Here is a 144179-nt window from a genome sequence, read left to right on the forward strand (position 1 = left end):
ACCAGCAAAAACCCGATGGATGGACGGATGAATGAATGGTTGAAAGACGAACGGAACGGGAAAATCGTTGTTCCGCATTCCAAGTTGGCGGTCGCTCCCGGAAGCCGCAAAATCTCACTGCCTGCTACCGACCGAGCGACCTGGCGACGTCGGGGGGAGAAGATTCACTCGCTTAATAATACTAATGGCGTTTGGAATTTGATAAATATCTTTATGAAATGTTTCTCCGTTTCTTGTGTGGGATCTTTCGGGTTCGGTTTTACCCCCTGTAAGTTCGGTAGCTGCATGATGTTTACAAGAACATGCTTCTCGAACGAATGCGGCCCACTGCCAAGTTTGCGGACATGTGATCAAAAGATTATGGATGTTTTTGAGTAATGGATTTTCTTTTTCACAGTGAAGCAAATTTTACTAGCAAGATTCGTGTACGTTGCTTGGAATCTCTGGCATCTTCGAGGGAAGGTATAGAGACGTACGTATAAGTGGGGGGTTTGCTTGGTTATTTAGTAAATGAAATGGAATGGTGGCCTGCACTTCGTTGTTGATATTTCATCGCAAATATTTTTTTATTATATTTCTTGAATGTGGTTCCCAATCATGTTATGAAACGTTTCGTAAATCTTTTCATATATTTTTCCAATGCATCTCTCATACCGCGTTTGTATTTGAAGTCGATTGTATTGGATTCTGATCTATATAATCTATAAGTACAGTTTCATAGAATTTTTATAATTTTACCACAGGGGCAAATACTCTCTGGAAGTTTTTTTTATGATGATTCATACTTCGTACTTCTTACTTTGTCCAAATCAGTTCTCCGGGAATCATCAAAATCATTTTCCCAAGAGGAAATATCCATACATTCCCGAACAACCTTATTTTCAATAGGATTAGTAAGATACAAACGGAAATTATGGGTAGTCTCAAACTGCATAACAAGTTTCTGAGCTTTTTAACCATTTAAGAATAAAATTTTACCACCTTATTTAAGCGCTGCAATGGAAGTTTTTCAATATTTTTGCGAGCTTCCCAAAGTGTTTGGAACTTGGGTAATCGTTTTTTAATTGGTTTTTGCAAATCCCGCCAGATAACTTTCATGGTTGGATCACGTGTTCTTTGATATTGCCTTTTACGGACATTTTTCAGACGGATCAAGAGTTGAAGACATCGTCTATCATCGAATTTTGTTACTGAGGTAGCTCTTGTTTCAACTATAGAAGTGGTCAGAGAATCAAGAGCAAGTAATAACCTGCAGAACAATCAACAAACAAGACCTCTACTTACGCGTCCAAGGTCCAACCGAGTCCTTTACAGTGTTCTACAGGGACCTTATAGGCGCCTTTTATATCACACTTCACAGTCTACTGCAATCACTCGAGTCTGACCTACTTGAAGACCTTGAAGAACCCTACGTCTCTCTTAGCTAGGTGGATTCTTCGGATGGTGCTGATGAGAAGGTGCAATCGAATACGGACAACTTTCCTGACTTCAGAATTCTCGGAGAACACCTATATAAAACCTGCATCGTGAAGGCAAATGTCATCTCTGGAAGAAGGTCGTTCCTTGGCAACTACGACAAGAGCTAATACACCCCTACCATTATATCCCCACAGCAGCTCACCTTGGGTGCGAGTTCACTCTTCTTGCACCATACAAAATAAAAAAAAAATATGGACAAATTCACCATCGAATGACACATTGCATGACATATTTTCCATTAATGGTTTCGATAAATAAGCATTTGGAAACATCACCATTTTCGTTACAAGCCTCATTTTTCATTTTGTAATGGGACCCTCGGTATAGTAAAGAAAGACGTAGTCCTACGTCTAAAATATACGCTTTGAATAGCAGTTTAGTACCAGTTTAGTACAATTTTTTTGAGTTTTCTAAAACGCTATCTAGACTGGAGAGTTATAACATGTTATAACGGTTGTCAAATAATTGCAACACAGAAACCACCATCAAGATAGCGCTATAACATGTTATAACTCTGTAGTCTGAACGTACTATAAGCTGGAACTGACGAACACTACACTAATAATATAATTGTACACACCCTAGCGTATACAGTCAGGAATCCTTATTGCCGAATTCCTTATTGCCGGGCTATCCGCGAATAAGGATACCCGCAGCTTATGGGATTTTAACTAAGTACTGTTAATTAATGACAGTAGACACCTTTTTTTTAGACTTTATTTAAGAGATTTTTAGCCTTAGGCTAGTTCATCTCTTCAGTAGACACCTGTTTCTCAAAGGAAAATATTTATTTTCGAACAAATTCATAAGTTCACTTTATATAAATGAAAATCCACATACATATGACCGATTTCACGTGAGTTTGAATGTTTACTTCTCATTTCTGAAGAAAGCTCGGACTTTTCTCTTGAATCCGCCCATTAGATTCTTCACAACTTTCTTCTTAACATTTCGTTGTGCTGCAGACCAAATTTTCTTGAAGCAGTCAACAGAGCTTGCTTCTCATCCATCTTTCTCAAGATGCCATTTAATTATTGCCCAGGAGAGCTGGCTCGATATATCTTTGAGCTCTAACTTACTATCATTAGCTTGTCTGTGGAAGGTAATCAATGATCCCCATAGTAGTGATCACTTTCCAATTATTATTTCAATCAATTGTGGTAGTCAAAAATCATATCAGTCAATTCATTGCATCGGCGGTAACTCTTGGTATTGACTCTACCGATCCTCTGGCACCATTGGAAGACTATAATTTCTTTACCGAACTGACCTACAAAAGCGCATTAGAAGATCAGAACCGACGTGTTCCAAGTGCATCCTTCAAAAGAAGACACGCCACCAGTGCTGTAAATTCTCAAAATCATTTGAACATTTTTTATGAAAATGAGAAAAGTAGCTATTCGCTATCAAAGGGGACCTCCTCCGAATGGGTGATATCAGTTGCTTAGTCATTTGACGAAGGCATGGATCATTCTTTTTGAGAAATGCTATATATCATTCAATTGAGTGTAACCTACACACAAACGGAGCTCTGGTCGACATTCCGGCGAAAAAGCTAAGCCAACCCGACACCAACCTGACTTCTACAGAACCCCAACCCGATGTTGACCCGACATAGACTTCAAATTGACTCAAAAACAAGACGACATTGGGTCGACATCGACCTTAAATTGACCTTACATTGATCCGACATCGGGTCGACTTGTCTGTTCGGGACCATTTTGATGGATTTCTTCCTACCTCCACTGCCGTATATCAAATGATAGTGAGTGACTCAATTGACAGTGAAAATGAGCTTCGAATGAGAAAGAGGCTTTTCAAATTATGGTCATGTGAGAATTCGTATACACAGAGTTGATTGAATGGTTGTAATGGTTCATCTTCAATCGAATGATATGAAAATTTACAGCACTGCCCGCCACCCCTGGATGGGATGACGGATGCACAAAGTTGTATCTTGAGAAATCTGATGCCTTTAAAGGTTATCGTAGAAATGAAAGTTCTGAGCTCTTTGAAAGTATCTAAAGCTTGAAAAAAAAGCTTAAAACCCTACTAAAAGCAAAGAAACGAAATTACTGGCGTACTTTTATCGAGGGACTTTCTAGAGAAACCTCGATGACAACGCTTTGGAAAAAGGCTCGCTATATGCGAAACCGCTCATCTTCCAATGATAGTGAAGAATACTTCTCTGGATATTCGACTTCGCTAAAAAGGTTTGTCCAGACTCTGTACCAGCACAACCAACTTTACGGGATATTGCCCAAAGTAACGGTTCTCTGGATGAACCATTCACAATTCTGGATTTTCAATGGCACTTCTTTGATCTAATAACTCTGCTCCGGGAAGCGATATGATCAAATTCGACCTTCTAAAAACCTCCCCGATATCGCTAAAAAACGATTACTTAACCTATACGGCGAATGAGAACGACTCAAATTTGAGTTTAGTTCTGTCATAATAGCCAAAAGTGCAGGAACTCAGTGATGAGTAAAATTTGTCTCATGTTTTCTCAGGATTTTCCATGATTTTCCTGGGAAAAAATCTCGAATTTGAGAAAAGTAAATATTGGATTCACTCAGTCTATTGGTACTACCCCGAGACTGAATAAAATTTTCGTCAATTTCCTCATTTTCCGGCAGATTTTTAAGGTTTTCCACAGGAAACCATGAGACAAATTTACTCATCGCTGAGCTCCTGCACTTTTGGCGATTATGAGTGAACGAAACTCAAATTTGGCTCGTTCAGATTCGCCGTGTATATAATTCATTTATGGAATTCAATATAGTTCAACCCAGTCTTGAAAACGGTCACTGTAGAAGTCTCGCGTCACTTTTCAAATAGACCAATGTAACAAATGTAAACAAATCGAGTTAAGCGATACAAACTATTGCTCTTCTGTCATTGTATGTGATACAAAAACATCCATCCAATTTTACTTTCATTTATTTAAGATAATCATTGATCAAAAATTGTCCAATGTACAGTTTGAAATAATGGATACATGATTGTTACTTCGGTCATTCGGACTGCCTAACATGATTGGTGTTCATTTTCCAAAGGCGGGGCCAATCTAAAGTTAGGTACTATACTTTGAAATCTGTGAAAGGGAATGTAGACAAAACGTCCAATGTAACACTAATTGATTATGTCATTGAGAAAAATCGTCCAATGTAACATGTCCGATGTACAACTCGACTTGTCAAAACGTCCTATGTGGTTTTTTTTCAATGTTGTAGCATGAAATTCAAAGTAAAATTGTGATTTTACAGTTTCTTCTGAATTTTCAACGTTATTATACACTGACTACATTAAAAATAGTATTGCAAAATGTATTGTTTTTAAACAGTTAAAATAATAATCTGTCGAACTTCAACTTCGATTTTCTCAAAATGGTGGATATGTTACATTGGTCTATTTGAAAAGTGACGCGAGAAGTCACGAAATGACTGATCATATATGACGTATCTAGTTGCTTTTGACAGTTGACAATGAAAGTTGGTCACTCACCGTTCGACTGAATCAGTCGTGCTGTTTACACTCTTCTTCATAGTGAGTGTCATTTCAGCAGCAATTTTTCTATCAATCAGTAATGTTGACATTCGTTTACCTACCTATTGATGATAATCGTGACACTATAGGCCACTATAGGATAAGTGACCTATAGTGGCCTTCTTTTCAAGCGCACATTTTTTGTGGTATTCCCATGAAGAAACTGAAGAAAAATGTATGCATATTTCATTGATTAATACCACCTGAAGGATTCTGCTTTTTTCATAAAAAGGTACCGTTAAACGGGATGTCTTTAATCGCAAGATGCACCTTTTTTTAAGTATAAGATATAGCACATTTGGGGCAAAGAAGCTTGCAGCAAATAACTCAGTTGTGATGTTTTATAAGTAAAGTTTACTTTTTCGAAGGGACGTATCAGATTTTGTAAACAATGCATTTGATCATCGGTTTGGCGTAACTGGTAGCTCACTTACGCATACTAACACCAATATCATGTAGGGGAAAATTTCCCCTATCTGCTGGTAGTGTTAGCGTGGGCGAACTACCAGTTATGCCAAATTGACGATCAAATGCATTGTTTACAAAAGCTGATACGTCACTTCGAAAAAGTAATCGAGAAATGGTTCAATAATATGCATATCTTAAAAAAGAAGTACCATTATTATAAATGTGTCATTCATATGGTCAATTTCGGCAATGTTCCAGTCCACCACTTTCTCACCATCAGGGCAACTACCCTAAAGCCAATAGTTCTATCAATATTCTTCTGAAAGTTGACGATTAGCAAATTTTCCAATTGACGTACACACACCCAACATTAAACATTCTTCCGATAATACGCGACAGCTTTCAGAAGCAAAAAAAAACTCATTTGGTTGAACCGAACCTCAGCCGAGAAATTGCGGTGTCAATGCGTGTCAATAAATCTGGAGAACTTTGAGATTTGGACGTAATTGAATTTGTAACCAAACACGCGAATCACAGATTTCTCGAAAATAAAAGCTCGATATCACAAGGAGTCAATAACAAAACATCCCTCTACCTGATTGTGGTGTAATCTTTCCAGGTTTAGTTTTTTTTTTGCGAGAAATCGGTAATTGGTGTGTTTTGTTACAAAAGTAATTACGTCCAAATCTCAAAGTTTTTCAGATTTCCAGAACAACATGTGAAAAGGGCATACAAGCTTTTTGTAAACAAACCTTCTTATGCCCTTTTCTCGCCACCCATATGACACCAACGCTAACCTTTCACATCACCGGGTAGGGGACACTTTCCCCTTTCCGATGATATTGCTGGTTTGCGTGGGCGACCCTCGGTTGGTGAGAAAAGGGCCTACAAAGGTTTGTTTACAAAAAGCTTGTATGCCCTTTTCACATGTTGTTCTGGATTTGTTAACACAAAAATGAAGCTAACGATCATCAAAACAACAACAACCATTACATGTTGTCTGTGTCCCATTCAGTTTTGACGTCTCATCATCTAGTCACTACACTGAATAAAATCCACACGTTCCATTCATGTGTTTTCAAATATGAATTTTGCCAATTGCCAGTCACCATGATATTATGTGGATTTCATTCGCATTTCATGGGATCAATATTGGAAAATTATACGTCCCAGCTGTCGGTGAAATCAAAACAAATCACACCATAAATTCGTGAGTTTAGTTATTGAAATTCATGGGATCTCAGTATAGGATTTGCGCTACTGTTTTCTACTATCGTATTTAACGTGTATGGCACATAGATCTCATCAGTAGCAGGACGAGTGTCAAACGAAGTATTAAACAAAGTAACAATCAATGCCAATGTATGTTGCTGCTAAAGTTATGACCCTTACACAGCAAAAAAAAAATGTAATATCGATCAACGTAATTCAAGCTGACGTATGAAATAATGATGTAATAGCAAAAAGCAGATACAATATTACATCAATGGATGTAATTTTGTTCGCAAAATCGATGTACATCGTACAATGTGATATTACACAACCGATGGATTGACCTGGTTGCAGCAGTTTCGATGTAATATTCAACAACTTTTTTTGCTGTGTACGAGAGTTTTCAGGTACCCCACAATATTAATTTACGGTTTAATTTACTGTCAATAATTACTTTTCCCAGTAGCAATCAATTTGTCAGCAGGTGTGAAGTAGTTGGTCAGTTCTATCTGAAACAAGGGGTGGTCACTCTACACACTTATTTTGCGCCAACATTTTTCTCAGTGTACCTCAGTGTGCCGCAGCTGTACGGGCAGTGCCAAGAAGTCATTGAACTGACTTTTATTTGCTTGTGAATAATGACTTGTTTGGCAACCCGTTATTTTAACAGCTCTTGTTTTTGTTTTGTTTTTCAATGTTTTCAAAAACGACACGGACTCCCGTTGGGACTACACACTGGATGCATCCGTCTCCAAGGATGCCTGCAACGAACGAGCTCCGTTGCTACACGATCCTTCCATCTTCGGCGGAAGGCCGACCCCGCACAACGAACGTCAATCATTTGTCAACCAGCCCTTCTAGGAGCCGGCAAAGGAAACGGATTTGCACCGCCCGAGTATCATCCGTCGGAAAACTGGAAACCAACACCGGCCGGAATACACGTCGGACTGATGAAGGACGCACCGCTGACCCGAAACGGACCAGTCCACTTCATTCAACCGGCACAGCAACAGGGCGCAGTGATGATGGTCTACGGACTCAATAACAACACAGCCAACACCGATAAGCTGTTCAATCTGTTCTGCCTGTATGGAAATGTTGTCAGGATCTCGGTCAGGATAAAGTTCCTGAAGATCAACGAGGGTACCGCCATGGTCCAGATGGTAGACTGGATACCCGTATGCCGTCCGAGGATCTGCTGCTGACTGCATTCACCACCAAGGACTGCCACCCGTCGCAAATGCGAATGTTCCCGCTGAAATCGGAAGTTCCTCCTCCGGATTGGTCGAGTTCTCAAGCAACCCTGGCGAACGCCATCATGAAGTGCGACCACAGCTAGGTCGATCACAAATGCACAAAATTCCCGTTCATTATGAAGTTGTGCTTCTCCTCCTCCAAGAAGATGAACGGTGCGTGGAGCAACGAGAACATCGAAAACACGTTAGCTTTGACAGAGGGGAAGTTTGTTTTTCTGAAAAAAGGATTATTTCAAACTGTACATTGGACACTTTTTCTGTGTAGTTAATGTTATGATTCATAAGAGGTCCAAGACGGTCCTCCAACATTATACGTTGGACGATGGAATGGTTGGTGTAGCAGCCACCGCCATGGATGTATTCGAGTAGTTCGAATGGTCTGATGGTATAGTTTTTGTTTGGTTGTTGACTTTCCGATTAAATCTCAAGCACCACTTGTCGTGACCGGACCGAGATTTCCAGCGTCGACCACGGCTACATGAATTAGCGATGCAACTCCCGCGGCTGCTTCCAATGCTGCTGGTGCTGCTGATCCTTCTACTGGTCAATCTCCTCTAAAATTCGCCAAAAAGACGCATTGCATTGGAAGCAGCCGCAGCCGTGGGAGCTGCATCGCTAGTTCGTGTAGCCATGGCCGGAAACCTCGGTCAGGTCAAGATACCGATGTCAGCTGTTCTTCGTCTGGGAGGAAATGTGGATGCGACTGCCGTCACGGGTGTAACGATTTTGAGAATCCATGGCGAGACTTGGTGGAGATTCAAGGTTGTTTTGAAAATAATTTGATTATATTGTGGCAACATCAATAACAAATTTTGACACATGCACACTACGCAAGCGCAATAAAAGTTCAGTGTTGCCAGTAACTTTAAAGATCACAAATTGTAACCATGGCTGCCAAACAGCACCAATGACTTCGCCCGGGTGTGCACAAGTTTGATTTTGGCACACTGTGTAGAGTGACCAACCCCTTGATCTGAAAGAAAACTTTATTTTTGGCTTCATTAGAGAGATTTTCAGCCATTGGCTGGATCATCTTTCCAACAGAAAAATGATATGGAATGGTAAGTAAATCCTATTTAATGACTGAGAATAATCTCCTGGTGTAATGATGTGATTGGAGAGAGCTGCAGTGTTTTTTTTTATTATCTTTTATGAATTAATAATGAAAAAAAATAATCATTAAATGAAATGCAATATTGCTGGGATAAGTTTTGATCCCTTGTCAAAAGTAAGAAATACGAGCCAGCTATGTTCGAAAATATGCTTTTGAATGAAGAAAATTTGATGATTAAGTGTCAGACTGTCGATAACAAAATGTGAGACACGTGAAATCCAAGTGTATCACAATTGAACTTATAGTGGTCGGGAATAATTTCTATTATAAGTTTCACACATGAAATGGATGTGTTTCGCAATTTGCGCAAATCGAAGTGTGGAACACATAAAGGTAACGTGTGAATTTTTTTAAGTGTAAGTCGACACTCAGGTTCCGAATGTCAGATATGAACGTCACTCTTTCGAAGAGATTGTCAGATATCTCAACAATTCAGTCGGGGTTGGGTGTGGTGAGTGTCATCGGTGAGATTCTTTTAATTATGTTTTGGTCTTTTCCTTTCAGTACGCACACTCTTGTGACAATCGTGAGATTTTGCAACTCTGTTTCCACCAGCATGGAGACAGGTTAAAGTAATAGCTATTCAAAAGCCTGGGAAACCAGCGTCAGATCACAATTCTAACCGTCCGATCTCTATGTTATCATGCCTGAGGAAAATATTAGAAAAAACTTGACCATAGGGTTGAATCAAACAATCTACTTTCCAATACGCAGTCTGGTTTCCGAAAGAGTAAAGAAGCAAACGATCGTCTAGCGATGCTTTCATCTGATATTCAACTGGTCTTTGCGCACAAGAAGCATCTTTTTGAATATTAAGGGCGTATTTGATTCTGTTTCCATAGACATACTGTCAGACAATTGGCACAGTAGTGGATTACCCGGTATTTTAAATACTTTCTTGTATAATCTGTATTTCTGGGCAAAAAATTTAGGGATCGAGTTTTCACCGCAAAAACCTGAATTGGTAGTGTTTACAAGCAAACGGTTTCCAGCCCAACTGCGTCTAAACTTTTTTGAAGACATTACCCAATCTTTAACCTTTAAATACCTTAGAGCCTGGTTTGATTCAAAATGCACTTGGGGTACCCACACTAAGTATTTGAAACAAAAGTGTCAACAAAGGATCAACTTTCTACGATCAATTTCCGGGACATGGTGGGGTGCTCACCCGGAAGACCTTATTAAACTGTATAAAACGACTATTCTTTCAGTTCTTGAATATGGCTCTTTCTGCTTCCTCTCAATAAAAAAAGCCACCAAATTAAAATGCTGACGACATACTGATTTTTGGAAGTGGTGACATCATAGAGGAAGCGGTTATTGATCATAACCGATGTCTGGAAGCGTTCTTCGATAGGGTAAAGCAACAAAATATCAAGCTTAACATCGAGAAGGTCAAGTTGTGTCAGGAAAATGTGAAGTTCTTCGGACATTTGCTTACCCCAGACCGAGTTAAAGTGGATCCGGACAAGATCAACAACGTAACAGTAATGGAAAGCCCAAAGGATGTGCCAGCTCTTCATAGATTTTTGGTTATGATCACATATCTAACAAACTATCTCCCAAGCCTGGCAACAGTTGCGGAACCATTGCGTCGTCTGACAAATAAAGATGCACCGTGGTCGTGGACTCAGGAGCAAGAGGACGCTTTTCTTCGGCTGAAAGAAATGGTGACCTCTGCACCGGTATTGCGGTCGTCATTCAATGTGACAGCAGCAGTGTGGGACTTGGAGCAGTGCTCATGCAAGGCGGACATCCTATCATCTATGCGTCGAAGACTTTCAGCAACATGGAACGTAAATACGCACAAATAGAGAAGGAGACTTTCGCTATCCTGTTTGCTTGCCGTAAATTCGAGCTGTACATCCTCGGCAAGCCAGTCACGGTAGAAACGGACCACCAACCTTTGTTGAGAATTTTACAAAAACCATTAGTCGAAGCCCCCCTCCGTATAGGGCCCCTATAATTGCACCGAAAATAAACTCGTCGAACGATCAAATTTTTCAAACATATCGTTTATCCCTCATCCTTACATTGGTGTTGGTGAAAGCTTTGAAATTGAGAGCTTTAGCAGAATGGGAAGAATGAATTCACGCGTCACCATTCAAATAGACCTATCTACATTCATCGATTCTCTTCAACGACGCTCTCTTTCGTTAATAACTTGGCTGCATTCATATTTTGGGGCAAATTTTTCTACATAGTCTGTTAAAATAAAGTATTATCAAGCGGATTGGACGATAAGATCAGCTGAACATGTTTTTGGAGCCGAGTTATTAACGAAAGAGAGAGTCGTTGAAGAGAATCGATCAATGTAGATTGGCCTATATGAAAAGTGACGCGATAATTTTGCTCAGAAACCTGTATCCTCGGCTCACAGTAAGGGCGCTTGCATCCAGTGCAAACCAAAAATGAAGAAGCACCAGAACAAGACGGTGGGCAGCGGAGCCTCATCTCAATCCTCCGATGGACCGAATGCTTCCGCCAGCATGACGGCGACGGCAACGACAACCACGTCCAACACATCATCGGCTGTTAGTAATTGGATTTCTCCAGGGCAAGACCCGACCAGGATTAGTCCGGTGAGTACATGTTTAGTTTATTCTTTTTTTTTTGTTGTTTATTGTTGATGGTGTTCAAGTCGTCTGCATCTAAATTGCCTGTTACGTATTTGATTGCGGTTCCTAAAATATCAATTGATCTTTTATTTCTATATGATTTAATTTGAAATGTGTTGCATATAAATTTGATTTCTTTGAGTTTGTGTTTAATTATGTCGGAGAAATTACTTGACGAATTTTTTAGTTGACTTATAGCGTTTTCAATGATTAGAATTGACATTTCAAATTGTTCAAAATCTATGATGTGAAGTAACCTGTCATACCCAGCAACTATTCTTCCCTTCCCCCTTTGAAGAAACAACGCTCCTGCGTTGTTGGTTATGTCATGGATTTGGATTGTTTGGTGGGATAAGGATGGTAATGCGAGGATGAGGAATATGAAGGGTATTCCGACCGTGTGTTCCATAGTGTCCTATTAAAATATAAAGTTGTATTAAATTCTTTTAATATTATCTTTGTGTATACCCCGGCCAGAGTCGTCAACAAGTAATTTTCCGTTGTTTTCGACGACTTTGACTGGTGCATACTTTGCTTTGGTCTTCTTTTTTATCCCTTGCACTTTTTTATATGTGATTTCGTCCGGTTGGAAATCTGGTTCAATTTCCCTGTTTTTATTGTGGTAATTGAGGTTTTGTTTCTTCGACTTATCATGAGCCAAAATGATTTCGTCATAAACTTTGTTACGATTTTGAATCATCGTTTCCATATTAAGTGGTCTATCTTGGTCATCTTTCAGACCGTAGAAAGCTTCTCGCGGTTTAATTTTGATAGCCGAATGTATTGTGTTATTGTATTTTGTGCAAGAAATATTAAAGATTTCCTTCGTACTTAAATCTAGATAGCTTGGCTTGATACACCGAAAGATTTCCGCTATGGTAGAGTGGAATCTTTCAACTGTACCGTTGCTTTCGCTATGGTTGGGAGGAGTAAAAAATATTTCTATATTTAGGTCGTGAAGAAGTCCACGTACCTCTATCGATTTTATGGCTGGCTCATTATCACATACTATTTGACGCGGTGTTCCAAAAGTTTTGAAGAATTTGGTTAAACCTTTTCTCACGTCAAAAATATTCCGCGACTTAATATGTATCAATGTGCCGAACCGAGAGAATTTATCCAGAAATGAAAGAAAATATGTTTTTTCAGCAATGAAAATATCTACATGCACGATATCGAGGGGTCTATTGGGGTTTGGCGTTGAGCCAAGTTTAATTTTATATGGGTGACGGTCATATTTATTTTTGTGACAAGTTTCACATAGTTTGATATAATCTCTGACTTTCATTTTCATTTTTGGAAAATAAAATCTTTTTGAAATCTGCTGATGATTTTCCCAAATACCTCTGTGGGAACGATCATGCGTCTGTTCGATAATGAGGTTTTGTTCCTCTGGTGTTCGAAGGTCTATAAGGAGCTTTTGTGAGAAGTAAGCCTTAAATGGTTTTCCTCTACAAAAATGGTTTTTGTATGTAGTTTGAATCATGTTCATTAGGCTTTCAGGACAGTAAATACAATTTGTCCTTTTGAGGTCCATGTAATCTTTGAACATGTGGAAAATTACGGGTACTCCGAAGGCAAGTCTAGTTATTGTCCTTCGATAAACCCTTGGAAAAATTTCTTCGTAAGTGTCCTGGGCATCGGGACCAATTACGAGAACCATTTGGTTGCTGAATGCGTTCACTGGCATTTCAGTGCATTTAATAAATTCCGAATCGTCTGTGTCGGCTGAGTGAACTGTCATCTCAGACGATGCAGAGGAATCAGATGACGACGTGGTAGATTCAATGACATTGAGTTCGTTTCGAACTCGAGACAAACTATCTGCCACTATATTCTGTTTGCCTGGGCGGTAACGAATTTCATAGTCGAATTCGCCCAGTGCTAGACGCCAATGTACTAATCTATTATTGGAGTCTTTCAAGTTAAGTCCGTATGTTAACGGCTTATGGTCGGTATAAAGAATGAACTTTCTACCGTAAAGGTAAGGCCGAAAATATTTACAGGCCCATACTACTGCTAGGAGTTCTTTCTCTATTGCAGAGTATTTTTCTTCAGATTTGTTCAAGGTTCTGGAAGCGAAAGCTATCGGCTTATCACTTCCGATTGTCCCTTGTGATAGAACAGCGCCGACCGCAAAGTTGGAGGCGTCTGTTGTCAAAATGAATTGTCTAGAAAAGTCGGGGTATTGCAAAATATTGCTTCCTGATAGGATGCCTTTGCATTGTTCGAAAGCATCAACAAACTCTTTCGAGTGAGATATGCTTTCTCCTTTTCTTAGGGCATTTGTCAGAGGCTTGGCAATTTTTGCGAAGTCTCTTATGAATTTACGGTAGTATCCTAGGATTCCTAGGAAACCTCGTAATTCTTTTTCATTTGAGGGCAGTGGCCACTCTTTGATTATCTGGATTTTATCTGGGTTTGGTTTCACACCGTCTGGAGTAACAATGTGACCCAAGAAAGCAACTTCCTTTTGAAGGAACTCGCTCTTGTCCAACTGTATCTTCAGGTTGTGTTTCTCCAGTGTCTTGAATATTTTCGCTAAATTGTCAGTATGCTCCTTTAGGCTCGTGGAAAACACGATGATATCATCCATGTACACAAGACATGTGATACCAATGTGTTCCCGTAACACGTTATCCATAACGCGCTGAAACGTCGAAGGTGCATTTTTCAGCCCGAAAGGCATTCGCAAAAATTCATAGTGTCCGTTTTCAACACTGAATGCTGTCTTGGGAATGTCTTTCTCATCAACCTCGACCTGGTGAAATCCAGAGGCGAGATCTAGGGTTGTAAAGTACATGCAACGTCCCAGTTTGTCAAGGATGTCTGTTATGTTAGGAATGGGATAACGATCGTCGATCGTTTTCTCATTCAGCTTGCGGTAATCAATTACCAAGCGCCACTTTCTCTTGTCGCTGGCGTCCATTTTTTTTGGGACGATCCACACGGGAGAAGTCCAGGGGCTACTTGATTGTCGTATAATTCCTTGATCTAAAAGGTCGGAAATCTGTCGCTTTACCTCTTCTCTATGACAGAAAGGGTAGCGGTATGATTTCACGTGAATAGGTAAGTCATCTTTCGTAGTTATAGTGTGCTTAATCGCACTTGTAAATGAAAGTTTCATATCCTTCGTGAAAAATATGTCCTCGTGTTGAGCAATGACCTTTAAGAGTTTATTTCTTTCATCAGTATTGAGATGGTTAATTCTCAACTGATCGAAAAGAGTTTTCTTCAGGTTTGGCTCACAGCGAGACAATTATCTGGAGTTCCTGTTTCAAAGTTGTTTATTTCCGGTTTTATGATGTCGGGAGTTAAAGCAACTTTGCATGGTTCAGATGAATAATTCGTAATAAATATTTGGACATAGCCACTGTCTGCAGTGTACAGTCCAGAATGAATGAAAACGTTCGAAGCGATTGCGAGATCGTTTTCCAAGAAGAAATCTCCATTTACTTCTGTCTGCAAACTGACTGGCTTAGTTTCGTGAGCGTTTAAATATAGCGACTTTACGTCGGGGTATTTACGATTCATGGCTACTCTGCCTGTCGGAAATTTTAGCTCGTTAGTAGAAGTAATAATATCTACATGCAAATTTTTCAAGGTTTCGTAGCCTATAAGGCCATCGAAGAATGGGTGAAAATCGAATATTAAAAAGGTTTGTTTTGTGGTGTTGGGAATTTGTGGGAAAGGATTAAATTCCACAAATTTATCCACTATGTGTGATCCACTGACATTCCTCACAGTTGTAGGTTTGGTGGATCTGCAATTTTTATAGTTTACGTGTTTTCTTGATAGGTAGTTCCGATTGCTTCCGGAATCTATTAAAAGTTTTAGTTCGCCTTTGGTCGACATCAACGAAATGTACGGAATAAAATTGTTCACGTCATTTGTCCTGAGTCTCCCACCACTTGAAAATTTAGGTCATCAATAGATAGTTGATCGAGCTGATTGGAAAGTGTCGTTGACACACTGTGCGAAGCTGTGTTTGAATTTTATGCTGCTGGCAAATCGGCCAGTTCTTCCGTCGAGACGTGTGATTGAGAATCATACGTTGTTGGTTGTTCTTCATAATTCATATGAGATGCGCCATAGTCATAATAATAACAATCATAGTTGTCAGCATACTCTGGGTAGTAGCTGTGCTCGTGACTGCATTCTTCTTGCTCATGGAAGTTAGGTCTGTTTATGTAATTAATTTTCTGTGTCCTTATGGATGGAGATGGGTGTCCAGGGGTGTTCTGTGGAGGAACAGGTTTAGGAGTGAATGGATTCTGCGCCGTTGGAAACGGTCTGTTTGTTTGTGGATGGGTTAAATTTTGTGGGTATCTTGGAAATGGTCTAGGCGGTGGTTGGTTTCTTGAAAATTGTGGTTGAGGATATTGTCGTTGAGGGTATTGCCGTTGAGGAAAATGTTGTTGAGGATATTGTTGTTGAGGATGTTGTTGTTGAGGATATTGTCGTTGAGGAAATTGTTGTTGAGGATATTTATAGATGGGAATCTGGGGTGATAGTTGTTTAGGAAGTGTGGATTGTGATTTTGTGGGAACTGGAGGGATGGTACGCACATAATTTCTCACATAATGGTAGTTTCCTTCTTCAAGGCAAAGTCTAAGGGCATCTTTTAAATTTTTAGGTGATTGCGCTTGGATAATTGGACCAAGGGGGTCCTTTAATCCAGACAAAAACACTTTCAAACCAAGTTCTTGATAGAAAGTTTTCTTGGCTGAAATCACATCATTATTCTGCTCGCTCAGCTTTAGCAAATTAACGAGCATAGAAACAGAATGTGAAATATTCCCATAAAATTCTTCGACTGAATTTGTTTGGGTTAATTTAAACATAGGGGAAATGACGGCTTCGGCATGACAGACTATTTTCGGCAACCCAAATTGAAACACTATTTTCACTGGATTTTCTTACGAAAACACTTCGCTGAATGCATGCAAACGATTCTTTATGCTTCCAGCTTCAATTTGACTATATTTTTACCACTGAGAAAAAGCAATCTAGCAAGGTTTTCTTGAAATGTAACACACGCACTACAAATTGTAGCAGATTTCGAGTTGCCGATAATAGAACAGTAGATTTACATGCAGTTCAAATGGAACGGTTGCCGAAGAAAAACTGGTTGCCGACAATACTCGCTCTCACTAGAGAAGTTTGGAGCTTTGTAAAAGCGTTTCAAAACAGTTTTTGACAATTCTTTCGACTGAAATTGTTAGAGCAGCTGGCAGCAAAAGATTGTAAACAAACAAATACTGCATATGTGTGCGTTTTTTAGAGAAAAAGGCTATAGAAAGAAGGTCGCTGCTTAGGTTGCCGAGAATACGTAAATTCCCCTATCTCCCGTAAGAGATATTTCGTCACGCTTATCGTGGAAATGTGTAGTCAAGGTGGACTTTATGTCCTCCCAATTTAGCTCGGTTCCGTACAACTCTAGTACTGAATCAGCCTCGTTGGTAATTTTTGATCGGATGGCTTGCATCCATACATTCCAAATTGGACTGCCTTGTGCACGGCGAAGCATCGGCATAAGATTGTCGATAGCTGTGATAAAGCTATTCAACTTGATTGGACTACCATTCCAACCCCGATAATAAACGAATTAGCTATTAGATTCTCACGCTGCTGCATAAAGCGTTTCTGTCTTGTTTCCGGCATAATCTTAAAAAAATCACTTCACTCTGATTCACTTGCACTACTTATTTCCTAGAACTGATTAGCGTTTGTTTTATTGGGTTTGATGTTTTACGTTAGTGAAATTTTTGTGATATTAGAGTGTCGCTTACGGTGGGTCCGGGCGAGTACTCTCTTAATTAGTAGGGTTTATCTTTTTTGCTTCAGAGTAATGCTCTTATTTTTATCAAGAGAGCTCTTACTCGTCAATTAGATTGGTTAGAGTATAATTAAAAATAACTTACGTTTAGTTTGTTGGCGATATCCTTTCGCTGTAGGTTTTGCGATATCCACTCGCTGTAGGTTGCTGCGATATCCACTCGCTGTAGGTTGCTGCGGGTTTTCCAGAGTATTTCCTCACTAATCGCGCGATGTTCACTCGCGGATGCACTAAACGCGGGGGAAGATTACCTCGAAAAATCCGCGCCGACTGCGCCACTTAAAACCGTACTACGGAATTTCGGGTTTTTAAAAACTAAACTACGAACTACACACGTCGATGGTTCTAACAATAATGTCTTTATTAAATCATGTCGAACACCTAGCTACCTTTGCCTGTTCCCTAAAACAGCTGACCTAGCACCTAGCAACGACGATGGTCTTCCAGTCACGTAGTCCGTCGTGGTGCCGATACTCGATCCGTCCATGTGGCTGTTGCCGCGTGGTGATAATGCTGACTTTGCTGTCTCGGTGCAGGTGCCCGTTGGTGCTGCCGGTGCCGGTGACTTCTTAAGTGTTGACGCTGGGTTGACTCCGTTGTTAACTTATATACTAACATTAAAACCAAAGGGTCTTGAAGAAACATACTTAATTTTTTGGAACAGCAAGTACTAGACCTTCGGTTCCAAGCTAATTAAAGAACCCTTCGGAACATAGGAAAATCCACGAACCGCTCATCAAACTCTGTCAAATTTATAAGGTGAATCAAAACAAACACAAACTTTGACAGAATCGCTATACGCTCGCTGGGGTACTTGGGCCTAGTGCTTCCTATCCGGGACATCCCGGGAAATGTACCATATATCACGTTTCCCAATTCTCAGGAATCTGTTCCAATCGGACACTATTTTCAAATAAATTATCGAAAATTACTTTGATTCCCAGAGTATTCTAAAAAAACCGTTTGTAGAAAATTCCAGATGAAGGAAATCGAAAACATATTCCGGAAGAAGTCGAAAAAATTACAACAAATTTCTGGAGAAGCCAGGATTCTTCTTGGCTCTAGGAGAAATCAGAAGACATTTCCATGCAAAGCCAAAAATAAGTATAGAAAAAATTGGAACAAACTTCCGGTGGGCGTTGGCCAAATTTGGATTTTTCAGATATAATCCTAAATAGGACCTAGATTATTTAATACTCTAGTAACCTCAAGTCCGTGCTCTGTCACAATGTTTCATTGTGATTAATCAACACTCAAAGGGGTAAAATATCAAATTTGGGGTGAATTTGAAAGAAAGGGAACTTGGAGTGTAGAGCGCACTGCCCACTGGACGATTCTGAAGCTTGGCCAAGTGAGTGGGGTATGGGTTTATTTGATTGAACGTCGTTTCCAATGTATATATTGATACATTCAAACCATTGGCATTTGAGATAAGACAGAGATAGGATGCGGAGGGCCCGCTTAGGGGAAGCGTAACCCATGTTATGGTTTCCATTTATTAAATAGTTCAGATAGGCTGGAAATGACATGTTGATAGTGAGAAAATGTACCATATGGGGCCCGTTCACTGATCAAAATCAGATTCACATCGTCAGACCCTGCCCAAGAATAAGGGGATTGACGATGACTTGTCAAGTTTTATTTTGAATTTGCGTTTTGCATTTAATACTCTATAGTAAATCTCGCGTCCGTGCTCATTCACAACAGTGTGAGGTGTCAATACTCACTGGGTCATATGTCTTAGACCAGTTCCAGATTAGTTTGCTATTAATATCTTCTGCATCGCAGTTCGCGATAGATTACTAAATATGGGTTCTCTTTTCCGACCATAATAGTGTGAGGGAAAGGGGTGAGTTCTGATCAACAATGGAGGGGGGCCCATCGGTTTTTGTGGGCAAACCGTCCAAAGCCCATTCCTCACAGATCGGAGGCTGCTCACGCGGGCCAACACCATCTTCGTGTAGGTGGAAGTTTCCCCTATCCGATGATGGTGTTGGTTTGCGTGGGTGGCCTTCGCTTTGTGAGTGGGGGGCTTTGGAGCGGTTTGTTTACAGGTGCTGATGGGCCCTTTTCTATTGTTGATCCAGAGTTAAACGTTGCGATATGAGAGCGAATAGAGGCAAATAAAGAGGGAAGACAACACCATGACCCAAATAAGTAACCAATGCATGCGGCTCACACTTAACTTGTTCTATTTCTTTCTTTCTTCCTATCATGTACTAATATTAACTGCCTGAGGACAAATGGGAACACGACCAGAAGATCAATAGGAGAAAAAGAAAATTTGAACAAGAAAAGAAGAATTAAACTTGCACCGGCAAGAGGAAGCAGACAGAAAGGATCATGCCGGTTGGAGACAGCCAATGTATACTGGACGAAGCTTGTATCTAGGAAAAGTCGTATGTGCAGGAAACCGTAAGTAGGATAAGAATCGTAAAAGGTGTGTGCTTGCTTGATAAGATCCTAATTTTACTTTAAATACACGGTAGGAATCGAATATCCATTTATGATTAAGGTTTTGCCCATTTTTCAGTGGGAGTGGCAATACTCATTGATGAGTGATTTATCGTACCCATTTATTAGTAACTGTTAGCAGCTAATGATTAATTGATTTACCTATTTTAGAATTACCTATACTTCACATCAGAACCTCATTTCCTTCAATTACTACTCCGTCGCAGCACACACCTTATATGGATCGCTAACCTTTATTTAGTTTCAGCATTTTCAACATTATAATCAAAAGGTGAGTTTTAAAAGTATAATTACCATGCATATAGATAAGTTAATGTACCAGAACCTGGACGGACACGAGCCTACCCAGGGGAGGACCCGGATACGACCACCCATGTGTGTCTAGAGTATCGCACGAGCTGACGAGTGCAACGGGAAGGACAGTAGGTGTATAGACTAGGGGGTTGGTCCCTAGATAAGCCTTCTTAGCGGAAGGCACAGCCTATGCACTGAACAATTACAATTACAACTTACAAAAAATCGGAACAAACTTCCGGGAATATATAAACTAATGAACGTGCCAGTTATAGTCAGGTTCAGCGGTGCCTAGTTTATAAGGATGATGCCGGTGAGATTTGTCCATATTATTCTTAATGCTGGGTTTTGTGAGCAGTGCATTTGATCGTCGGTTCGGCGTAGCTGGTAGCTCGCTCACGCATGCTAACGCCACCATCAGGTAGGGGAAAATTTTCCCTATCTGATGGTGGTGTTGGCATGCGTGGGCGGGCTACCGGTTGCGCCGGATTGACGATCAAATGTATAGTGGACCCTACACGATTGCTTTTATTGACAATAATCGATACACAATACAATACACAATACGATACACAATAATACGATACACAATAATCAATATACTCTATATTGACGTCAATACATCGGTATTGACAATATTTCTGTATTCACATCATCAATATTATAGTTAATAATTCCCCTTCGCGTCAATATATTGATACGTGTGGGGTTCGCTTTTTGTTTACAAGAGCTGATGCGTCCCTTCGAAAAAGTAATCGAGAAATGTTTTTTTTTCGATGATTCACTGTATCTGCATATCTCTCTACACTGAAACAAATCGACATGTACCGATTCCATTGGATTATCACTTAAAAGCTATGACTGCGATATGGAATGATTTCTATCGTAATTTCACATACTTAGTACTTGATAATACTTTGCTTCGAACGTGGTTAGCGATAGGTAATAAGTATATGAATATTGTCTGATATATTTCATGGTGAAAAACTGTTGATATGTCATGGGTGGGAACAGACATCTATAAACTAATGGAAAATCATATAAGTTTGCACTATGAGAAAATCCAGTAAAATATACCTGTTTTCATGATGAATATTGCTCACTAAAATGTATATCTTATAAGATAATGATGTATATTTTATTGGAGTTGCTTTTAATGATTTTTGACGTTTGTTGATATGTCGCGTGTAAACAGACATGAAGAAACTATTGGACTGTCATTTAACTTTGCAGTATAGGAAAACATGTATATCTCATTGGAATAGCTTCCTTTGATTTTTGAGGTTTAAAGATTGTAAACAGATCCATCCCAATCATTTAATTGTCATATAGATATGCCTTTTAAGAAATCCAACAGCAAACGTTTGTTTTTGCATGTTTTTCTGGGCTGAGTATCGCTCCCAATAAAGTACATCTTACATGATTGTTCTTTATAAATTATTAAAACAATTTTCAACGATGTTATCGTACACTCATTAAAATGATTAGTTGAACTAAATACTACTAACAACAATGATACTGTATTGAATAATCTTTGTTTGTTTCCGGAAAAGAATGTATTGAGATTGAAAAAAAAAAATGATTCTACTGCAATATTTACTTTGCTATGATTCTAATTGTAAGCCTTCTACACGGCTAATTCAGATTCCAGCCCTAGTACTCGAACTTCATGAACCAGTTACATCAACTTATATAATTTAGTCGTTGATTTATTGCACACAGGTGCATTAAGAAAGATTTGAACAAACCACACCACCGAAACGGAACATAAATTTGTCAGTGCTATTTGTCTTCACTCTAGCAAAACAAGCATAACGTTGCACTGCATTCCATGTCGGGAGAGCTGTTCTTACTTCATGCTATTTGAACGAGCTCAATCTTGAAGTCAGCCGTGGCCCAGTGAAATCGAGCGCAGAAACCGAAAGCATCACAGCTCAACAGTCCTTGATCGAATCCCAAATCAGCTACAATAAAAAAAGGCACAACTGTGAAAGCTCCCACTGCCTGATGTTTATTTTTCGATTTATTTTTAGAAATCGATTAAATATATGTGTCAAAAGAAGAAGTAAATTTCATGTGATTTTCACACAAACTTTACTTTGATTGATTTATGACACATATATTATATTGTGGTGAAAAGTGTAGCTTATGCTTATGGGTTTCAAATCTATTTCAGTTAATTATTATAATTTGATCGATTTTCATTTATCATACGACGATCATATAAAAGTTACCAAATTATCAGCATTGTAAATGTATCAGATATTCATATAGAATTTACCTGGCACATTTTCAATCATATAATTTTCAATGGATTATCTTATAGCGCAAATTTATAAGATTTCCACATAACAGGAATATGTCATATTGGTTCAGTGTACTTTCGGATGACAGGTCCGACAGTGCAAGCTTGTTGTCTCTTTCATCCTGCCGTTGTTCTTGGGTAGTAACGAGTGTCACGCTGTTGCATCGAGGCTTTGCTTGTCCTGTTTTACATTACATTGTACTTTCACAGCAGAAGGTTTTGTCTCTTTTGTTTGCAGTTTTTGGAACGTGATAGTCGGATATGTATTGCTGTCTTTCTCTTTTGCGGGTTATGGTCGGTTGATAAAAGAGAGCTGCTGCTTCGATTTTGATTTTTTTCAGTTTTCTGGTATTTTTAGTGATGGAGAGGGGAAGGTTGCCGTGGCAATGTGCTGAAAAATACGAGTGTACTAGGGTGGATGATATACTTGAGTGTTTATAAGATCGATATACAGGTTGATAACACGATAACACATTTTATGAAACTTTTTTGCGACTCAAAGAAGTCATTGGATGAAAATTTCGTTGATAAAGATAAAAATATTGATTACTGTTCATTATAGCATATTACCTTACATTGCGTAAATTATGTTTAATCACTTTAAAAGCGTACTCCAACATAATAATTTTTTTTTCGATTTCAGAGGACTAGTGAAAAATCATAGACAATATATTAAAATTATTATCGTTGATTTTTTTTTTCAGATCTTCGTTGATGATATATAAACCGGTGTATATTAAAGTAATTTACTATTTTTGTAATGGTTAATTACTTTATGTGCCTACAGTACGCACAATAATTCATTTTTAAGAATTTCTTTGCATGGAACACGATTTTTTGTCGTGAAACAGGATCTTGACTCCATATCATAAAAATAAACTTCCTTCAGTTACACTGCTACAGCCAACTCTCCCTTATTCGATATCTCCTGATGGTCCCTTGAATATCTAATTAGGAAGAGTTGACTGTATTTAAATTTTATTGTTATACATGTCATTTAATAAACTATAATTCTGCATCTTTTTATATCGATATGTATATCATGTTTAATCATACATTTATATCATTCATACATTTCAAACTATACAGTATTTAAATTTAAATTGAGGAAGAAATTATCCTCCTCCCGCTATCGTCACGTTTTACGTGATTGGTTGTCACAGAATCTTACAAACCTCACTCAACTCCCTTAGAGCGCGACATAATATATTCATCATCCCATATGGAACTGTTAAGGAACTAATACATATACCTTATAATGAATCAAGGTTGGAGATGAAGTAGCCTATGGCTAAAAATCTCCCTAATAAAGACAAAGAAAAAAAAATCAGGGTTCATATAAACATTTTTGTAGGTAAATTCTTTTATATTTTCAGTTTATATGTATGTTTCGCTACACCATGTTTTCTACAATTTCATATTATTATATTGTATTGCATAGTTGTTATATTTTATTGTATTATTTCAACTATGTCATTCGTTATTTTTCAGCCTTGTACAACCATTTTCAACTTTATTATTTCATAAATAGGACGAAGGTGCAAGACGAAGCATACGTTATTTTTATTTATCCATTATTTCTATATAAGATCATATTATTTGTATATATATATATATTGCAATGCACCAGAGATAATAATTTGGATACCAATGAATAACATGTCAAGTTATTTAATTATTTCATACAGGGTTATCAGTATATATAACCATTGTTGATATATTCAATAGTATCCTTTGTGAATAAAATATTCCATGTCCAAATAACCTCGATTTTTCGATCTATTGATTCATTACATTAGTATATTTTCAAAAAATTCCATTGTACATGAAAAAAGTATGTGTATAAGTCCCAATAAAATATGGATTAATAGAAGTTGAATTGCAATAAATTAAAATCTAGGTTATTTGTATTTTGTATTTTCCTATATATTTTATATACATATTAAATATGACATTATATATATAAATTTATATTCAAAAATTTCTGGGACGGGAGGGAGCATCAGGGCATCATTGAAGTTGTAGCTGGACAATGGAGTGGAGTGCCAACCGGAGTCTGGGAGGAAATGTGTACTGTCATTTTAGATAGTAATATTTCACTCCAACAGTTGCAATGAATTTGACGCGCTCTTCTCAAGCAAACCAGCCCGTTGAAAGCTTAACAAGTATTGCGAATTTTGTTATTCGTTTTGTTGGATCATATTGATGGAAGGAGATTCTCTTATTCCAGCGGGTTTCGCGTAAGTGTCTCTGCTTACGGGCCCGTCCAACCCATTTTTGCCCTTCATACAGCAGTATGTTGAATTCAGAATGATGACGAAATTTGATCTTGCTGTTAAGTGGAGCCGCCCCAACAAACAATTTTAGCTGCAGACTAGCTTATACAGGCAAAAATTAGCTGTACAAGCCAATTTTTGGCTGTATAAGCTAATCTGCAGCTAAAATTGTTAGTTGGGGCATGCAAGGCAAGACCCAAGCTAGGATGGTGGCTACTTACATACATACAACATAATACCGTCTACGAAAGCTCGGTTATCATAACTTTACACTGCATCCAGTGATCGCTAATTTTAAATGTTTAAAAAGAAAGAAAAAAACTTTCATTGATTTTAAATTACTTTCAGTTTATAAGTATTCTTACCATTCATGAGCTCCACAACAGCAACAGTTTCGTCAGAAATAACTTCAATGTTTCCGTCTGCCATTATCTGCAACTAAAGACCAGCTTCTTCGTCTGATGGCTGATTTGTACTCGTAGAATTATTTTCTAAAAAATGGGGGCCATGCAACATAACATAACCGAAGCTACCATGATATAACATGAAATAGTAATCTTTTTGTTGTCAAATGAATCAGCATTTCTATTGATATTACCATATTCAGACGACATTATGGTAAAATGGCGGGAATATGAATTAATCATTTTAATCATGGATGTTGTTAATAATACCATGTTGAGTTTTGAGGGGAGCATAGTAATTTTGACCAAATCACAGTACTGTTGAGAAGATTATCGGTAGATTTTACTATGACCTGGCATGGTATAATTAAACAGTTTTAAACTGTACGTGATACCATACAATTTTTATGAGTGGCCTTAGGTTCGCCTACACCATGGTTGTTACACAGTTGACCGTGCACAAATAATCAGCCAAGTGTAGTGCGCAGCCAAACTCTGGATCATTACTCCTTTAGAATGTTTTCTATCAACTGGATATCAGACTTATATTAGACTTTTCTTTCATTTTCAGTCTCCTGTACCTTTTCAACCATATGTCGGCCAGCGAGGATCCAAAGGAGGGATCGTCGTAGATGGTTACATATTTCAGGTAGACAAAGCAACATCCACCAGCACTTACTACAAATGCGCGAACAGATCCGCTTGCCGTGCCCGATTCGTCGTAAGGTAATTTTTTTCTGTAACCTATCCGACAAACTTCAACAGAATTCATCAGTGTTGGAAGCAGGAGATGGCAGCCCTATTCCACCTCTACACTGAACCAAATCATCCGCCTGTGGCAGAATGAAATCGCATTCAATTGTACTCGAATTCCTGTGTTTCCAATTACCGTATGATAAAACCATTCGGATGATTTTCTGCTCAAAAACGGGTGTATTGCATATGACTAATGAATGAACATAGTTGTAGTTTTAATATGCAGGTCATTCAGAGTATATATGATAAACGAACACACTTAAATTTTTTCGCCGAGATTCCAACAGCCGAGTAGTTATGCAATTTATTTTGCTGAGATTCAGTAAAACAATCAGCTAACAAATAAGATTTTACTGAGATCTCAGCTAACAAACATATATTTTGCAAACATATCAGCAAAAGTAAACGCCGAGGTAATCGGCTGTTGGAGATTTTACCGAGCTAGATTAAGTGTGTAATAAATAGCTTTCAACTCGAAAACAGATAGATGGTCTTTTGATGAAGCTTCATAACTAAAATCATTTGATTTCTACCATCAAGCAGCTCACACTGATCCACATCGCCACAATTGAATGAATCATCATTAACCTGAATTTGTTTTCAAGATTTATATTACCGTTTGACAACACCATTCGGGTTCAGTAAAAAGCACATGAAAAACGTGAAATATTCTCTAAGAAAGTTATTCAAAGTGATTTAATTGTTCAGATGTAAGATTATAATTTGCCATCTGCCTTTGAAATGTATTGATTGAATAATAAATTAAGCAATGAGCATTTAGAACGCCGAATTGGGACATCATACCCGACCGATAGAAAGCGGTTGAAACAGATAAGTATTGCCCAGATATAAAATTATGACATAGATAAAGCTCCGTTTTCCGTATTTCAGTTCTTGTTTACATCGGGCTGTTAAATCACGTCTGTGGAATGTTCGAGGGAAGAACAGTTCTATGAGTTACTATGAACAGAATGCGAAGGACATAATATTATGTATACGTAGAACTTAACGGCAATATCGTTTCTGGTAAGCTATCTTATTATGTTTTCTCTGTAAAGTAAAATGAAAATTAAATTAATAATCCATCATGATCATCATTCTTCATCCGAATTACCTTCACAGATAATTTATAAACAATAATCATAGAAAATTAATATTAGAAGCATCTTGATATCCAATCGAATACCATTTGATTAGTGTATGCTCAAGACCGAAATCGACCCACAATCATCCAATATTGTGGTGAACTTCATTTGAACTGTGTTGATCCTAGAAGCAAATGAATCGAAGGGCTTGGATGAGGCAATAATCATTCGATGCAAGGATGATGTTTTGGTTCAGTGTATTTGATTTACAGCATCCAACATATTTATGTGTCCCATTGACATGCTTATATTGGAATAATCTAGATTGAGCCTTACTGACATCTCGATTTTGACGGCTTCTAAAACATGGCGGCATAGCAGGGAGTGGTTTGACGCATCATATATAAGTGATAACGGTTAAGGGCTATTCATGTATTACGCAATGCTTAACTTGGAGTCTAATTTTACTGGAATGCGTTAAAATAATGTAGTTGATACATATTTAATGTAGATGATACATATTTAACTTCTGAGTAAATTTAATCAAAAGTACTGTTTATAGAGAATAATTACAGAATATGTTTTGGAATGACTCCTCGTTTAGTTTTCTTTAGCAACCTCACCTTGCCGAAGGTGGGAGAGCCTAATATCATGCTGTAGGCTTGCATGGAAGGCCAAGACAGTATCCCGTAGTGATGGTATCACATATTCTTGTCATTATTTTCTTAGTCAAGACGTAGTACGTTTATATAAAGGCACAGGTGATTCCGGCGGGTTTTGCCGCAATTCACTCTTTAGTTGCACGTTACGCGCCAGAAACACCAATGTTGCCTGCTGAACAGTTGACTGAGCATAATCATAAGACATCAGTGGCTTGAGTCATTAATAACTTTTGATGCTTACATTCTATCGAAAAGTGGTCTTCAAAAAAGTTTTAGCTGACAAAATTTCCTACGAGCACAGTTATCTTATTTTAAAGCAAAACGATATGGTGAATTGATAGATGGATATGAATAGAAAAATTGGGGTTCCCATAGTAATTCCCATATAAACTTCAAATGGTTTGTGCCATGTCAGTTCCTTACCAAATGAGTTCAAATTTTGGGAGGTTAATCAGGTCCCGATTTGGAACCGTTTGAGCACTGTGGAGTCTAATGTACATTATATCTCTAATCCAAATACTGTATTGTTACAATTTTACTTATCTTTCATCTTTACACCTAGAAATTATTACCGTATTAGTTAATTTTTTACCGAACTTTCATCTTCAAACTTCAACAGCTGAACGTTCTGTAATCAGTTCGGTAAACGAAATGACTTCCGAACGATCGGTAAATGGATTTTTTGATGAACTCTCAAAACTACTGAACAATAATTCGATATTTATGTACCTAACGATTCTTGAACCTTGTCCGTACGTCCGTATGCAACATGTAACTGTGGTAAATTCTTCCATGATTTACGAATGAGGAACCGAAAATCTTCTTAATAAATTATGATCAAATAAATTGGTGACATTTTGTAATTTTTATTAATGATTGAGAATAATTCGCAAAAATAGAACGATTAGGGGTATAATACGGCGTGGCAACTTTATATATCGTTCAATTGTTACTGGATGATTATCACCCATATTTTTGTTTTAGTTCAAACCGTATTTTCCATACAAATTTTTTTTTTTTGTATGGGTAATACGGTTCGAATGAAAACGAGAATATGGGTGTATACCTGCCATTTGATGAAGAAACGATGGATTACATTCATACCATTTTCAATGTAATATTGCTGAAAATGTGCGAACATCAGTGTTCACATCTTTCATACATTTTACCATACCTTTATCAACACACAGGCATGAAAATCATTTACATTCATTTGCCTCTAACTTTTGTCATTAACAGAATTCCGTAGAATGATGTTTGAAGCTTTTGTAGGTTTTGATATTAGCTTATGCATAATGAGTGAACAGAACCCACCATTGTTTTTCAATGAATGTACATTACATTCACTGAAAAACAATAACAAGTTCTGTCCGCTCTAGTTCGTCATGCTTAAGAGATACAGATTTGAGTTTTTTACAAGAGTTGTAGTTTATATATATATATAGCTTATATTAAATATATTATATTAAAAAGTTCATACATAATTTTACGGAATTCTGTTGATGAAAAAAAATAGAGACAAGTGAATGTAAATGAATGCACGAAATTAATGTAAATGATTTGCCATGCCTGGTAACACACGGCGAATTAGAACAACTCAAATTTGAGTTTAGTTTACTCATAAATTACATAAAGTGCAAGTATGCAGGGATGAGTTAATTTGATTTTCCAGGTTTATCCAGGAAATACTTCCCGAATGTGAGAAAAGTAGAGATTGGTACTACTCCTAGAATGAGTAAAGTTTTCGTCAATTTTCCTCATTTTCCGGCAGATTTTTGAGGTTTTGCACAGGAAACCATGAGGCAAATTAACTCATACCTGCACTTTTGCCGATTATGAGTGAACTAAACTCAAATTTGAGTTGTTCTCATTCGCAGTGCAGACCAAGTACAGCCTAATCAAAGAAAAAGGTACCAACAAACTTCAAAAAACATCGTTTTTTCATCAAAAACCCTTACATTTGTTGCTTTCGAAATTAAATCGTTAATAGCCCCACGGAACGAGGAGTTTGTTTTTAATTAATGTTTTTTTGACTTTTCGTTAGTTCGGGGGCTACAAGGTGTTTCAGAATGATGAAAATATGTTGTTAATCTTTTTTGTATCTTAACCCGTCTTCCATTACTATATGCTTACAATCGCTTCAAAGTATAATCGCTATGGTTTTCTAGCTTGCTCGTTCCATTTCATTGTCTATCAACTTGTACTTTTGTACATCTCACTTCAATGTGACCAAACTGCTTTAGTCTGCTTATAACAATAATTTTCATTTTAAGGGCTGCGATTGGTGTGTACACGAATAGGGACCATTCGCACCCAAACCATGGACTACAAATTGCTAAATCGGAGCTTAAGCACGCACTGAAGGAAGCAAGCTGTACAAGCTTTGAAAGTTACAGAGCAGTATTCGACAGTGTCTGCAACAGGCCAGAGTAAGTTATATTGTACAATGTATTTTTTTGTAAACAATTAAAACGGGTCAACGAATATAATGGTTCAAAAAAAAATTCGATCTCTTGGAGTAAAAATGGAGAATTCCCTACGAATTCGCAAATCGGTTTATTTTTGTATTTTTTTTATTTGGTTGAAAATTTGCAGAAACGTTCCTTATGACCGACTATGCCATTTTGCATCTTCATATCGCCAATTTGAATCCAGCCTTATTTTTGAAAAGGGCCTATAGTAAAATATCAAGCCTATCTTCAGAAAATTTTTACAACATTTTTTTGACGTAGAACTACGTCTTTGTCGACTATACTGGGGTGCAAGTCAAAAAATATGTGTGGTGAAGGAGTGTTAGGTTTTGAACGCTTGTAACTTTGTCATTTATAGATGAAATTAAAATCCAAATACGCCAATCGATAGGATTATTACATTACGAACCTGTTGAAATAAATATTTTTCCAATTTTTCTGTAATTAAACTTTTGAAAATGTACAAATGATAATTTTATCACTGATTTCGTGAAATAAGCCTTTTTCCCAAACCCAGTCATCATAAACGAATACCACTTGGTTGCACATCATTCTGCTTGAAACTGAAAAGATATAAATCAGCGCTGCTCTCATGCCACTGCTCATTACCGCTTCGGACGGCGTGGCACTCGGTCCTACATCAAGTAGGACTAGGTTAGCGGCTAAAGGTGGATCACGGCGTATCCACCACAATGAGGAATGAGACTTGAAAAAACGTGCATGTAAACCCCCCCCCCCCCCCCCGCTTTACAACCCCCTCCCCCTTAACAATAACCCGAAAAAGACATGAACTATGTATGACGATCATTTTTTTCGAGAAATAAATTTTAAGCAAAACCCCAATTAATTTTTTACATGCAGAGCCAACATTTTCAAAAAAAATATTGCCTAATAGGAGACATACACTCGATGAATTACCAACAACTGACTGTAAAACATATCTGGTACCTCTATATATGCAATTATATTAACATACAAAGTCCATCCTTTATTACATATTCTGCACAAAAGAAACTTTTTGCTCCGCCCCATTCATAAAAAAAACTGCGGGAAATCCTATCAGGTTCTGAACCTGAAAAGATATAAAACAGCGCTGCTGTCATGCTTTTGCTCATTGTCGCTTCGGACGGCGTGGCACTTGGTCCTAGCAGCAGTAAGCAGGTCTAAATCAGCGGCTTAAGGTGGATCACGACGTTACCACAATGAGGAAAAGCAATGCATGTACCCCCTCCTCCCTTCATAACAATCCCTAGCCCCCCCCCCTCAACAACCTCTCCTCCCCCACCATCAACCTCCTGGGGTGAGAGGTAATCACACTTACCACTATACTACCTGCGCCGCTATCGGCAAGCTTGGTTTCACCAAATTTGGCAAAACCAGCTACATAAAATAATAATAACAATAGTGTTCATTTGATATCATTGGAAAACATAGTTCATTTGTTATGTATTGAATAATATTGTATAATTCAATAGTTAAAATGAGTACACAACAACAGCTATTGCTAACATGATTAATAATCAAAAGGCTATATTTTATAATTAAGCATTAATCGATTTCACTCAATTTAAAACGCATGGCCTTTTTGCCCCATAGGGGTTGGCACTACCCCATTGCAGTTTCAAAAAAAGATGTAATATGACATTTTGAAAGAATCATAAACATCTATTGACGAGATTTAATTTGCATTACATTGCTGATGTATGAAGACAATAATATGAACTTGCAATACGGTGTAGAAATTCCTATAAACTATTTGGCATATATAGAACGTACAATTGTTAAAGTGGCACACTAAATACATCGAACAAACAATACTATCCTGCTTTGCTTAGGGTAACCCTAATTCATTGATTAATCTATATCTTCAAAAAGTATTGTTACTTTATTATTAAATTCTCTTTACTTACAGGCACCGTAATGCAGCTCCAAACTTAGTCTATAGTGCAGTCCAAGGGTCCATGCGGAACGCCAGAAGTCAATGCTTCCCAAGGACACCGAAATCTGCCAGCGATTTTCACTACCTGATGATGACGGAAAAAGCGGCTGGCTTGCGAACTATCTACGGCGAAACGTTTTACTACGGCTGTGTGGGAGAAGGCAAAATCACGCTCTTTTTTGTAGTGCCTGCCACTATTAACGCGTTGCGAGAGGCTCAATCGACGGTATTGTTTTTTGATGGCACTTACAAGACGAGGCCGTCAATGTTCTGCCAACTTTTTATGGCATACGCGGAAATTGGCGGCAAGGTATGTTTCGCCATATTTCAAGCTATTTTGCATTTCTGTATTTGTGAAGAATACGCATTCGCGATGATTTCAATGCACTTCACAAGACAGGTACTATCAATGAGGTACAGAGAGAGGTGAAGCAGATCGTGAAATATGGTTGCATTAGTAAACCAAAAAATCAACGTAAACGCAAGTAGTGACGTCACTAATTGCTTGTATCGTACACGGGTTTTACTCACACAACTTAACCGATTGCTTCACCTTGGTAATACAGCTCATTGAGGTACCATCACCGCTAGGTAGGGCATCAAAATATCTCAAAACATGACAAAAAATGACAAACGATCAACGAGCCAAATGATATGGCATTAATTTACTAGCTGACCCATCTTGCGCCACCTTACCCAACAAACACACACATTATGTCTTCCTGTGCTAGTTAAAAATGTACAGCTCTTAGGCCTGCCTTTGCAGAAGATTAAAACCCAACATCATGGGCGTAGCCATGATTAAAATTAGGGGGGTTCAAGAAAACATTATACATAGAATTTGGTCAGACCCCGATTAGCTGAACGCTATTAGACCGGACGGATCACTAAGTCAATCATTATTTTATCGAATCTGAATTTTCCGAAACAGAAAGTGAGAATTAAATTTAAAAAAAAATGTGATACTGTTTTAATTTATTTTTATACTCTTCTTGATTTCATTTTGATCGAGTTAACGACTAACAGAACAAAAATGAGAACTAAAAAACGGACAAGACACGACGGAATGCTCAAAGCAATTCCAATGGTAATATTCTGTTTGATGATTGTTCTGCAGGTTATTACACTATTCAATATCCAAACAGCCCAACTTGCTTTTCTTCAGCAAGAAATCCCTCAACTATTGATTTGGTCTTCACTGATTTATGTCAACTTTGTAGCCAATTGGTTACCCATACTGACTTCGGTCCTGATCACCTTCCAGTAACTTTTGAAATATCTCATGAAATAATTTCTAATCCCAACAGCTCTACTTTCAATTACTATAGAGCTGATTGGGAGCAATATCGAACATTTATGGAATATAACTTTGATCCAAATATTCCTTTGCAAACCAAAGATGATGTTAATTATGCTCTTGAATCTCTGACTACTTCTATAGTTGAAGCAAGAGCTGCCTCAGTACCAAAATGCGAGGTTAAATTCGATTCAATTATAATAGACGATGATCTTCAGCTCTTGATCCGTCTTAAAAATGTCCGTAGGAGGCAATATCAAAGAACTCGCGATCCTGCCATGAAATTTATCTGGCGGGATTTGCAAAAACAAATTAAAAAGCGATTCTCTGCCCTGAGGAACAAAACTTTTGAAAATACTATTTCCAAATTAGACCCGAGTTCCAAACCCTTTTGGAAACTCACTAATATTTTGAAAATAACCCCAAAAACCTATTCCAGCGCTTCAAGAAGGTGGTAAAATGTTGATTACAAATTACAAATTCGGAAAAAGCTCAGAAACTTACTAAGCAGTTCGAGAGTTCCCATAATTTCAGTTTGGTTCTTACTAGTCCTATTGAGAATCAGGTTGCTCTGGGAAAATATTTTTGATGATTCCTGGGTGACTGATTTGGACGAATTAAGATCTATAACTAAAAAATTTCAAAATATGAAAGCTTCAGGTGATGATGGAATTTTTTATATCCTCATCAAAAAACTCCCAGAGAGTACCTTGTCTTTCTTGGTAAAATTCTTTAACAGATATTTCCAATTAGCATACTTTCCTGATAAATGGAAAAATGCAAAACTTGTTCCAATTTTGAAGCCGGATAAAAATCCAGCTGAAGCTTCTAGCTACCGTCCAATAAGTTTGCTTTCTTTAATAAGTACTTGAACTTTTTGAAAAGATAATTTTGATGATGCTTCACATCAATACGAACTCAATTTTTGAAGATGAGCAGTTTGGATTTCGCCATGGGCATTCAACTACTTACGAGTTACCAATTTAATTCGTTCAAACAAATCTGAAGGCTGCTCTACTGGAGTTGCTCTTCTAGACATAGAAAAAGCATTCTACAGTGTTTGGCATGAAGGTTTGATTGCCAAATTGAAAAAGTTTAATTTTCCACTCTATATTATGAAATTAGTTCAAAATTATTTAACTGACAGGACTCTGCAGGTAAATTACCAAAATTCCAAATCGGAACGACTACCTGTTAGAGCAGGAGTTCCTCAGGGTAGCATTCTTGGGCCTATATTTTATAACATTTTCACTTCGGACATCCCTGATTTGCCTCAGGGTTGCCACAAATCTTTTTTCGCCGATGACGCAGGCATTTCCGCAACAAATATATAAAATGTTTGTATCCTCTTATAAACAGGAAATCCAAACTATGCCTGAAGAATAAACTTCTAATATTTAAACAAGTTTTTAGACCGGCCATGCTTTACGCTGTGCCAATATGGTCTAGTTGTTGCACTACCAGGAAAAAAGCACTTCAAAGGATTCAGAACAAAGTTCTGAAAATGATTTTGAAGTTGCCTCCCTGGTACAGTACTACCGAAGTACATAGAATTTCGAATGTTGAGACTTTAGAACAAATGCCCAACAAAATAATTAATAATTTCAGGCAAAAATCGTTGCAATCCTCAATTGCTGTGTAAATGAATGGGTAGAACAGCAAACCTGTTCGATGTTGCTACACCCGAGCATCCTTCACCGGGGTTCTACATTATTACATTATTAACTTTTTCTTATATGACGCTTTTCAAAAATCAAAATATCCACTTGATTCTTCGAGTCACAAATTGTAATCAATCAGTGTGTGGGTTTGCTAAAATGGATTGTTTATCGATTCGAAAAATATTGAATTAACCAGCGTATCTGTCACCATGTGACATGATTAAATAAATAATAATAAAGAGGAACTAATATCCCTTCATTAAATATCATAGTTATGCAGAAAAGTTTACCAACGAGCTTTATATAATGTGTACTTTCTCAAAAGTTTTACCTAACATCGTTGTTGAAACTTGTAAAAACATTCACAAACTCCTCTCGGGAACAGTGTTCGGAAAAACTCAAAAACTCAAACGTCATGCATAAGTTTATGCACCGATGAGCTTTCAGGTTCAAACATTCATTTCTTTACATGTCGGTGCTATTAATTGTTTTTACTATTGTTTGTGCCTCAGATGCAGGTTATAAAACTAACACAAGATATATGAGCATGCTATCAATTGACGTTTGAATGGTTGTTATGAGTTTAAAGCTGGAATGATTGTTCTGCGTTGTGAGATCGAAGTAGGCAGCGCTGCGAAAATGACGTGTTTTGTTTTGCTGCGTCGTTTTCGTTCTTGTGAAAATGTGGAAAATTTACAATTTCAGTGTTAAAAAGTGTTAATTGAATGTACAGAAGTTGTGTTGAAAAGTGCATAAGTGAAAATCATCAAATCCTTCCCTTTCCATTGCATGAGGTGCCCTCCGTTCCGAATAAAGCGCAGCAACGTTCAGCTAAGTTTATTTGCCTTTTAGTTCCTCTTTCCTCTATAACAGCACTTCCCAGCGTGCGGCCTGCGGCCCGGAAATATTCAAAGATGCAGCCATTTAAAAAATACAAGATTAGGAAGATTGGACAGGACTTATCCCTCTAAATTGAGACGATCATTTAAATTACTAAATACCCGTCAATCTTTTATCTAGAGGCTATTTGAGCTACGGTCTAACTCCCGGGTCCAAGCTTCTTGCGTTCATAAGAACTTATTTCATACATAATGCCACTGCCAGACAGTGGGAGTTAGATTGTAAACAAACACACGTGGCATGGCAGCCGTTTGAAATGTCATTGACCAATTCAAACGGGGAAATATTCCGCCAGAATTAAGGAGCGAGCTTTTCCATGATTTCTTGGATTCTCAGGACTATCCCGCACGGCCAATGAGATCAACTGAAATTTGAGTTCAGTTTGCTCATAATCGCAAAGGGTGCAGAAACTCAGCGATGAGTAAATGTGCCTCATGTTTTCCGTTGGAAAAACTAAAAAAAAAAAAAAAATGGCAAAGTTTTTCTTAGTCTATGAAGACTGAGAGAATCCAATCTTTACTTTTCTCATATTCGGGAATTTTTTTTTTTGCTGGAAATCCTGCAAAAACATGAGCAAATTTATTCATCGCTGAGTTCCTGAACTATTTCCGATTTATGAGTAAACTGCACAACCGTTTAAGCAAACTCAAAATTCGCTTCTTCTCGTATACAGGTAGATTTTATACATAATACCACTGCCAGACCACTGCCAGACACGAGTGTGATTGTAGATACATACAGTACATACAATAAATGAACGAATGAAAAATTGCATCAGTCAAATGTGTCAAAATTAGTCTGTTTTTTTTTTATAAAATCTTTATTCTAATCCTAACATATAAACATGTCTTACAAGCTAAGCTATTCTAAACTAATTACAGGCATTTATTTCTAAGAAGAATTTGAAGCTAGGCAAGGAGATCATATGTCATTCTGTTTCCAAAATATATTGACTAAACTGAACAAATTTTCATAGAATCAAAATTTTGTCATCCCTGCTAAACTCTTCTAAGGTTGGAGCTATCAAACTGGAAAAGGTTAAGAAGCGCATTAAACAAGGATCAAATCTGTTTAGTAAATGTCTAATAAAATAGTTCCATGACTGATTGACCGAAAAACGTTTACAAAATATATGCTCAAGATCTTCGAGGAATCCGCATGATAAGCAATTAGGGTTGTCAGCAATACCTATGCGATACAAATGAGCTCTGTGATCAATTTTCCTATTATAAAGTAAATTAGGAATAGATTTTTCATTTGAGTTCAGGTTCTTTAAGTTAATATTATTCCAGACACGTGGCCAATTGTTTTGTTCTTTAGTTTCAATAGTTGGTCTAGGCAATGATCCAATTTTATCAGAATATAGTTTTGTCATAGAAAAAGGTTGTGTTAGATCATGTTCGTAAAACAAATTCATGAAAGAAGGATACATATGTGGTAATATAGTAACAGGTTTCCTAATGACTACTGACTACTGATATTAGGCAGAATATAATTTTTCAACAAACACGTGTCGGTCGAATTAGGATTTATCCCAGGCTACTATTCTAGAAAAACGTAATTGATAGATATTGGGCGGAACGCGTCGGAATGTTTAGAAAAATAGGGCGCACGCTTGATCCGGTTTAAGATACATTGTTGACTGCTTTCGGGAACATGATTTCATTTTAATAACTTGTTTACTTGTTTAACCAGGGCTTAAGCAATCGTCACGTCGGACATAGCTTGTTATGATAGCCTGAACAATGCGTAAAGAGCAAACCGCGAAACATTGAACGTCGCGTGAAAGTGGAACTTAATGAAGGCCTAAGTACTTTTAGTTTTCGGATTAGAAAAATCATCGGTTGCAGGACAGTGTTACCGATTTATATTGGATAATCCAAAGCTATGTTGATCATTATAACATTAAATTTTGAATAACAAATGATAAGACAATCTTATTCGAATGTCGTAATAATACCTCTGACCAAGGAAAAATGATTTATATAGTTTTCATAAAAGTTGACGATACAAATACTAATGAGGAAAGGAATTCCGCATTTCCTTTTCCCAAGTCCTTTTCCTCTCCTTCCCTTCCCTTCTTCTCTTTTCAGAAAGCGAGTAATGGCGCTATAACCATATGCCATATAGGGCTAGGACAAGAGTTAGTGCTCAGGTCCCAACCGCTAGAAGAAAATGGTAGCGAGCAAGGGCGCTATAACCTAGGCGAATACAGTATTCCCTCCGTATAGGTTACGTCCGCACACCGCTCTCTGTTGTCCTTCGACTGAGGTCGGCTGGATCGATTGAGGGATGGCAGTGGGTGGGCGGTGCCGTCCACGCTTGTACGGAGGGAGGACTGTACGCTCGAACACAAGGGGTAAATACCTGTGTTCCATCCCAGGAGATCGGATAACCAAGGAGTGTACATTAACTTTCTTAGCTCTGTCACTCCCAACGATTTATATAGCCTATTTTCAAATCCTGCATACGGAGCGGTTGGTACGGTATGTCCCCGCTCTTTGATTACCTGTGGATTAAATGTTAACCACTGTCTATACTTATTAAGTAGACATGGTAAACATTCACTTCCACAAAAATTAACTAAACGCTACACAGTAGGCCTGGCCGCTTTATTGTTTGTTTCACATCCTTGATGTGCAGCAGGCATTAATAATGACAAGAAAAATGATAGATGTATCATTTTCCAGGATTCTTTCAAGTACTGGCTGTGTATGTGTAGACTAGACTAGACTAGACTAGAATGATTGTTCTGCGTTGTGAGTATGAGTGCGTGAATATGCATGAGAATCTCAAGCGTGAATTTTGTGTGTCGCATTCTCACGCGAGTTTATTCTCGCAAGGAGGCTCAATGAATGAGATTTGAGAATGATTTTCCGAACACTGCTCGGGAGTCGATAAACATTCGTGATACCGGACAGTGCATGATATTCCAAGTGAAAATTGGTTATAGCAATGTTATGGTCAGGTAAAGAAAATACTTTGTATAAAAAAAACGATGTATGGAAAATCGAAGCGTGAACTATATTGTTAATGATGTATATTTGGTACCTCTTTAAATACTTTTTATTACTGTTAGTACTTTTTAAATACTTTGGATTACTTTAATGCCTCTATAATACTTACGTATTATTTTTAAATACCGTGAACTCTTACAGTATTTTGAATACAACGCACTCAATACAGTGTTCTGCGTTCCCCTCGGTGCGGGTGGATGCATACTAAAATATGGTAAGAACATTATGTTGCATAATTATTTCATTATATTTCATATTACTTCATACTAAATGCTATAATATTAGGCTTGGGATGGCTCATTAAGGCATCATCAATTCTATAAATTAACTAATTAATGACAGCATGCCTGTGTGTGGTCTGAAATGTTGGAAGTAATGGTACGGAATGCTTTATACTTATTTTTAAATAGAAAAAGAGTTTGATTGGTCCGATATAGGCATATTAAGCATACGTAATACGTAAAAATATTATAACATATTAATAACTACATTGCGTAACTCTACGTCAACCATGCGCTGATTGTTGCACACAACCTCAAACTTTTATTTTATTTTTATAGGTCTTTCCGTTGGCGTTCATGCCATCGGAGATTGCGTCCCCGAGCGTCGAGCAATACGTAGAAATTTTAAAAAAACTTCTCACTGTTATTCCGCCGGTAACAGTGACCGGAACTTGCAGCGATTTTGAAAAATCGCTAATCAATGCTTGCCGGGCGGTTTTCAAAAATGCGACGCACCAGGGATGCCTATTCCATTTTAAGCAGGTATTTATACGGTTTGCTATGTACATTAGAGTGACCCAAATGAGTTAAATCCTGGAATTCCAAATCATACCACCTTGTGTAGAGGACCAGGAAATAATAGTCAAAATGTATGGGAGATTGAGGCACCTTTACATTTTCGACTCTTGGGAGCGCTTTAGGTGTTGAATTTTATTAATTTAAACTTTCAAGAACCTTTGGAGTATAGGGAACAACTTTGCTGAAGAATTAACCCCGAAAAGTTATTAGCGTTTGAACTCAACATCACGCGCTTTACTTTTGGTGAGGGTTTAACGCGTTATTTACGGTTTCCATTGCCAACAGGGATAGGAATAGCAATGTTTGGATGAGTATAACTTTTTTGTTTCGTCATGGAATTGGCTGAAAATTTCACATAAAGTAGAACAATCTGCGTAATTATGGAAAACATTCGTCAGGTGGTTCTGGTTTTATTTCCGGGCATCTGGGGAGGGAGCAGATGTATCAATCGTGTAGAACAAAAACAGACTTCGATAGATGGTACTGATTATTATGTTTTTTGACGTAGGATTACGTCTTTCGGCAACATATTGGGGGTGCAATTTCAAAAAACCAAAATCGGCCGCGTTACGAAAAGTGGTCAGGTTTTGAACGCATATTTCTCAAAACCATTCATGACAAATATGTCATGCAATATGTCGTTCGATGGAGACATTATTCAGTTATTTTTTTGGAGTATAGTACAAAAAGTGAAAATAGTTAAACAATTACGTAATTTACGAACAAAATAGGAATATTTAGCGAACCAATCAGAAGAGCGGACGGATGGGATGAATCTATATTCTCTCGCACGGACATCGCTTTCCAGCTGGTGCGCAAATTTGCCTTCCACAGCGCTTTCTGGCAAGACGGTCGATCTGATTGGAGCTCGGTGAAAACTAATTACGCAAGAATAGTGGATGAGTAAGAGCAGCCAAAATGTTCGTCTAGAAAAGGGTCTGCCAATTCGCTTCCACCATCAGACTCTTTGCTCGACTGTTGAGCTGTTCAGTTCGTTTTCTTTTTCGCTCGAGTTCTAGTTTCGATTCGGTTTGTGCTGTCGCGTTGCGCCGTGGAAGCGTCGCCACCTTCGCGCGTTCTGGCAAGTTTACTGCAACTTGCCAACACAAAACAAATGGTGCGTAAACGGCGTTCGACAATGTCTGGCATGATGGTCTAGTGTACAAGCTGCATAGATACAACTTCCCGATCTTCCTTGTTAAAATCATCAAAAACTACTTGTCGGGCAGATCATTCCAGGTCTTCTTGAACAATTCTCCTTCTGATACGTTCAACGCTGATGCTGGGGTTCCCCAGGGTAGCCTCCTTGGTCCTATCCTCTTTAACATCTTCACGTCAGATGTTCCGGGTGGTGGTATTTTGTCAATGTTTGCGGATGACACTGCCATCATCTATAAGGGTCGAGTGATCCGTGCTCTGACAAGAAAACTCCAATCAGGCCTGGATGTTCTGTCCGACTATTTTAAAAGCTGGAAGATTTGTATCAATGCAGCTAAAACAGTAACCATCCTGTTTCCACACTCCAATTCACCCCGGCTTGTTCCGCCTGGTAACTCAAAAGTCCACCTTGATAACACTCCCATTGAATGGTCGAGTGAAGTCGTCTCCCTTGGTCTCACCCTTGACAGCAAGTTGCTATTCCGGTCCCATGTGGACAAAACATCCACCAAGTGCAACATCTTGATTAGGTCGCTCTACCCACTTATCAACAGGAAGTCCACCCTTTCCCTTAAAAACAAGCTTGCCGTCCACAAGCAAATCATTCTCCCCACCATTGAGTACGGAACGCCAATCTGGGAGAGTTGTGCCATAGAGGTAACTCTAAGAACACTGGGTCCCGAAGAAAATCATTATTATTTTTGGCTCACTCAGTACCAGAACAACGGTCCCAAGCAGTCCCAAGCTATTTCACTCACCCCTGCATGTTCTGCATGAATCCACACACCCCTGATGTTATCTGTCAAACTTTCATAGCGAATCAAAACAAACATAGTGTAGTAATAGAATTTCAACTAGAATAGGGTACGTTAATCGTTTGCTTGGGACCAATAGGCTACTAAAGTGGTGAGCCAATTTAAAATCGTTAGTTTCGTATTGATTGTTGGTACTAGTGTATAATAAATTAGATCTGTTTCGTAGTTTGTAAGGTAGACAGCAAATAATGTCTCTAGGTTAAGTTAGATGTAGGAAATTCAATTTTTCTTCTAGGAACAAATTATACTTTTATGATATTAGATAGTTTTAGTATCTAACACTATGCCTGTTCGCAATGAAAACCGTACATAGCGCGATAGGCTCGCACCTCGCTCTCACCAAAAGTAAGGCGTTCCCCATAAACCAAAGGTTGAAAATTAAGAAAATTTAACGCCTACAGCGCTCCCTACAGTCGCACCGCCATAAATTTTGACGAATTTGATTTTCAGGATTATTTCTATATAACGGTGCAAAGGTTTACAAAGTTATGGACAACAGATTCATTTATCTTCTCGTTATCGAGTATCCTTTTAATAAATTATCAATTATAGGCGGTCAGGCGGTACATAATAAATAAAATGGGGGTACAGCAAAGTAATGCGGACTACGCAGAGTACCGCATTGCAATGCAGCTCCCCCATTTGCCTGCGGATAAGATAGCCGAAGGCGTTCAAATCGCTATCCGCCATATTAAAGGCAAAACACGCGATCGAGAAGCAGCAGAGTCGTTCGAAAATTACCTCCGCATGCAGTGGCTCCGGAACATAAACCCGCACGTGTATTCAACATATCACGTGGAACACACGTCCAATAATGCAGCAGAATCTTATCATTCCAAAATGCTTCGCGAAATTGGAGTGTCACCAGCTGCGTGGATTTTTGTTGGTTTGTATACTTTTATAAAAAGGGCATATCAGTGCTAACATTTGAAAACGGCGCAAAAGCCATTTGTAAACAAATGGTTTGTGGGCCCTTTACTCGCTACCCGAAGAACTCCCACGCAAACCAACAGCATCGTCAGGAAGGGGAAAATTTCCCCTACCCGATGTTGCTGTTGTGTCGCTTGGGTGTACTTCAAGTAGTGAGTAAAGGGCCCACAAACCATTTGTTTACAAATGGCTTTTGTGCCGTTTTCAAATGTTAGCACACATCTTTTGTAAACAAACCGTTCTAAAGCCCTTTCCTCACCAAGCGAACTGCGGCCACGCAAACCAACAGAAGAAAGTTTCCCCTATACGATCATGGTTTTCGTTTGCGTAGGCGGCCTTCGTTTGGGTTGGAGAGAGGGCCATAAAACGGATTGTTTACCAATGTTGTAAGGCCCTTTTCTATTCTCCAGTACTTATTCCTTGGCGCAATATGTCGTGCGATATTTTTTGCCACACTCCATATTGGGATAATCTGAGTTATCGATTATAGTGGTTCAAAATATTAATTTTGCTCCACCAAGCTCAATTGATTCCAAATCCGGTCCAAATAATTCCCTCAAAATTTGGGAATTACTATGGGAAAAGTGAACTTTATGTTCTCCTCGTCCTAACATTTTGCCATAATAGTTTACCGGCATGTTTGCCATCTGTACCTATAGGAAAACTTCTCAGCTACAACTTTGCTCAAAACCACTTTTTGATTCAATGTCCTAATAGTTAGTTATTAATTAATTAGATAGATGATGTTCTTCTGATATGCTCCATCAACTACTCAGCAGGCAACATTGCCAAAAAAAACTCCAGGCAACTTTCAACAATTAATACGAAACTAACGATTTTAAATTTGCTCATGACTTGACGAGTCCATTGGTCCCAAGTACATTCATAAGCGTATCCCATTCTCGTACTAGAATCTGTGTTTGTTTTGATTCGCCTTATAAATTTGATATAGTTTAATGAGGGATTCGTGGATTTTCTTAAGTTCCAAGGGGTGCTTCAATAAGCTTGGGATCGAAAGTCTGGTACACTAATACCAGGGGGTTCTGAAGAAACATGATCAATTTGTTGGAACAGGAAGTGGTAGACCTTCGGTTGAAAGCTAATTGAAGCACCCCTCAGAACATAGGAAAATCCACGAATCGCTCATCAAACTTTGTCAAATTGATAAGGTGAATCAAATTTTTGTTGACAGACTCTAGTACGAGAATGGGGTACGCTTATAGACATACTTGTGACTAGTGTTTCCTACCCGGGACATCCCGTGATACTTTTCGGTGAAAATTACGGATAATTTCCCAGAATATTTAAAAAATACTTCTAAGGAAACCGTTTGTAGAAAATTTCCTGATGAATATAAAGATCTTCTAAGGCAAATCGTAAACACATTCCGGAAGAAGTCGAAGAAATTTAGCGAGGGCAGTTAGAACAAATTTCTGGGGGAAGTCAGGAAGAATTCTAGGGAAAATTAGAAGACATTTTCATGCTAAGTCAAAAATAAGTATCAAAGAAATCTGAACAAACCTTCGGAAATGACTAGAAAACTTCTGGGTAGATAAAAACGATTGAATAAAAACTTCCAATGAAAACAAGTTTGATGAACGTGCCAGCAAAAGTCAACCGAAGCTATTGTAGCAGCCAGAAGGACTTCTTGAAGAAGCTTCTGATGAAAACAGATGAAAAGATATTGTAAAGTTGAAAATAAAACTTTTTGGAGAACACGGAAATATTTTCAGGGTTAGGTCAAAAGAAACTCCCGAGAGTAGTCGTAAAAAGTGCGAGGCAGTTTGAAAAGAAAATTTCCTATAGAAGCAACAATATTTAAATGAAGTGGTTGAACTATTCCATATTTAGAAAATCACGCTAAAGAAGTTGAAATTGAATATTTAATAATAATTGCCATGAATTCAACTCAATACTTTATTAGTTCCTGAACTAAAATATTTCCCGTTTACCGGGAATTCCCGGGATGAGCCATCAACTGTTTCCCTTTCCAAAAAAGTCCGTAAAACTTGGAGCCAATGGGCTAGTCAAGTACTGAGCCAATTTAAAATCGTAAGTTTCGTATTGACTGTTGCTACTATTCATAGATGCAGTGTTGCCCTAAAAACAGTTCACTGATAATATCAGATGGAAAAATTTCCCAGAAATAATTATTTTTATATATTTTTCGTCAACCGACGTAGACTAGTACAAATATATATATATATATATGTATAGTCGAAACAAAGGAAAATAGCAAGCTTACCCGTAAATCATTAAAAAGATCACCATAGTAATTATCATATAAACTACAACTATTAGTGGAATATGAGATCGTAACCAAATGAGCTCGAATTGAACTTGGTGGTGCAAAATCGATATTATAATTGTAGTTATGAAATACTTTTTACTAATGTTCGTTTGCAGAAAAAATCATTGCGATGGCGAAAACGGTAAGCTATGAGATCGGTCGTGTGCAGAGTCTGCCGTACCGACGAGAACAGAGCGACCGGCAGAAACTGGTATTGAAGTGCACCCATATGTACGACAGTGATGGTGACATTCTTAAATTTCTTATTTCTTTAAATACAAGCACTAAGAATTTTGAGTTTGGTTGCATACCAGTAGTGGAAAACGAGGCATTGGAAGCACTAGAAGGTACACATTTGTTTAATTATCTACTTTGAAAATCAATTAGTACTTTAGCAGGTATTATTACACCGATAAACCGACACCGGCCGGTCACAACTTTTGAAAACTATCCACCTCCCCCCCCAACTGCTACTTCATTTATGCATGTTCCCTAAGCGATTATTGAGAAATTGGGCAACAGTGGAAATCAGTGCTGTGTCTCAACATTTATGTTACTATTTTAATATGCAGGTAGGGCTTCATCAGAATGCTATAAAAAGCACTTAAAAAAAACGTGGACATTTATGCACCTATTTCGTAATTGATCGTGAATATCTCGCGATCAGAACAACGCTTGAAATCCATCTATTCAATTCACGGTACATCTTTTATCTACCGATTGAATTAAAAAATATTTAATTTTTTTTTTTTAAAGATTTCGTGCGTTTTGTAATCGCACATCCATTATTTTGCATAAGAAAACGGGGTGTTTCTGTTGTGGAAAAAAGGGATTTCCTTATCACAGATTACAGATTTCTGTACCAAGCGCTGAAATTATCAGACGGTACCTCTATTTATGCTTTTAGATTAGCTATGTAAGTCCATCCTACTTGGAAAATTATGCTATAGAACGGTTTATAAATTCCCGGATTTTTTGCTGATGGGGGCGAGGCATAGCAAGCCGTTTGATTGCATAATTCTCCAAGTAGGAGGGACTTGCAATGCTAATCTCTTAGCATAAATAGAGGTACCGTCAAGTTTTTTTTTTCTTTTTTTTTTTTTAACGTGCTGATCGTTTGTTGCTAGACCGTCTAGCAGTGTAGTTCGGTTTTTGCTCGCTCTGTCGAGTCGGTTTTTGCTCGCTCTGTCAGTAGTGTCGGTCGCCTCGTGTGATGGGAAGACAGCGCTCCCGGAGCAGGCTAAGAGAGAAAGCAGAGAAGAAGAACAGTGATGAGGGTAGCTCAAACAGGTACGCTACTCTTCCCACCGATGTTGGGAATACCCCCCGGTCCTGGTGAAGCGGACGAAGAAGAGGAAGAAGAATCAAGGCCAGTCCGATGTTACCGCAACAAACGCCAGCGACATCGGTGAATTCGGCGACGCCGTCGAAGCCGAGAATTCTGCCGGCGTGAGTGCGGCAAAAGTGAAGCTCCCTCCACTGGTGGTGAAGGCAGTGCCACTCAACACGCTCATTGGCGATTTTGCATCGCTGGGCATCGCAGCTGAGTACAAGCTGAGCAGGATCGGCACGAAGGTAATGCTCCAGACGAAAGCGGAATACGAAATCGCCGTCAAATTCCTGAAGGATTCCTACGCGGAATACTTCACGCACGACATCCCCGGTGAGAAGCCCTTCAAAGTAGTCATCAGGGGCCTACCGAACTTTGACCCCAAGGCGATCGAAGAAGAAATCAAGGACCGGTACAAGCTGGCCCCAAGAGCTGTCTTTCGAATGACGAGGAGAGACGAAAACGTGAAGACGTACCCGGATTGTCTTTTTCTGGTGCACTTCAAGAAGGGAACGGTGTCGCTGAATGCGGTGCAGGCTATCCGCTCAATCTATTCCATCATCGTACGATGGGAGCCATACCGTGGAGGCCATCGCGATGTGACCCAGTGCCAACGATGTCTGAACTTTGGACACGGCACTCGTAACTGCAACATCAAGCCACGCTGTAGCAACTGCGCCCAAGAACACGCCACTTCCAACTGCCCTGCGGATGGAGCCGTGGCTTTAAAATGCGCCAACTGTGGTGGTGCACATCAAGGTTCCGACAGACAGTGCTCTCGTCGTCAATAAAGGAATCAAGTTCTACACCCTTCCTCACATCCGCACCTCAATCATCGAGGCCCTTGGCGTGGAGGTGGAGTCGTCGATTACGTCCAGTTCATCGCCGTCTACTGCCCTCGACAGTGTGCCGCCAGCAGCGGTCTAGCGGCTAAATTCAAGAAGGACCTGTCCACCATCACCCGTACCGGTTCCCGCTTCGTTGTTGGAGGAGATCTGAATGCTCGCCATGAGGCCTGGTGGAACTACCAGCAGAACCAGAACGGTTGTCTACTGTTCGACCACTCGCAGCATGGGCTGTATTCCGTTTGGTTCTCGGACGAGCCAACTTTCATCTCACCGGCGGGCAACCCATCGACGCTAGACCTGTTCCTGACAAATACCGGCTTGTCCACGCCGGTAGCCTTGAACGAACTCAGCTCCGACCACCAACCGGTGGTGGTGGTGGCTGAACTGGGCTGCAACGTGGCCCCTGCTCCAAGCCTGCGCAAGGACTACTACCGCGTAAACTGGGCCCAGTTTGGACGATTGGTAGACAGGCACATCATTGACAACCCGCCGCTTGACACCGTGGAGGACATCGACCGAGCGTTGGAGGGACTCCACCAAGCCATAACCGTGGCTGACAAAGCGTGCGTCCGACGAGTTCCTGTAAGGGGTAAGTTTATTGCCATTGATTCCCACACCCAACTCGAGAAGCGTGGAGGAAACGTGAAATGGCCAATCTGAACAAGGAGATTGCTTCCAGAATGGTCTCACTTCGGAACGAAAGTTTCGGGCGGCTCGTCCAGAATCTGGACGATCGCTCTAGACCATTCTGGAAGGTGGCCAAGGTCCTAAAGACGCACCCCAAACCCATTTCACCAATCAAAGATGAAAATGATGACGATCGGCTCATAATCACCCCTCAGGAGAAAGCAAATGCGATTGGTGAGCATATTGCCAAATCGCACTTGCTTGGCTCCAGCATCCAAAGTCCGCTCGAAGATCAGGTTACGCAATGCGTACTCTTACCTTGATCCCTCCCCTTGTGCCATCCCTCCGGAGGATAGGATCTCAGTGGAACAAATTTGCTCAGCGCTGAAATGCACCAAAAACATGAAGGCCCCCGGGTTTGACGGAATATTCAACCTAGTGTTGAAAAACCTCAGCATGAAGGTTCACTCTCTGCTGGCCGCTGTCTTCAACAGATGCTTGGAACTGCACTACTTTCCAAGCGTCTGGAAGACAGCGAAAATCATACCTATCCGCAAACCCGGGAAGGACCCAACATTAGCTTCAAGCTACAGTCCAATCAGCCTCCTTTCAGCGCTGAGCAAATTGTTCGAGAAACTCATTCTCAATCGTTTGCTCAAGAATGTCGAGGAAAACAACATTCTCCTTCCGGAACAGTTTGGGTTCAGGAAGGGCAACTCCACCAATCACCAGCTAGTACGGGTGATGAATAACATCCGAAGTAACATAGCTGTATGCAAGTCCACAGCCATGGCATTGTTAGACGTTGAGAAAGCGTTTGACAATGTCTGGCACAATGGGCTTGTATACAAGCTTTGTAACTTCAACTTTCCTTTACATCTTGTAAAAATCACCCGTAACTACCTTCAGCAAAGGTCGTTCAAGGTATCGTTAAATGGTTGTCTTTCCGACACGTTCTCCATCCCAGCAGGTGTTCCGCAAGGAAGTCTGTTGGGCCCTTTGCTTTACAGCATCTACACTTCCGACATTCCTCCCCTCGGAGACGGTTGCGTGTTCTTCCTGTTCGCAGATGATACCGCAATAACCTTCAAGGGTAGGATGCCACGCGAAATAACAAACAAGCTTCAACGATGCCTTGACGTCTTTGCTGATTATGCCACCAAGTGGAAAATCAAAATCAATGCCTCCAAAACACAAGCAAACATGTTCCTCCATCGACAATCACCCAAACTAAAACCGGCTCCATCTTGTACTATAATCATGGATGGTACAAGGGTTGAGTGGTCCGCCGAAGTTACCTATCTCGGGATGTTGTTCGATGAAAAGCTCCTCTTCCGTTCGCATGTAGAGAAAACCGTAGTCAAGTGTTCTGCTTTGGTCAGGTGTCTGTATCCGCTGATCTGTCTCAGATCCCGCCTCTCAAGGGTGAACAAACTGGCTGTCTACAAACAAATTAAATATAGCACCTGCGATCCTCTACGCAGCTCCGGTGTGGGAATCATGTGCACAAACTCACAGGAACAAAATCCAGGTTGCTCAGAACAGAGTGCTTAGGATGATCCTCGATCGTCCTTTCGAAACAAGAATAACGGACCTCCACCAAGAGGCGGATATTCCCAGAATAGATTCAAAAATTGATGAAATTAGGAACAAATTTATTCAAAAATGTACGCAATCTGAACATGCTTTGATCAGTAATTTGTACATAGTAACTAGGTTAGGTGTATATAGTAGTTATAGGTTAGTTGTAGTTGTAAATAGTAGTTATAAGTAGTCTCCTTTTTCAATTTAAAACAAACCAATCCCACCAAGGTGGTCATACTCTAAAACAGGCCTGATAGGACTAGAAACTGTACTTAATAATTAAAAACTTCAAATGCGCCAAAGTTGAAAAGACGCATCTGTGTCACTTGTTAATTCATACATGTAAACCCCATTAATACAAGAAATAAAGATCATTTAAAGTTAAAAAAAGACACAAGAAACAGTTATGTACTCAAGTTATTAACGAAAGAGAAAGTCGACGAAGATAATCGGTCAATGTTACTTAGGACCTAATGCAATGTCCTAATGTCAGCTTGAATATTACCTGAAATTTGTTCAATGTAGTGCTGTAACAGGTTGTATTGGCAATCAAAAGCAACAGCAAACGCACCGAGAAATGTTAATCCAAGCGAGTAATTAACAAACGAGAGAATCGATCATCGCTGATACGCCCTTATGCATACTCACTGTCGAATTTGTAATCTGTGATAGATATGGAAGTCGCTTTTTCCCACCACAGAAACGAACCGTGTTCTTATGCCAAATGATGGATGTTGTGCGTCCACAAAACGCAAACGAAATCTTTAAAAAACAGCAATATTTGGTAATTTGTGTGCATTTGTTTTTTTTTGTGTGCATTTATTTTTAGCGTTCGAAAGTCCTACCTTTATATCTGATTGTACATTAGGAATCAAATGTAATAGAATATGTATTCGCATTTTTATGAGGTCCTTAATTTAACCAAGTTTTACTAATACCCCGGACAGACTACGGCTTATATCATGTAATATGGGCTGTCTTGCAATGAGCACTCATACATGGGATTTCCAGTAAAAACTAGATATATGAGTGCTCATTGCAAGACAGCCTATATTACATGATATAAGCCATAGTCTGTCAGGGGTATAAGAAGGAAATCCAAAATATGTACATAGGACTGAAATCATAGGTTACTTCTACTGGATTTTAAATCAATATCAAAAAAAAAAATCACGAGAATTTCACTACACAGCTTAACGTAGGCTACGTCAACCATGCGGTCGTGTCTTGTACACAACCCCACCAATTTTTTTTATCTAGATAAAAATACGATGGTTTTGACAGATTTGAATCTGTCGTTATATATTTTCGAGCAAAATTAAGTTTAAGTTGCATGTCGGTTTGTCGGTGATTATTATGCGTTCAGTCTGTTATAAAAGCGCCTTCCTATTTTAGTTCTGAAGCGTAATGAAACAAAACAATATTTTCACTAGGTATTTATCATGGCTTTTGTTTTTTCTTTCCGCTAGGCTGCATCATATGCACAAAGAGTGCATCGATTTCGCTTGCGCCATGCATGCACAAACCCTATTGTGGGGTTTGTGCATGGAAAGCAGTAGCCAACAATAACAATTGCCCAATATGCGAATCGCCGTGGAGTGGGCTGATAAAGGATGCTGAGGTAAGTAACAGACCTAAGTAGGGTTTTCTATTGTTTAATCTAAAAGGGTTATCCGCAATTGGTAAACATAGACTTTAATGCAGATTACTAAGGGGAAAGTTCCAAGTTTGATAATTATAATGATAGACAACTGTAGAAATAGGGATTTCTTTTCTTTGTTTAGTGTGAAAGAGGAAACATTTCAATACCAACTGCTGTCAAAACATTCCAGATCCGACCGCTAGAAGCACTGCAGTAAAATAAACAGTGCGTCCAGATATTAAATGACTCGAGCTTAACTTCATCGGTCTTTTATGAATTTGTATAAAAATACAACATGTTTATAAATAATGTATCCAGGGTGCCAGAACCTTTCAAAACTCTAGTCATTGTCTTCAAGTTTTATGTTTTTCTAGTTGTATTAAAATTAAGTTAGTTTTTTCATTCGTGGATCTTTTTAATATCCCTAGAAACACGTCAAAATTTTTTTTTTTTAATTTTCCCACGTATTTTGTTAGGAACAAGTTTCAAGTTATCTCATTCAAATTATTGATAAAGATGTCGGAAATCATGCTCAATAACATTAGGAAGAAAACTAAAATTAATAATTAACAAGGGTGGAAAAGTGATAAATTAATTTTTTTACGAATTGTTTAAGGAATCTAAAGATTGCAAGAAATTAATGATTCATTAATTAATGAAACCTCGCACTTCAGTTTATTCCGAGGGGGGACAGTGTAGAACAGGAAATAAGCACACATTTAAAATTTCTGATTGTAAAGGGGATATAAAAAATATTAAGAAATCCACAATAATAATGTTAGGAACCTAGAACTGAACAAAACGAGGAAGCTTCTTACCAAGAAATGCTTCAATAATTGGTTGGGAATGACTATTTAAAAAAGTTATCAACTAGATTTCTTCAATCGAAACTTTTTCTGCCTCCAGCTCTTCGATGATAATTGAGTTATAGGAAGCTGAACACATTTTGACGACGTTTACAGGCACGCGATCAAAATGGCGAATTAGGGCTTCGATTTCTAGATGCTCTACTATTAACAAAAAAGTATATTTGAAAGCAACATAACTAAGTTAATGTTGTCTTTGAAATAAAGCATGCCTTTTGTTAATTTAACATTTTTTTCAATGTTGTAATGTTGTAATAAATATTGGTATTTCAAAAAAGTTAAAGGTGTTTTAAGAAAACCACCAAAAATTCTCGGCGTTTGCAGCTTCTTAAATTAAGCATTCACATTCATAGATAACATGTAACATTTTACAGATATAGTTTTTCTTGCTTCCACTCCTGAGCATCAATCACGCACATCTTTCGCCACTCTCTGCTTACCATCCGCTCGGCAAGACCTCCACATACCGACCGCTCCATCAAGACCTCCACTAGCCAACCGCCCGGCAAGACCTCCACATACCGACCGCTCCATCAAGACCTCCACATACCGACCGCTCCATCAAGACCTCCACTAGTCAACCGCCCGGCAAGACCTACACATGCCAACCGCTCCATCAAGACCTCCGCATTCGACCGCATCGCAAGACCTCCGCTTGCCAACCGCCCGGCAAGACCTACACATGCCAACCGCTCCATCAAAACCTCCGCATTCGACCGCATCGCAAGACCTCCGCCTGCCAACCACCCGGGAAGACCTCTGCTTGCCATCCGCCTGGCAAGAATTCCGCATGCCGACTGCTCTGCTGGGTCTGCCCATGGATTTTCTCTTCAAAAAAACCTAAACCTACTTAAAATGTTTTTTTTTTTTCAGATAGCGCCGAACTTGCCATGCAAGACTTCCGATCGTCATTCGCTCCGCAAGACCTCGCATGCTGACCGCTCCGCAAGACCTCCGCTTGCCAACCACTGCTTGCCATCCGACCGGCAAGACTTCCGCATGCCGACTGCTCTGCTAGGTCTGCCCATGGATTTTCTCTTCAAAAAACCTAAACCTACTTAAAATGTTTTTTTTTTTTTTTCAGATAGCGCCGAACTTGCCATTGTTATTCGCTCCGCAAGACCTCCGCTTGCCAACCACCCGGCAAGACCTCCGCTTGCCAACCACCCGGGAAGACCTCTGCTTGCCATCCGCCTGGCAAGACTTCCGCATGCCGACTGCTCTGCTGGGTCTGCCCATGGATTTTCTCTTCAAAAAAACCTAAACCTATTTAAAATGTTTTTTTTTTTTCAGATAGCGCCGAACTTGCCATTGTTATTCGCTCCGCAAGACCTCCGCTTGCCAACCACCCGGCAAGACCTCCGCTTGCCAACCACCCTGCAAGACCTCTGCTTGCCATCCGCCTGGCAAGACTTCCGCATGCCGACTGCTCTGCTGGGTCTGCCCATGTATTTTCTCTTCAAAAAACCTAAACCTACTTAAAATGTTTTTTTTTTTTCAGATAGCGCCGAACTTGCCATTGTTATTCGCTCCGCAAGACCTCCGCTTGCCAACCACCCGGCAAGACCTCCGCTTGCCAACCACCCGGCAAGACCTCCGCCTGCCAACCACCCGGGAAGACCTCTGCTTGCCATCCGCCTGGCAAGAATTCCGCATGCCGACTGCTCTGCTGGGTCTGCCCATGGATTTTCTCTTCAAAAAACCTAAACCTACTTAAAATGTTTTTTTTTCAGATAGCGCCGAACTTGCCATGCAAGACTTCCGATCGTCATTCGCTCCGCAAGACTTCGCATGCTGACCGCTCCGCAAGACCTCCGCTTGCCAACCACTGCTTGCCATCCGACCGGCAAGACTTCCGCATGCCGACTGCTCTGCTAGGTCTGCCCATGGATTTTCTCTTCAAAAAACCTAAACCTACTTAAAATGTTTTTTTTTTTTTTCAGATAGCGCCGAACTTGCCATGCAAGACTTCCGATCGTCATTCGCTCCGCAAGACCTCGCATGCTGACCGCTCCGCAAGACCTCCGCTTGCCAACCACTGCTTGCCATCCGACCGGCAAGACTTCCGCATGCCGACTGCTCTGCTGGGTCTGCCCATGGATTTTCTCTTCAAAAAAAACCTAAACCTACTTAAAATGTTTTTTTTTTCAGATAGCGCCGAACTTGCCATTGTTATTCGCTCCGCAAGACCTCCGCTTGCCAACCACCCGGCAAGACCTCCGCCTGCCAACCACCCGGGAAGACCTCTGCTTGCCATCCGCCTGGCAAGAATTCCGCATGCCGACTGCTCTGCTGGGTCTGCCCATGGATTTTCTCTTCAAAAAACCTAAACCTACTTAAAATGTTTTTTTTTTCAGATAGCGCCGAACTTGCCATGCAAGACTTCCGATCGTCATTCGCTCCGCAAGACCTCGCATGCTGACCGCTCCGCAAGACCTCCGCTTGCCAACCTCTGCTTGCCATCCGACCGGCAAGACTTCCGCATGCCAACTGCTCTGCTAGGTCTGCCCATGGATTTTCTTTTCAAAAAAACCTAAACCTACTTAAAATGTTTTTTTTTTTCAGATCTGGCAGACTTCCCATTGTTATTCGCTCCGCAAGACCTCCGCTTGCCAACCACCCGGGAAGACCTCCGCCTGCCAACCACCCGGGAAGACCTCTGCTTACAATCCGCCTGGCAAGACTTCCGCATGCCGACTGCTCTGCTCTGAACATGCATTAATAAGCAATTTTTATATAGTAGTTGTAGATTAGTTGTAGTTGTAAATAGTAGTTTTAAATAGTAGTTTTCCAATTTCAAACAAACCAATCCCACCAAGGTGGTCTTTCTCTGAACAGGACTGATAGGACTAGGAAATCAAAATTATAATTAAAAAATTCAAATTAAAGTTGAAAAGACGCATCTGTGTCACTTGAAGAATCAAATATGTAAACAACACAAATTCAAGAAATAAAAATCATTTAAGTAAGAAGAAGTGTTTTACACTATTACTGTACACTGTACATCACACATGACATGACATGCTCTAACTTGGTTTTTGGCTCTTTTGACTGGTGAAAAATTAAAGGGTAGGCCAGCAAAATAATTTTCTCAAGGGTGACCTTCAGGAACTTACCCGTAATAGGTCTAAATTCTCCATGATTGGTGATTTTAATGCAAAACATCGCTCTTGGAATAATGCTCAAAGCAATTCCAATTGTAATATTCTGTTTGATAATTGTTCTGCTGGGTATTACACTATTTAATATCCAAACAGCCCAACATGTTTTTCTTCAGCAAGAAATCCCTAGAACTATTGATTTGGTCTTAACTGATTCATGTCAACTTTGTAGCCAATTGGTTACCCATGCTGACTTCGGTTCTGATCACCTTCCAGTAACATTTGAAATATCCCAAGAAATAATTTCTTATCCCAACAGCTCTACTTTCAATAACCATATATATGATTGGGAGCAATATCGAACATTTATGGAATATAACTTCGATCGTACTATTCCTTTGCAAACCAAAGATTATGTTAATTATGCTATTGAATCTCTAACGACTGATAGTAGAAGCAAGAGGTGCTGCTTCAGTCCGTAGGAGGCAATATCAAAGAACACGCCCTGCCATGAAAGTTATATGGCGGGATTTACAAAATAAAAACAAATTAAAAAACGATTCCCTGCCCGAGCACGTCCATTTTGAAAATAATGTGTAAACCCGAACTGCAACCCCTTTTCCTCTGACAAAAAAAAAACCTCAAAAGCGTATCCCACCGCTTGAAAAATGTGGTAAAATTTTATTCACAAATGCGAAAAAAAAGCTCAGAAACTTGCAAAGCAGTTTGAGAGTGCCCATATATACACACCAAATTTAAATCGCTGGACATCAGTAAACTTTACAGCAAAATAAAGTTGCTGAAATTTCAGATCAGCAAACTTTACAGCAAAATAAAGTTGCTGAAACTTTCAGCAATTAGAATTTCTGTCAAAATGAAAACATTTTACTGAACGTTCAGTAAATCTGTTATGTTTTGCTGAATGTGCAGCAAATGTTTTTTAGACAACTTTATGCTGGTTTTCCAGCAATATTTCTGTTTTCTCCTTACGATAGATTATCAGTTTGTTTTCGTTTTGTCAAATTGTATAAATGAATGCAATACCTACACTGTATTTAATGCATGATTCATTTACTGAATAATTTATTTAATATCGAAATCGAGGCTAACAGTTGATCTATTAACATCTTTTCACCGCAACACCATGCGATCTTGCGACTCATTTGAGCGATTAAGGAAGAACATCTTGCGATGAGTGTTTGCTAAAATTAGATGGAAAAGATTGCTTAATTGGAAAAAATATAAATATGACTCACTTATGTTATGATTTCTGGTCGATTTGGCTAGTATACGTAAAAAGAGTACTTCTATTAAAAAACAATAAACGCGGGAATGTGAATCTCAAATATAAATGCCTGTTTTGACAGATCAACATGGTAGCTGAGCATCCAGCAACATTTTCTGGGTTGCTGTATTATTCAGTATGAACTGCTTTTGCTGGAATCAGTTCAGCAATCCATATTGCTGAAACTTGATTCATATTTCATAATTTTCACTTCGGATCCCCCTGAGTTGCCTCAGTGTTTGCTGATAAATAACACAGATTTCTCCTAACGCTTCCAAAACTCGACTTTTAATATTCCCACATAAGCCCAGAGCTTCTTTTTTGAAACCTAGTAGTAGTCACTGTGAACGGGGTTTCAATTTACTGGTCAAAAAATATTATAGTTCCAGTTGAAAATCGAAAAACCCCACACGCGACAATCGATTTTACTCTCGTTCTGTACGTTAAACATAACGTCGGACATAGTGCGCTGTATTCACACAATGATGCGCTATACAGCGCACTATGTCCGACGTTATGTTTAACGTTCAGAAAGAGAGTAAAATCGAATGTCGCGTGTGGGGCTTTCCGATGTCCAACTTGACCGACAATATATAAAATGTTTGTATCCTCTTATAAATTAAATCCAAACTCTGCCTGAAGAATAAATTTCTAATATTTAAACAAGTTTTTAGAACGGGCATGCTTTATGCTGTGCCAATATGGTCTAGTTGTTGCACTACCAGGAAAAAAGCACTTCAAATGATTCAGATCAAAGTTCTGAAGATGCCTCCCTGGTACAGTACTACCGAGGTATATAGCATTTCGAATGTTGTGACTTTAGAACAAATGTCCAACAAAATAATTAATTATTTCAGGCAGAAATCGTTAATTCCATTTACATTTAGATAACATTTAGTTTTAAGTTTTAAGATGGCAATGTTTATACTGACATGCAGAACATGACAACCTTTTTAAAATACTGAATTGCTATGGCAGAAACAATGTAAACACACTTAGATATATATCATAATAATGAAGGCTGGTAAGTTCCTGAAGGCTGGAGGACTTAGATAAAAATGAAATTTCATTTGACACATGATCTTCAATAACTTTTTTGCAAGGCGTCTGCTTATTAGTTGACTTTTACATTTTATGAATGATCAGTAATAGAAATTTGCCAAAAGGCATAAGGGGATTTCTATCCGTGTAATATTCCCTTCTTCATATACGGTAATGACCCTGAAAAACCCATATTCTTGTTTTCGTTCAAACCGTATTTTCCATACAAAAAAAAATTTTTTTTGTATAAAAAATACGTTTCGAACGAAAACAAGAATATGGGTGAACTGGAAAAGCGCATAGAACAAATTTTCAAAAAAGGGACTGGTTACCGCGACTGGTGCCGTTAAAGTGGAGGAAGCAAATCATCTCCTGCCACAGCTTTGCCACTTTTGATTGAAATGTTTATAAATTAAATTTAATTTTGGAAATAGTTATGTCGGCGGTTATGTCAAATTAAACCTCAATTATCATGAGATGTTCCAAAAGCATATGAGGTAATTCTGTTTAGATTTCAGCACATTTGAAGCATAGAAATATATATATCGGGGTAATTTTGAAAATAGTAATGTTAATATAATTTATACCGATGCCCGATCGAACCATCTATTCATTTTTCATGTGAATCCTTCGCAGCATCCAAAAACTACAGGGGAAACTTATTGCTCAGTTTCAGCCTCGACACGAGGACCGTATCCTGCTGATCACGAGCCGAATGCTGCTCAGAAACGTACAGTGCGTCAAAGCTACAGAATCTAGATTCAATTAAATTGCTCGTAAGCATTTCAAAGAATCCCATCTCCAGGAATATCGAAAGGAACTCGGAATGAACATAAGAAACACTTAACGCATCGAAATTGTACGGCTTGAACTTGAGATCCTTTCAGATGCCGCACGCCAACATTTCCATCGTCTAATCCGTTTCCGGCCATAATCTTCCGTTTCTTGTTGTCCATCATAATTCAACCATTGGACATGGCCTTGCTAAATCCAACCTTTGCATTCGGAGAAGTCTTCATCAGCTCCTCCTGTGGAATGGCATTAAACAGTTAGTTCCTGCATGATTTCCAGCGACACTATATGCAATTATGGAATTATAAACCGAAAATAAACACTTTGATTCGCCGGTTCCTCAGACGTGAATAACAACGCACAAACCGCGATCCAGAATGAACAGCTATCAAAACTGCAACGTTCGGGTTTGTGTTGTATACAATACGATGCCGTATAAGGAAAGCAACATTAGCTGTCATTTGCTTTAGAAGTAAGATTTCACTAACACAGTCAAGCTCATGTGTAAAGCGTAATGTGACATAAAAACGATCAGTTCGACGAGTTTCGATTCGGGCCGGCTGCGCCGGCCCTCCGTATACAACGAATGTTGTTGAGCCTACAGCATTACCGGATCACGCTTCGCTTTACACCAGGTAAGGAAGTGGTAATTGCTGACATGCTTTTTAGGGCAGCACTCTCCGACTGTGATGCGACGAACCTGGAAATGTACGATATTTATGAAGTACAGCAGAACAACAGCATTGACTTCATACCTATCTCTGATGAACGGGTAGAGCAGATTACATCGGAGTCTAGGAACGATCCTGAAATTCAAGCGATCATACAATACATCATTGATGGATGGCCGAGCAAGAGTGAAGTACCAGAGTCGATTAGGGTTTATGGGCCATATCGGAACGAGTTCAGCACCTATTACGGATTGGTTTACCGGAACCATATGATTTTGGTACCACGTAAGCTGCGAAACTTCATTTTGGAAAAACTACACCAACCACACTCGGGGATCGAAGCAACGATGAAGTTCGCAAGATGCACTGTATTTTGGCCAGGCCTAAATGATCAAATCCGTCAAAGTGTCCAAAAGTGTGAGGTTTGTACAAAGTTCTATGCAAGTCAGCAAGCGCAGCCTATGCAAAGTCACCAAATACCATGCTACCCGTACTAAAAGCTTAGCATGGATTAGTGCGAGGTCGAGGTCGTTAGCGAAGCGTTTCGTAAATTTGCAACTAAATGGGGATTCCAACAAACAGGTTCCGCACCCTACCATCAACAAGCAAAGTGTGAAAGTAGCCAAATCGTTGCTAAAGAAGGCTTACGAATCCAAGCAAGACTTTTGGGAAGTTCTTCTGCAGTGGAGAAATACTCCGAACAATGTTGGGAGTTCCCCAGTCCAGCGTTTGACGAATCGACGAGCCTGTTTTGCAGTACCCATGGCAGAGCAAAAATATCTACCGAAGATTGAGGAAGGAGTAAAGGAGAAGCTACAACGGAATAGACAAGAAGCCAAGTACTACTATGAGCAACGAGCCAGAGTGTTGCCACCACTTGAAATAGGTCAGCCCGTCTTTGTGAAATTAACACTTGTGGAGAAGGAATGGACACGTGCAACAGTAGTTGATCCTATCATCGACCGTAAATGAAGCCCTTGAGCGCTGATGTTTTTATATGAAGGTGCGTCATATTCCAGAGAATCGGTTTGTAAAACATGAACACTCTTAGATTTCCTTTTCCCCCTGTCGATTATAGGTAAAGAAGTGCCAAAGTCGTCATTTCCCCTAGTTCCAGTTTCATTGTACAGGGTACGGAAAAATCGATCAATGCAGTTAGGCCGGATTACTATTTGATTTCCATCCGCTAGTGTTTCGTTAGAATTTTCACCCGGTCCCATCAATACACACCAGTACGAAAAATCCTTTTCCACACATCACTGCTCAATCAACTTCCGAATCAAAAAAACCCAGTCCACTTCAAAATCAATTCACCCATCTACCGATGGCGCGAGAAAGCTTTCTACAGACACCCCCTATCCAATCGAATCCACAAAACACAGACACAGTCGCCGACCACGCGCGCGGTAACCGATTCTCCCGCATCCGACGATTTGATTCGCCGCTCGACCAAAACCGGCCATTTTTCATGGCTAGTTCTCACCTCTACGCCACCGTCCGAACCCTTTTCGGGAAACAGGGAAAACTTTTGCCCACATTCAATCTGGGTTTGCCCCTTCCCTCTGCAGACCGCACCGACCGAAAACGGACGACCGAACATCAATCCAACTACCGAAGCATCTGCTACTTGGTGCTTGCTTTCCTCCTGGTTTGGATGTAGTGAAAATGTGCGGTTTTCTAGTTAATTTGAGGTTAAATATTACACGCCACAGAGTTCTCTACGAACGAACCGGGGTGGATTCATTCAGATGAGGAAACTTCAACGATGATGATGGTATAGCTACAGAGCTCTCTCCCCGCAGTCTACTGATGGAATTCAGGTCCTCTCCTGTTGGACGATAGTCGTATATGGGTGTAGTTCTAGTACTTCTCAGTCAATTGGAGGTACTTAAATTTATGTGTGAAAAGTTCGACCGGGTCGGGCTCTCAGCACCGTCGGTTTGGGGATAGGATCGGGCTGTGTGCAAACTGTGTGGAGAACGAAACTTCCCTTAGGGTAGAGAAAACCGTGTTCCAAGGGGAACACGGTCGGCGGAAGTTCTGGATGCTGGTAGGAAATTTCTATTTCCAACAAACTCAATCTACCTGGAGCGGGTTGTATACGGCTCTATTTGTCGTTTGGGGCACAGTGGGGGAGTCGAATCGTTTGTTGATGCCATGGTGGAATTATTCAGGATATAAGAAAAGTGCAGTTAGTTACATCGCATCTTATTCAACCGAGGTTTCGAAGATTGTCTCAGTTCAAAAGATAAATCCGAAATGCCGTTAAATTTGGTATGGTCAAAATAGTAGCATGACCAACGTTAAGTCTTTTCCCAATGTTCTCAAGCATCTACAAAGTCACTTTTGGAGATTATTCTGGAAGGATTTAAAAAAATTGTTCCCACATTTCATCGCAATGTCACCAATGTGGCCGACGAGAGGTGAACGAGTAAAAATGGAAAAGGACTGCGGTGAAATTTGTTTTCAGTTCGTAACTTTTCTTTTCCCGAGTTCCACCAACTCGCCACCAAAGGCGGTAGAGAAACAGGTGTGCGATATGCACTATATAAGTATCGAAACCAATCGTGATCGGCGGTGGTCGTAGAAGGGAGAAACCAGTCGACTGTTGACGCGAGAAGTTCCGTACTTTGCTTTGGAAGGAGAGAGGTCCAAGGTGCTGCAGGGTGGTAATTAGGGTTGTTATTGTGTCAAATACCAACCTAACCACAGGCGGTCAACCTGGGATCAATTCCGATTTCTTAGATTTGCAGGATTTTCCAATAGTCCTGCCCTATCCCAATAGTTAAGATCTTATTTTTAAGCAGCCATTGGCCTTTGTTACAGATTTTTAGAAGTTTATGGTAATCAGTCAAATCGTTCAAAACTAACCACAAACTTCAAAATCTGAATCTATCAATCCTTAGATTTTTTTCTCATATGGGACAAGTGAACTTCAACCCTGTGTGCATTGGTCGAATCGTCGAAACAATCCCGCAGCTAAACGACCTACATATTTCGCTTATTTCAGGTGCGATACCGAATAAAAAATACCCGTCTCGGTTCAATACGGTTCAGCTTTATTGAAAAGTCCCTGCTTGTGGCAACATTCTAGATTTTTTTGCTGCTGCTGCTGCTTCTTCTGTTGAACTCCCAGTGCCAAAGTACCTGCTCCTACATGTAACGCTGTTTATCGACACATATTGGGAATTCACCCTCCCGTTTCGAGCGGCTAGACCTGGATGAAGAAAGGTAGCAGTTCCAGGCTCAATAGCGAAAAAGATAAACAAATTTTAGATTTTACCTCTCCGAATTCCATGAAACTTTGCACAATTGTTCGCTAGAGGCAATTAAACAGGTTTTTGCTGGAATTCGGCTATTTTGACATTCGTCTAATTTTTGAAAATGGAGTATTCGATATTTTTAAATAAATCATAGCACGAAAAGGGCTCATCTAATCGAAAAGACGTCTGAGACAAGGTTTTAGGAAAAAGGTTTGCTGTGTCAAAAAATAATACACACTGAAAAAATAAAAATCACATTGTTGACAAAAAATTAAAAAAGGTAACTTTCAAAAACTTAAATAACACAAAAATACATTTTTACACTTTCTTATCTTAAACTTAAGCTTATCAAAAATGCTAACTTTTCTTATATGGACACAATGGATACATCAAAATTGGGCGAAATTGTAGAACATCAACTTTTAGAACATTTTTCCACAAATAATTTGCTTTATCCAGAAAATCGCTTCCAGTGCACAAATCACATAAACATTGCGTGAAAAAAGTTTAAATATTTTTATGTTCTACGATTTTGGTCAAATTTTAAGAGGCCATTGTGCATTTCAGAAAAGTTTTTCATTTTTTGATACGCTCAAAAATCTTAAACCTTATTGAAATTATTAGCAGTTTTTGTGATTTGTGATTTTTTTCAGAGTTTATTTTTTTCTGAAATGGCAAACTTTGAGTTAGATGTCATGTTCGCGCCATGAGCCATTTTCGTGCTTTAATTTATTAAAAAATATAATTTTTTTTTCAAAAACTAGGCGAGTGTCAAAATAGTCGAATTTTGGCACAAACTTAGTTCATTGGCCCTAGCAAACAATCAGGTGAGGGAAAAATAAAATCGATTCGTCAGCTGGTGTGGAACTGCTCAGTAGGTAGGTTCCAGTCGGTAGCAGCACATGGTTCTAATGGGTTTTTGCCCCGTGGCAACGATGTGTAGGTATATATATATAGGGCGGGAAACGTGCTGAACACGAAGTCTCCCGGTTAGAGCACCCGAAGCATCATATTTTTTTTATGATTTATTAGAATATTTTTCTCGTTTAGGAACCACGATTACATGGGATTGAAAACTTTTTCAATTCCACCCTTCGACGATGTAATTTATTCTATTGAAATGCCCTTGGGAATCATTTGCATTGAAAGGAAATGCATGGTGAAGCATTAGTATCGACTTCTGATTTTACTGTTGTTGGCTTTTCTATCGTGATGAAAGGGATATTTCGTTCGAAAAACTACACAGGAGCGTTTTTCTTGTGCATAGAAATCCTATCTTGATCGAATCTTTATCGACTTTCTCTGATTATCTCAGCAGAGCAGTTCCAGACAAAATAGCTTGAATTTTTGAATCGACTTTCACCGATTTGTACGAAACTTTGCATGATTCTAGATAGATATGGAATTAGGGCGTAAAAACCTTTGTAAACAATGACTTCTCTTGATGATTTCTAGGAATTCAAGGCACGCCTACGTAAAGCAACATATCCATCGAGTAGGGGAAGTATTCCCCTACTCAGTGGGGATGTCTATTTGCCAGGGAGAGCCATGACTTTCATCGAGAGAAGACATTGTTTACAAAAGCTGTTTTGCCCTAATTCCAGCTCTATCTAGAATTGTTTGTTATGGGCATTCATTTTACCCGCTTACTTGGATGCTTACGCTAGATGGCGATTTTGATAGGAGCGTTTCCGCATATTGGAGGTACATGAGCCAGTGGAAAACGCCCCACTTCGCCCTTCATCAACGGATGAGTTTGGTAAAGGGAATGCTCGATCCGGTTCGTAGCTTCCTCAAAATTTTCCATTGCACGTTTTTTACTTTCTATATACAATTTTTACACTGCCGTACTCTAACTCTAACGGAACCATCAACGTGGTTCAGAATGCAGATTTAGGTGGAAGGATACGGTTTGTGTGTGTGTGTGTGTATTCAATCTAACCCCCACTGGCCGGCAGTGTTATTATGGAAGAACTCTCTCTACAATGTCGTGTTTATGGTCATTGTAGACAGCTTTAGTCCGGGAGTTAGAAGGCGATAGCTCTATTGCAGATCCAGCAACCCATTTCAGAATGTCTGGAGAGTCACTTATACACTACCAAAAAGTCATGATAATTTTCGTGCTCTGAGACCGACACATGCAAGCGGCCCAAATGACATAAGAATCAGTTGAAAGAAACGAGAAAATATATTCAATCAATCGTACTTTTCGTCGAGTTGCGTATGTTTCGGTTTGGGAACACTTAATTTTACATGACATGTTTGTTTACGTTCCATAATTTACGTCAAAAATGGATTACGTCTCGTGTATAATTAGTTATTTTTAAGTGTGTACGTTATCAATTAATCATGTTTTGTTGTTTTTGACATCATCCACATCCAGAGGGTCAGTCACTTCGAATGTATGGGAATGGTAGGAAACCATTTGAAAATGCATGGAAATTTTCAGTTTTTATTCATTATCCACTTTATGGGCAGTTTTAGATGCACAAAAATTGCACGAGTACATTACTATGGTGATAAGGTAAACACTCGTTTATTTGTTTCCTTCTGTGAAAGCATGTTTAGTCACAAATCGTGGATTTTCTGATATTCTCCATACTGCAAAAATGACTTTCCTACCACTGAATGGGCGACATCTCTCGGATCTTCAGTATAGCTACTACTCAAATCATATAATTAATTGGATATTGGTATTACATACACGCTTCCAGGTTCGAAATTTTTTTTTTTCAAACCAGGCACGTATTTATAGCGAATTTGTTTATTATCGGGGTTGGAACCAGTTCCAACCCAGTGCGAAACCGAACTTTTTGTCAGTGCGAACCTCAACCTGAGGTAGGTTTTAAAAACAAACGATCAAACTGATGTTTGTCAGAATACAAGCAGACCCAATCTTGATACCCGATCCAGGTTGGAACTGAATAATAAACAAATTCGCTATTAGTTTATGTTTTTTTTAAATTGTAAAATGTATTTGGACTGGTCTCACCATGTTCACTTGATTCTCCAATCCATGCGTTCTGTAGTTTTGATTTTCTCTAAGCTTTGCAACTCATTTGGTGATGCACCTTTGTCATAATACTTCCTTCAACGAACACATTTTTTTTTGCATTTCCATGGTCATCTGGGAGGTGGTTCGCGTTTAGTGCTTTCCCCAGGAACCGTTCGCGGCCACCAGCTACCACCCGCCCAGTATTGGGCGTATCCAGCGAGGCATCTTTCATATTGCTCGCAATCTCCGGAACGGGCGAGAGACCAGCAGCCGAGCACTTTTGCTAATGGAAAACTTGCTGATTCACGGCTGAATCACCACCAAAACTCGCGACGGACACATTATCAACACGTTCCCGGGCTAATTCACCAACCGGACCGGGTTCAAAATCGCCCACGGTGACGAATCTCTCAATAGAACTACACGCCGAAAGTGTGCCATCCGAACTCGAAGAATCGGGCTCCCGGAAGGCAATGAGAACCTACACCGAACAATAGAATTGAACCTGCGTCGTAGATTCTGGAGCAAGGGGTAACTCACTCTGCCACCTTACGACTGTGCTGATTGTGTTTCTTGCGTGTTTTTAGGTGTCAGATGGTGTTTCAGGAAGTTTCTGTGTCAAACGAGCTGTCAGAACGTCAAGCGGTAACCATAAAATGTTTACTGGCAATCATGACCTCCAAAACGCTGAAAATGACAGATGCGATGCGATCGTAGTTGTTTATTGGCGTTGACGGTGTCTCTGTAGCTCTTTACTCCTATGGTTAAGGTGATACTCTTAGGAAGCCTTCACGTGAAACTTTAAAGGCACAAATGTCAGCTTCCTTAGAGTATCACCTTAAATCCAATAGCTAACGTCAGACTGTGCGTGATACATGGCAGACTTTGTACTATCCTTTCACTGCACCAAAAATTCCCATAAGATACTGGCTGTAGATCGTTTGAGTCGACCCGATGACAGCAACCAGAGGACGTATGATTTTCTGATATTAAGCAATGTTCCGCACATCAGCTCCGCGGCTTCTTCTCTGCTGAATGCACCATCCACATTTTCAGACGTGTCCTTTTCCGCAGGTCTACACATATGTACAGATATCACCGAGGATATCACATGAATCGAAGCTTGTCCCTTCCATTTCGAAAAAAAAATCAAGGCGTATGGACGAACGCATACGAACGGTTTTCCGCTGGTTTATAATTATATTGTAAATTATAAATAATAAAATTTGAAAAGGTAAGGAACAATCCATAATGATTAACGCATATTAGTTGCTTATATGATTTGCCAATAAGAGTAAAGAGTAACACATTTGTCGTAGACGCTATGTCATGGTCATGGAAGTGGTGCCAGAATTAATAGAAAATTTTGGTGGAAGTGTGTTTGGATTGTGTCGAACTCTGTTTTTGCAGTGTTAAACACAAGATGGCAGAGTGAGTTACCCCTTGTTCTGGAGGTTAGATACAAGGTCAACCGAGTCACTCAAGGCAATCACAGGCAAAACACGTTATATCACTTAATGATAACTTTATGAGCACTTGACAATAATTAACAAATTTAAAACAAAAAGTTGATTAATTCGCTGTCGAAAAATACGCAGCAAAAGAAAAACACCTTAGGTGGAAGGATAAGGTTTGAGTCTGAAATTGAAATTTTTGTTGAGTAAGACAATTTTTATTACCAATACTTTTGAACCGAACTATATAATCACAGACAAACAGGCTTAACACTCACAATCATATTCATCGCAAATAATGTTTTAGTTGGGAATGTGCTTGCATTTGTCTTGGTGGCGCCACTGAAGCATTGAGCAAGCCACCAAATTTCGAACTTATCAGTGATGCCAGTTCTTTTTCACGTCTAGTTAGTAGATGTCAGCTCTTGAAAATGATAAGTGGTCAAGGCATCCCACTGGAGACACATACCACATCTGACGAATACAGATAAAAAGTGTGCTGCATATTAGTCATTCCGTTCCTAATATTACGCTGTACGATTAACACAGAATTCGAGAACAAATCATGTTGATGACTGTAATATTCTATCAACTTTTACCTCTTTTACCAGTTATTGATGTTCAATACTTCACCATGAATTTCATATTAAAGTGATGAGTAGTGGTAGAAAGGGTACTAATTAGTGATTCATTCACCTCGTTTAAAAACTTGTTTCCAGCAAAAGAAAAAGCACACTAAACAAACAAATCAAATCCCAAAAAAAAGGCTTAACTTCTGTGAATTTAAAATAGATCTACGGAAAATTTAGTAGAACCGACATCACTGACTTCCATCTGTTTTGTTTTTATTCAACACAGCTGTCAACGCGACAGAACGAGGGATAAGCAACTGGTGAAAAAATGGCATGAACGAGGGATGATCTAGTTGCACATCAATGCTTGGGAATGTGGATGATAGATGGTGCTAGTGCGCATGCAAAATACGCTTGACGATATTTTTTGAAGAATTTTCTTCTAAGAGTTATGTCTGTTTGTCTGTGATATAATGTTAACGCGGCTCAACCATTTCTATCATTGCTATGTGTAATATTGAATACATCGCTAACGCAACAATGTACAGACGAATGACTAGTGAGGGAATACTTTGTACAGATAATTTTTCCATATTACAGTTCTCTGGTGGTTAGCCAAAAGAGGAAAAAATGGTTTGAGGTAGTTAACCTCTCGAATACTATTCAACAGGTTATGGGCCCAGCAACCCGTATCCGAGAACGGCAAATTCTGAAGAATGGATCAGAAGAACCAGTCGGCTTCGGATAGCAGTCACGAGAGCACAGAAGGCGCAGACAAGCCTCCGGATCTAGGAGCGTGGATCGAAGCAGAACTTCCAGTGGTATCCGGAGTGGTAGTCCGTTTGGTGTTAACTGGAGTGGCGGAGCAGCCAGTAACGACCGGCTTGGCGGAGCTTCCGGTAACGACCGGCTTGGTAGTCGGAGAACAACTGGCTTGGTAAACCAACCGGTAGCACCCGGATCGGCGGAGTATCCGGTAGCACCCCGCTCGGAGGAATATCCGGTAGCGATCGGCTCAGCAGAATAATCAGTAGTGATCAGATTGATGTAACGACTGGTAGAAACCGGAGCAGTGCCTTGGAAGTTCCGACAATACAAGTAACCGCGGGAAATGGAATTCGTGTTGCGGAAACTAAAAACAGGATGTACCAAATGCATCCACAGTGATGCTTAACGAACGCCGTAGTCAGTTTGTTGGTATATTTATTTATTTATTTATTTCGTCAACCAACGTAGACTAGTACAACTAATACAGTTTTGTTTTCTTAAATATATATTTATATAAAAAAAGTAGTGTCAGCTTTCTTGTCTTTTCTTTTATGAGTTGTTATTTCTTATGGAATAAAAATATTGCTTTAGTTTATGCCGAGACATTGTAAAGCCAATGGTTTCGCAGTGTTTATTGTAAGAGGCCATCATGCGGTTTGATGGCCCATATTTTGCATAATTTGTGCGATGATGTTTTATGGCAAATAAATTTCGATTTCGGAGTTGCCGAGTGGGTGCATGGAAATTTAATTTTGATAAAAGTTCTGTTGAGTCAATTCGCTGCGAAACGATATCATTTACAAATTAAACCATTGCATATTCACGACGCTCTTTTAATGTTTGTATGTTTATAAGCATGCAGCGTGCTTCATATGATGGAAGAGGAAATGAAGTCCAACCTAATTTACGAAGAGCGTATAATAGAAATTGTTTTTGTACTGATTCTAATCTTTCTTCGTGCGTGATTGAAAATGGAGACCATAAAATGCTGCAATATTCCAGTATTGACCTCACATAGGCAATATATAGTTTTTAATTGTGTAAGGGTCCTGAAAGTTATAGCAAAAGCGCTTGATAAAGCCTAGCATGTTATTTGCCCTGTGAATAATTGTATTGTAATAGTCTATGAAAGTTAGCTTAGAGTCTAAGATAATTCCTAAATCCCTAACTCTTTCACATTTGTCTACAGTTTGATTTCCTAATGCAATTGAAATGTTTGAAGTTGTTCTTTTTCTACTAAATGATATTAAGTTAAATTTTTTAACATTCAATTCTAGTAGACTTTTTTTGCACCATATGTAGAATATGTGTATTTCATTCCGGAATATATTGATGTCTTCTTCATTTCTTATTTCCAAAAAGAGCTTCATGTCGTCGGCATAAATAAGCAATTTAAGTTTTTTGAGAATGTAAGACATGTCGTTTACGTATAGAATAAAAAGAAGAGGTCCCAAATGAGAGCCTTGGGGACGCCTGAAGTGACTTGAATTGGGCTCGATTTCTTTCCGTTGAATTCAATTATTTGTTGGCGGTTAGTTAAATATAATTCAAGCCATTTCAGGAGCCCTGACTTAATTCCAATTTTTTGCAGTTTAAAGAGTAACATTGGTATGTCAATGCGGTCAAATGCCTTGCTTAAGTCTGTATAGAGAGCTTCTACGTGGTTTCCATTATCCATTGCATTCAATGAATAGTCTATAAATTCAAGTAAGTTGGTCGAGGTCGAACGACCCTTGAAAAAGCCGTGTTGCATGTCAGTAATTCTATTTTTGATTTGGAGAAATAATTTTTCGTTGATAATTGACTCGAAAAGCTTAGGAATGCAAGAGATAATGGCTATAACACGATAATTACGTACGTCAGATTTTCGACCAGATTTAAAGATAGGTACTAGAAATGAGCTTTTCCAAATTTTAGGGAAGGTTCCGGATTCCAGGGACATATTAAAAAGCCAAAACAATGGAGCAGTGAGTTCCATTGCTAGACATTTAATAAATACTGGAGGAATTCCGTCAGGTCCAGGACCTTTTGAGGCATCTAAATTTTTTAAAGCCTGCAAAATGTCCTGCACTTGAAGTTGATTGAGGCCAATGTCCCTTGAAAATTCTGGATAAAATGCAAAATAATCGTGGTCACGATCTTCTTCAGAAAATGTTGCATAAATTTCTTGAAAAAAATTTGCGAATAGATTACATTTTTTTTCCGAACTATCACCAACATTTTCGTCTAGATGCATTATTGAAGGAAAATTGTCAGATTTTAATTTCGTTTTTACGTTATTAAAGAAGTTCTTCGGACAGGACTTTATTTCACGTTCAGTTTTTGCATTATATTCTTCAAATGCAGTACTGATAGCTAAATTCAGTTGATCGCATAGATCCAAATAAATTAATAAATTATTACTACTATTGTGTTTTTTATAAATTTTATGTGCTTTTTGCTTCCGATTTTCCAAGTTTTTTATTTGTCTGTTAAACCAGACTGGATTTTGTGTGTTTCTGTTACGTCTTTTTTTCTTCAAAGGTATTTCTTCCGAAATTATTTCTGTTAAAATTTTGTAGAACACGTCTATACCAATTTCGACATTTCCTACATTCCTTAAAATTAATTGCCAATTGACTCTGTTTAATTTAAATTTTATTTTTTCGTAGTCTGCTAATTTGTATTCAAAGACTTCTTCGTATTCGCAGTCGTTGGGTCTTTGGTTTTCATTCATAAATAAAGAATATTCGATTGCTGTGTGAAACGCTTCATTTTTCCACAGTGGATTTAATGATTCGGTCACACAGAAATCTTCATAAATATTCGTTAGTAAAAAGTCCAAATAGCAATTTTGTTGGTTTTTGATGTGGTTAATTTGGTTCAGTCCTAAATTAGCAGTTTTGTCAAAAATGAACTGCAATGTTTCATTATCCCCAACGACTGGGAGTAAGATACATTCATTTTCAGAGTCCAGAATGAAGTCAGCATGGCGTTGATTAAAGTCTCCATAGATGTGAACTTTAACCTCAGGAGGAAGGTCAGATAGAATTTGTTCAGCACTTTGGAAGAAGGCTTCATAAGTGCTTTTATGAGCATGGTCTGGTGGAAAATACACTGAGGCGAACACGTGCGTTTCACCGGCTATGTGTGATTTCACCCAAATATGCTCAAATTCTGTAAATTTTGGTGTAAAGATAATTTCTGAGTTAAAATTGGCCGAAAGAGCTATAAGAACTCCACCACCTGACTTCTTCTGTGTTGCATGAAAATTTCTGTCGTCTCTGAATACATTAAAGGCATTTCCAAAGATTTCTTCACTTTTTACGCTTTCGTCCCAGCTTGTTTCAGTTGCCAGAATGACCAAAAAGGATTAGTATAATAAATGTTGATAAATTTCCTTCATTTTAGCTGGGCTTTTCATGCGATTGAAATTTTGACAATAAATCAAAATTTCAGTCGCATTCTGTCTGTGTGAAAAAATTGTTGGAAATACGTCGGTTGATAAAGTATGGTCATTGTTATTATTAGTTACCTCAGTCTCATGCCGAGCATCGTTATATAGAAATAATGAGTCTTCCTCAAGGTGCGTCAGCGGCGTTGAAAATTTACAGGATTGTAAAATTTGAGGGCGGCCTCCCTAGTAGATTGTAGCTGTTGCGTGCGTTCACTGGACAGGAATGTACGGTAGGATTTCAGGTCTGCCAAGGTGTCGTTTCGAGTAATTCCAAGTTCTTCATGGACGTCCAGGAAAATTTCGTGCAGGAGATTTCTGTCTTTTGGTAGTCCTTCAGCTGCTAGCATTAGAATAGCACTGGTTTTGGTGATTCCGCGAATACATGTTGATGATGGCTGGTCATGCAGGAAGGAGAGGTAGGTCCGAACAATGTCCATAATTTTCGGGTCCCTTAGACGCGCCTTCAGGAAGCGTTGGTCGCCAGTTACGGACTGTTCAGTAAGTCTCACTATTGGCGGACGCATGGGGTCCAGAAGAGGAGGGTGTTCTCGCTCAGTTAGTTTTTCAGTTCGATAATCATCAATGCATTGCCAGTATGCAAAAGAGTGCATGGATGCATTAACAAATGCATACCAGAGGGGCGGAACACTGGTGGCAATTTCACTACGTCGTCAGTTGTTCAGATTGGGAGACCATCAATTTCGGACGTTGGAGGAACTATTTAAGGAGCATTCAGGAGCTTGAATATGCAGATCCTCAAGCTACCCATATGGAAAAAGTTCAAACACTACTCGGAGCAATACCAGATCTCTTCAAGCATGTGGTGGCGGCTGTCATCATGCTTCCTGAGGCAGTTCTTAAAAAGCAACCTCTCGACGACTTACATCGAATGTTCTTGGATGCCGAGATAATTCAGCGACCACAGCGACAGGTTCCAAACGTGGCGATGGTGGCCAACCCAAAAGACAGCATCAAGTGTTTCGGATGTAATCAGATGGGGCACTACCGAATTAGATGTCCCAATGAAGCAAAGAAAAAGAAATTCACAAGAAAGAATTTCAACAGCAAAAGAGGGAGAATCGATGAAAGCTACCAAAAGAGGATCAGTAGCTCTGAAATATATCACTGGAAGAAATAAAATAAAATTCAATGATTGAAGTATTTAATATTCAATCAAGTGAATTCAATAATTGTAAAATGCAATGTTATTCATGCTAGTTTGGGAAACAAACAAGAGAAAACTTCAAGAACTCAGATATGCCTCGCTCGAGCCGACCGCTTGAATTAGTACATTCTGATGTTTGCGGTTATTTCGAAGAATCCTCCATTTATCGACGATTTCACGCATTTCACGGTGGCAGATACGCGTATTTCGTCTACTACTTGCAGACTTCATCAGTGCCAAGTACTCAACACCACTGGAAATAAACCAACCCACTCAAAGCAAGGGGGAGGTGGCTGTCAAATACGAACAATCGTCGCCTACCTCGCATAACTGGTTCCAAACGTAAACAAGCCATAAGAAACCTACAGGGTTTGCTTACGTTTGGAACCAATTACATACAAGAATGATCAGTAGGCTGATTTGACAGCACGTCCCACCCCAGACTCAAAGCTCTTCATAAAGGGATTCCGTTAAAAGACTCGACAAATTTAAAGGATTGCTTTGGAGTGATTCTGCTACGGTCCTTTCCTGGATAAGAGCTGACCATCGTCGATATAAACAGTTTGTTGCGTGCAGAATAGGCGAGTTGCTGACTGTCACCGATGTGGAAAACTGGCTTTGTGTTCCTAGCAAGCAAAATCTGGCAGATATTGCGACGAAGTGGCGAAAAGGTCCCGATTTGGCAGCAAACAGCGTTTGGTTTCAAGGAATTTTCTTCTAGTGCGTGGCACATGAGTACTTATTTTTAGCCTAGCCTTATGGCTTATGGTTATAGCGAGGGAAACGGAACACAATTTTAGAACTCATACAGTATTCTTACGTCATAACAATCAGTACCAGGTCATGTCCAGGAATGCAGTGCTGTACTACAGATTTGCTATTTGACTCTTCTCTTCTCTGAAAGTGAAGGAAACAGTGAAACGCCCAGTTGCAGGATTGTTTTTAAAATAAACTTGTTCATCTCAATCAACTCCGGCCGGATCAAAAATGCTAACTCCATCGTACCACCGTCAAGTAAACGATACACGCGAAATTCGCTAATGCTTGAACACTTGCTTGTTAAAAAATATTAAACACTCTAAATAATTTTTTTGGCGTTTTTGAATAACTTCAAAATATGAGTACAAGATACTCATTTGAAGAGTACTAGAGTTAGCGTGTTCTTCAATCGATTCTGTTGCCAGTGATTTCTAGCAGCTGAAAACTCCATATGTAAAAATTCGATTAAAAAAAAACTTCAAATGGTTTGCAGAATTCTCACAATTCCCCATCTACAGAGTTGCAATGAAAAATAAGGAAAATTCCTACTTGCGCAACGCCCTTCATGGAAAGATCATTTTTCACCCGTTATTTAGGACCGGTCGCGGTTCCAAAGAAAAAACATTTGAATAGAAAACTCGGATATCAACTGAACGGAAAGTTGAGTGAGTGAAAGCGCAACGCTACTTCTTTCTCGAGCTGTTTCTGTTGTGAAAAATATTCCATCCTTCCCGTTTTGATGGCGTCGCCGGCTGTGTTGCCAACGCAAAAAAAAAAACATGAATACACACACAAACACACTCGCACAGTAGAAGTGGGCAAAAATTGCTCGCAGCTTTCAGCTTTCATTCGGTTCTTTCCATCATCCCGCCGGAACCAGTTGAGCCAAGCCGCTGCCGAGGCGGAGATGCAATTTAATCAAAGGTTTATCAACCGAATGAAGAATTGCTGCCGGCGAGCCGTGGTTGACTGGGGAAAATTTCATTTAGCTGAAATGCTGTTTTGTGGTTCCCGTTTTAACCGGGAAAATGGGGTTTTGCTAGGATGCATGCCTTCGGCTGTATGGTGATGCCGTGGAAGCAAAATCGTCGTATTTGGGGCCTTCCACAAGCCACGTGGATATCAGTTCAATTTTTGTTGTAGTAAATTTGAAAGAATCGTGCACGCTTATTAAACCAACTCGTGGGGTACATGGACGGCCCCTTTGCTGAAAATTTCCCGGAATGAATATCACTGAAGAAAATGATCAAGCTTCAAACAAAACGCTTTGTTTATCTACTACTGTTAAATTAGGCCAAATTAGTTGATCAGTAAAGGAGATTATTTCCCCAATAGAAATCTACCATTGAACTGGTGAGCATGCAGAATTATTTCGCTGTATCATCATCCTCTTCCTGACGCTTTGGAGTAGGTACCGAAGGAAGGAAGGCAAGGAAGAACGCCATTCATGGATATGGACTGTGGATTTTCTCGCTGACGGCTCCGCGCGTGGCGACTGCAGCATAGCCTGATGGTGTTCCGGTTCCAGATTGACGGAATGAAAATGAAGATGATAATCACTTTTTAAATGTCACGCAGTGTCACTTCAATGCAATGCAGTCAGCACAGTGCGGGAGGTGGTGTGGTGTGAATCCGGATGGCATCAAAAAGGGATGAAGACTTCTTCATCCGATGCTGGGTGGAATACTGAGAGCTATCGTTTGCGTCCGGAAGTCAGACGACAGCCGCAGTCAGTTGGACGGCAGCAGTTTGTCACTCTCTGGCTGAAAGACTTGAATTTATGGTTAAATGAACACGCTTATAGGACATAATACTGCGATTATTTTCGATTGTAAAGCATTGTCCGTAATATGATATCGCCATCAGTTCAACGCGATGTAGAGGGCAGTGTTCAGACGTCGATAGCTAAAGTAGACGATTTAATTTGAAAGCATTTATGGCAGCGGTTCTCAAGCGTTCGTTGACTGCGACCCACTTTTAAGCATTCCATAAACTCGCGGCCCATCAATCAGATTTATAGTTAATACAGATTGCAATGGGAAGGCTCCAGGTTCAGATAGAGTTTTTGTAGAATATTTTAAAAATGCAGATGAGGAAACGATAGAATGGTTAGAATTATTGAAATGGTTTATGTGGAAAACAAAATGCCATCAGATTGGCATAAGTCAACGCAGATACCCATTCCAAAAATTCAGGAGCATCGGAAGCAGAACATTTTCGTAGAATTTCGTTTTTTAACGTTGCATACAATATTTACGCTAATGGATAGGTAATCAGCTTCGAATATTCACAGGACAATGTAGCGGTATTCTGATTAGATATTAAATTCAAGGTTGCAAATACTCATTTCAGCTAAAACAATGTTTTTTTTTTAAATTATGAAATAATTAGATCATATGATCATATTTTGAATAAGCAAGATACATGAAGAGGTTGCAAAGAATGTGTTTGACATATTAAACCTGTTTATTTCACTTCATGAGAGTCACATTCAGTGATTTTTCACACACTCACTCACTCACTCAGCGATCAGCAAATCGCTGATTGTGACTCATAGAAAGCAAAATTTACAGGTTTTATGTTTCAAACGCATACTTTGTAACCTCTTCTTGTAAGTTACAAGTAAAACATGTCATCATACCATCTTTTGGTTTTATTATTCCGAAAAACATTATTTTTGCTGAAATGAGTATTTGCAACCTTGATTAAATTAACGTATTATGATGTTCAAATGCTACAAATGTTCACTGTTACTATTCGGAACGACACGCACTATCCCAATTCACTTGTATGCAACTGGTGACCTCATATATCAAGAGTAAAATATCCCTCCCTAAATTTCACTCTTTATTTTGTTAATCCGCTCACTAGGCGCGTAAGTTTTCTCATTTGAGGTGGCATGCAATTTGATCCGTGGGATTGAGTATAATCTCCCAGTAGGATTACTTGTCGTCGGAAATTTAATATTAAGAAAAACACTTTAAGTTAAAGATTGCAATGGGGAAACAAATGTGGGATACTTGGGATGAAAAGAGATAGTATATCTGATCGAATCGGAGGGTTTACGGAGATAAGATCGTTTTTCGGTTTCCGGAACGAAGGTCAAGAATTTGTTTTAGCGGCCTATCTGAGGAATCCCAAGTTCTTTCTCGTTCACTTTAATCCAACCCGTGGAAGAGGCAGGACTATGAAGTTTTTTTGTTGAATAGTTTCGCGGTGTGTTTGTAGAGGTATTTAAAATGTGAGAAGTGTCTCTAAGTTCAGTGTAATTATTTGTTCGTTAATTTCTTTTTGATTCACAGATTTGTTTGCACTTCTCCTTCTGTTCTGTGTTAGTAGGCTTGTGCGGTACTGTGTACGAATTAAGTGTCAACAAAAAGGTACATTATTTGCTATGCAGTTTTGCAACAATGCGCTCATCCAGTTGAACATCCGTTTGACGGCTTTTTGTCTATAATTTCTTCTTACCTCCCGCTCGGCATACCGCGCGCCCTCGTCATTACCACTACCCTGACCCCATGCGTTGGCAATAAAGGACCTAACTTTGGCCGGAGTTAGATGGGAGCTGCGCCGTCTATATCGCGCTCCAGGTGAGCAATTTGCCCACCCACTGGGATATCACCACGCAACGCAGTTGGTGAATTAGCCAATCGAAACTCGCACCCAATTTGGTGAGTCCATTGTATTCCGTGCAGCGATCGTCGCAGGGGCGACAGACGATGGTGACGAGCAGTCGGTAAAGCAGAAGCGTGAGTAGAACTGACAATGTCCGCATGCATGCATTTATTTCATTTCGTCAATCAAGTGTAGACTACATACAATGTTTACTTACATAGGGAAGAGCGCTACTTCGTCGTAATCGCCCATTTCGCCCATGATTTCACCGTGCACAAATCAATAATACGTTTGTTCCGATCCGTTAGCTCATAAACCTATTACAGCGAATTGTATGAATATTTACACTCATTGTTCTCAAAACAAAAGAAGCGCTCCTAGCGAATCCAATTTTTTCTACCATCATCCGTAGGACGAAGAAAATCTAATGGCGTTTCAATGCGTTAGGACGGAATTGCAACTCGTAGGACGAATTTAGAATCAAGCAGCAGTGTTAGATTTTTTATAATATCTCAACATTGTTTGACTCTTTATCAAATCCAACGGTACGTATGGAAAGGTGAATAAGTTACCTTTGATGAAAACATTCCATGTTTTGTTCAAACCGTTTCAAAAAAAGAGAGGTAAATTGCGGGATGTGCTTAGTAGGACGAAAATTAGATCAAAAACCCTACTATGCATTAATTCTATTCTGTTTTTATTTGCTGCTTGGAAGTGGTGATGTCAATAGTTCCGCAATGCAAATTATATAGGCGTATCATTCCATTGATTGGGCTATTTTTTGCGTAGTTTGTTCTGTATCATTTTTCAGAAAATAAATTCCGTGTTCTAAGATATCGACAAGGTATGTAAAAGTTTAATTCTGCGAGAATTTCTGCCGAATCTATGCGCATTGAAATAATGTCGTTGATGAAGAAAAGCATTGCAAATTGGCGGCGCTTCTTAAGTGTTTGTATATTGATGAGCATGCAGCGCGCTTCATAAGATGGTAATGGAAATGCAGTCCAATTCAATTTACGTAAAGCATATTAAAAGGAATTGTTTTTTGACAGATTCTATGCGTTCTTCGTGTATGGAAATGTATGGATTCCATACTAGGTGGCAGTATTCAGGAGTTGGCCTCACATATGTGGTATATAATAGCTTAATAGTGTATGGATCTTCGAAATTATGACTGAACCTTTTAATGAAGCCTAGCATTCTGTTTGCTTTACTAGTGATAGTATTATAATGTTCTATAAAAGTTAGTTTGGAGTCTAGGATTACACCGAGATCTCTTCCAATTTTGCTTTTTTCTACTATTTGGTTGCCGAATGATATTTCAAAATGCGGTGTTTCAATTTTTCTGCTAAATGCTATTGCAGTACATTTTTTTTTACGTTCAGTTGAAGTAAACTTTTACTACACCAGGTGTGGAATATATTGATTTCATTCTGGAATTAATCTGCATCGCTAGAATTACTTATTTCCATAAAGAGCTTCATGTCTGGATGAAGCGCCAGTTATAATTAGACATTTACGATTTAGGTTAGCGACTGAAAGTCAATTTTTATTTGTTATATGTGACAGTTAGAAGATACTGAGAGGTTAGCACATATCATCGGCAAGAGACGTGCGTGTGAGAAAATTTGCGAAAAAAAAATCTAAGGGCACCGGTGGGATTCGAACCCACAATTCCCATTCAGTACACGGGTGCATTGCCAATTATACAACGGTGGACCTATGGTCTACGGATGTATTTGGCTAATGACATATGAGTTTTGAATCCGTTTCCCTCCCTAGTCTTTTTGCGCAAGCGTTCTCAATACACAACAATCGTCTATTACCGACGATATGTGCTTGTACCGCAACCACTGAGTATCGGTCGATGTGAACAAACACAACTCGTCTCTGTTCTACATCACACATGTTGGATACGGGATGTCCAATGCAGTATGAATAGAGCAATTAGCTGCTGGCCTCACCATTAGACATTTAGAAAACCGCACAGTTAGGTAGGAAATTAGAGAGAGAGAGAGAGAGAGAGAGAGAGAGAGAGAGTAAAGAGAAGAATGAGGGTTCCCGAATAAAAATGGTTAGGTTAATAAATTTCTCGTTCCATTAGTTATTTTCTAAATAAATGTTTTTTTTACGTACGACTACGTCTGTGATTTCTATATGAGAGTACACTTTGTGAAAACCGAAAATGGAACATGTAACAAATTATGAAAGATTTTTAACGTTACTAACTAAGCTACTCCTGAACCAATTTTAATAATTTTATAACCAATCGATCAGGGCTACGCTTACGCATCGATATCAACGCTCTTGACTGTTTTTGTTCAACAAGAAACTATTGAAAAAGTAGTAAATGTCAAGCATTGTCCAAAAGCGTCGAAATAATTAACAAATCCACCAATTACGTACATGGATATGCTGCTTCCCCAGCATAGTCGTCAGAGAGTAGTAAGTAGACGAAACAAGTCGAAGTGCGAATAGGGAGGATGGAATTGCGTAATATTTTGCACACTCATCGCCATATTCAGAACCACACGCTCCCAACGACCACACAAAATGCTCTACAGAGTTGTAATCTTGAAACCAAACCAAAACCAAACTTGGAAGCAGGGGATACACTCAAAACATATATCACATATGAGTCAAAATTCCTGAGTGGACCACTGATTTTTCACAAATCATTGGATTCCGTTCAAAATACGTCTATATATTGCTCTTACCACGACAAACAATAACCCAAAATATTTCGGCAAAAATCGCATTTAAACAAAAGTTATAAACAATTAAGTTTTTTGGACCCTTTTTCGAAAAAAAATCTGATCTCTAGATCGGGCCAATGAATTTTTCTCCAGTTTTGATATAATCACAAAAAGACATGTTTCTTCCAAAATCACTAAAATTTATTCATCAAAAATGTAATTTGTTTATAATAATTACAATTTTTTATAAACAAATGCAATTTTTTTGGTGTTTTCCGCGCGATACAAGATTTCTTTTTTTTTAGAATTGTTCCTTGACTTTTTTACCATACAGAACCGTTTCAACATTTTTGTCACCAATATTGGGAGCCGAGTAATAGCAATTTTTGTAACGCGCTGCACTAAGCGCGCGGCACCGTGTCGCGCCGCTCACGCGTTCACGCATCGGGAAAGACACGGGAAGGACATTTTTACTGTGCGTTGATTCTAATAAATGTCTGCACATAATGTAAAAAATATTAACTAAAAGATGAGAACCTTCTATAATAAAAAAAAAACCAAGTCCAATACTATAATATTCATTTATTGCACGTATCAACATTTACAACATGATTTATTTAGAGATGGCAATTTTTACAAAGCTGGAATCATGCGAAAAGATTTTGCATGCGATATTCTTATCGTCTAGTGGAAGATATTGATGATACATCCGCGTGTTTTTAACAGTTATCGCCGTTTCTGATCGTGAAGATCATGCTCGGTTTGAGTACAAAAATCAAAAGTTATTTTTTTGAAAAATCCTTGAGCCCATTCGAACAGTTGTTTAGGGGTGGAAATTTGATTTCCATCCACTAGTTGCAAACTAGTTTTGAAAGCATGTCTTTTACAGACCCCCCAATACCGTCGCACGCCCCTTTCCCGTGGGAAGTCGCGAAAAAATTCCATTCTGCGTTCACGCCAAAGTCTGTTTTGTGATGCACGAGATTAACAAAATTGAACTTATTTTTGTATTGGGATCCCGCTCCGTCGGAAAAATATATAATCATTTTAACGTTACTCTCTCCAAACTTTTTTTAAGTACGCAATTGCTTTGGAATTGAATAAATGCACCGCATTCGCGTCGTGACCAAGCTTTACCGAAATGATAACCAAATTGTCGTGCTTTGTTTTACCGTTTTCGCGATAATTTATGTACAACATATGGATGGACCGTTGCTTGCTGTTTTGACCAATGCTGAGACTGAATGGCGTCTTGAATGCTGAATGAATAATTCTCATCAAAATCCAAACTTGACAAACGTACCCTCGGCCACAGTTTCTTTCATTTTCGCGAAATACATGCTAATTTGAACACCTAAAAGTTCAAAAACAAAACGCAAATCATGCAGAAAAAAAGGTAAAAAATCATGTAGATGCATAAATAATCCTAAATAAAAACCTGTCGGTACTTGTCCAGTGGCTAAACGTTATCTCTTCTATGTCGTGTTTCGAGAAAAGCCGTCCTAATTTTTCAGTCACCCATTCCACTCCAGGGCATTCTTCACATGCAGACAAGAAACACGTGAAATTCGGTTCCTCACAAACCGCGCCGTCGATGAAGTCCTGGTAGGTCTCGTTGAATATGACTCCTTGTCTCTTCATTTCTTCTTTGATGCCACAGATTTTGAGCATGAAATTCTGGTGGATTTTGCAAACGCAAACATTATGCGTACCACTTTGTCCAGGTAAAACGCACTCTCGTGGTCTCAGTTTTCGAAACGTGGAAAGGCATATTTGTATGTCAGGGAATTCCTGTTTGAACTGAGAATGCAGATCTTCAAGTTTGAAAAGAAGCAATCTCTTCTGAACCAGAACCCTTTTGCCAGAAGTCGCAACCGATACGCAGTCCTTCATCCCTGGCATCATTCGGCTAGCATAATCGGATCTGTAAAAATCTCGAACTTTGTCCACATGTTCGTCGATTAACTTACGTCCTTTCTTTTTCGGGGGTTGCAGCTATATCCCGATTTGCTCCTCTGTTTTCGGGCCTGCTTTGCCATTCGCCGAGAAACCCCGAACTCGTCGCATACTTTTTTTTAAAGTCCATTCCGAAGGAAGAGTGGTCAAAATTTGGATTTTTTCGCATCGCTTGTCTCGCTGACTCAACGCTGTTTTTACGTCTCTAATGATTGAGTCAGATCCACTCTTATTTTGCATCGATGCCTTATTTGATGATATCTTATTCACCGCCGCAGCAACTTTATCGCGATCACTATTATCCAATTGGGTAACACGTTTCTTTTTTATTAGGGGTTCCCCGAAATCATGCAACACACTATTAATTTTCTGAATCTTCAAGACATCGTCTATCTCTTTGAACTGAAAGGTTGGATCGATTTTTTCGTCGTCCTGTAGGACATTACTCCCGTCATCCGATATGCTAAAAACAATAATCAATCGTTAAGATACAATGCCTTCAATAAAATATTTGATCAAAACGTTAAAAATTCTTAGGTTTTGAGAGAACTACAGATAAATAACAATTTTATTATATTCTCAACTTTATCATTATTTTGTAAAATCATATGTGCTTTGTGATTTCATCAGAACCGATTCGCCATTCCCAAATTTTAAATAATATAATAAACGTAAAAATCCACTTACTCTGCTTCGGATTCTGCAAGCTCCTCGGGAACAGGATCAATTGGTCGAATAATTACATTACTCTGGCTGTAGAAACTTTTGCGACAATTATTACACACGTAAAGTCCAATTAACTGCTGAAACTAATCATTCCAGGTCTTTGCAACAAGGTAAAGGTTTTTGTAGACCTTTTTATGATTGGGCTTTTGCAACGGATTAGAGCATACTTTTGCACGACCCATTATAAAAAAAATAATGGTACTTCGTGCACGCCGAAAGCAAGACTAAAAACAATTGGAAGCGTGATGTGCGCCCAAACTAAAAATTCACTTGTTTAAACGAGTTCGGACCAAGAGCGCTTGGTGCGGCGCGTTACAAAAATTGCTATAACTCGGCTCCCAATACTGGTGACAAAAATGTTGAAACGGTTCTGTATGGGAAAAAAGTCAAGGAACAATTCTAAAAAAAAAAAATCTTGTATCGCGCAGAAAACACCAAAAAAATTGCATTTGTTTATAAAAGATTGTAATTATTATAAACAAATTACATTTTTGATGAATACATTTTAGTGATTTTTCAAGAAACATGTCTTCTTGTGATTATATCAAAACTGGAGAAAAATTCATTGGCCCGATCTAGAGAAAAGATTTTTTTTTCGAAAAAGGGTCCAAAAAACTTAATTGTTTATAACTTTTGTTTAAAAGCGATTTTTGCCGAAATATTTTGGGTTATTGTTTGTCGTGGTAAGAGCAATATATAGACGTATTTTGAACGGAATCCAATGATTTGTGAGAAATCAGTGGTCCACTTCAGGAATTTTGACTCATATAATGCATGAAATCCATGTGAATTTCACATTACTTTCCAAAAAAAGTTGACGACAACCTAAAGAAATCGTTTATGGACTTTGTCGTTTAATTTTTTTCTCTGGATTTTTTTGTTTAATAAGCTAGAAATAAATAAAAAAGGTTTTTTCCATACATTTTTAACCGCTTTAATACCAATCCCCAGAGAGCCAAAACATTCAAATTTGAAAGAGAAAATTCACTCTCACGATCTCAATATCTCAACATTCCATGTATTTTGATGACACTCTGTAACATTTGGTGGGGGAGGGAGGATTAACATTTGAAGTCCCTTCTATTTTGCAAATTCTGCATGAATTTTTTTTATGTATTCCCTCCCTTTTAACATATTCTGCAAGAAAATACTATTGATCAAAAATTTCTAGGAAAATGATTTATTTTGACTTATTTCCATCCACTTTTCCAAATTTCGAACTTACTATTAATGCACAGTGGTCCAGAATGCAGATTTAGGTGGAATGATATGTTTTGAGCCTGAAATTGAAACTTCAGACTAAAAGTCTCTTCTACAAAGTTGTTCTTTATAGTTAAGCCCTCATTTTTATGACAATGTATAGGGTGGTTCTTATTATCAATAAAATCAAAAATCTAATTTTTTTTATAGTTGAACATGCTAATTTCAAATAACAGACTAAAGTGGTAATTTTTATACGACAGATGAGGAGGAGATGAAAGTATAGAATTGATAGTTCCGTTTAGAGTACGGCAGTGTGAAAATTGCATATAGAGAGTAGACAACTTTTTAGGAAGGTACAAATAGGTTTTATCATCTCTCTTTACCAAACTCCCCTTTTGGAGAGGGAAGTTCAGGGAAGCCTTGCCGAAGTTCAGGGAAGTCTTGCTGAAGTTCAGGGAAGTTCTGCGGAAAGTCAGAGAAGTTCTGTTGAACTTCAGGGAAGTTCTGCCGATGTTCAGGGAAGTTTTTCCGAACTATAGGGAATTCCTACCAATGTTCAGAGAACTCCTGCCGAAGTTCAGAGAAGTTCTACCAAAGTTCAGGGAAGTCCTGCCGAAGTTCAGAGAAGTTCTTTCGAAGTTCAGGGAAGTTCTGCCAAAGTTCAGGGACAGGCTGGTAAAGTTCAGGTAGGTCTTTTTATTTCAATTCTTGGAAATCAGGGAAGTCCTGATGAAGTTCAGGGAACTCATGCTGAAGTTCAGCGAAGTCCTGCCGAAGTTTAGAGAAGTTCTGCTGAAGTTCAGGGAAGTTATGCCGAAGTTCGTGGAATTATCTAATTATCCTTCATCAAAAAGGCTGAAATTTTCGCAGAATATCCGCAAATACTTGTGAAACAACATGGGAAAATTGAGGAACCTTTTGATTTGAAAAATATTTCATTTAGCAATGGCAAAGGGGGGTGATTTCTAAAATAATTCCATTTATCTTTAAAAAATATCCAAATATATCAGAAAACCTCCATCAAATAGGCTGAAACATTCACAGAGTATCCTTCAATTAGCTTACACATACACACACTTGAATTTTTTGTATTTTTTCACAAATACACGCGTTTCCAACACGACTTAGAAATACTCCTTTAAATATGACCTTTAATACGAAATACTTGTGAAGTTGATGAGCAAAGTTAGCGACCACCATGATTGTGGTCCTAAAATTGAACTTAGAAAATGGTTTACAGAAAATTTAAACAATAAATCAATCTTGTAAAAACTGCTAGAGATAGCAATTTTATTTAGTTCTTTCATTTTGCACGGAAGAGTTTTTTTCGATTGAGCGCTGCGTTATTTTGTAAAAGTGAGTCATTCTAAACCGATCCACTTTCACCTTAATGTCTACTAGCGCGTTCCAATCCTTTGCGTTTGACTGAACTCGTCCTGGAGTTTTGAGTTTGCCGGGCATCCGAAACGACAAGTGGTCCTCTATGGAGGTGGTGCTTAAGGCATTTGCTTAAAAACTAATCTACGGAACACCCTAGTAGACCGATTTCGGCTAGCCGACTTTATGCCGGCTACAAGAACCAGCATTTCATCAAGTTGCTTTTACTTGAAGTAGATCAACTGATGACCACATATTTATAGTTAGGCGGGTCATGGAAGAATACTGGAATGCGGGGAAAGATTTAATTTTTTTAGCGGTAGTAACGCATTTGATACTGTAAGAGAAGTGTTACTTAATTTAAATGTTCCATCTAGGTTAGTTGATATAGTCCTATTATTTGCGAAAGATGAATTAACTGGAGTTTTATGGCAAAATCAGTATTCTAAAGAATTAAAAAGAGGTGAGGGAATCAAAAAGGCTTTACATTATCACCCCAACTTTTAATTTATTTAATGTAAGAGGTTTTGCAAAATGTTGCAAAAGAAATACCAGAACTTGAGCTTATAGATATGGGTTGTTTGAAATTATCGATAAGTGACCCCGGTGGCTTCGTACCACTCCAGGACAACATTTGAATAGTGTTGAATAGTGGCACGAAGCTAGATCCGGCTAGAAGATCGTAGAGCCCTCGTGTTGCTTCAACAGAGGAAGCAGGCGCTTCTGTAGACACTCCTTGAGGTAGATCTTCCCGTTTACAGTCCCGGTAGTCACGAACGGTGCACTCCGTTTGCCACATGAGCAGAACGCTTGCCAAATCATGTATTTCTTGGCAAACTTTGAAAGTTTCTTCTGCCTTACTTCCTCCGGAACATCAAACTTGTGCTGGGCAGTGAATAACAGTAGCCGCGGAAGCTGCCGGAAGTCCGCTTTGACGTCTCATCATCCAAGATGAGACAATGAGGCTTCGTCAGCATCTGGGTGTACAGTTTCCGGGCCCGTGACTTTACCACCGTATTTTGCCGTTCGTTACGATTTGGAGCCTTCTGCACTTTGTACGTATGTAATCCCTCCCGGTTCTTGGCTCTCTGAACGAAAGACTTGGACAGATTAAACTTTTTGGCATCATCCCTGACCGAATCATTGGGATTCCGCTTAAACGCTTTCACGACACACTTGTGATCCTAATCACTAATAGAACTTCTCTAATAAAATTTCTCGTTCCGTTCGATGCTTAGTGTTTCGTAGTAACGTTTAATCACACGACTCACCGTTGACTGCACCATTCCGAGTTGTTTTCCGACTCGACGTTACTTTTCGGGTGACGTCATTTTTTTTTCCAACTTTCGAAAAACTGACAGCGATAAAAATACAGTGTAAACAATACACTCTAAACTACTTCTACCCAAATTTCAAGAGAAAATACCTAATGGGTAATTTTCTACAGAGTTTTTCCGTGATGGAATTCGATGTGGGACACCCTTTAGGATGCGGCATTGTTTAAAATCAAGAGTTTCGAATCACACAGTTGTAGTCGCCTGCAAGGATGATGTAATTGGTGCGATGACGAAGATAATACGCGATGGTGTTGTTAAAAAACCGATCTCGTTCGGAACGAAGCACAGAACCCGATGGGGCATACAAATTACAAAACGTAGTGTTGTGAACACGAAGGGCGAGCAATCTCCCGTCCAGACTCTTCTCTACGTGGGAGAGTTTAATGTGTTCTTTTAGAACAATTGCCGTTCCTCTTCTCGCATGGTCGACATTGCAGACAACGATATAGCCGGGTAAGGCAAACTGTTCATTTTCAACCTGCTGCAGAAACACAATGTCTAGCTCCATTGTGCAAACGAACGTACAAAGGGCATTTAGCTTGATTTGGTTGGTGATGATGTTTATATTTATGGTTCCGATATTACAGCTGACGTACTCCATTATTGCTGTATTTCTTCATCGGAAACACTGATGTGTTCGTGTTCGGAGGTGATATCATCTCCGGAGTGTCGCATTTTCTTACCCGGTGGTTGCCTACGCGTGCATCGGCTGTTGTTCGAAGCAAGAGATGTTTGTGAGCTGTCCGTGTCGTTGCCATCGGTCCTGCGATGAGATATGATGGTACCGATCGGGATTGACAGCGGTGAGAGATGGACAATAGCTTGCATTGCGGAGGGTTTTGCTGTAGTTGGTGCAGCCGGTGGCGGCATTGTGTTTTTTTTTTCCGTTGTGCTGCTGCAACTCGTGTCTCACTTGCTGCGAGGAGACTTGGCTTCAAACCAGAAGTTCCTGAAGTCGAACTCGATGATAGTTTTCGTGGAGTCGATAGCTGTTTCATCGGTTGAGGTTTGGACGGTTTTCCATTCGTTACGTAAGCGTAGGATTTATTTGCTGCGAGCTTCTGCACTTACTGTTTTGAACACATGGGATGCCGATGTGTGCAAATGTATGGCAGTGCAAGCAGGTTTGCCGCTGCCCCTTGTATCCCACCGCAGTTTCTTCGCCCTGGATTGTCACGAGTGAAGGAATGTTCTTCGTTACTACCATTCGAGCAACACAAACACGGGTATTAACACCACCAAAATCACTGTATCGGTCATCCCACATTAGGTCGCGAACACTAATAACTTCTCCGTAGTCGGCGAGGAAAACTGCGATCGGGTAGTTCAAGCAACTTTACCTCCACCGTACCGTCCTCCATCGTAATCCATAGTTTGTAGGACTTGCTATCAAACACGAACTCGTGCTTGCTACTGTGTTGCTCCAAGATCTTCTCGGCAAGTGCGAGGTTGTTGACCTTCACGAAGGTACATCCAAGCCGTCTGCTTGGTTGGAGAAGAAGCACGTTTTCGCGCGTAAGACCGAGTTCCTTCCCGACGAACTTATGGATCTCGTCATGAGAGAGGATCTGCGGCATCGCGGAATATACGGAACCGATACAGAAACGTACAATAGTCCGTGAACGACTTCCAAAACTTGGTTGTCCAAAAACATCGACTGCTCGGCTCGGAAGTTGAGCGCTAACTATTCACAATTGGCCAATGGAAAATAAATTTTTATGCCATCGCCATATTGCTATTATTCCATTTGTGTTTTACCATCTTCGTTTATCAAGATGTTTTCCCATGAAAATTACTTTAATCTCATCAATTCATTAATGAGCAGTAAAAGAACTTACGAAAATCATCAAATTATCTCGGCTGGAGGTTTTTTCCTTTTCAACAGTTTATTTGTTAGGCTCAAATGCTCAAACGGACTCCACGGAGCCAAGAACCATTTAATAGTTTTATAATTACGTCAACATACGAGGGATAATGTTTATGAGCTCTTCTTACTCTTCCTTGGAAGTGGCTTGTGTGTAACATCCGCTTTAATCCGTGCCCTCAACTCCCTTGCTTCTTCCAATTGTTTATTCTTCAGCAGCGCCCACCGCTTGGCCGTCCTTTATTGGCTCCTTCTCGGTATAGTCCACTATCCCGAATTTATAGTAGAAATACGCATCATTTTTCCACTTAAAAACAGGCGGCTGCTGTTTCTCAGCAGCGCATGCTTCCTCTCCACTGTTCTTCTCAGCGTCCGAGGACGTCACATTCATCACCACCACCTCTTCTTCCAGGACCTCAACTGCTTCCTCGTTTGGCGATACACCTCCAGTCGCTACACCAGCGTACGTACTGGCCTCTTCCTCATTCGGTTCGGTTCGGTGTTTTACTGGCTGCTTCCGATCCTTCCACTTGGGGCAGGAATTCATTCGACGCCCCTCCGCCTTACAAAGGAAACACACATGTTTGTTCCCTTCATAGAAGATATTCCCCTTTCGCTTGAAGAAACGCAGCGAGTTGGGATCCTCATTTTTTACATCCATATGTTATCCAACTGTGTGTATGTCGAGGCCCAAAACAGCTGGAAATTTCTTCCGAACTACACACTTAATATCACCGTATTTCCCTAGCACCAATGCTAGATCGTTATCCGGGACTTCTATTCCTTTGTCTTTTGTCTCTCTTTAATAGTTTTTATTTGTCTTGTCCCCACGTCTCGATGAGTCTCATCGTCGCCCACTGGTCACCATAGCCGGTCGAACTCCAGACGAAACTAGAACCGCACTACCATTCATAGTGGCGACAACGCTCTGATGAGACAACGAAATCTTGCCCCCAAACTCCTCCCCTGATCCTATCCTTCGAAAATGTACCTCTCTAACCTCGAGTAAGCCGCGAGTATTCGGCCCAACTCCTACTAGACATAGAATTAAGTGAATTTTGTTACAAACAAAGAACAATGAACTATCGGCTCCGTAAAGATAACGCAATTGAGCCGTCCAAATAAACGAACTAGTTAAAAAAAAATCCGGGACTTCTGGTGGTTGTACACTCTCACATATTCCCCCTATTCTGCGAGTCACGTGACTCTCTCTCACCGGTGAGGTAACAATAGTCACCTAGTGTGAGGTGACTCTCCATTTGATTTGCATGGAGAGTCACCTCACACGAGGTGACAATTGTCACCTCACCGGTGACAGAGAGTCACGTGACTCGCAGAATAAGGGGGATTGAACGGTGCCCCCACCAGGCAACATGCGTACCACGACTGACTTCTCATCTGTATAATGGAAAATTAATTGTTCACGGTTGTGCACCAAACAATTGAGCATCGGTTCTTCAGATTTGAACTTGATGAACATATATTTTCCATTCGCTATGCGATATGTAGTGATCATCTGCATGGGATACCAGTTGCTTGGGGTTATTCCGAGAGTCGACGTGACTTTTGTCATTAGTGAAGTGAGAAAAGTCACGTCGTGGTGACGTGACTCTCTGTGCAAATCAAATGAAGAGTCACGTCACCACGACGTGAGTATTCTCACTTCATTAGTGACAATAGTCACTTGGACTCTCGGAATAACCCCCGCTGACTGGCTTTGACTAGAAAGATGCCGGAAATTTACGACCATAGTGTTTCTCATTGTAGAACCCTAAACTGGCAGTGGTTTTCATTGGCCGGTACGGTAAGGATTCACGTTTTGCTTCGCAGTGGGCACTAGCTTCCACAAAGCAATTTCGTAGCGCTGAATTCATGCGCTCTTAAAAGTATAGATTCTTAAAATCTGCAATACTAGAGCTTCCTAAATGACCATCATTTAAAACCCACAAATCTATAATTGGTGTTACGACGTTGAACAATTATCACTTCACCACAGTCTCACCGAAATGTAAATAAACATCTTTGGCTTGCTGCTTCGTCTGATACGGTTGTTTGTTCGGTGATAGCTCGATCACGGTGATAGCTCGAGATGGTAGTAGATGTCACATATGAAAACAGATGGTGTACGGTAAATAAATATATAAAAATAGGAAAGATCACACTGAAAATGAGATAATCTGGATGTGTCGCCCCCCTCGATTTGACCCAGGTTTCAACTTGCTCTCAAAAAATTATTTCGAAACCGATTCTTGAAAAATTGGGCTCATTTGAAATAGATTATAGTGTCTATGTGCATCATGCATGACCTATTGTCATGTAAATAAAATGTTTAATGATCTCCAAATCGGCATGGAGTCCTGATAATTTGTACTACATGGTCAGCCAAGGTTCAGACAATGTATGCTGCATCGAATTATGTCCAAACAGGTTCATAGTGCCTATGTAGCTCATGCATGATCTATTAGAGTGATGCAAAAATTGAAATTTTCGCTCCACAGTACTTAAATAATTCCAAATCGAATCCTGACTAACCTCTCAAAATTTGAACCCATTTGGTAAGAAACTGAGATGGCACAAACCATTTGAAGTTTGTATGGGAATTACTATGGTAAAACCAATATTTTTGTTCATGTCTATCTAATAATTCACCATATCGATCTGCTTCAAAAGCTTTCAACTGTACTTGTAGGAAATTTTCCCAGTTACAACTTTGCTCAACACCAGTTTTTGATTTAATGCAAGGATCAAAAGTTATCAATGGTTCAATGCGCTGATGTCTTATGATCATGCTCAATCAACTGCTCAGCAGGCAACATTGGTGTTTCTGGGGCGTTGAATAGGGCACAAAAATCATGGCTACTATGTCACACTGCAAAATACAGTGTTGCCTACAGAGCAGCTGCCTGATCATGTCATAAGTTTACCAATCTCTTATATAATTATTAACTTTTTTCTGTCTCGTTTTACATAGAAACGATTTTGAGCAAAGTTGTAGCTGAGAAAATTTTCTATAAGAATGGCTATTGAGCTGTTTCGCAGCTCAATATGGAAAAAGACTAGAAGGCAATTAACAAAAAGTTGAGGTTTCCCATAGTAATTTACATGTAAGCTTCAAATGGCTTGTGCGAAGTCTGTTTCTAACCAAATGAGTTGTAACTTTGGGAGGCTAATCAGGACCCGATTTGAAACCATTTAAGCACTGTGGAGCGAAAAAGTCAAATTTTGCATCAGTCTAATGACCTATTGTAAATCAGATGTTCTTTGGTCTCCAAATTGTCATGGAGTCCGAATAATTTATTCTACAAGATCACACAAGGCTTGGGGAATGACTGCTGCATTGAAATATACCAAAAAGGATGCAAAGTGTATATGTGGATCATGCATGACCTACTGTCATGATTATCCAATGTTCTAGGTTTCTATAAATCGTCGTGGAGTACAAAATTAACCAATGCTCAGACAATGACTGCTGCATTGAATATCAAATTGGATTCCAAGTGTCTATGTGTATCATACTGTCATGAATATAAGATGTTATCTAAAACGTCCTTTAGTCCAGATATTTGTTCTACAAGATCAATCGAAACTCGGACAATATCAGTTGCAGTGAAACATGTCCAAATACGTTCAAAGTGTTTGAATGGATGATTCGTGACCAATTGCCATGTATGTCGGATGTTCTTTGTCCTCCAAATCGCTCTGGAATCCAGATATTTTGTTCTGCAAGATCAACCGAGATTCGGACAATGTCTGCTGCATCGAAATATATCCAAATATATTAATAGTTTGTATGCAGATCACGCATGACATCTTTTCATGTTTATGAAATGTTCTAGGTTCTCCAAATTGTCCTGGAGTTCAAATTATTAGCTCTACTAGATCAACCAAGACTATGACAATGTTTGGTGTATCGAAATATACCCAAACAGATTTATAGTGTGTATGTGGATCATACACGACCTATTTTGGTGTATATCCGACGTTCTAGGTTCTCCAAATCGTCCTGGAGTCCGGATAATTTTTTCTACAAAATCAATTTAAACTCGGATAACGTCTGCTGCATTGTAATATATCAAATTGGGTTCAAAGTGTCTATGTGAATCGTGTATTTGAGATTATCTTTGTTCTGAAAACCGTCCTGGAATTCGAATAATTTGTACTGCAAGATCAACCAAGACTCGGACAATATCGGCTGCATTGAAATCTAACCAATAGCAAATTTCGATATTATAATATAGGAAATCTTAAGCACTCATTTAGTTTTTAGTTTGCTCGATACAATTCGATTACCTATGAATATCTTAATATGGCATCATATCTTATTTTAAAGATTGTACTTGAAAAAAAAATCCAACAGTTTCTTTTGTATATACCTTTTTATTGCATGGGTAAAAATTGATGATATTTTGAGTAAAACTAGTTTAGAGTGTAATGTTTACATGTGAAAAATCTCGTTAAAATCTGTTAAGTGGTTAACGAGATAGATTCCAAGCAAGAAATGCTTCGACAAAAAATTGCGGGAGCGGTCGTGGAAAATCCAGGCCAGTCCCACAGGTGGATCGCGAAACAGTTTGGAATCGACAATTCGACCGTGTCCCGTGTGGTAAAATTGTTCAAGGAGACTCAGACGACCCAGCGACGAGCTACCAGTAGAACAAAAGCGAAGACGACCGACCCCGTGAACACAAGCAAGGTGAGGGATAACGTCAACCGCAATCCGAACCTTTCGATTCGGGACGTGGCCAAGGAGGTCAATTCTTCCGTCTGGTTCATCCAGCAGACAATGAAGCGGGCTGGACTTCATATCTTAGGTAAGGAAGGCGCCAAACCGAACCGATAAACAGAATACGGATACAGTATACAACTATCATCTTGGGAGAGGATGTCATTGATCAAGATCGACTCATTATGGCGAAACAGAAAGGGGGCGGGAAGTTTACGTGGAAAGAAGAAGCACAATCTCAGTCAGCTGAAACCACTCTGTACGCGATCGAAGTAAAACCGGAAGTAGCAATCTACCGTCAGCCGTTCACTGGGTCTTATTTGAAAGTATATATTTGACAGAATAAATAAGTTATAATTGAAATGATTTGAGGTGTTTCCGTGGAAGATTCAAGCAAATCTGTAATAAATGTTTTTTTAGTGTGAACCCTGGATTTGTTAATCCGAATCTGGATATATTTATTTGATGCACATCTGCTAATCGCCATTAGCTCACTACATCCATCACCACAGATCGAATGCAAAGTACAGTATCTCACAAACCATGAGCAATACCATCATGACAATAATCCAAGTGGCTGCATTCCCCGAATCACTCTGCTCCACTCGAGTTTCATTGGCGGTCTCCAACTCCCACGTACGGTTGCCCCTATTCATGGTAAACTGATTGACAAAAACTTCTTCGAGTTGCTTTTGAGAACCATTCGAAACTCCCACATCCTTCACGGCCGTAATTTCTCCGTAGTAGTACCATCCGTTGTCTAAGGCGTAGCATCCTTCCAACTGCATCAGTGTCGAATTACCGCCAAGGAAAAAATGCTCCCACGTCCAACGTTCCCTAACAACTCCTGAATATCTCATCACGTTCACGACATTTCCGCAGGTACAGACCACGCTGAAGTGGAAGAGCAGTGGCGTAATTGTGACGGTCAACTTTGCACAGTTCACTGCCAACTCCAGTCCTTGAACGGTATTGAACGGACTGTGGCCACCGTTGTCCTCGAGCCAATTGATGATGCTCCCCTCGAAGTGGTAGAACTTTTTGGCCATTAAGTTGGCTTCATTAGGATGCGATTTGCAGCATGGCGACGTACAAAGCAGGGAAACTGATCGCTGGGGCCGGTGGAGAATGATTGAGGTGAGGATTAGAATAAACTGTTTCATGGTGGTGCCGGACGGTTGCGTAATGACGAACGACTCAAGTCTGATTGAACATTTATTAAGATAACGGTTTATTGTGTGGTGAACACAATGGGGGTGCGTTAATGGTAGCGCTATTGTTGTATGTAACGTAAGTGGTTAGTTCATTTGGAATGCAGTCTTTTCAATATTGAAGGGAAATTATATTTTGATGTGAACAGCTTCCTAAACGTAGCTTCCAAGTAACATTGCAGGTTTTATAGTGGTTTTAAAGCATGCTACAAGTCTAAATCATGGTCTACATAGCCCTCATAAAACCAAATTTTTACCTTGGGGCTGAATACGTGATATTTTGAAAATAATTTCGACAAAATTTGTATTTTTTTGACGTAATAAAAAATAACCCTTCTTTTTATACCTTTCACCCCAGCAGGCATGGGTTCAATCCCAGTCGGCGCAGCTGGGATGTTCTGAGGCATAACATCTCCGATCACGCCTTCCTTCGGAAGGGAAGTAAAGCCGTTGGTCCCCGGTTCATGAGTTGATGGGTCGATAGGCTCTAGGTGGCGTTGTAGTGGGTCGATTTCATTAGCGTACAAAAATGTAGAACCTTTGTAGTATTGGGAGCATGTTGGCAGAGATCGGATGTGAATCCGAGTTAACCCCAAAAAGTGAACTGCCTTACTGCTGAGTACCAACGCTACTGACGCCAGAGAGACAGCTCACACACCTGGGCCGTACCTATCGATTCATCAACTCATGGGCCGGGGACGAACGGCTTTACTTTCCTGGTCTTTTGGAATGAGTAGCAATAACGTTTACCAGAGTAGTTAACCTTACCAACTAGCTGCTGCCTCCGCCATTCAGGCTATTACGTAGCTGCTCCATTTTCACTGCATCACTTCTAAAAACTAATTTTAGACTCAATGTGCAAAAATCGCCTTTTGACAACTTAAAAGTGTGCCATTTTTAAGTTGGGAAAAATTGATATCAGAACCATTAACCCAGAATCTGGGTAAATTCCATTCATCGGAACAAAACCAGTTTACTCATTTTTTGACAACTCCATATAGCATGCAAAAATGAGTGCGATCTACCCAGTCATTGAGTAGCCTCAAAATAGCTTTTAATTACCATGTGTATGTGCATGCATGTGTGTGTGATTTTTAAATCAAGTTATTGAAACACGCTAAACATAAACTAACTTATCTTTAAACAAGAACTACCCACTCTCAGTGATGGCAAGATCATTAGCAAATTGATATTTTTCCACTCTCATACGCTCTCAATTTCAGGCGTGATATTGGAGCAAACTGTCATGCTTGGTATTGATTTTACAAGCCCTTTTGATATTGTGAGACTATTCACAACGTGTAAAGTTGAAGCCAAAATTGAAGCTGACAGTTGAATCGACGCAAATGATTCCATTGCATCTCGTTTTCTTAAAAAGAGAAAATACAATAATGCTATCTCTTTTTTATCTTCACCGATGGCAGACACGAAGTGTTCGGCACGGATGGCAGAGGACTTAAACACAAGCTGTCCCGAGATTGCATGGTATGCCGTTGCCCTGCCGGGACTGCTGGAACGAGAGCCTTTTTTCTCTCGATTCTATCAAACAAACTGTTCTTCTTCTTCTTTTCCTTTATTTAACGTCGGTCTCTGTTCCGCAATCTAGTGCCAATCACCGACGGACATCGATTGCCATCCATTGACGGCAACCGAATGTGCAGGAAGGCAGCTTCCACACCTGCGTAGGATATCGCACCCATTCAACATACATGGGCCGGGACCAACGGCTTTACTTCCCTTCCGAAGGAAGACGTGACCAGAGATTTTTATGCCTCAGAAAAATCCCACCGACCTCGGCTGGGGATTGAACCCAGACCCATTGAAGTGTTAGAAAGCAGTCACGCTTACCACTACACCACCGGTGCCGGCAAACAAACTGTTCAAGACGCTAAGACAGTTACTCTACTATATCAAGAGACTATTACAATAGCGTGGTTCGGAATTTTGGTAGACCGAAAAAGAGTGCCTGTAGCATCAGATTTTTAAACTTAGACCGAGGACTGAACTTCTCACTAAATTAGACATTCTGGTCTCAACAGTTATTTAAGTTTAAACCTGATGAAGGTACTGGATGGAAGGAATTCGGATCTTAACAGATCGAAAGACGATTTAAGACTAACGAAAACATTCGATTTATTAAGTTGAAAATTTGACTTATGACGCATTTCGCGCCAAATCATATTTGGAGCTGGCAGCACCCTCTCAGATTTCAATGAAACTTTCTGGATGTGTGAACCTTGACTAAATAAGCTACTTTGCAGTTTTTCCAAAATTTATCTAGACTATATGAAAAAATGACAACTCCTACAAAAATGTGTTGTATGGATGACTTTTAGGAAATCGTTCAAATCATAAAAAAAAAAAAATCCCTCAGAGACCTACATTGAAAAACGAAATATGAAAGAAGATCTCAAAAATTAATTTTAATTTTATTCATACCTAATTCTTTATGGATAATTTTAGCTAAAAATGCTAAGTTGCTATAGAAGTATCGGATTATGCTGCAGTAGTAGACAATACAATCAATTATATTATTGTATAATGATATAAGCCCTTTTCATATGGAATTCTCGATTAATCCAAGTGATTAGTTGCTGATTAGACAAAATTGAATCACAAATTAAGCTTCATTGGGTTCTGAGATGATTTTGAGCTTCACTGGTTTAGTTTTGTGTGAAAATGGTACGTTAAAAAAATCAGTTCAGGCATGAAAAAGTTATTGTAAGAAAATCTTTTTTTCCATAAAAATATTCATCTCGCAATATATGGACGGATGGTAGTAAACATAAATACTTATCTTGAGGCCAAGTTTCATCTAAATCAAACACGGCCATTTTTTTAATCGATTTTAAATTTTAAAAATCGATTTTTTTCAGGTTAGTTCTCAAACGGAATTTTTTTTCAGTATTTGTTTTCGAAAACTTGAACAATTTCCTAAAAGTCATCGATACAACACATTTTTGTAGGAGTTGTCGTTTTTCCATAATTTTTTTTTTAAATCGGCCGAAAAAGTTTGGCCTTTCTCAAATGTTAGTCTAGATAAATTTTGGAAAAACTCTCCACACATCCAGCAAATTTCATTGAAATCTGAGAGGGTGTTGCCAGCTTCGATTCGATTTGGCGCGAAGAAAATTTGCTGGTTTGAAAAAAAGACTATCCAGCAAATAATAGAAGGATACATAAGGCTATTCCATATTGGAACCAAATCGCTGACAATTTTTCCGTCTTATGTCAGGAAGAAGAAGAAGAAGAAGAAGAAGAAGAAGAAGAAGAAGAAGAAGAAGAAGAAGAAGAAGAAGAAGAAAAAGAATAACAAAAAGAAACTACTATAGAAATTAATGGTGTCTACAACCTAACAAAAAAAACTTGGAAAACCGGGAGTCCTCAGTGAATTTTCAAATTCGTTTTTTTTCTATCCCTCATTGAACTTAAAAGATCCTGAGTTGATTTATATTCAGTAACAAAAAAATTAAAAAAAAAAACAGTGGCCTGAATTGTATTTTTTCAGTTTCAGAAATATGGATATTTTTAATAATTATTAAATATTGAGAAATTGTGTTAAATTCGGCACTTAAACATAATTATATTTTGAGAAATTCTCGAGAACTTATTTCCAAGGTGTTTTCCAAGATCACAGATTTGAAAAACATCAAGATTAGGGCCCTTGCATAATTTTCGAGGCTCATGAAATTGGATGATGATTTCTAAAGAACTCATTCCAAGGATGTTCTGTGTACTTCAAGTTCTATGTGAAACCAAAAAACAAAGGTAGTTCTGAATTCCAAGAAAACCATCAATAGGATTCGAAAGAAGTTTTTATGAAAATTCATACGAATTTCTGATGTTCATTCCTACGGAATTCTGGAAAGTACTCCAAGGAAATTCAAAAAGGAATTCAAATTCTGAGGATAATTTAAAGAAGGTCAGAGTTGGTTGGAAATGCTATCTAATATGAAGCTTAAGTGTGATAATTTATTATGTAGAGAAAGGTCTGAAGAGGGTTGATAGTTTCACTAGAGTACGGCTGTATGAAAATTGAATAGAGGTTGAAAATGAGCGAACTGCCATTAATGCGACAGTACTAGTCAAACGCACACTTCTCTACCTTATTCGTACATATGGAGGAGGAGACTTGAAGTGTTTCTTTTAATCTACAGGCAAAAAAGTGCGCGTTTGACTTGCTCATATACTGTCTGCGGCTGTGGAATAGTTCTAGCGACACAATAGTTGGGTAAATAATAATTGCATTATAACACACCATTGACTGGAAATAAATTATGCAATATGGGGCTTTAGGTAGTGATACTGCCCAACTCTAGCGGAACTATCAACCTACTCTCTTCAGACCTTTTTCTAGCAAATTAATTAACATACTAAAGCTTCATGTTAGATAGAATTTCCAACCAAGATTGTAAACTTCAGGTGTGAAGTAACATATAAACACTGAAAGAATTTTAAAAACTTTTTCTGGAGGAAAAAATCCGTAGCATATTTCCATAATAATTATCAACGAATATTTCAGGAGTACGTTACCGTATGCGTGATAATGTTTGCAGCATTGAACAATGTCAAAATTAAAAAAAAAAATATAAAATTTCGCTTTCGAGTTTTTTTTCTCAGAGTCTTAAACTATGTTAATCATCGATCGCAATTACGGCCTCGACACGCTTCCGGAATGCACGGCAGGTTCTAATAATGTAGTCTCCTCTGTAGCTCTCCAGGTACGGGTCAATGTTTGTCTGAGGCATGCTGTACTCGGGTGGCGTTTAGAACAGGCCTTGGCCTTCATGGCGCGCCATATTGAGTAATCGGTGAGTGCGGTTCGAGGTGTGGCACGGAGCCCTATCTTGTTGAAATGCAACATTTGGCTTCGAACCGTACTGTTCTTTGATTCACGGAAGCACATACTTACTTAAAATCCCGATGTAGACCTCCGTGTTGACCTTGTCGCCTTCTGGAATGAACACCGGGTCCATTTTTTTTGCCATCGGAAGCCACCAATCCAAACACCATAACGCTAGCAGGATGCTTGGTCAGATACACGTTCTTGTGCTCGTCGGCCACGTCTTTTACCCAAAGAGATCTAATATACCGGTCGGTTCTGAAATTTGATCCGGGATCGACGGTAAACATGCTCTTGTCGGTGAACAGGATTACCGGATTTTTTCGCTTAAGGAAGTTCAAGATTTTCTTGCATCGTTCGACTCGTAGCTCCCGCATGCGGTTGGTAATCATGTGAGTTTTTGTTCCGTGCCCTCGACTTCGCCCCGCAATCTTCCTTTACGATCTTCCGTGCCGTAAAATCACTGATCCCGTGTTCCTTTGCTATTTTCCTTATTGAACGCACTGGATTCACCCGAATCTTCCTTTTGATAGCAGCGATATCCCTCGCAACCCGAGCTGACCTCGGGCGACCTATGGCCACCTTCGCGGATAGTTGTCCTTTCTTTTCTCGGTCTAAAACCCTTTTGACGGTCCACCGGGACACTCCCATGGCGATTGAAATGTCTTTTTGCGACATGTGCGCGTGGGACAAACCACGAATACGCTGCCACTTCGTCATGGTGCAACTGGCAAACTAAGTAAATCATTTTCTTTTATACACAGCCTACTACGGTATGAGCTATAGGTAACGTGCATGCAAAGAAACCTAAGGCATTGTATGCACAGGTGAAACGGGAACGTTATTTGTACGATGGTGCAAACATTATCACGCATACGGTTAAAGGAGGATTAAAATTAAATCTGAAAATAATTCCAGCAAAATTTCTAAGGAACTCAGAAAAATTTTTCAGGAGAGTTCTGACTTGAATGCCAAATAATTTCTAATGAGAAATCTAAAAAGTTTGTTACTTCGCTGCAAGCGAATTGTTAGGAAACTGTCAAAGCGAGTCGAATTCCAAGGGAAGGAGTAAAATTCAAAGGGCATTGTTAAATGAATTCATTGCCAGTTCTGAAAATAATTCCAAAGGATTTTCTGCTGAGAAGATAAAATATCCGTTGGAGATGAATTTCGAGGATGATTTCAACGAAATTTCAAGAAAAATTTCAAGGGAATTGCAATCATGATCAGGTGATATTTTTTTTAGCGAATTGAAAGTAGAGTTTCAAGGAAATTGGGAGGAGTATATCAAAGAATTTATGGGAGTCATGAACTAAGGAATTCCTATGAAAATTACATTTCTGGAAAATTCAAAGAGTATTCTTCAGATGATTTCCATTAGTATTATGGAGTAAATTATAAGAAAATTCCTGAAAGAGCTTAAAGACGATTTTTCAGGGTATTCTGAGATGATTCAAGCAAATTATTCAGAAAATACTAAAGAATTCCTGTTTCGAGATATTGGACAAAAACAAAGAATCTAGATCTAGGACTTGGAAAATTTTAATAAATAATAAATTCAAAGTATTTTTATGTTACTTCATACGTGAAGTTTGCGATTTTCAGAGTTGGTTGGAAATGCTATCTAACATGAAGCTTAAGTGCGATAATTTATTAGCTAGAGAACGGTTTTAGAAGAGGATAGGTAGATAGTGCCGTTTCATCACTACCTAAAGCCCCACGTTGCCCAAAGCATTTGTGTTGCTCCTCTCGTCATGACCAACTTGGTCATTTAAGAGAGAGAGTATCATCAGCATTGTTGACGGCTACTCCCGCCTTGAGATGTTACAGCCACAGCCGCAGACAGTATATGCGCAAAGGCAAGCGCACACTTTTTTGCCTGTATATTTTAAGCCCTACTACAAATCTCCGCAGACATCGTACGGGCTAGGCAAAGAAGTGTGCGTTTGACTTTGTACTATCGCATTAATGGCCTTTCGCTCATTTGCAACTTCTATTCAATTTTCATACTGCCGGAACTATCTACCTACCCTCTTCTGAAACCATTCTCTAGCTAATAAATTATCACACTAAAGCTTCATGTTAGATAGCATTTCCAACCAACTCTTTTTTTCTTTCTTTATTTGTTTTCCGTTGATCTTTTTTTCCGTGCTGAGCACCAATGCTACCGACGCCAGGGAGGCAGCTCCCACACCTGGACCCTACCTATCGACCCATCAACTCATGAACCGGGGACCAACGGCTTTACTTCCCTTCCGAAGGAAAGCGTGATCGGAGATGTTATGCCTCAGAACATCCCGGTGGTGCCGACTGGGATTGAACCCAGGCCTGCTGGGGTGAGAGGCAATCACGCTTACCACTACATCATCGGTGCCACTTCCAACCAACTCTGCAAAAATAAATTTTGAGATCTCATGTTTAGAAAATATGATGACGAAAAAATCTTCAAGACACAGGTAGTTTTAGTTTTAAAATATACCGGACATGGAGAATTTTTTTAAGTTTGTGGAACGTCCAAATAGTCAAAACAAATAGCCAAGTGTTTAAAATCATAACAAACATAACTGTGGAAGGAAGCTCGTTATTTATTGAAGTCTGGGCTAATGACCATTGGGCCTAATGACTAGACACTCTCAGAGCGATAGTGCCACATCCAAGAATGATCAGAACCTTTGTTACAATAATAAATTAAATTTAAAAAGCTGGCAACCCTATTGCGTGTTTTGCATATATTGGCCTAATATTATTAGTTAACTACTAAGAACTTCTATAAAAAGACCCTTGTACCATTATTCGAGTTCAAATGAGTAAATAAGACCAGCTATTCCAATAAACGGAGTGTTTCGGAAATATTCTTGAAATTACAGACGATACAAAAACATATTTTGTTTATTCTATAAGTCGATAATTCTAAAAGTATGTTCTCTTCAATATCGAGCTATGAATTATCTATCTTTTTTCTGGGGGGTGGAAAAATTGATCCAAAGTTTCTTGGATATCTAAAATGTTCCCTTACATTAACTTCCTTTAAATTTATGAAAACATCAGTAGCACAGGATGGCCGAAATAGTAGTTTTTCAAATAAAATATTTATCAATTTTCTCTATACAATTTTTTATCCGATTGCTGTCAAACTCAACTGCTCAAAAAAATTAGATGTGTTCGATGTATGTTTTAACGACCTTGGACGATTTTTAGTAATTCAAATGATTTATGTCATTTAATGATCATTTTAAGAATCTTCAGGATAGCAATAAAATTTTAATACTGTTTAGTGTAAACATACAAACTTTTCAGAAAACACATGGCTTGTTAAGATGACAATTATTCTTGCAAAGCACAGGTTGCATCAATCTTGGGTTAGTTTGGCTTTATTAGCGAGACTTTCAGCCAGAGGCTGGTTGATCTCTTGTTCAATCTTGGGAACAAATATGTTTTGTAGTATTTTGGACGTTTAATTCGCAAACAGCACCCAGCCCAATCCTCTGTCTCACTTAATCAATACACCCCTCAATAGCGCCTAAGATATGAGACGCCCTTCCATACTGGTTGGCTGGCCTTCAATGAAGTGGTCTGCGCATGCCTATGCCTCTAATATCAATGGTTGAGATGCTATTCAAAATACGCACGAAAACGGAAAAAAGAAGCACTGTGCACTGTTATCCATTTGTAATGCTATCACTGATGTCGTAGGGATTCATGTGAAACTTTGGATCGTTAGGGTTGGTTTGGGAACCTTTCTATTGTTATACGTCGATCTTACAACATTGATTTTTCATTTATTTGGGAACTAAACAAACTTCCAATACGCGTTAAAATTGATCAATTGAAAAGCAATTTATCCACGATCTCGCTTGGATCGACACAAATCGAATACGATGTAGACAACTTCGCAAAGTACCAACCCCAGTAGCAGCATAACAATATGCGGCAGTCTTATCCAACCTCCTTCTTCATCTTCTTCTGGCTCATCCGTTTTCTCATGATCCGTCTTGCTAAGAAGAAACTCGTTGAAAAAGTAATTTATCGGTCGGTGCGTTAGAAGCATAACCCCGCTGAAGGCTCGAACTGCCACTAGCTGTCCGCGATAAAGCAATGACTGACCGTCTGCACCATCAGCTCTGTAACATCCCTTCAATACCACGGCTGTCGCGTTGGCAAATAGGAAGAAGTTTTCCTTCTTCCAATGCGTTTCCATGGATTTTGATCCATCGAAGTTCTTCACATAGGACACGCCTTCGCAGGTGCTGTATACGGTGAAGTTGTACAGCAGCGGCGTTATCTTTACGAGTAGCTTGAAGCAACGTTTCTCCCTATCCAGTCCTTGAACGGTGTTGAACGGATTGTGGCCACTGTTGTCCTCGGTCCAGTTGGTAATGATTCCATCGAAGAAGAACTGTGGCAGATGCATCAGGTTGGGTTCGTTGTCAACGTCTGCCGCGCAGATATTTCCAACCGACTGGGCATCTAGGCTTTGGGAAAAGGATACAACGAAGATAGCAGCACGGATGATGGTTTGGTCCATATCGATGATAGATGTTGGGGGAAATGGCAGAATGATTTCATTTCGATGGCTCTTTATAGTTTTCTGTTGAAGGTTGAATCGATTACTTTCTTTTGTGTTTCTGAACAATGGCGGGACTATTTACGGATTGAGGTGGTGTTTTTTCCTGTGTTCGGGACATAACTGCGACCAGTAATTTGATCTATTGTAGTACATCCCGTGTCCTTAATTTAGTGCATTTCGTATTACTCCATCACTATTGAGAAATGATGAAGTATTCGGTTTTGATAAAGTTGTCATTCTTGCCTTCATCGCAAGGAATCGATTCTAATTGAAAGGTCCCGCTATTTATACCCTTTGGAGTGTTGAAACACTCTCCAAAGGCGCCCCCTTTTGTCAGTCAAAATTGAATTCCATAGCAACAAAATTAAGCAATGACACCGATAATGACCATGCATCAGAACTCTAGTCTTATCCACTTCAGATTAAGGAACAACGAATAGAAGATTAGGAATCTCATAGATGAAGACTAACTAACTCATATTTTCTTTGTTTCAAGATCATCCTCTGTGCACAAAGCCGAGTCTTGACACAATCAGCAAGGCATAACAAGGACTAAGATGTGTTCCTTTGATTACTGAAAAATCCTGTCCCCGTAGTTTGAAGTAGTCAGGGCTAGGAATCCGTGGTAGATCTTACATCCCGTAACGTATCGAGAAAAGGTGATCTACCCACGATACGAGACAGGTGATGTTAATAGTTTTCAACGGCCCATGGTGAACTAGCTGAATTTTACAAGCGTTGAACGTTATTACATTTATTTGGAATCATATCACCGTTATGGCGAGTACATTACAGGAGGTCCGGTGTCAAAGAACGCACTGTCGTTAGAAATCCGGTCATACTATTATTGCAGTTCTTAAAAATTCGATTACTGATGGTCACATACATTTCCAAGGTCTGCATTGACAATATCAAGGGGTGATGGGGAGTCTTTCCAGATACGACCATTTGAAGGTTTTATGACACAAATCTAAAGGTTTCAGGAATTAGAGGCCTTATTGATCAACTACAAAGTTACACTACACGACTACTATATTAACGGAAACGTTTGTAACGGTTATTGATTAAGAATCTTGGTTAACACCAGATATCTCTTGGATTAACTTGAGCCCTTATTGGATAACTTCACAGGCCTTAAGTGTAGAGGCTGTACTGGTTTAGTCTCTGTGTCATGTGAGTATATTCTTGTTGATTTATGGTTCAATTACAGATTGCTATAAGGCATGATTAACCAAATTCAGAGACTTTATGATTCAACTTTAGGAATCTTATGTGTCAACTCCAGATTAATTATGAGTTAATTCTACAACGGTCTTAAGGGTTATGTCTTGAGGCTGAATAAATCAGCTTCAGAGGAGCTACACACTTAGAAATACCTAATTTCACACGTGACGGCATCCATCTTTGACATAAAAGATTACACGTAAACAAACATGTCATGTAATATTAAGTGCTCCGAGACTGAATACTTTGTTGTTCGACGAAAAGTACGATTCAGTGGCGTCGGTGGTGTAGTGGTAAGCCTGATTACCTCTCATCCCAGCAGGCCTGGGTTCAATCCCAGTCGGCGCCGCTGGGATTTTCTGAGGCAAAACATCTCTGATCACGCTTTCCTTCGGAAGCGAAGTAAAACCGTTGGTCCCCGGTTCATGAGTTGATGGGTCTATAGGTAGGGTTTAGGTGTGGGAGCTGCCTCCCTGTCGTCGGTAGCTTTGGTGGTAACGGAAAACAAGATCGACGGAAAACAAATCAAGGAAAAAAAATAAAAGTACGTTTGCTTGAGCTATATTTCGCATATGTTATGATTCGAATTTATGTCAAAATTGACGCTCGTATACACACTAGAAATGATCGCTGGCTTCGGTAATTTTTACCGAAATCTGAACAGCTGAACTTTTCGGTAAAATTTATGCAATCCAATTCAATTGCTATTCAGCTACTTTGAAACTAAATCTCCACTAAAATGACAAGATTTGATCATTTACACCGTGTCCAATATATTCTCATACACCTTTTCATCTTGTCGTAGTGGTGAAGCTACTGTTCATACACTTTATATGGATTGGTGTAATCTTGCACTGTGTTTACACAAACCATTGACGGTTCTGTTTGCTTATTTTCATTCAGTATCCATCTCTTATCAACGATGAAAGAATTTCGTGCTGTGGTAATAAAAAAGTTTTTGGAAGAAGAGCGCCCTGGCGCTATTTTCAAGAGTTTGCAGAATCTGGGAGTAAAGCGGGATTTTGTGTATCGAACTATTAGAAGGTACCGTGAGACCTCCTCGTTAGATGACCGGAAAAGATCCGGCCGAAGACGTTCAGCTAGGACTGAACGAGTGATGAAGACCGTCAGGGAACGAGTTCGACGAAAATCACAACGCTCTGTACGTAAAATGGCCGCTGATCTCAATGTCTCGAAATTGACCATGCACAATGTACTCAAGCAGGACCTGGGATGCCAAGCTTTCAAGAAACGTAAAGTTCACGGAGTTTCGGAACCTTCCAAGAAGAAACGGCTAGAAAGAGCAACTCTCCTACTATCGCGGCACGCTGGACGAGACTTTGTCTTTTCCGATGAAAAGTTATTTGTCCTGCAGCAGTCTCACAATGTCCAAAACGACAGGTTTTGGGCGTGTAGGTCCAGGGGCATCCCAGATAAGGACAAAAACATTCCACGGTTCCAAAGCGCCGCTTCCGTGATGGTATGGGGAGCAAACTTGGTCCAAAACTGGTGTCGAGCAAATTTGACCGACTTTTTGGCCAAGGATGAATGGCCTCCCAGTTGACCAGATCTAAACCCCTTGGATTATTTTGTGTGGTCATACATGCTGTCAAAAATAAACGAACACAAGGTGCCCACTTTGGTTCAGTTTAAAGCCGTAATCCTTCGAATTTGGGACGAAATGCCGATGGCCGATGGGTTTGAAAAACGTTTGAAGCTGGTCAAAAAGGTTAAAAGCGGTGTTATTCCGAAGCATATGCTGTAATTGATTCATACTATATTACCTTTCAATAAGCACAATTACTAATAAAATCTGAATAACTGATGTGAAATAATCAATGTTTGAATTTGTATGAGAATATATTGGACACGGTGTAAACAAGGTTGAACATGTTTTGATTTTATTTTCAAATTCAATAGCCTTTAAAATGAAGGTCAAAGTTTTACCGAACACGGAAACAAAATCTTAGTGTGTATGTCACTCTCTTCTTCTTCTTCTTCTTCTTCTTCTTATTCTTCTTCTTCTTCTTCTTCTTCTTCGCATTTAAAGCTTATTGCATATCGCATATTAACTTATTGCGTGCTCTCAACTTAGTGTTCTAGATGCACTTCCACAGTTATTAATTGAGAACTTTCGATGCCTGTACCATTTTTGCATTGGTATAATTGTGTGGCAAGTCCAATCATACTTCTTTGCCCAGGGAAGTCGAGAAATTTTCCAACCCGAAAAATTCCTAGACCGGACCGGGAATTGAACCCAGCCACCTCCAGCATGGTCTTGCTTTGTAGCTGCGCCTTTACCGACTGAGCTAAGGGAGGCCCCTAAGGGAGGGTGTGTATGTCACTCTCTTACTTACTTGATGGGCTACGAATCGCCAGGTTGATTCAACGCCGAACGAAGTACTCTTCTCCATTGGACTTGGTCCTGAGCCAATCGCTTCCAGTCGCCATGAACGTTTAGCGACCTGATGTCCTCCTCAACTGCAAATAGCCAACGTGTCCGAGGTCTACCCCGGAGTCGACGACCTCTACCGGGTTCTCTGCTGAATATAATATTTGCTTGTCGTTCTTCCGGCATCCGCACTACATGCCCAGCCCACCGTAGTCTGCCGTGTTTTATAAGCTTCACTATATCCGTACCGTTATACACTTGGTACAACTCGTGATTCATGCGACGCCGCCAGATGCCGACGCCGAGTATTGTTCGCAGCACCTTACGCTCGAAGACACCAAATGCTCTCCGGTCAGACTCTTTTAACGTCCACGATTCGTGGCCGTAGAGGGCTACCGGAAGTATCAGCGTCTTATACAGAGCGAATTTCGTTTTCGTTTGCAGGCTAAGGGACTTCAGCTGGCTACGTAATCCGTAAAAGGCCCTGTTTGCAGCTGCAATACGTCTCTTCACCTCGCGGGTAACATCATTATCGCATGTCACTAGTGTTCCAAGATACACAAATTCTTCCACTACCTCAAATTGTTCACCATCTAACAACACTACACTACCAACACCACTATTGCTCCCACGCTGTCTACCGGCTACCATGTACTTCGTTTTGGTAGAACTTATCGTGAGCCCAATCCTCGCCGTCTCCCTCTTAAAAGGCACAAACGCCTCTTCCACTGCTCTACGGTCAATTCCGATGATATCGATGTCGTCCGCAAAGGCAAGGAGCATGTACGATCGTGTGATGATGGTACCGTTCCTCTGCACACCAGCTCTCCTAATCGCTCCTTCAAGAGCAATGTTGAACAGTAAGTTTGAAAGTGCATCATCCTGCTTCAATCCATCTAAGGTCACGAACGAGGTCGAAATCTCATCTGCAACCCTTACACTTGATTTCGATCCATCTAGCGTTGCGCGAATCAGTCTAATTAGTTTCGCCGGAAAACCATGTTCTAGCATAATCTGCCAAAGCTCATTTCTCTTCACTGAATCGTATGCTGCTTTGAAATCAATAAACAGATGGTGAGTCTGCAAGTTGTACTCCCGGAATTTATCAAGGATTTGACGCAGGGTAAACATTTGATCCGTCGTTGATCGGCCCTCACGAAAACCAGCCTGGTATTCACCGACGAAGGACTCCTCAAGCGGTCTCAATCTGTTAAACAGAACGCGTGACAGTATTTTGTACGCCGAATTCAGAAGAGTTATTCCTCGATAATTGGCGCACTCGAGTTTGTGCCCTTTTTTGAATAATGGGCAAATGAGGCCATCCAACCAGCTAGCAGGCAGTTCTTCGTCCTCCCATATCTTCGTTAGAATACGGTGGATTGCTTGATGCAGCTGCTCACTTCCGTGTTTGAAAAGTTCGGCCGGGAGCTCGTCCTTCCCAGCAGCCCTATTGTTTTTCAGCTCACGTATTGCCTTTTTAACCTCGTCTAGCGTTGGAGGCTCCACAGCTTGATCGTCATCTGCGATGTTTACTCTGTTCCTCGATACTCCCTCACTCTCTCCATTCAACAATGTCTCAAAATGTTCTTTCCACCTGGCAGCCACCATTGTTTTATCTGTCAGCAAATTCCCCTCAAGGTCATTGCACATGGCGGGAGATGGCGCTGTTTTACTCCGCACACCATTGACAGTCGCGTAGAACCTTCGCATATCGTTCTGTTCCATACTTTCTTGCGCCTCAGCAATCACGCGTTCTTCGTATTGCCTTTTCTTTCTGCGGTGGGTTCGTTTCTCAGCTGCCCTTGCTACCTTGTACCGCTCTCTGTTCAGCCGGGTACCAGACACTAACATCCGGCTTCTGGCAACGTTCTTCTCATCCGTCAACCTCTGGCACTCCTCATCAAACCAGCCATTACGTGGTCGTCTTTGAGCTGTACCTATCACTTCTTGTGCTGATGTGTTCACCGCTCCGTGGATTGTGTTCCACAGATTGTTGAGGTCCTCGTTCACGTTGATTTCGCTAATCCGCTCATCAAGCTTCTGGCGGTACTCTGCAGCAACACCTTCTACTGACAAGCGATGGATATTGAAACGCATCGATCTCCGGTTCGTTGAATTCGTAACGGTCGATAGACGCGCCCGAATTTTGCAGACAACAAGATAATGATCTGAGTCAATGTTAGGCCCCCTAAAAGTCCTTACATCAATGACATCTGAGAAGTGCCGGCCATCCACCAACATGTGATCGATCTGGGTGCAAGTTTCGCCATTTGGGTGTCTCCAGGTGTGCTTTCGGATATTCTTGCGTGCAAAGTAGGTGCTACTGATGGCCATACCTCTAGCAGCAGCGAAGTTTATCAGTTTCAGGCCGTTATCATTGGTTACTGTATGTAGGCTCTCTGTACCAATGATTGGACGAAAGAAATCTTCCCTCCCGACCTGCGCATTTGCATCTCCGATTACAATCTTCACGTCGTGTTTTGGGCACTCATCATAAGTTTTATCGAGACTGTCATAAAACGCGTCCTTCACGTCATCGGATTTATCGTTGGTTGGCGCATAGATGTTGATCAGGCTGTAGTTGAAGAATTTGCCCCGAATCCTTAATACACAAATGCGGTCGCTTATCGGTCTCCACCGCATAACACGCTTCATCTGCTTCCCGATCACTATGAACCCTACTCCATGCTCTGCCCTATCGCCACCGCTGTGATGGATATGATACTTGAAGGAAGTGTTGGCGATGGGATCCACCGCCCGGAATTCACGTTCTCAGGATCTAGGCCACCGTACTTCCTGAATAGCAGCTACGCTCACATTCACTTTTTGCAGTTCACGAGCCAAAAGGCCCACTCGTCCAGGTTCATTTAAGGTTCTGACATTCCAAGTACCGAGTTTCCATTCATTGTCCTTATTTCGTTGCCGGGTCGGTTGCCGAAAATTCCGTTCGTTGTTTTCTCTTTCTTCGTTTTTCTGAGTAATGTTGGGGGTTTCAGTATGCTACCTTACCGGGGTCGCGATACCTACATCATGTTGGTGGGGCTGCCACCTTAGGTGTAGCTGACGTGATACAGCATTTCTTATTCAGCCGCTCGCTCCGAGACAGACGCTGTTTGAGCCGCACCTCCATGGTGAACAGACGCTCGAGGGTCGCACCTCCTCACTTTGCTATCACCACGATCCGGATCCATGTTTTTATCGTGGTGACATTGCCCAGGCTACGCTACCAGCATCTTTTGCTGGCGGTCTTTGTCATCGGCTGACCCGTGGAAGCGTGAGGTAGGAACTTGTGAGGACCAGAGCTGTTGGGACAACACTCCTTCCAGTTTGTCGACTCACCATATGTCACTCTCAGAGCACCTAAATTTACATGAATTTTTCTAAGTGTGTATGCGCCAACTTTAGGGGAGAGTGGACACTGTATAGGATGGTCCTGGATAGCAGTACGTGATCAATGCGACACAGCGCGTCACACGAATGAAGATAGATTGTCGATCTGGATGATGAGTTACCACTATTTTTCAATACCAACGGCATGATGAGAGAACGTTCTACCACTACCGATGTCAATCTGATAAGGAGAACAAGAACGACGTTGGACATCCGACACCAATGAACACCGAGCGGGACATCTAATCCGCATCGTATCTACAACAGATAAGTATAGCTCAGCTATTTTTTGACGAATGTCAAATCTATGGGCACCACTTGAAACTAAAGACTTTGAAGATTTATTCGGTATGAATTGGTTTAAAATCTATTGAAAAATTGCTGAGTAATGATTTTTCATGCATTACCAATTTGCTGTTACATATCTTACCGGTTGCATCGTGTTCGAAGTGTTAAGAAGCATCATAGGGAATATTTTTTAGAAGCTTCTTTTAGATGCTTATTCTAGATGCTCACCCATCGGTCCGATCTTCTGACAAAAAAAACACGGGCAAAACAGTAAACCACAGTAGCTACGCAGTAATGGGGCAATTTTCTAAGGTTTTTGGATCAAATTTTGAAGAATAGTGTCCAAAACATCAACAATAAGTGTCTAGTTTATGGATCGTGCCTATATTTTTAAGTGCGCGAGCTTGATTATCTATGGATCACTTTCATTAGTTTAAGGTTCATTGCTGAATGTTTTATGGATCATTTTCAATATATTTATGGGTAATTCGTGCAATTTCAATGTTCATTCTTTAGAAATTTAGCGGTACATTTTTACAATTGTGTTGCTAAATGTTTCATAATATATGGATCATATTGATATTTTTTAAGGATAATTCACACTTTTTAAGAGATTTCCTGCGGTGTTTTATGGATCACTTGGATATTTTTTAAAGAACGTTTTTCAATATTTTATGGATCGATTTATCAATTCTAAAGGTGCATACTTAAGGCTGCCATATACATGGCAAGTTGAGAAATTATGCCCACTTCTCTTAATTTCTACATGGGGATTTTCATTACTTCCTGCCAGCGGAACAGCGCCATCTCTGTTAGAAAATGGCCTGACGGTATGATTCATTACACGGCTCTGGTCTGTTTGCAGCTCTTCTTGTAAGTCTTTTCAACAATGTGATTTGATGTGATTGTTTACAGGGAAATTCTTTACTCTCAACATTTATTGGTAGTAAAAAAGTGACTTTAGTGATTACATTTTTAGAAATAGTGACTTTTTGGAACTGACTTCAAAATAGTGACCTAGCCACTAAAGAGTGACCTGCTACCAGCTCAGTTATTTCAAAATTTCAAAATTCTTAACATCCAGCTTGTTTATCAAAACCCCATTCCAATCCCCAGCAGCTTCAGCAGCAAACTTGTGTTGTTTACAAGAGTTGCATCAAATCCAGCAAGTCGTCGAAAGACTCCACTCAAACAAACTCATCCGTTTTACTAAGCGAAACCTTTCAGACGAAAAATACCAATTCTCTGAAAGTTCCCGACAAACATTCCGTAAGGCGAAACCCTGCATCTTTTCCATCGCCTTCTTGATAGCATAAGTACCTTCATGTGGGACCGAGAATGTGTGCCTCCTCTACGATGTAGGAGCGGGGGGGGGGGGGGGGGGGAGGCATTCATGTTTCAATATTTACTTTCACCATTTAGAAATACCTCACCGCAAATGATCGTCAGAGTATGGATACCGGTCCTAAAGCACACCTAACTGGAGGCAAAGGGTTCGATTGCTTGGTTTGAGTTGGAATTTGCTCGACGTTCCCGCACCATTAATATCTTGAGAGCAGACGTTCGGATCAAGTATGAACGTCATACAAGAAGAAGAAATTGCATTCAGCATTGGATACCGCCACAGTCTGAGCATACTGGCAGTGAATGTGCTGTGGGAAATGAAGTTAGCTGCAATTGAAAAAGTTTTCCTCCATATCCTCAGCCCGTCATCGTTCTATTTACTCGCAAGTGCACCAGATTTTCGTACACATGCGAACCAGCAGGACGATATTAGATCGGAGGATCCCGCAGAAGTTGAGCATCATGAACCCAGGAAGCTTGGCGAAAGCATGTGATAAATTGTTGTGTTGGAATGATGTATTTATTCAAACTGGTGTTTGGTGGTTTTCGATTGGCATGGCGCTCACCGTACCAGAACAGGATGATTACACAATTCACAGCAGTAGTGATAGTGGAAAACAGGAAATAGCTTACAAAATAGAAGACGACGCTGTAGGGTTAAGATCTAATTCGTATTTAACCTTTCTTTTTCGAATGGGTTCACTCTAGTTCAAGAGTGAATAACAGTGGAACTCGCCTCACGGTTTTCGAAAGATTTACTTTCACTTGGCAACAGAGAGCTTCTGCATCAACTGCAAATGACTTATAGTAAAAAAGCAAATTAGCGGCTGTAGTGAATCATTAAATCAGTAATTTTTCAAATTATCTCAACAACAAATATTACAAATTCTCCTTACTGATCATGTCCAAACGTATCCCATGACAAAAGCTCACTGCGTATTCACGACCATTTCTTGGATTATAGGGGAAATGGCTCAAATGTTGGCCTATGGATCTAAGATTGGGCCCATTGCTAAAAATCTGCTATTTATCAATTTTACCTAGATGAACACGTCATTGAGACGGTACTAATGGATATTTTTGGTCGCTATTGAAAATTTAGTCGATTGCTGAATTTATGTATGGGCCCAAATTAAGGGCATTTACGCCGACATTACATCCATTTCCCCTATTTTATATTTTATTGCAATACCTTTCGTGGAGCTTTCAAGGCATCGTAATGTTTGTTTTCTTTCCACGATACGTAGGCGGTTTGATAGTTCAGTAGGTAGACTTGACTTCACTCTTAGCGTGATTCTAGTTTGAACCTGGGGTTGCCTACCTCGCATAACTGGTTCGAAACGACAACAAAGCCGTAAGCAACGATGGTTTGTTAATGTTTGGAACCAAATTCACATAGAGAATATCAATGAGCGTAAACAGGTGAGGCCCAGTAAATTTGTCTTTTTCGTACGAATACACAAAATATAACACAGTATCATCCGCCTATGCCATGGCAGGACGGTCGAAATCATAATCGTCTTTTATTCATCAATTCACAACGTAGGGGAGGGTCCTAACCGTGCGCGATCACGTTCCTATAGTTACGGTACACTGAAAAAAGTTTTCACTTAGTTTCTATTAGGAACGCACATAGTATTTTTCCAAAAACAAAAACAATGATTTTTACCTGAATATCACATAGCATTAGAAATTCTAGATGAGAAATCATATAGATTTCATTGGACACATAACGTTCATGTGATTTAGTGGTGCAATTTCCAATTATGGGATCACATGAAAGCTATGTGAAATTCACATGGATATTTTCCACTGGTTATGTGATTTATTTTATGAGTGTACGTTAGAAACGATAGGTTCCTACAGTTGTGAATTGAGTCTCCATGCACAACTCGAAGAACCTAACGCTTCTAACGTACCGCAACTATAGGAGCATTTCCCCTATAGGAATGTATAATATACCTCTATGGTATAACTGCATTTAAACGCAATTCAGTTCCCTCTATTTGACAGTATAGAGTTTGCTTTCGGCTGTGGACACAGCAAAACTTGTTCATCTCGGTGTCGATCACGCACACTTAGAAGTAAACAATTTTACACGAGACGTAATTCATCTTTGATGTAAATTATGGGACGTAAACAAACATGTCATGTAAAATTAAGTGTTCGCAAACCGAAACATACGCAACTCGACGAAAAGTACGCTTGATTGAATTGATTTTCTCGTTTCTTTCAACTGATTCTTATGTCATTTGGGCCGCTTGCATGTGTCGGTCTCAGGGCACGTAAATTTACATGACTTTTTCGTAGTGTGCGCAATTGACGGTTGTTTACACTGTCACGGTATTGTTTTAGTGCACTTTGTTAACTGCCTGCAGCTCGGTCTGTGCTCTTTGTCGTCGCTGTTGGAGCAACATTTGTAAAATCATAGTGTGTTTTACCTATCCAGATGGGAGTTCAAGGCCAAACATGGGCGAGATGGCAAACTTCGATAAATCATTGGAAGTGAAACAAAACTTTTCAGTCTCGGAGCACTCAATTTTACATGACATGTTTGTTTACGTCTCATCCTTTATGTCAAAGATGGATTCCGTCACGTGTAAAATTAGGTATTTCTAAGTGTGTAGGTTTGGGCAGAAATGCAATACATCAGAACATGCTTTGATAAGCAATTTGTATATAGTACACACTTAGTAAAATTCATGTAAATTTAGGTGCTCTGAGAGTGACATATACGAGCGTCAATTTTGACATAAATTTGAGTCAAAACAGACGCGAAATATAGCTCAATCAAACGTACTTTTTGTCGAGCAACGAATTTTTGAGTCTCGGAGCACTTAATATTACATGACATGTTTATTTACGTCTCATCTTTTTTGTCAAAGATCGATTCCGTCACGTGTAAAATTAGTAATTGCTAACAGGGTGCCTTCCATTCATTTTGACTAAAAAAATGTTTTAGGAAATTATGGAATAATAAGATATTATGATGGTATTTTGTATGTGTAGGTAACAAGAAAAGATTTTAAAGCTAGTGTTTGACACATAAAACCTGCAAATTTAGCTTTGACAGAGCCACAATGAGCGATTTTCTGATCGCCTCTTCGCGAAGAGTGAAGAGCGAAGAGCGGGTGAGATAAATGACAAAATCGCTTATTGCGACTCTCATGCAGCAACATTGGCTGATATTATGGGTCAAACATAAACTCCACAATCTTTTCTTGTTGCTTACACAAACAAAATATTATTATAATATCTTATTATTCCATAATTTCATAAAACATTTTTTTAGCCAAAATGAATGGAAGGCATCCTGATTTCTAAGTGTGTAGGTTAGGTGTATATAGTAGTAGTAGGTTAGTTGTAGTTGTAAATAAGTCTCCTTTTCCGAATTCAAAACAAACCAATCCCACTTAGGTGGTCATACTCTAAAACAGGCCTGATAGAACTAATAATAATTAAAATTTCAAATGTTCTTAAGTTGAAAAGACGCATCACAGCAAAAAAATAATTTTGATATCACGTCAAAGTGGATGCACTACAATCAACAATCAATACGAAACTAACGATTTTAAATTGGCTCACCACTTTAGTAGCCTATTGGTCCCAAGCAAACGATTAACGTACCCTATTCTAGTTGAAATTCTATTACTACACTATGTTTGTTTTGATTCGCTATGAAAGTTTGACAGATAACATCAGGGGTGTGTGGATTCATGCAGAACATGCAGGGGTGAGTGAAATAGCTTGGGACTGCTTGGGACCGTTGTTCTGGTACTGAGTGAGCCAAAAATAATAATGATTTTCTTCGGGACCCAGTAGTCTTAGAGTTACCTCTATGCTACAATCATGTCGAAAATATGGTGTAATATTACTTGCTAAAAAGGACAAAATTATCATTAATACAATGCATGAACTGACATTACGCTGCTTTTACTGCATTTGTTCATTTATGTGGTCATAAAAATTACATGAAATTTTCGACATGATTGTAGTGCATCCACTTTGATGTGATATCAAAATTATTTTTTTGCTGTGATCTGTGTCACTTGATAATCCATACATGTTAACCAAACAATTACAAGAAGTAAAGATCATTTAAAGCCAAAAAAGAAAAGAACACGATACCTCTGGTCAAATTTGTAACAGCAAACTTGTAATGTTTGAACAATCATGCACACTTAGAAATAAATAATTTTACACGTGACGGAATCCATCTTTGACATAAAGGATGAGACGTAAGCAAACATGTCATGTAAAATTAAGTACTCGAAAGTACGTTTGGTTGAACTGATTTTTGCGTCTATTATGACTCAATTTTATGTCAAAATTCACGCTCGTATATGTCAGTCTCAGAGCACATAAATTTACATCAGCTTTTCTAAGTGTGTAGTCTTAATGTCATCAATTTTGAAATCTTAGTTTGGTACATTTGCCTCTTGGTGTAGATCTGAAATTCTTGTGTCAAAGGGACGATTAAGGATCATCCTAAGCACTCTGTTCTGAGCGACTTGGATTTTGTACCTGTAAGAGGCATCGTGTTCAGAGAGTAAAAGATTATTATAGAAGCTTTTTTTTGCAAGCTAACAGTAAATCTAAGTAGCTGCGTAGTAATGGAACATCTTTTCAAGGTTTATGGAACAAAATCAAAAAGTTTGTGTCCAAAACATGAACAGTAGACTGATGCAAAATTTGAAATTTTCGCTCCACAGTGCGCTCCAGATACTATCAATCTATGCGTGAAAAGACGGCGGCTCGCTGGTACCAGCGTTGCCAGATATACCGATTTATTTAACTTCTGTTAAAATTCAAAACACGGAAATTTCAGGAAAGTCCAGCGAACACCAGTGAACTTAAGGAAACATCATAAATATTTTGGATACTTCACAAGTCCGAAGAACTTCTGGAAAATTTAAAGGTTTTCAGGAAAGTTTAGTTTCAGGAGAATTGAGAGACCTTCGGGAAGCTCCGAGAACATCAGGACAGATTATTAAATTTCAAGGAAATCGTTGAAATTTTAAAGGAGTTCCGAGAAACTCTGGCAATGTTCCGAAAACTTCAGCAATGTTCCGCGGGGCTCCTGCAATTTTAAGAAACGTAAGTGAAGTTACATGAACATTAGCACAGTGTGAGAACAGAAAGTTCCGTGCTTATTAATGACAGTGTCGATAATTTTAAAAAAATTAGACAAATCGGGAAGATCAGAGAACTTCAATGCTGATGTTACAATAAATTTGAGGAAATTGCGAGAGCGCCTAAGACATTTCTTAATATTCAAGAAAGTCTAGAGACCTTCAAAGTTAATTAAAGATATTCCGGTAGTCTCATTATAATCAGGGAAGTTCCAAGTATTTCAAAGCTGATCAGAGTACTTCAAAACAGCCCTATTAACTTAAGGAAAATTACCAGAACTTTTAAGGAATTCCGAGGAAACATGGAACATTCCTTAGTAGATTTCAGGAATGTTCCAAAAATTTTAGGAATGTTTCATGACCATTTGGCAAATTTTCTTGATCATTAGAACATCCCCCAAGAGCTCTGTCTTCCGGAATTATGTCCTTCGACTGTTCCGTAAGCGCTCTGGTTTCCGACTTTCTCCGACTTTCTCCGACTTTCTCCGACTTTTCGACTTCTTTTTTTTTCAATCTACCTTCTGCCAACGTCTCCAGGAAGCTTCTTCCGTCTTCTCCAGGAAGTTCAATTAATCATCTCGCAGAAATTTCTTTCGTCTAGTTCTGGAATGTTGTCCAGTTGGTTTTTTTTACTTCTATTGGAAGGTTTTTGCGTGGAAGGAAGCTTATTCAAACATTCCCCGGAGTTTTCTTCCGGAATTTCCTGATCATAGTCAAAAAGTTAAAATTTTCGCTTTCATAAACGGCAAAAATATAAAATTAATTAAAATAGTAAATACCGATAAATACCGATTTTTTAAAACCTTTAATACCGATAAGCTTTAAAACATTATGGCAACGCTGGTTGGTACCATGGTGGAGTAAAGAGATAAGACAAAGTCCGCTAGACTTCATGTACAGATTGTCCGATGTTTATGGGATTTTACCATAGGAGAAAAGAGTTGCAGAGTCGTCGTCAACGTCATTGCCTACTGAGCGTGCAACCATAAAGGGTGATACGGTCAAAATTTGGTCAAGGGAAAACGCGTGTAAATCGGTGAAATCGTTTATTTAAAAAATCAAATTAAATTTCTTTTTCAAGTTCAATTAGTATAAAATTCAGGAAAAATATTCAGTTAGGCTTCCGCTTTTCCAAATCCGAATTGCCGGGCTTTACGCTTGACCCCTGCCATCAGATTTTGTACAGCCACCTTGTCCACCTTCTTCGCCGCAGAAAGCCAGTTTGCCTTGAACTGCTGCTCGCCCTTAGCAGTTTTTTTGGTCTTCTTTAGGTTCCGCATGACAATAGCCCAGTATTTCTCAATTGGGCGGAGCTCTGGCGTGTTGGGAGGATTCTTGTCCTTGGGAACCACCTGCACGTTGTTGGCAGCGTACCACCATAGAGGTAACTCTAAGACCACTGGGTCCGTTTGCTTTGGACCAATAGGCTACTAAAGTGGTGAGCCAATTTAAAATCGTTAGTTTCGTATTGATTGTTGGTACCACTCCATGGCCTTTTTACCGTAATGGCAAGATGCCAAATCCGGCCAAAACAGTACGGAACAACCGTGTTTCTTCAGGAAAGGCAGCAGACGTTTATTCAAACACTCTTTCACGTAAATTTCTTGGTTGACAGTCCCCGAAGCTATGAAAATGCTGCTTTTCAAGCCACAGGTACAGATGGCTTGCCAAACCAGATATTTCTTTGCGAACTTTGACAGTTTCATGTGCTTGAAAACATCTGCTACCTTTCCCCTTCCTTTTGCCGTATAAAACTCCTGTCCCGGAAGCTGCTTGTAGTCGGCTTTGACGTAGGTTTCGTCGTCCATTACCACGCAGTCAAACTTCGTCAGCATCGTCGTGTACAGCCTCCGGGATCGCGCTTTGGCCGTCGTATTTTGTTTATCATCGCGATTTGGAGTCACTACCTTCTTGTAAGTCGATAGTCCGGCTCGTTTTTTGGCTCGATGCACGGTTGTAGACGATACACCCAGCTTATTTGCGGCATCTCGGAGAGAGAGGTTAGGGTTTCGCTTGAAACTACCGGCAACTCTCTTTGTCGTCTCAGCGGTTTCCGGTTTTCGATTTCCCCCCGATCCAGACTTCCTGGCTGTCGACAAACGTTCCCCAAACACTTTAATTACATTTGTAACGGTTGATTTGGCAACTTTTAGCGATTTTGCCAACTTTGCGTGCGAGTAGCTCGGATTTTCGCGATGCGCGAGCAAAATTTTGATACGCTGCTCTTCTTGCTTGGACGGCATTTTGACAACTGAAGAGTGAATTCCAAAATCAAAATAGGAGCAACATTCTACACACACACACACCTTCAAAATGAGGGGTGTTAGGTTTTTTAAATGCTAAATTGAAAGAAATGCGTCAAGTTGATATTGACCAAATTTTGACCGTATCACCCTTTATATCAAGAGCCACATGTGAAAAGGGCATTCAAGCTTTTTGTAAACAAATCTTTGGAGGCCCTTTTCTCGCCAACCGAGGGTCACCCACGCAAGCCAATAACATCATCGGGAAGGGGAAAGCTTGATGGTTTGCGTTTGTGTCATATGGGTGACGAGAAAAGGACATAAGAAGGTTTGTTTACAAAAAGCTTGCATTCCCTTTTCACATTTTGTTGTTGATATCTTCTTTTCTTTCATAAGAGTCAATGTCGCAAGCGTTTAACAATTACTTTTCCACGAATTTCTCGAGAGTGAAAAACCACGCAAGTTAACCACCACGATGATTGTGTAGAGGAACAGTCCCCCTTTTCGATAGAAGTGGCGGCTTACATGAATCATACTTCAAGCGAAATTCACGGAAGAAGCAGTTGTTTACGTTTTCGACATTGGTCCTTATGCACGGTCAGTGTCGTTATCACGAAAATTGTATTTGACAGATTTGATGGCCAACTATACTGCCTATAATCGCATATCAGTCCCATATGGAAAAAAGTAGCATTGAGAAAATGGCAGTCGAAGTTACGAAGTGCAATTCTCATGTAAATATTTGAAAAATCATAGTAAATTTATTGATATTTTTTTCAAGTTAAAATCTTTCACAATGAAGCTTGCATGTTCTGTTATATCAACGAAAAATATGGCATTTCGAAAAGCAGAACTTTAACATGAACTATAGACGATTGAATTTCAGGATGGGACTGATATGCGATTACTTTGCTTAATGGGAAAAACTGACTTGATGTTGTTTTCATATTTTTCATAATCTAAGTCCATAGTTTTATCACATAATATGAAAGTAGATGCCAATTGATAGTGGATTGCGTTGTTATCTCGAAATTGACGAAAATCCATATGGGACTGATATGCGGTTATAGGCAGTATACCACTTATACCACATCAACAACACAAAAAAGCGGTTATCTTTTAGTCAGTTAATTAGCATCTAGGACAGGACGCGTCAGCTAAAATGTAGCATCCCTGTTGTAATTTAACGTTTTGTGGCTCGTAGTCCCGTCCAGTGTTGCCATAGTTACCCTAATAAAATTGTTTTGGTCATTTTGCTTAACGACGTGTTCGGGGTATCATTCAAACCATTTGTGGAATAGTTCTATTATTTGGGTTATTGTCCGTTTATGGTAATTTTTTATTAGGATATAGTTTGTTCCGAAAGAGAAAAACAAAACTTCTTTTTGTTGCATTATTTAAAAAAAAGCGAGATGGACATCAATAGTAATTTCAGATAGAGTAGTGGATGTGCTAACAAGAATAGAGTTAATAAAAGCGAACCCGTGCCAAAATCGGTCCCCATTTTTAATTTGATATTATTTAATCCATTCGAAAATTTGAAATCTCGTAAAGTCATCCACAAGAAATTTTATGATAATTGAAAGGATCATCAGGAAATCATCATAATTTTTTCATCAGCTATGAGTGGCTATAATGTGTGCCTTTTAGCTTAATCAGTTGCTGGCGTAGACGGAGTATCTCAATTCGTAAACGTACTTCTATTGGACTGGAATCGTTTTCTTGATTCGCTACCTGGCCTACATTGTTCTCAACTGGTTCCATATCCAATCTTCGTCTAGCCACTCAACAATCACTGGAGTTTGCCACGCTTTATCCGGATTTATTTTTCCATTCGGGAAATTGATCTAAAATAATTGGCTACACTTAATCATTTCGCATTGAACGTTATTGTATTTATTTATATATTTTTTAGTATTTAGTTACACTGCATAGTCTAATGTGGGGACGAACGTCGAACAACGGCACTTCTTTCTCATTAAAAACGCACACACGTATCCATTCCCGGCGGATGATTGGGTTCTTCGGAAAACGGTAGAAATGAAGCCCTGGATTCACTGTATAGCTTCTTCGACATCCGATTACCTTGCACTTCATTTTGGAATTTCAAACAAATCAAAATAGAGCTGATTTGAACAAAATGAAAATGACTGAATGTTTAGCGCTGCTGTTGCTATACCAATTATGTGGATCATACCAATCTTCTAGCAACACGGCCAAAACAATTACAAACAACCCTGTAATAATTTCATCGAGGCTTGCTTGTGTTATTTTCAGCTAATCAGAAAGCGGTCTCCGTTTGACACCAAATTGGTCTCGAAATTTATCATGAGCTGACGCCACCCAAATTAGCAGGAAGTTCCACATATGTTATGTGCCTACAATCAGTGTTTGGTCCCAATTCCATTTTAGTCTAATCCAAGGGGTAGGTCACTTCGCACACCAGTCTTGGGTCATCTTTTTTATCAGTGTTTCACAAGATTGCCGATTGTGCCGGTCATAGAGCAAGCTGCGACTGTTTGTAAAATATCCATGCCGGCAAACCAGTATTTCTGACACCTTGAATGTTTTGGTTTGAAATCGCAAGGATAAATCGGATTGAGGAAGATGCGGTAAGTGGGAAGTGGTGATCTATAAGTGAACTGCTGGTCTGAGTTCCTCAGTCAGTCAAACAGCACGTAATGTGGTGAACAACTTCAATGACAGTTGACCAGCAGTGCTCCCATTTTATTTATTATATATGGTGTGCCGATGGATGTGCCCAAGCTGTGCTAAATCTAATTTCAGCACAATGTGCTGAGTGACTTACACCTTGGTCTAATCCCATATGCTACGTGTATTTGTTAATGCCGGATCGACCGCACTATAGGAATCCAGTGGCATCAGTACTATAGGAATAAAGCAAGAACGAATCCGCTCTATAGGAATTTTGACTGTAAATTCATTTTCCATTATCGTAAATCAGCTTCTGGTATCCTTCTTGTGCGTTTTTATCCTAATCGAAATCCCAATCGTGTTTCTAGTTGCTCCGGCGTCTTAATCCGGTGCCTTTGATGAAACATAGGAGTGTGGTTTCCATGGAGGGATCATTTTTCAGGGTGTCCCGGATACTAGATGGCATCCCATATAGGTCACGGATGCTCTGAAAGCAGCGTCTTTGTGTGTCACATTCTTGACGATTCAGGAACCCAAGTAACAATTTCCAGTTGAAGAAACGCTTTCGTTTTGATTTTGTTCAGCTGCATGTTGAATAATAATTGCACAATGTGTTCACCACAACTTTTATAAAACCCTTGCTTACACTGGTTTGGAGAACCTATACAACTGCAACACAAAGGTGTTGTCTAACGTATTCAGTAAAACGTTTACCCAAAATCAATTTTATTGAATAAACGCTTCCATTGTGATTTTATTCAACTGCATGCTGAATAATAACTGTACAATTTGTTTATTGCAATTTCTGTAAAACTCTTGTTTACACTGGTTTGGAGAACCTGTTCAACTACAGCATTATATGTATACGCGGTATAGGAGTAGAAGCAACTTTTAACAACGTTTATAGATGCATATTTAAACTCAAGCTTTATTATTTTGGTGAAAGCTCTAATACAACGTTTGTAGACACCTCCTAACAGCTGCTTCGAAATGTATTAGAGATTGAACCTGAGAGGCGTTTGTTACACTCTTTTATGACTCCTAAATAATCACTATACAGCAAGCGGTGAAAAGCGTTTATAGCACTTTTTAATGACTCCTTAATAACCGTTGTGTAAGTACTCCCAATATTCACAGATTAATATTAGTTTAACAATTGTCGTGGTACGCCAAAATAATTGCTTGTACAGTTTTTATTAATTTAATTTATTTGTGCACATTGAAAAAATATGTAATTATGCCATAATTCACATTCTGTGATCATGGAGGAAGTAGTAACAAGCATCTGTTTGATCTTTGGATTGATATTCTTTCAATTAAACTCTCTAATCATTAATTGAGAGAATTTATCTAGAAATGATATCGTTGATTATATGATATATGTCTTAAATTAATGTTTGCATTTATTAATAACACCTATATATAATTTACCTCTACTCCACCGAGGGTTTCTCGAAGCAAGATTTGAACTCATGATCCCGGATTGCCAGCCGCTTCAGTTTCTATAAAGGTGCTATAAAAGTTATCGTAGGTCTTATAAAGCATATAGTTAAACAGAACGTAAACAATCATTTAAGAGTGCTCCAACAGCTTTTAAAATTTTTAATCAAATGGCAATACAACTACATTCTTGTTCAACTCTGGAAGCTATTATTCAACGTTTGATCAACTCAGGTGTTTTATAAGAGCTCCCAATGATTTGTTTTGATGCGTTTATTCCACGTTCTGTATAGCTCTTGTGAATCAGTTTAACTAAGGTGCTATAAAAGTTATCGTAGGTCTTATAAAGCATATAGTTAAATAGAACGTAAACAATCATTTAAGAGTGCTCCAACAGCTTTTAAAATTTTTAATCAAATGGCAATACAACTACATTCTTGTTCAACTCTGGAAGCTATTATTCAACGTTTGACCAACTCAGGTGTTTTATAAGAGCTCTCAATTGTTTGTTGGGAATTTCCCTGAATTTCTCGAAGCTTCTGTAAGCTTTCTGCAATTTGCTTGAAATTATTTGAACTGCCTTTTGAATCTCTAATCGGTCTAGATCAGAGAAGTTTCCCTGAAGTTCACAATGCTACAATATCTTGGTTCTGCTCTAAAGTAAATGGAACTCTCCTAAACACTTGTGAACTTTTCTGAAATTTTCTGGACCTCTGAAAATGACCCGAAATATTTCAGGAGTTTTCATAATTTCTCCAAGTTTTCATAAGTTCTCTGAAGGACTCCCTATACTTTCTTGAAATTCTCGGCACATCTTAAAAAATTTCGTTTTTTTTCCTGAAGAACATGGAGCAGTCCTGAATTTATCTAATCTAACGCTTATAGATTTTAAATTCCTCTAAAAGTCTGGGCTATCCTGCAGTTATGGGAACTGTCCTTAAGGTGATACGATACGTCAAGCTTTTTTGTTTTTTTTTCTACTGTTTCTATGTGTCAGTGAAATGATTATCATTGATGCTGTGGTGTGTGAGTGTACATCATGCACTGTCGCAACTACCGTAAACATAGCTGCTAGAGTTCTTTATTAATAGGTCGAATGTGTAACAGTTAATAATACAAATAGAAAGTTAAAGAATAAGTTAGATAGGGGAATTTACGTATTCTCGTCAATCTAAGCAGCGTCCGGACTTCTATTAGCAATTTCTTAGCGTCACACACATGTATGACGGGTTTGTTTGTTGACATTTATCTGCTGCTTGATGTTCTATCAATTCCAATCGACAGAATTGATCAAAACGGGTTGAACACGTTTTTACAACGCTTCAAACTTCTCAGGCGAGTGTGACTATTGTCGGCAGTCTCTTTTTCTTCGGCACCATTTCCATTTGAACTGTGTGTTAACCAGCTGTTATATTATCGGTAACTCGAAATCAGCTGTATTTTGTAGTGTATATTTCATTTAAAGACAAATCTGGCATAACAGGATTGCTCAGTCGTAAAAATGTAATAAGATTGAAGCTGAAAGGGTAGGGAATCGGTTGAATACATTCAGCGAAGAGTGTTGATGGGAAAATACAGTGAAATTATAATTGTTTCAATTTCGGTTGCCGAAAACAGTCAATGGGTGCCGAAGCCATAATTTACCCTACATCTTACTGTAAATTTCATTCTTAATCATCTTTTATAGATTATCTATTTATCATCCCATATAGACACCACAGACAAACAGACATAACACATTGAATATTTCTCACTGTAAAACATCGTCGCTAAAACATTACCGCCATCTGTTGAGTACACTGTGGTGGGTAGTACGCTGAACAGATGGCGGTAGTGTGTAAACGTCAAACGCAAGGGAATTGACTATGCGCGCCACAGGTGGCAGTACTACCAACTACGATACACTGTTAAATTGTCCGTTAAATGCTTGTTCCATGAACAACTTGCGAGTGTTATGTCTGTTTGTCTGTGTTGGCACCATTACTACATTTCTATTCAATTTTCCAAAATCAACGATCTACCACCTCCTAAGGACATCCCTTTCTAAACAGAAAAATATCATACGCCTAGCCACCAAGGCCAACCAAGTCAAGTAATCATAGTAGTTGATTAATTCAAAGCCAAACTTTGTACACTTTGGTTACTCATGACCGGTCCAAATATGATTCCAGCACTCAAACCTCCAGGTACATCGTAAGAAATCGTAGGTAAAGTGAGTCTAAGTAGTTTTCATTTACTTGTGTTCAACTCGTATGGAATTGAAAATTCGCTTTCTACCCAAAAGAAAGTCAGTTATACCCAAGAGTAGGTGCATATGATCGTGATTATACTCAAAGCTTTTCGTTTTTTCTTATCGTGTATGTTTATGTTTTTCCATCATTCTTTTCCCGCCTTTTTAATATCAGCTGATGGCTTTGACCAGTGCAACCAGAATGGCAAATATGTTTTCTATAAAAGATTTGTAGTTTTATTTGTTTCCATTTCTTTGCTGGAAAAACACAATAAGAAATTGTTTTTAATTTTATTAGTGATGGTTTCTAAATTGAACACAGTTGAAGAACATTCAAAAGCAATAAAAACATTGTTTTTAAACACTTTGTTTCAATTAAATTGACAACACTGGATACGATGATAGATGATTCGAACACACACCTTCGTAATGTGGTGTGTAGAAAAAAGGTAACGATGCAAATGATATCATTTAAGTAAATATCATCTTTAAAAGTGAAATAACTTGAAAGTGCTTGTAGAAGCAGGTGTCGTAAATGTTTTAGTGTGGTTCTGAGAAGTGAAAGCTAGTGAAAACAGTTATTTAAATTGCATACCCAGAGCAGAACAAAATCGACTGATCGTACTTTTTAATGCAAATATTGCGAATGCGTGAATGAATTGGCAATATGTTGGTGGGAAAGTGTACAAATATGTATCCAGATCTTATTCATACAATGTTGGCCCATTTTTAAAAGTATGTAATTAGTAATTTACTGTTTTGTAGGAAGATGTCTTTCGTACGCATACCAAAACACGTTTATTTAATGATTGTGGGGACATCCATTGTTGCATGACGTACCGTATCACCTTAAGATCTCCGAAATTCACCAAACATCTCTAGATCTAGCTTTCTGCGGTACAATTGTATTATTAATAGCGGGAATCTAAAATCATATTAGTAAAAAGTTTGTTTTCATAAAATTTAGTCAGGTTGTTTTATTTTAAAAGAGCATGAAAAATATTCATGATGATGATGATTGATGATTGCAATTGTAAGTTTGTAGCTATTTCCGTCATTTTAGTCACTGCTAATATATTACATATCCACTACGAAATCGTTCAGCTCTGATCCCATCTCACGCAAACTGCACTCAGTAAGCCCAAAGCCAAATTACTTCGAACTCAGCCAGTTTCGGAAATCCATTTTCCATGGAGATGCAACTGTAGCCCATTCAAATTACAGCGCCTGTCAGCACGATTAAAATTCGCACAATTTTACCCCAAACGACAGACACACATTTTCTTCCCCTGCTTGTCCCCCGACCCTCTTCCCTTCCAGCTCAGTGAAGGAACGTTTAAGTTAATTACCCCGCCTTCAACCCCTGTGGCAGCACCAGTCTCGGCACGCCAGGATGAAAATGCAGCACAGATTCTTTCTCTTTCGTGTGCCGTTGGCATCCGTCCACACACTCTCTCTCTCTCTCTGTTGGGTGTCTGTTACGTTTGCTCGTGTGATGTAAGGGTGGGAAACATTCCAAAAAAGCTTTTCCCACTACACTGACTGACTTGCTCGTACGCCGGGAGAGCTATTCATCCCCAGCCTAGACGGAGTCGGTGCAATTACCCGGGCGATTTTTTTTCGCTGCTTCTATTTTCAGGTTTGCAGTTCATTTGAACTGTGCTTAGAGAATCGATATCGAAATTTTTCGGAAAGCATCATACACAACATTAGATCAAAGGCGTATAAGAAAATCATAGAATGGTGGTTTTTGGACAGCATCTAATCCTGAACAGTCGCTTATCATTCGTTAATGAACAACTAGATCTGATTTTTTTTGCTAGCAATTTAATCGCTCGAAAAGCCATTGTCGATTGTCATGAACGGTTTACATTTCCCCGAAAGCTTTTCCCCGTTTTTGGAACCATGCCACAAAAGTTTACATCCTTCTTCCGTAACCTTCAACCCCTCCTCCCTCGTCACCCAAGGAATTGGTTGGGCAATATAGGAACAGTTGAAATCACGCTGGAATAGAATTGTGATGATTCCCTTCTACCCCCAAGGGGACGGGACGTAAGGCAAAACGGAAAGCATTTGCCTAAATGGGTGCTAATTAAGGGCACTTACACAATGTTTTAATTCATTTCCTTCATTGATTTGATTGCCGGCTTTGTTGTTGGCACTTTCGTGGATTCTCGGAAGTGGCACATTGCCGCACATTATTTAAGGTATTATGACGTTGAATGGATTGAGTGTGTTTTTTGTTGCGCTTCGTAGCTCCCAACAACATGGAGGAATGGGCTGAAATAGGCCAATCGATTAGAAAACCCCTGTTTAATTTATCTTATGCAAATTAATGTTCAGGATGGCGTTGGGGCCTCTCTAAGCTCAGTCGGGAAAGGCGCAGCTACAAAGCAAGACCATGCTGGAGGTGGCTGGGTTCAATTCCCGGTCCGGTCCAGGAATTTTTCGGGTTTGGAAATTTCTCGACTTCCCTGTTTTAGTCAGCCTTTACCCATCTTTGTATAGAAATCTTCCTAAACAACTCGGGTAGGAAAGGGATAATCGTATGACCATAATAGCATTAAACGGGAAATGAATTTCTAGAAAAATATCATCCTTCTCATAACCCACTGCATTGTTGGACGGAGCTTTATTGCACAATAATGCAGTTGCACTGGGCACTAAAATTCCACTCCCTGCCGCAGTTTGGCCCTTTCCGTTTTCCTCCTCTCCCGACCGGAAGTGGGAATCTTTCTCTATGAAGAGCCCTTTAGCTCGGCCAGGATTCATTGTAGTTACAGGAAGATAAATATGAATAGTAAATTTGCTGAAGAGCTCGCGAAAAAAAGAAATGATGGAAAGCACTTTCACCGGGGTAGGGTGCAAGAAATAATGAGGTATTTCCATTATGAAATTTTGCAGTTTTTTTCGCTCCAGTATTTGCACTGCATTTTCGTACTGGAAAATAGCGGATTACGTCGATGATGGCTATAGAAGGAAAAAAAATCATTGGATTGATAGCTAAACGAAATAGCTGCAGTACCTTTGGCGCCTGGTTGTTGATCAGGGTTGAAAATTGCCATCATAATTTGATCACTCGCCTCTCGAAGTAATCCATTCGCTTAATTACAGCCCCCAGCCGAGTTCAATTTGACAGGAAAACAACTCTTAATTTCACATCCTCACCTCGCGCCATCATGGGTGATGATTTCATTTGGTAAAACAACAAACAACACCCTTTGGCAGAGCAACACGCCTGTGAACTTGCTGCAACATGGGATGGGAATAATGCAAGCAATCCATTTACGTAACTATGTAATCCTACAATGTCTGGATCCACTGGCGTGTATTTGGAGGTGCCCACCCCTGCTCTATTAGAACCATGGTTCAGAAAAGCTTCTATTTGCTCCACCATTTTGCTATTGAGCAATTTCAGACGAATTCGCTAATCCATAAATTTTCGAATTTTTGGATTTAGCAGACCAAAAAAGTAATTTTTCATCGTCAGATCACCATTCTAAATCGAGCCTTAATTTTGAAAAGGACCTATGGACAAAAGTTAAGCATATCTTCAGAAAACTGTCACTGGAAAATGTTTGGTCCAATCGGTTTCGTACCTTCCGCAATGCTATAAGGAAGATCTGGAACTATTTGAAGAAATAATGGCACCATGTAAAAATTTGTTTTTTTTTTGTTTTAATTTAAAATAAAAACTTAAAAATCGTTTTTCTTAAAAACGGAATTTTTATATTTCTTATTTTTTTTATGTTTTTGGGGACAATGAATGTCCATGACATCCATTTCCACATATTGGATTGAAAGTGAAAATGGAGAAATGAAGGACAAACAAGTTATGATTTTTGGAAAAACTCAAGTTTTTAGAAAAATATCCAAAATTTGGTTAAATATTTTTTTATCGACTTGTGCCTATGGATCTAATATTGGGCCCATCGCTAGAAATCTGATATTTATCAATTTTATCTAGATGAGCGCTTCATTGGGACGGTACTAATGGATATTTTTGGTCGCTATCGAAAATTTAGTCGATTGCTGAATCTTAGTATGGGCCCAAATTAGAGGTATTTAGGCCGAAATTACATCCATTTCCCCTATTGAAAGAGTTTTCGAGATGTAGCGGTGGATTTTTTTTAATGTTGGTAGTTTTTGTCCGTTTTCGAATGTATTTCGCGGTTCTCCAGTTCCAAAAATATGATCGGGAAATCCCCAATGGAAAGCTCTTGGCAGCTGATCAATATGGTATTAACTTGGTGCTAAAATGCTAACATACCACCTATTGCTTAGTAATTCATGGTACCATGTGGCATGGTTTTTAATTACCATCACCCATATTTAAGCCATGTCTGACACAGAATCAACATTAGAATCGCTGTGAATCTGTGAAAGTGACCTGCTCGAGTTCAGTTTGTCAAAAGGCTAAGTAGTAGTCAAAAGAATACTTTTTGTCATAATAGCATAAACGTGTTAAGTAAAAGTTGCTCGAAATAGTGCCGAAATATGACGAATAATAATATTCAGAAATTGATTGAGCTGGGTTTTGCGGACGAGAACCAACTTAACAGAAACTTCAAAATTTGTGATTCTTGTCGTATACAGCTTTCTAAACGTACCGAACTATTTTTGTGAAAAACGATTTTGAAGATTTTATTGTAAATAAAAAATAGTGAAAACTGATAAAGAGTGCAATTAATTATACAAATAGTTCAGGATGTTCCCTGCCGAAGGTACCAAACCGATTGTTTCTACCAGGGCTCTACAATTTCGAAGCTCTAAAATGAACTCGTGTTTTGTTTCTCTCATACATACGTGTTCGACGCTTCATTTCTATAACGCCTAGCTAGACTATCAGCAAGAAACGAAAATAAAAAAGAAGGACGCTTAGAAGGAAAGGCTGGCTGTGGAACTTCTCGTCGTTGCTTTGCTCATAGCTTTCAATGTAACTAACGTCGATTTTCTAGTTAAACGAACTTCATTATGGCTTTCAATCCCCTTTCACGAACACTCTATCACCGCTCTTTCAATTTGTTTAAAATGCGTTAGGTCCCGTTTTCGATCATTTTTTTTAGATAAATATATGGATGGAAGATAAATTAGAAATATGACTTGTAATCTTCAAGTGTTTTGACGTGAGAAATGCTTTAAATGTGTTATTTCATTTTCCGTCATATACGTCATGAAACCTCTGTTGATGTGTTTCATGAAAGAGAAAACTATCAAACTCGAGCGTTCTTTCGCTCATCCATTTCGACGAAGCTTGAAAGGAAGACCAATGGAGCGACGGGAGAAAGAGAGACAAGCGATTGAACATTTGTTTGTGCACGCCGACTGAGGTTCTAGAATGCTGCGAAGCTGTTCGACTTTAACAGAAAAAGAAAGCCAGCAGTCTCTTCGTCGCATCTATTTGGTCGATTGAAGCTGATATTGTGACGCCCTGGTTTCTACAAGAAGTCTCTAGCAGATGCATCTAGAAAAAAATCTAGAAGCTAGAGCTTCTAAAATGAGCTTCCAGCTAGAACCTTCTAGAGGGAACATCCAGAATGAAACTTCTACATCCAGAAAGAAGTTTCTACAAAGAAGTTTTATGAAGAAATTTCTAGCAGGAGCATCTAAAAGAAGTTTCTAGAAAGTAGTAAGTAGAAATAAGCTTCCAGAATGAAAAATTAGATTCCAGAAAGAATCTTCCAGAAAGAATGTAACAAGTGTAAGTGTTGCGTCCAAGATTGGTGGATTAATCGCATGTAGTTTTCGTATATTTTGTTTTTTTTTTTTAAATCCAAGAAAAGGTTTAAATGTTTGTAAAAGGTAAAACGTCCCAGAATCCCCACGAACGCAGCCAGTAGGAGACATTTCCATATAAATTGTAGGACAATGCCACTAGCCACCGCCAGAGCACGCTGTGTGAAGTCATGAATGGACGGCCATAAGGGTGGCGTAGTGGGGGCCATTGCGTGGAGAATTCGTGGCACGTACGACGGTTCAACGGTCACGGTTCGGGGTCATCGTCCACCAAGAGGCACAGTCATAAGCCTGGTGATCATTATAGACTACGGTTATATAGCGAAAGTCAAAGCTAAAAATTAATAGTTTGAAGGTGAAAACTAAAGTTCAAGTGCTAAAGTGAGCTAAGTTGGAAGTTTGAAGAAGTTGTAGAGGAAGTTGCCACGTATCATTGGACAGCCAGGACCTCGCGGTTTTACCGTAACATTTGCGTACTCAACGTATTTTGCCGGAGTCGATCACGCCAATCGCGGTGGTAGTGTGTCCGAATTGCAGTTCGAGAATCTGGTCCCTCAGCTACAGTGTGCGCCACCAGTCAACTTACCCTTGTGGTTCGTTGAAACCTCGAGTCCGTCACCATACTCGAGGGGCGTACGGAACAGGTAGAGGCGTCCACCCCTGGCCCAAGAAGGTGATACGGTACCAGAGGAAGGAGAGGAACGACGACGACGGCATGCGGCAGTGGCAGGTGAAGGGGCCCCGAAGACAAAAGAAGAGTAGTGCTAGCACAAGTTAGGAGTAGACATCTAAGGAAGTGGGAGACCGTCCGTGAAGTGAGTGTCATCAAAGCGAAAAAAGTGGGAGTTTGTCTTAAGTGAACTTTGAGTGTTTTCTTGGTTCACGGAATTATCACGAGCGTGTGCCGACCCTGAGGCTTGGAGACGGGGCACAGTGGTCCAAACGGCGAAAAACGTGATCGTGTGAGATTACGCAAAATCCTTTGACTTTAGGTATATAGTGTCTTGAGAGAAGTTTTAAGGCATAATTGGCGCCATCTTTTGACGGTAGCCATTTTATGATCAATCCCCCTAAAAGTGGGATCCAACACTCATTTTTTTATAAAGTTGAGATAGAAAGTTTGTGTACTGAGCAAAGTTGTACATCATGTAAATACAAACAACTTTGCTGAAGACATAAACCTTCTATCTTTTTACTCAATTGATCTATAAAGCGTTTTTTGTGGACGTGCCCCTTATATCATATTTTTTTACCATAACATTTTCTATGTAATTTTTACAGGTTTGCAATGTTGTAAGGACTTCTTTGCTTTGTTAAAATACATGTTTTTGTACAACATTGTTTCTCGCTATTTCCTATATACTTGGAGATATTTGGGATTTTTCAATAAAATTGGCCTATTTTTGAACTCAAATATTTCATAAGGTGGCAAATAATGGCAGATCAAACAACTTACATTTGAAAGTACAACAAAAATGCTGCAAAATCATGCCAGAGTTGTCTACATCGGACTACATCCGGAAAAGTTACAGCTGTTTTAAGAAGGGATCAAAATCAAATGTCTCCTATTAAATATTTGATCTCATTCGAATGGCAACATTCAGCTATTCAATTTTCTTTCCCGTAAGGATTGCCATGAATACAAAAAAAAAAAGAAAAATACATATCTTGAGTTAATGAAATACGAAACCAAATGTACAACCATTTCACACAACAGTGATGCCATGTTTGCAAAAGGTTGATGTCGCCGTACTTTTTCTGGTCGGTCTGTCAGTTTCTAAGATGATCACAAAACTGAGCGAAGATTTCCCAGCTGGAAAAAGTGCTGATCTGCTGCATCGATTGCTTGAGTTGTCCGATTCATTCATTACAATGAATAGGATTAGTACGTGCAAGCCAAATATGTTATTTTCTAATGATGCTCGATTCCTACTAGATATGAACGACTCAAGTTCTCGGTCTGATTTTGACGATACTGATAGCGAATAAAGCAACAAAAAAGCGGGTTTTATTTTTTATTTTAATTCAAAAGAGAGTGTCATTAACGCAACATATCAATACAAGAATGTTCATAAAGCTTTGGAAAATGATCTAACGAAGAATTAAGATCTTTATAAACATACCAGACAGATAGTCACAGTATCTCGATTGTCGCCTAATGAGATCAAATATTTAATAGGAGACATTTGATTTTGATCCCTTCTTAAAACAGCTGTAACTTTTCCGGATGTAGTCCGATGTAGACAACTCTGGCTGAATTTTGCAGCATTTTTGTTGTACTTTCAAATGTAAGTTGTTTGATCTGCCACCATTTGCCACCACCTTATGAAATATTTGAGTACAAAAATAGGCCAATTTTATTGAAAAATCCCAAATATCTCCAAGTATATAGGAAATAGCGAAAAACAATGTTCTACAAAAACATGTATTTTAACAAAACAAAGAAGTCCTTAGAACATTGCAAACCTGTAAAAATTACATAGAAAATGTTATGGTAAAAAAATATGATTTAAGGGGCACGTCCACAAAAAACGCTTTATAGATCAATTGAGCAAAAAGATAGAAGGTTTATGTCTTCAGCAAAGTTGTTTGTATTTACAAAATGTACAACTTTGCTCAATACACAAACTTTCTATCTCAACTTTATAAAAAAATGAGTGTTGGATCCCACTTTTAGGGGGATTGATCACAAAATGGCTGCCGTCAAAAGATGGTGCCAATTATGCCTTAAAACTTCTGTGAAGACACTAGATACCTAAAGTCAAAGGATTTTGCGTAATCTCACACGATCACGTTTTTCGCCGTTTGGACCACTGTGCGGGGGTCTCATCAGTGCTGGGAGTAACACCGCACTGGCACGTTACAAGAAGCTTCCAGAAAGCAGTAGAAGGAACTTCCAGAAAGAAGTAGAAGGAACTTCCAGAAAGAAGTTTTTAGAAAATACATCCATAAAAAACTTCTAGAAGGAGATTCCAGATAAAAGTATCCAGATGAAGCTTCATTAAGAAGCACCAATAACTATGTTTCTAGAAGAAGTTCTATAAAGAAAAAGTTTCTAGAAGAAGCATCTAGAACACACTTCAAGAATAAAATTTTCTACAAGGAGCTTCCAGATAGAAGCTTCTAGGAGAAGCTAACAGATATATGTTTCCAAAAGAAGCGTTCAAAAAGAAGCTTCAAGAAGAAACTTCGAAAAGAAGCTTGCTGAACGAAGTTTCTAGAAGGAGTTTCAAGAGGTAGTTCCATGAACAAGCTTTAAAAGATTTTGAAAGGTGCTTCTAGAAAGAACTTCCAGAAAAACTTACCGTATGCGTGATAATGTTTGCACCATTGAGCAATGTCAAAATTAATAAAAAAAAGTTTTTTTATTTATTCAAAGGGGGATGTTTCTCAGAGTCTGAAACTATGTTAATCATCGATCGAGTTTACACTTGCTGCAATTACGGCCTCTACAAGCTTCCGGAATGCACGGTAGGTTCTAATAATGTAGTCTGGATCCATTTCTCTCCAGGTACGGGTCAATGTTTGTCTGAGGCTTGCTGTACTCGAGTGGCGTTTAGAACAGACCTTGATCTTCATGACGCGCCATATTGAGTAATCCAGCGAATTAAGATCGGGTTTGGATGGCGGCCACATATCCTTCGGCCAGAACGGAAGATGTTCCTGTAACCACTTCCTGAGTGCGGTGCGAGGTGTGGCACGGAGCCCCATCTTGTTGAAATACAACAACAACACGGAAGAACATACTTACTTAAAATCCCGATGTAGACCTCCGTGTTGACCTTGTCGCCTTCTGGAATGAACACCGGGTCCATTTTTTTGCCATCGGAAGCCACCAATCCAAACAGCATAACGATAGCAGGATGCTTGGTCAGATACAAGTTCTTGTGCTCGTCGGCCACGTCTTTTACCGGAAGTGAACTAATATACCGGTCGGTTCTGGAATTTGATACGGGATCGACGGTAAACATGCTCTTGTCGGTGAATAGGATTACCGGATTTTTTCGCTTAAGGAAGTTCAAGATTTTCTTGCATCGTTCGACTCGTAGCTCCCGGATGCGGTTGGTAATCATATGGGTTTTTTTTCCGTGCCCTCGAGTTCGCCCCGCAAACTTCCTTTACGATCTTCCGTGCCGTAAAGTCACTGATCCGTTTTCCTTATTGAACGCACTGGATTCACCCGAATCTTCCTTTTGATAGCAGCGATAACCCTCAGAACCCGAGCTGACCTCGGACGACCTGTGGCCACCTTCGCGGATAGTTGACATTTCTTTTCTCGGTCTAAAACCCTTTTGACGGTCCACCGGAACACTCCCACGGCGATTGAAATGTCTTTTTACGACATTTGCGCGTGGGACAAATCACGAATACGCTGCCACTTCGTCATGGTGCAACTGTCAAACTAAGTAAATCATTTTCTTTTATACACAGCCTACCGTGTCAGCACCATATTTGACGCGTTCCTAATGATGACGCACTCGTCTATTTTTAATCGCATCTCTATTTTGACAAGATATTTTTGAGCACTGAAACTAATATATGCAGAAGTAACATTTCAAAAATAATTATTGAAAATGCTCGAACATTATTGAAAGCGTCGATTTAGAAGCCGCTTCGAATATGGTGCCTCCACGGTACTACGGTATGAGCTATACGTTACGTGCATGCAAAGAAAACCAAGGCATTGTATGCACAGGTGAAACGGGAACCTTATTTGTACGATGGTGCAAACATTATCACGCGTACGGTACACAAATTTGAAGTTGACCAATTTTTGCGCGTTCCAGACTTTATACCAGCAACTAAATACAACTTAACATGCGTGTACGTGTCCAGATTTAAAATTTTCGTCATTTTCCTAGTAGATCTTTGCTATAAATATCAACGCCCGCCCTTCCACAGAGGCCTGAAACCACCAATGCGTGCCCGGTCGTCCCATACACAAATGTCGAAAGGGAGACCTCGTTTAATTTCAATCATAAACCGGAAATTAAACTTAATTTACGATATTTCTACCGGTGCTTGTTAGACACTGTGTAATTCAGTACGCGAGTACTCATGTGAGTGGTGTGTGTGTGCAGAAATGTTCACATTTATGGCACCACCTGATTTGATACATCATTAGACAATTTTAAACCATTTTCCGCAACAGGTAATTTAATAGGCACTGTAAGTTTAGGAGCTTCGCGTTTAGTTGTAGACGTGGTTGTTAATGCTCTTTCCAATTTTTAAGGATGGACAAGTACTCTGCATGTAACTCTTATTGGCTAATGATATTTCTTGTGGAACTTATCCCTGGCCTCGACTTAGAATTTTTTTGCAATAAGCTAACCATTGTTTCTCCCTTTATTCGTATGCCAAAGTGCATTCAATGACTTTTCAATGTTTTGTGACGGAATTGGAGTCAAGAAGTGTTGTCATATTTGTATCAATATCTCAACAATTAGTTGTTCTTTATCAAATCTAACGGGACGTTTGGAACAGTAATTAAATTTTGAAGTCATCTTTGATATAAACATTCCAATATTTGTACAAACCCGATCGTAAGAGAGACAGACAAAGTGCGGGTTATGCTTAGTATGACGGAAATTAGATCGTAACCCTATTTGTATATTATGAGGCCAGCACAACGGTACTCTCCATGCCATCCTTTTACTGACTGGACTAACCGGAATTTATTCTCTAGGTTGAGCTTGGTCATAACAGGTGCCGCATTAGTGAGGGTGATAATGGCGATTTCAACTGTGTACATTTGCTCATTGTTCACGTTAGCACAGCACTATAGCGTGAGGATTATCGGAATTTGAATTTGCTTCGAATGGTGCCTACTTTATTTTAATTGGGACACAGCAACTGGTTCAAGTGCCAAGTATTTATCGAACAAGTACATTAGTGGGATTTGCTGATAATTTAGTTGCGTTTACTGCTCGCTCTAGAAAATCGTGCAGGTTGGGAATTTACTCGACTTTACTGGATGAAGAGCATCATTGCACCGGACATTAAACCGTGTTCGTTCCAAACTTGTTTTTTTTTGCATTTGCTCTAAGTTGATGCAGCTTTCTGTAAGTTGCTGTACACACTTAGTTTTTTTTTCTATCGAGCTCGGCTGTGCAAATCTCGGCAAAAATAGGTTTCACTGAGATTTCAGCAAAAGTGACATTTGTTTGCTGAGTCTCGGATAATGCTTGCTGAATCTCAGGAAACAAATGAAATGTTTGCTGAGATCTCAGCAAAACTTTTTTTTTGCACAGCCGGGCTCAGTAGAAAAAACTTAGTTTGTAAGAAAATAATAAATAATAGTAATCAGAGCTTTTTGAATGGTGAACTGATTAGTTCAGGATTCTCCCACTACGTGGAGCTAGTGTACATGTGAAGTCCCAGTTAATGCTATATCTTGAGATCCTGATCATCTGACAAGTTGCTGTCTTCGGGAAAAGTTCTTCAGGGTACCCAATCCTTCTACATGGTGGATAGATTAGTTAAAAACTCATTCACTACGTGGCGCTAGTGTTCATATAAACTTCCAAAATACGCTGTACTACAAAATTCAACCACCTGGGAAGATGTTGCCGTCGGAAAAGTTACTATCAACGTTTTCCATATGGTGAACATATTAGTTCATTCAGTTAGATCAAATATATTATATTAACAATATGGTCCACTCTTTCGCTTAGCTGGCGAACCGAATTTTTAGCGATGAAAGCACCTCTGTGGCCAAAAAGGCTACCAATGTATTTGTTTATCGTCACGAGGGGTAAACCAAATGAAAATTTGTTTAATATTTCAAATGAATGTATTTCAGCATTTTATTTTATTTGATGACAACAGTGACATGTCAGACAAATTTTAAAGTAATATACGCAATGTAATTAACGAAAATAATTTGACTCTTACTTTTGTAATAAGTGCTATAATTGCACCCCTCAATTGTAATTGAATGATTTTTGCTGACCTTTTTCAACGCTATTGCGTGAAGCAATATTTTGCGGGTCGCCATTGCAACATTTGGAAAAAGGCATGAATGGATCATATTGTTAATATGATATATTTGGTTAGATGCTGGGTTATTAGGCAGAAGGTCAGTATGCCGAATGGTCACTAGGCCAAATCATAATTAGGTCGATTGGACATTAGGCTGAACGGTCATTAGGCCAAACGGTAACTATGCCGAATGGTCGCTAGTACCAATTTAAAAAAATGCTGGTTTGTAAAAAACCAGCAAATAATAGAAGCATATTCCATATTGGACTCATATCACCAACAATTATTCAATCTTATGCCAGGAAGAAGAAGACAAAACTACTATTGAAATACAGGGTATCTACTACCAGGAAAAACCAGGAAAATCAGGAATTCTCAGGGAATTTCATCATTACTCAAGGAATTTTCAAATTCTCTTGCAAAGGATTTTTTTAAAGAATATATAATACATTTTATTATGCAAACATTTAATTTTTCTCATTATTTTCTTCACTCATTGAACTTAACAGATATTGAGCGGATTTATCTTCAGTAACAATCAAGGAATCAAAAATATTTTAAAATGACAAAATGACAAGCGATCAACGAACCGAATAATAACGCTATGTCAGAAGTGCAAAGCAATAATGATATAATCTTCTTCCTTCTTTTTGACGACACAGCTCATTCGGGGCGGTAGAAGGAAACGAGCAAATTGTTGGCAAGCTGCTTCACGAAGTAAAGCCGAAGATGAACCAGACAATTTGAGGATCCTGGATTATGAAAGTTTCAGGTAGTTTTATTTTAAAATATTCCAGGCATGGAGAAATTTTCAAGATTCTGGAACGTCCAAATAGTCAGAACAAATATCTAAGTATTTAAAATCATAAAAGCATATGTAAGGAAGCTTATCAAAATTTATATAAGTCTAGGCTCGACCTTTAGTACTGATACTTAACAGTGTAGTTTGAGCCATAAATGTGCACGATACAGCTGAAATCAAAACCCATTTCGCCAGTACCCAAGGAGCTTACAAGATAACCAACGAAACCATTAGTGATGCAACTGCTGTACACGTTTAGCCACTCTTGATAGATTGTGCTTTTATTGCTTCACGCCTACGGACCCGTGCTATCGTTTTCACTTTGTTTCATGTGAGATTCTAATGTCTGATGACTGACTGTTGTCTGGGTGAAGACTAAAATATCCTGTGGCACTTGGTGCGATGAAACTGCAGCTGCATTTACACTGAGGCTACATCCAATAGATTTAATTGAATGATGATCGCTGAGCCAGCACTCTCTTCAGGGCCCGACAATCAACTTGAAGGCTACTAATTGAGGTTTCTTGTTGGCCAACAGTCCTTCCCTTCCAATGGTGTTTTGATTCACTAGGGTAGGTGTACCAGTTATGGCACTACTCCATTTAAACTCCCTTGGACATAGGTAGTACATTTTTTAAGTATTGACATCATTCGTAAACCTCCCCTAAATAATAAGGCTTTGAAATAGATAGCTCATAAATTTCACCAGGGCTAGCGTCCTTCTGTCGACTATTCAAGCCACGTTATGAATATGGACGAAACCCATTTTTCATAATCACATTCTCAGTCTATTATTCTTTCGACGACGAAGACAGTAAGGACGGAAAAACACAATCGTACATCAATAATGTGTCTCGTTTTATGATTACGCACGCCATTTGCCTCGGAGAGCTACTTTGATAGATGAGAGCCTGGATTCTGCCCTAGTCCTTGCTTTTACTCAGATCCCTTTTACCTAAATAAATCACAACAGCCAACCGGTGCGAGAGGTGTTATCGACCTGATTGGGGCCGAAGAGCCCTAGAAGAAAACAAAAAATAAGCAGCAAAAGTGGTCGTTTCTTCCTTCGCTTATGAATGATACATTTTCGGGGCAATATGTCGGCAGAGAACGAAAAACCGTGGACTAAAAGCGAACATAAACCTCAGCCAGCAGAGCGCTAATACGGCGCCACATGAATTAGGGAGTTGACGGGTGAGAAATAAATCCTTCCCCGCCGTAAGTGTCCCTGGCGGAGCAAACATGTGCGTTCATATGTGGTTGGGAAGGACGATTTTTGGCTTAGAGTCCAGGCAGGGTTTGGCTCCGTTTCCCGCTGAGTTCGCTGAGTTTTTTCCTCTTTGCCGGCTAAGTGCAAAACTTCCAAAAGGAAGATAGACGAATGGGATGTGAAGAGGGTTTGGTGAGAGGTCTACTTATTGGAACAAAAGTGCGGTCATTGTATGTCGCTAATCGTGAAAATGGGTTCTCGGTAATTAATTATATTCGGTTACAGATGGCAGAAAGGGGTCTAGGGTAGAAGGATAAGCTTCATGTTGCCAATATTGTCAATTAGTTACCAGATGTATATCAGCAGGCTCGTTAGGTAGAGTGTTACAGTTTTTACCCTTCTTACAAAGAAGGGTATAGATATCACTTGAAAACCGACTATCGATCCGAGGCCCGGAGGGCCGAGTGTCATATACCATTCGACTCAGCTCGACGAGATCGGAACATGTCTGTGTGTGTGTGTGTGTGTGTACGTGTGTATGTGTGTATGTGTGTGTGTATGTAACGAAATGAATGCGCTCACGTTTCTCAGCAACCGCTCAACCGATTTGGACAAACTCGGCGCCAAATGATAGGTCTTGGGGTCTCATTGAACGCTATTGAACGGTTTCGGAATCGGTGAACCGGTTCCGGAGATATGGCCGGAATAAGATCCGGTGAATATGGGCCTTCACGCTGGATTAAACGGAAAACGTATCAAAACCATCATGAACACATCAAATTACTACAGAATTCAAAAATAAGATCAATGCATGTCGTGTTAAGTGTTCCAGACCACATTGGACACACTTGGACATGTTCCGGGTACCCCGGGGAAGTTGCTTGAATATGAATTGAATTAAGGTTCAATTTACTTTGATGCTTTTTGGAAAATTTCAAAAGCAGTTTTTTCCGACGCATTATTTCAGATTGCAAAAAGCTCGCACTATTCGATTCCTTTTCATATTTTACACAAAATGACGCGAACTTTTTGCAGTCTAAAATAATGCGTCGAAAAAAACTGCTTTTGAATTTTTTAAAAATGCATCAAAGTAAATTGAACCTTAAAACCCATTAAATCACATTAAAATACGATGATAAGGTGATTGGTAGCCTCACCAAATAGACTACACCTGGATATATTCCGGGTACCCCCAGGCAGTGGCGTAGCGTCACTGGATGACACGGGGGTGGGGGGCTTGGTCACTGATAATGACAATAAAATAAATAAACTTGAATAAGTAAGAAAGGTCTGATCACACCATAGGTGGATAAATTCGGGTTTTTAATATAGCAATTGAATAAAAGCTGCAGTGTCGAATAATCTGACACTGGTTGCTATTTTTTTTAATTAAACTGACGATAACATTCCCAATGAAGTATGACATTGAAACGATAATTGAAAAGTTTTTACATGCATATACATAGGGTAAGCGTGCCAGTATTTGGCGTTCTGTTGCACCCCAAATATCGCTCATTTAATGAGTTCCGTCAAAACATACCGCCGTGATCATGCACCACTCTTCCTTCTGAACACTGACGACGCTACCGGAAAATTCACGTCACACCATGTAGACTATAAACCATGATGCACAAATACTATTGGGTTACATATCACCGCCAGCTGAACTTGTAAAAAGAGGTTCCCTTTTGCAAAACCCAATATATTCAAGAGTACACACAAGATGACACTATTCATAAACCATGTGTGGAACTTACGTATAACAATTTGAAGATTTTCTTGCATTTCAAAGATTTATGATCATCGATCTGTCAAATTGCTGACAATTTTCAAATGACCCACATATAATCGAAGGAATGGTTAAAGTTTTTAGGAAGTGTTCCTTATTATTACATTTCACAACAATCTATAATCACTGAAAAAACAGTATCTTTGAAGCATTATTTTTCACGATCCAATTATTATTAGCTTTATGTTAATGTTTGCAGTAAGCAGGTAACGTCAAGTTATTTCATTTTCATAAAAGCTCAAAGCATTGTAACTCTACTCTCTTCATTGTTCTCGGCTGCTTTACGATAATTCGATATATGATCAGAGCTTAAAATTATTGACTGCCTAGGCTGAGTGTGAAAGCACTGCACTATTCAATCCATTGCTCTGTGCAGACCGTTTGTCCCAAACGGTAAAGGACGAGGCAATGAAAGAGCCAACAAAAACATTCAGTCACTCACGAGCAGGCGACGCACACCGCTTGCCTTCGCTCACACAGCATGTAATTGAGTCATTTTTCCATAGAAAATGTACGCTCAGTCATCGAAAACCAATATTGGGTACCATCACGGCAGAATAACCGTGTTGACTGAGCTGTTCTATTTTAATAAAACACACTAGATTTAGTTTAGTAACACTCCAATAGTCTCTTTATTCACTAGCGAACTGTACTCTTCGATACGCAGTAGAGTTATGAATGAATCAACAAAAGCATGAATGAAGTGAGAGGCAAGAGAATGAATGACAACCCAGAAGGGGTGCACATACTCTGTAGGGATGTTCAAGTAATGCAACATCCTCCCTGTTTCAACAAAACATCACTTGTACTCAATAACATAGTCCATCAGCTTCTCTGGAATACGAGACACCCGTTTCGGACGACTGTTGATGGAACTGGATGCTGAATTCAAATTCTCCTTAGGCTTCGGTGACTGACACATACGAGGCGCTGCGATCGGTAGAATCGGCGAAGTCGAAACTGGCACCACTGCCTGAGCTGGTGACTTGTTGTGAGAATTCTGGGTGAGAACTGATTGAGAACTGTCAACTGGATAACTGCAATTTTCTTCTTCGTTTTCTCCCTCCGATGGCTTTGGAACTGTGTTTGTTGTTAAATTTTCTGCCGACGATTCGGGTTCCTTACGCGGCTTCAAGTGAATCAAACTCCGACGATAGTTGCTGCCATTCACATTCACGGTGTAAGACCGATCACTGAGGCGATTGGCAACGGTTCCCGGCGTCCACTGTTTTGAAATTTCCGGATTCATCTGCACATAAACGGGTGATCCAGTCTGTAGGTCAGGTAGGTTTCTTGTTTTTCTGTCGTAATTCAATTTAATCTTCCTTCTGTTCTCCTCGATTGCTTCAGGAACATGTTCGACAACTTTCGGCATAAGATTCGCCCCGGATGTTGGTATTCCACAACGTGTAGAACGAGAAAACAAACGAGCAGCAGGACTAGAGCCAATCTTATTCGGGATGTTCCTCCAATGCAAAAGTGCATACCAGAAGTCCGTTCCGGTTTCCTCCGATTTCTTCAGTAAGCGCTTTGCAATCTTCACGGCTGCCTCCGATTTCCCGTTAGCCTGCTGATGATGAGGAGCCGAAGTGATGTGTTTGATGTCCCATTCCGTTGCAAACTTCCTCATTTTCTGGTTGAGGAAGTTCGTTCCATTGTCGGTCAACAAGGTTTGTGGTTTTCCATGTCGAGCGAAATTTCTACTGCAAGCTGCTATAACCGATTCCGGTGTCAGATCCTTTAGGATATCCACCTCAAAGAAATCTGAATAGTGGTCGACGGTGACCAGGAACTTCTGATTGCGACCACGGAACTCACTGAAGAAAACATCCATCGAGATCAACTGGAACGGATACAGGGGAATTTGATGACTCATCATGGGTGGATTCGGCTGCGACGAAGCAAATTTTGCGCAAACCGGACAACCTTTCACGACATCCTTGATTTGACTGCTCATGCCTGGCCAAAACAGGTTTGCTCTAGCCAACTTGAGAGT

At 39.4% G+C, this 144179-nt stretch overlaps 2 protein-coding genes across 2 annotated transcripts in view; one reads left to right on the plus strand and one right to left on the minus strand.

Annotated features, from left to right (window-relative positions):
- Positions 1-11053: 11053 nt before the first annotated feature.
- Positions 11054-54824, plus strand: LOC135702939 (uncharacterized). The gene is made up of 14 exons (XM_065223995.1): positions 11054-11600; positions 25801-25955; positions 30006-30161; positions 32116-32452; positions 39578-39781; positions 42343-42676; positions 45127-45357; positions 50869-51020; positions 52781-52925; positions 53641-53785; positions 53851-53995; positions 54059-54203; positions 54265-54409; positions 54473-54824. Exons 1-10 carry the CDS (start codon positions 11430-11432, stop codon positions 53703-53705), a joined length of 1950 nt encoding a protein of 649 aa, XP_065080067.1. The 5' UTR covers positions 11054-11429; the 3' UTR covers positions 53706-53785; positions 53851-53995; positions 54059-54203; positions 54265-54409; positions 54473-54824.
- An 88158-nt stretch (positions 54825-142982) lies between these two features.
- LOC135702932 (uncharacterized protein K02A2.6-like) overlaps positions 142983-144179 on the minus strand; it is a 4320-nt gene continuing 3123 nt past the window's right edge. The window contains exon 1 of the mRNA XM_065223986.1: positions 142983-144179. This exon is cut by the window's right edge and continues 3123 nt beyond it. Within this exon, the coding sequence (XP_065080058.1) occupies positions 142983-144179 (1197 nt within the window).

The sequence above is a fragment of the Ochlerotatus camptorhynchus genome, unplaced genomic scaffold (assembly GCF_037179485.1).
Source record: "Ochlerotatus camptorhynchus isolate MF236.1 unplaced genomic scaffold, CSIRO-AGI_Acam_v1.1 ptg000203l, whole genome shotgun sequence".
NCBI lineage: Eukaryota > Metazoa > Arthropoda > Insecta > Diptera > Culicidae > Ochlerotatus > Ochlerotatus camptorhynchus.

Bases quoted from the DNA above. Each gene is read 5' to 3' on its own strand.
- LOC135702939 (XM_065223995.1), top strand. From the start codon at position 11,430: ATGAAGAAGCACCAGAACAAGACGGTGGGCAGCGGAGCCTCATCTCAA. The intron at 32,453-39,577 runs GTATGTTTCGCC...TTATTTTTATAG, and splicing joins ACGCGGAAATTGGCGGCAAG to GTCTTTCCGTTGGCGTTCAT. The intron at 52,926-53,640 runs GTCTGCCCATGG...TTTTTTTTTCAG, and splicing joins CATGCCGACTGCTCTGCTAG to ATAGCGCCGAACTTGCCATG.